Raw genomic sequence first — 144,179 nt, 5'->3', positions numbered from 1 at the left:
TATAATAATTTGGAGGGAGGGGGTTTACAGTCTCCATTTCAAAGAGAAGCTCCTGCCTATCTCAGCAGACACCTGTCCTCCAAACTAAAACAGCAACTTCTCATTCTTTGTCCATATATAAGCTGCACCTGATTATAAGCCACACTTCAGGTTCAGACCAAAATTTTAGTCAAAATGGTGCGGCTTATAATCGTGAAATTACTGTAATTGTTTTACAAAGGATGGTAAACAGTGGGTACCAAAAGCTCTGGCCTTACAATTGTTAAAACAACTTCATGAAGGGAGCCATTGAGGCTCCCCAGGACTAGCAGAAGCCTTCCTCAAAATGAATGCTGCTGTGGGTCTTTTTAGTCTGGCAAAACAGGCTATTGAGGGTTGTTTGATTTGTGCTGAAACCAATAACAAGGTTACAAAGAAACTTGCCGGGGAGGGACGCCTTGGGCTGTACGTCCCTTCCAGAGATGCCAGGTAGATTTTACTGAAATGCCCCGAGTGGCAAGATTTAAATATCTTCTAGCAATAGCATGTCAATTAACAGGGTGGTCAGAAGCATTTCCAACTGTTTCAGCAACTACAGGATCAGTTGATAAAGTATATTTGGAACAAATAATTCCAAGATATGGGATTGTGGAAGCAATAGACTCAGATAGGGGAACTCATTTTGCAGGAAAAATTCTTCAAGGAGTTATGACTGCTTTAGGAATACAGTGGAACCTCCATACCCCTGGAACCACCAGAGTTCAGGTCAGGTTGAAAAGATGAATGGAAAAATAAAGAAACACCTTCTAAAGTTGGTGATAGAAACTAAGATGCTGTGGGTACGGCTTCTGCCCCTGGCTTTGGCAAGAATAAGGGCCAGACCCAGGGGAGATATTCAATTATCTCCCTTTGAATTGATGTTTGGAATTCCTTACCCTTGTAATTCTCAGCCTAGTGGAGGGAGGGGGTAGAGATAAGTGATGTATATTTGAAACAATGTGTGGCTCGGATACTGTCTTTTGTGAAATCTCTTGGATAGGAAGCTCAGCTGGCACAGACCCTGCCTTTGGACTTTGCTGTTCACAACATCCAGTCAGGAGACTAGGTCCTAGTTAAGGAGTGGAAAGAAACACCACTGGGGGTGAAGTGGTGTGGACCTTTCCAGGTGTTTCTGACCACAGAAACAGCCATCAAGACAGTTGAACAGGGGTGGACCCATCACACTCGGGTCAAGGTCTCTGCAGCCCCAGAGATTTGGACATCTCAGCTGGAGAAGAAGGATGGGAAGCCACGACTGACACTCCGCAGGAGTGGACCGGAGCAGTAGCGGACCGGAGCAGTAGCCAGTGCATCGACATTGGGGGAAGCCTCACATGCCTACCCACAGACTGCCTGCTGAAATACTCTGTGTGAGCATCCCTCCTCTCGGATCTCCAGCCATTGGGGGCCAACCCTTGCTGTCATTGTTTTCTTTATATTAAGCTGTTTCTGTGCCTTCACTTGCTACAGGTGGTGCGAAAGACAATATGAAAGTGAAAATAAAGTTAGGAGATTAGATGACAAGATTAGAATCTTTCTCTTAATAATCTTACCTTTATATTGTCAGGTTGGGGCCAAGAATGGGAAAATAACTTTTTAACCTTAGGAGAAGAAGTAGTAAAAACCTTTAACCTTAGCAATTGTTGGGTCTGTGGAGGGCCAGGGGGATCTGAAAACTGGCCATGGGTGGCCAGCCCAGTCAAGCCTAAATGGTAGTTTAGCACCCTGAGTGAGGTCTGTAATAGAACAGGATTTTGGGATGAAGAAGGAAGTCCATGGCCGCTTCATTCTTCTGAAAGAGGTATTTATTGTTTAAATAGAACAGGAAGCACATACGTGGGAAAAAGCGTTTGTGACTGGACTTTATCTTTGGATTTAGATTGTTGGACCCCCAACTGCCCTCCTTATGATTGTTCCAGATATCAAGGAAGATGGAATCAAAATGCGTGTTAAGCTCACTAATGGTAGCTGGGTAAAGTGTTCCTACCATAATTGCCAGAAGGATTTTGAAGGCTGTAAAGCAGTGGGGAATGATACGGTTTTTTACCCCTTATTTTTAAGCTGTCCCTGAGATAATTCCACAAGTAGGACACATGTTGTCTGTGACTATCAGTGGAAGTGACAACACTGGAATGGAACTCGAACCCTTTTTAGTCGGTTCTGGTCCAAATCTAACAAAACAGATCTGGGGTGTAACTGCAGCTGGAAACCTCATGGAAATGCAAATACTGTGATTCTCATGGCAGGGCAACTATTGTTGGGGGACCTCTAGGCCCAGGAAGCAAGCTGTATTTTGACCCCCCAATTGATCATGAAAATTGGAAAGGTCCCTTTGCAAACGGGACCTGGGCTTTAAAGAGACATTACTGGATTTGTGGCCAACATGCCTATCGCAGGTTACCCCCAAACTGGTCAGGGATGTGTTATGTGGACCATTGTTCTTTCTGCTACCACAAGTTCAGGGAAATCACTTAGGAATCAAGGTATATGATGATCTAATTAGAGAAAAGCAGTCAATTGATGTATCCCTGGTTGGAGGGAGTGCCCAAAAGTGGGGTGATGATGAATGGCCACCTGAACGAATCATACAACACTATGGACCAGTCACTTGGAATCCTAATGAATTAATATCAGGTGCCAGAGAACTCATTTATAATTTAAATTGGATAATTAGGTTACAATCTGTCTTTGAAATAGTAAGCAACCAAATAGCTACAGCTCTTGACCTTCTTGCTGACCAGTCTACTCAGATGAGAAATGCAATATTCCAACACCAAATGGTCTTAGACAATTTATTAGCAGAAGAAGAGGGAGTGTGTGGCAAATTTAATGACTCAAACTGCTGCTTGCAAATAGATGACAATGGAAAGGTGGTGAAAGAAATAGCAAAAGGAATAAGAAAGTTAGCTCATGTACCAGTCCAAACATGGAAAGGATGGGAATGGGACATGTTTTCATGGCTACCTGGTGGACTGTGGGTTAAACAACTGCTTTTCTTCCTCTTATGTGCTGTAGCAACTCTAATCTTTTTACCATGCATGATCCCTTGCTTAGTACAACTTATTCAACATGTGATCAAAGGGATGCAGATAATAGCCATGCCTACTGATCCAGAGATGGCTATAGGAGGACAGAAACTGATGTCACTGCAAATAATTGCAAAACCAAAAAGGACCCAGGAACAAGAAATTAAGTCAACTATAGATAAAGTTTGTAAAGACAATTATTAAAAAATTAAAAGAGGAGGGATTGAGAGGAATGCTGGATTTGTCTTTACAAACAAACTGTGGGTCTGCTGGTAGATAAGGCTAGCACTGAGAGATAGAAGAAACAATGAGATTGATTCCACTGATTGATGAATGGAAAAAGACATTTGCCTTTACAAACAAACTGTAGAAATGAAACCGGGTATTGGAAGATGAAAGAAACAATGGGGGGGGAAAACTATGAATTCTGTAAGAATTAAAAATTAAAAGGGACGGTTATACATAGGAGGGGAATCTTAGGTATCAAGTGTTCTGGGAAGTCTGTGCCTCTCAAGTACCTCAGCCATTGGGGAAAGAGAGAGGGAAATGCAGCTGGGAAAACAGCATAAAAAGGAGGCTTTGTCCTCCAAAAATTTGAGAGACTCCAGGGGAATGCCCCATGGCCTCTCCCTTTATTTGAATAAAGCAAAAGGGACTCCTCTGTCTCCTTTTTGGACATAAACCTCTAGTGTTTGTGGATTAATTTTCCTGACAGGCAGGTGGGAATGCCCACGTGCCTCCCTTGCAGGGGGCCAGTTTGACACTGTCCTTTGGAACACTGTGGATCTGTTGCATCATGTTGCAGTTCTCTGATGCAGTGTCTGGGGACCCTTTTTATTGGGGGGGCTTTGATGGGCCATGACACCCCCTTCTGATGTGGATGCAGTTTTTCCCAGGGTGAAGGGGCCCCACAGGTGAGCTGGTCTGCATAGTGGAGGATGGGCATTCACTGCCTCTCACCAGAGGCTTTTTCAGCACACACCCAAAGCCTCTTTCCCCCATCCTTTGGTTCAAAAGTCTGTGTGAACCTGGTAGCTGATACCCCTGGGGCTGTGGTCTCCACTCCAAAGATGTTAAGCTTGTGCTCTGTGAATGTATTCTTCTCTCCCAGCCCTGAGTTGTTACTTTATCTTATCTTCATCAGCAAGCAGTGCAAGGCCTCAGTGGGGGCCCCATTCAGAGTGTGTCGGTCTTCTCTGCAGCTTTTGTAATAGTCTTGCTATAGCAGGCAAAAGTCCTTAATGAAAATGTTTAAGTCATAAACTATAATATTTCAGTTTCTGACACCACCCCTTGGCTCTTCAGCTCATGGATCATCTTGCGGATGGGGATCACAGCATCTCAATTTGTCCGATAATGCTGGTAATGCACTGTTGAGGTAGCAATCAGCACTCGTTGCTTGTAGTAATATTGGACAAGTCTGGGCCTTGGACATGTCTAAGTCCAGGCCATGGTTCGGGTTGTGTGCACCAGCCAAACTATATTTAGTTATTGTTGTTCATATTTTGCTGTGTAGATGCTTTTCTCTGTACTTTGCTGTACTTTCCCATGCTTGGTTGTTTTTGTCTATTTCTTAGTTTACAACCATGTTTATAACAGGTGCAAAGGGGAGACAACTTTGGGGGATTTTTCTGTAACGTGCTTTGAGATCCTTCAAGGTTGCTGAAACATAAACTGTGCCAAATTGGGAGAGAAAAGAATGAAAAACAGGATGCCGAGATTAGAAGACCCAAGATAAAGGTGGGCAGCAAAGACCTGGACAGTGACCAATCGGCATACCTGAGGGGCCTCGAGCAAGATGCGTGGACAAGGGAATTTTCCAATCAAATAATGTGTGACCACATGGGGAGTAGTTCTAGAGTGCATAATTAGGACTAAATATAAACAATAAATTGGCTTCTGCATAATCATATTGATTTGTAGTTCAGAAGTACGTTACTCTCTCCTGCAGTTGCTCTTCTACCTTCAAGACTCCTACTGCAGAAAGATCCTCAGACAGCCCAGGCAAGGTGTTCAATTCCCTAATGCCCTCTGTCTCCACAGCTGTTGCGTCCCTCAGGGATTCTCCCCTTGCAACAACTTTACCGGCTTTAGCCAAGTTGTTAGCATAGAAACACATAATCACAGGATGATTATATGCAGGTGCTTTTATTGAAGAGCTCTGGGAGTCGGGGTATAAACCCAAATTTGACTCCGACATGAATTCGAGAGAGACATGTTTTTATACCCTTTTCGTTATGTACAGTAATTTCACGACTATAAGGCGCACCCTTTTGACTAAAATTTTCCCTGGAACCCGGAAGTGCGCCTTATAGTCCGGTGCGCCTTATCTGATCTACAAAGTTCAAAAAAATTGCCTACCCGGAAGTGCGAGCTGCGAGCCACGGGGGGAACCGGCAGGGCCATGGCTGCCAGGTGGAGGTGGGGCGGAGCAGGGGCGGGCACGCCCCGGCCCTGTGGAGGCGGAGCCGCCCCTACACAGGCACGCCCCAGCCCCGTGCAGGCGGAGCCGTCCCTCCAGAGGCACACCCCGGCCCCGTGCAGGCGGGATGGCCCCTCTAGAAGCACCCACCGGCCTTGTGGAGGCAGAGCCGCCCCTCCACAGGCACCCCCCGGCCCCGTGGAGGTGGAGCCGCCCCTCCACAGGCACCCCCCGGCCCCGTGCAAGCGGGACGGCCCCTCTAGAGGCACCCCCCGGCCCCGTGCAAGCGGGACGGCCCCTCCACAAGCACCCCCCGGCCCCGTGGAGGTGGAGCCGCCCCTCCACAGGCACCCACCGGCCCCGTGGAGGCGGAGCCGTCCCTCCAGAGGCACCCCCCAGCCCCGTGCAAGCGGGACGGCCCCTCTAGAGGCACCCCCCGGCCCCGTGCAAGCGGGACGGCCCCTCTAGAGGCACCCCCCGGCCCCGTGCAAGCGGGACGGCCCCTCCACAAGCAGCCCCCGACCCCGTGGAGGTGGAGCCGCCCCTCCACAGGCACCCCCTGGCCCCGTGGAGGCGGCACGGCCCCTACAGAGGCACGCCCGGGCCTCGTGGAGGCAGAGCCGCCCCTCCACAGGCACCCACCGGCCCCGTGGAGGCGGAGCCGCCCCTCCACAGGCACGCCCGGGCCCCGTGGAGGCGGAGCCGCCCCTACACAGGCACGCCCCGGCCCCGTGCAGGCGGAGCCGTCCCTCCAGAGGCACCCTCCAGCCCCGTGCAAGCGGGACGGCCCCTCCAGAGGCACGCCCGGGCCCCGTGCAGGCGAAGCCGCGCGTCCAGAGGCACCCCCCGGCCCCGTGCAGGCGGAGCCGTCCCTCCACAGGCACCCCCTGGCCCCGTGGAGGCGGAGCCGCCCCTCCACAGGCACCCACCGGCCCCGTGCAGGCAGCATGGAGGGGCGGCGGCCATAGCCCGGCCCCGGAGAGGCAGCGCGGAGGGGCGGCGGCCATAGCCCGGCCCCGGAGAGGCAGCACGGAGGGGCGGCGGCCATAGCCCGGCCCCGGAGAGGCAGCACGGAGGGGCGGCGGCCATAGCCCGGCCCCGGAGAGGCAGCGCGGAGGGGCGGCGGCCATAGCCCGGCCCCGGAGAGGCAGCGCGGAGGGGCGGCGCCATAGCCCGGCCCCGGAGAGGCAGCGCGGAGGGGCGGCGGCCATAGCCCGGCCCCAGAGAGGCAGCGCGGAGGGGTGGCGGCCATGCCCCGGCCCCGCCGGATGCAGGCGGGCCTGGGGCCCTGCGGCACCGCCCCTGCCAGGTACAGGCGGGCCTGGGGGCCAATGACTGCCGGGTTGAGGCAGGGCCTCGGCCAGCAACCGCGCGGAGGGAGCTGGGGGCGGAGCCTCGCTGCAAAAAAAAAGTGCGCCCTATAGTCCGGTGCGCCTTATCTGATCTACAAAGTTGCGAATTTTGCCAACTCCCGGCGGGTGCGCCTTATAGTCCGGTGCGCCTTATGGTTGTGAAATTACTGTAATTATATAATAATTACTAAACGCATATTGTTCTATTGTATACATTGATCTTATCCAAGCATGGATTCTTGTGATTTTCATCAGGTCCCCAAAATACCCTTTCTCATGATTCTTGTTACGATTACATCACTTCTCATGATTCTTATTACAATTAAACAATAATATATTCAATTTACCAAACAATTATTACATTTAACAATCATTACAGTAATTTCATGACTATAAGGCGCACCCTTTTGACTAAAATTTTCCCCCGAACCCGGAAGTGCGCCTTATAGTCCGGTGTGCCTTATATGATGTACAAAGTTGCGACATTTGCCACCCCGGAAGTGTGAGCCGCAAGGCGGGGGTGGTGCCGCGGGAGCGCCGAGTTGCGAGGAGGGGCGGGAGCAAGAAGCCACGGCCAGCAGGAGCTGTGTGGGGAGGGAGGGAGCCAACACCGGCCCTGGCGCGGGGGGAACGAGGAGGCGCCGGCCGCGGGGGGAGCGAAGAGCCACCGAGCGCCGCCGGCTGCAGGAAAGCGGCGGCGCAGCCCCTGCGGCCGCGGGAAAGGGGCAAGAAGCGGCGGCGGCGCCGAGTCGCGTGAGGACTAGCGCCGGGCCGGTCGCGCCGCTGAGCCGAGTGAGGGACGGGCGCCAGGGCGGCTCCGTGGAACCGCGAGAGGGAACAGCATGGTGGCAGCACGGAGCCACAAGGGAGAATGGCATGGCAGGAGCGCCGAGCCGAGCGAGGGAACGGCACAGCGGCTCCACAGAGCCGCGAGGGGGAACAGCATCGCAGCAGCACGGAGCCTCAAGGGGGAGGCGGCCCCACGGCTGCGCCGAGCCGCGCCTGCTGGCACCAGGGGCAGGCGGTAGTGCCAGGGCCCACTGCACGGGGAGGGCGCCTGGGGTTGCCTTTGAAAGCCTACGCCGATTTGTGAAAAATGTTTCCAAATTGTGCTCCTGCCAGTAAATTCCACGATCGCGGTTTTCCGTTACTAATTCGTTACTTTGTTGCACGCGGTACTGATCTTCGCGGCAAAAAAAAAAGTGCGCCTTATAGTCCAGTGCGCCTTATATGATCTACAAAGTTGCGAATTTTGCCGACTCCCGGGGGGTGCGCCTTATAGTCCGGTGCGCCTTATGGTCGTGAAATTACTGTATTTATCATATGATGATTACGCAGGTGCACTTTCACATGATTGAATAAAGACAAAGCTCAACATTCGTTCCCAGGGCCTAGTTCCCCTTCCCAGGCCTACCAGACCCAATCTTTCTTTCTTCCCCCTGAATCTGTTGTATACAATTCCCATGATTTTAGAAACATTTTTAACCCTATGTTATCAAGGTAATTGCATGGCTGTAAAATAATAAAGGGACAGGTGCAATGGTCTGCCATGATATCCTTTAATCCACCTGGTCCATTGTAGATGATACAATTCCTCCAAAGCCATCTTCCCCTGGCCCCTGGAACTTGCTATAATAGATAAGGTTTCCTAGATACCAAGGTTGAGTCAAATTCCTTAAGAATTTGGTCACACTCTAACACTTTGGAAGATAATTGGTTAGAAATTAGTTTGTGTAATTGGTCAGTTCACCTTTAGAACTTCTCAGGTAGATTGGATGCTGTTCTTTGTATAAACTTTTATTGGCTGTAGTTTGAATCCCCCCTGAATCTATAAATATGACTATCTGCCCTTTGTCTCTGAGAGAATCCTGCTTGACCACCCTTCACATGAAATAAAGATTCTTGTGGAACTTGTCAAGTAAGGCCTCCGGTCTTTCCCTGTTGGCTAATGTAAGCTCCTGAGTGATGGTTGATATATATTAGCACTTTCAGGTCCTGGTAAAACAACTACAAAGGACCAAAAAGAAAGTTTACATTTGTGGTGCCTTGAACAGTGTCTGAAAACTGGGTTTTCACACTGACGAACGGCACTTCTTGGAAACTAATCCGTCTTCCAGTCGTCAGCACCCTTCAGAGCCTGCTCTTTGTTGTAAAAAGAGCAGCATCTCTGAAGGAACGTCAGACAACCTCAGAATTCCGGACCTGAGACCCGACGAAGTCAGCACAAACCAGCAGCAGCTCGACCCTATTGACTGAAGAATCCTTGAGTATTCTCAGTCTGCCCTTTCTAACATGCACGTGGGAAACTCTGGGTCACTTTCTGGGATTTTTGTTTTGTTTGATTTTTTTTCATCTTTTTTCTGCTGGTTTGCCAAAATATGGGGAACAAACTCACAAAACCCAAGCTTTCCCATATTTAGAAAGATCTTTTCCTAAAACTCTCCTATCTGCTTTCTTCTAACAATTTCACCTTCTCAAAAAAGCACCTTTCTAAATTGAATCTAAAACATTTAATTAAATGGTTTTCTGATGAATTTCCTCACTGTAATGAAATAGAGAAATTCAGATTTAAGAATTAAATATTTAGAAAGATTTTGATTGAAAAGGGGACTGACGAAACTATAGTGTCAGCTATAACTTATGGTGCTTGCAAAACAGGAAGAGCAGCCAAGCTGCAGGATGAAGTTGGCAGATTAAAATAGAAGAACAAAGACCCACAGGATGAGGGGTCCCTGGGAAGAAAAAAAACTGATGCTGAAGTCCGGAAATTGACCAAAGGACTAAGAAGAGAGCATGCGCAGGAATACAAGGTGAAAAGTTCAAACTGGGAGGAAGACTCCTTACTTCATCTAAGACCCCCGAAGACCACCAGAGCGACCCAAAAAGGAACAATGCGCAGTCGCAAAGAGGCGTGAAACTAATTTCCATATGAAGCGGGGATAGGCAATGAATATGTATTAGGCGAATTGTATATTCCTAGTTTGTAGAGAATAAAAGGCGAGGCGCAGGTCGCCAAAGGTGTGCATGCTTTTAGAGGAGCGATCCCCCATGCACCCAGCGCTGAATAAATACATACCTACTCTTATAACTTATTTCTGTGAGTTATAGAGTGCTTTCCGCGCATCATTTTGGCGAGCCAGCCAGGAGGATGTCTGTCCGGCTGCAGGAGCGGCTGAAGAGCAGATTCCCTGGCGCGCCCCGGGACTTTCCTGGAGGGACCCTGAACCTCGGCTCGCTCACTGCGGGGACAGACAACGACCTGCTGGCATTGCGGATAAAACGGTATGTATTAAATATCTAGAACAGGGCTGCTAGTAAGTCGTGCAGAGACGTCTGACGCACAGCACAGTCCCTTGGGCTTGCAAGCAGCCGGCCGAGGGGGCGGCCGGAGACAGAGGGAGAGGGATCGATCCCGGCCAATAGCGCGGCCAATGGAGGGGCCTCACTGAGCTAATAGAGCAGCCCGCTAGCGACTCTGGGGGTGGGTCGAGTGAACCCTTGTTTTTGTTGCTATATTGTGTGACTGTTAAGTCCGGACATGTCAAGTTGTGGAGTGTGTCAGTGAGTGAATGAACGAGTGAGACATACCTCTGGTGTGGCGTGAGTGCGGAGCTCTATCCGCGGTTCCGACCTCGGGCGACTGAGGCGGCCGGAGAAAAGCGAAGCGACTGGAGTCAGCGTGGAGTGAGTGCAAGTGTGGAATTTAAAATCCTGAAACTAGCGTGGGAAGTTACATTGGGTGCCTGTGATTTAGGGTTGTGTGTGTAGTAAGACAACTGGGAAAGAATAGTAAAACTGTATGAAGAAAAGTTTGGGTGAAAACAAGACAAGACAAAAGGGAAGAGATAATGAGAACTGAACAAAGTAGAGAAATCCCTAGGGCTAGTCCATTAGGCTGTATTATTGCACATTAGAAAGACCTTTCTAGACAAGGAAGCACAGAAAGCAAAAGAGACCTTATTAAATTCTGTAAAAACTGGTGGCCTTTATACAAACTGGACGAAAGAGCAAAGTGGCCACCCGGTGAAACTTTGGACTATGACACACTATTACAGCTCATGCTGTTTCTCAGGAGAGAAGGGAAGTGGACAGAGGTAGCTTATGCAGATATGTTTTTCTCTCTTAGAAATCACCCCGAATGGCAAAGAGATTGTAGGCTCAGGGCTCCATCTGACCCTCTGGTATTGGCCTTAAAAAAGGAAAATAAGACTAAGAGAGGAAAACTTAAGCAGTGTTGTTCAGCGTGTAGCATAGGACAAAGATGCACAAAATCTGAAAAGGTTTACCAGACTGTGGCCCAGGAACAAGATCTGGCAGATGATTTGCTCAGGTCTCCCCACATAAGACAGGGAGGGGATGAGGATGAAGATGCAGACTCAGAGGCACCAACAGCCCCAGTCCATTCATCCCCTCCAATCGCACACCGGACTAGACAACAGAAACCCATAATACAAGCACCTCTGCGAGAGGCAGTGGGACCAAAGAGAAAAAAGATATTAGTTAAATCTCCCTTCTCCTCAATTGACTTGGAGGCATGGGAAAAAGTTGCTAAAAATTACCAAAGTGATCCAGTTAACACTGCTAACCATCTGCGATATATAATAAAACAACATAATCCAGATTGGAACAATATACAGTTATTATTGGATGCACTGACTGAGACAAAAAAACAATTAATTATAAAAACGGCAGGGGATTTGGCAGAAAATTTTTATAGAATCCAACAATTGGATGTTAAAGAATATTTCCCACTCCAAAATCCACAGTGGGACCCAAACAGATCAGCAGAATTGAAAAAGTTAGAAAGCTATCGGGAGTGGATTGCAAAGAGGATGGAAAAGACCATTCCCAAAACTATAAATTAGTCAGCATTGTATGAAATTAAGCAAAGGCCCTCTGAGTCACCAACCGAATTCCTCGATCGATTAAAGGATGCAATGCGCCGCCATACACCACTGGATCCTGAGTCTGACATAAGGATACAGCAGCTAGTCAGTTTATTCCTGGGGCAATCTACGGGTGACATAAGGCGTAAACTTCAAAAGATACGGGGGGCAAAAAGGAAGAATTTAGAGACTCTGGTAGATGAGGCATGGAGAGTTTTTAGTAACAGAGAAAAAGGAAAGAGAGAGCTAGTAGCTGTCGTAAGTGAAAGGGAGAGAGGAAAACGTGAACGGGGACCACCTAGACAAGGCCCATCCCGGCTGGGCAGAGACCAGTGTGCGATCTGTAAAAAATATGGCCACTGGAAAGATAAGTGCCCAGAACAAAAACGTGGTGGTCCTCAGGAAAAGGGAAAAATAATTGCACATGTGAATAAAAACTAAAGAAGACCGGTAAATCGCACCCCAGGAGATCCACTGGTTATAAAATTGAAGCTGGGGGAAAAAGGGAAAGAGGTGGAATTTCTGGTTGACACAAGGGCAACATATTCAGCTTTAAATAAAACTTTGACACCTGTGGGAGAGGATTATGCTACGGTAATAGGAGCAACTGGCCAACCTGAAAAAGCATATTTTTGTAAACCATTAAAATATAGGCTTGGAAAGCAATAGAGTATTCATAAATTTCTATACCTCCCCAGATCCCCAAAACATCTTTTGGGGAGAGACCTGTTAGAACAATTACAAGTAACTATTAAATTTAAAAATGAAGAAGTTATTCTGGAAGTAAATGATGAACAGTACATAGAGGCATTAAGTTTAATGTTAACAGCCATTCAAATAGAGAAAGAAATTAGTGAAGAAATAATGAATCAAGTGTTCCCTGGAGTGTGGGCTTCTAATGTGCCAGGGAAGGCGAAAAATGCACCTCCTATAGTAATTAAATTAAAAGAAAGAAAACAACCAGTTAGAATTAAACAGTACCCCTTGAAAAGGGAGGACAAGGAAAGAATTAGCCCGATAGTTGAAAACTTTTTACAATTAGAGTTGTTAAAAGAATGTCAATCTGAGTTTAATACTCCCATCTTACCGGTCCGAAAACCTGATGGGTCATATCGAATAGTACAGGATCTAAGGGCAGTTAACAAAATCACTGAAGATCTGTATCCTGTGGTAGCAAATCCATACACTTTGCTAACGTGCCTAACACCAGAGCTAACTTGGTTTACAGTTCTGAACTTGAAAGATGCCTTCTTTTGCCTCCCTCTCCATGAGGACAGCCAGAAAATCTTTGCATTTGAATGAAAAAACCCTAAAAGTGGACGCAAATCCCAGCTCACATAGACGGTGTTGCCTCAGAGATTTAAAAACTCTCCTACCCTGTTTGGGGAACAACTTGCCAAAGACCTAGAATCCTGGGAGGCTCCCCCAGAAGAAGGAAAGCTATTGCAGTATGTGGATGATATCCTCATAGCCACCCAGACAAAAGAGGCATGTGCAGCCTAGACAGCAAGCCTCCTAAACTTTCTAGGACTTCAGAGATACAGGGTATCAAAGAAAAAGGCCCAGGTAGTGAAGCAAAAAGTAATCTATCTGGGTTATGAAATTAGTGCAGGACAACGAACTCTAGGGCAAGAGCGCAAGGAAGCGATCTGCCAAGTCCCGAAACCTCAAACAGTAAAAGAACTCCGAACATTCTTAGGTATGACAGGATAGTGTAGGCTGTGGATACACAGTTATGGGTTACTTGTAAAACCTCTGTATGCACTCATTACAAACGAGAACAGAGAACTCCAGTAGACAAAAGAAACCACGCGGGCCTTTCACCAGCTGAAAAAGGCTCTAATGTCAGCTCCGGCTCTCGGACTCCCAAATGTGAGTAAACCATTCTTTCTGTTTTCCCGTGAGAAACAAGGAATTGCCCTGGGGATACTGGCCCAGGATCTAGGTCCATACCAGAGAGCAGTTGCTTACTTCTCTAAGCAACTAGATGCAACAGCCAAGGGATGGCCAGGATGCCTCAGAGCCGTTGCAGTAGTGGTGCTGAATATTCAAGAGGCACGCAAATTCACCTTGGGCCAGAAAATTACTGTGTTAGTGTCTCACACAGTGTCTGCGGTCCTGGAAGTGAAGGGTGGGCACTGGCTCTCCCCACAAAGTTCCTGAAATACCAAAGCCATCATGGTAGAACAAGATGATGTAGAAGATAATTGTGACTAACTATTATCAACCCAGCTTCTTTTCTTAGTGGAAATCAAGGAGATCCAAGTACACCACGACTGCCTAGGAGACCATCGAAGCTACCTATTCTAGCCAGCCCAGATCTGAAGGACACCCCTTTAGGATGACACAGAAACCTAGTTCACTGATGGGAAGCAGCTACGTCGTCAGTGGAAAAGCGACATGCTGGGTATGCAGTTACCACCTGCAAAGAAGTAATAGAGTCTAGACCCTTGCCTACAAGTACCTCTGCACAAAAGGCTGAAATAATTGCTTTAACCCGCGCCCTAGAGATTGCAAAGAGAAAGAAAATAAATATTTATACAGACTCAAGATATGCATTTAGAGTTGTACATGCACATGGAGCCATCTGGAAAGAGAGGGGACTGTTAAACTCACAAGAGAAAAATATCAAACATGCACAAGAAATACTGCGACTACTGGAAGCAGTTCAGCTACCTGAGCAGGTAGCAATTATGCACATTAAGGCACACCAGAAAGCGAACTCAAAATTGGAAGAAAGAAACGAGCTGGCAGACAAAGAGGCAAAAAAAGCAGCAAGAGGTGAGGTGACAATTAAAGGAGCTTTAATTCCAAATGGACAAGTCTCCCTTGAAAGTAAGCCAGTATATACCAAAAAAAATAGAGAACTAATTAAGGATCAAAGAAGAACCTATAACCAAGAGAGATAGGCTGTTACTGCAAAAGGGACAATAGTTATCCCTTCTCACCTGTTATGGTCATTAGTAAGAGAAGAGCACCAGAAAACACACTGGAGAGTAGATGCCCTGTATAATTATCTAATTGAAAAAATTGCTGCCAGAAGTTTATACTCTACTGTAGTTCAAGTAACCCGGCAGTGCGACATTTGCCTCCAAACCAAACCCAAAAATACCCCCAAACCAAAACTTGGTCAAATTAGAAAAGGCCATGAACCTGGACAACAGTAGCAAATTGACTTTTCAGAACTCCCAAGAAAAGGGGGGTATCGATATTTGCTGGTGTTAACAGATACCTTTTCAAGGTGGTCAGAGACTTTCCCCACCAGAACTGCCAAAGCCCGAGAAGTAACCAAGGTATTGTTACAAGAGATAATCCCACGCTTCGGAGTTCCAGCCACAATATCTTCAGATAGAGGGCCACACTTTATTTCAAAAATAGTACAACAAATCAGTCGTCACTTGAGCATAGACTAGGAGCTCCATACTCCATATCATCCCCAGTCAAGTGGCCAAGTTGAAAAAATGAATCATTTAATTAAGCAACAAATTGTGAAATTAAGACAAGAAACTAATTTACCTTAGCCTCAGTCTCTCCCACTGGCATTGCTGCGGATCCGAACCAAGCCTAGAGCCAAAGAAAAACTAAGTCCCTTTAAAATGCTTTATGGGAGACCATATGGAGTGCAAAAAGGGATTGTCTACCCAAGTGGGGAAAGAGAGGCTGACTGACTATATGATAGCCCTAAGTAAGCAACTCAAAAAAAATTGAGAAACATGTGGCTGGAACTCGGGGCAGAGGGCTAGATGGACCAGTGCATGACATACAACCTGGGGATTATGTATATGTTAAGTCTCTTACAGAGAAAACTTTGGAACCACAGTGGAGAAGGACCATTCCAGGTGCTCCTCACCACCTTCACTGCAGTTAAGATCAAGGAACAGAGTGCCTAGGATTCACCACTCTCGAGTGAAAAAGGCTCCAGAAGCCCCTTGGAAAAGTAACATCGGGTGACAATGAACTGAAATTAAAACTTACTCGAGCAAAATGAATACATTGCGATCGGGAGTATTCAGTAATTTAGCTTGCAGATATTTTATAAATAGAATTGTTTTATTTGTTTTGCTTGTAATCATAAGCGTGATCCAAGAATTGAAAAGTGCCTCTAGTCAGAATGAAGCTGAGTAGCCTTGGTCTCAAGCTTTCATTCAGTACACTGAATCCATAGGGAAAGTATTCTGATATAAAAGATTTAAACCTATCAACTGTGGTTGTGCATGGAAACCAGATATATGAAAGGCATGAATGGTAAAATCAAGAGGCTGTAGGTCCCTTCAAGGGACTATAGGAGAAGTAATCGAAGTAAGGATGTCGAATAGTTAATGGGACTAAACATAAGAAAGCAAAACAAATCACTGTTTCAACTTCTCCTACAAACAGCGACCCGGAAGTCTGTAGTTGTCCAAGTAAATTAGATTGTTGGTGTAATTTTACACTAGTACAAACTGTGTATGTGGTTTGCCTTTGGTATCACGATTCTATTGGGTTTACATTCAAATTTAAAATAAATGTTACAACTGTTGCAATAACTGAATCGACTGGGACCCAAGCCCAAACCACCCTACCTAAAACTGAACCCAAAATTTATGAAGTTGGTCCCTATGTAATAAGGAATACGGGCCAACAACAACTGCTATTTAACCCAGAGTGGTCTCTCAAACGTGTTGAATTGCTAATGCAAACTAACATCTCTGAAATTCAGCCAGCCTACTCCTCTTTCCTAAAAACATCCTTTGAAGGCTGGACAACATGGTTACAAAAGCGAGTACACTTTAGGGGCAGAATGCAAAGAGATTTAACTGGAATATTAGGAACAGGATTGGGAGTTTTAAACGGAATAGATTCAGAAATATTAATGAATAAGTTAACCACTGCAACAAGTGATCTGAGAAAGTTAGATCAGCCCCTACGATCCTCTTTATTAGCACTAGGAACTAACCAGTGGCAGATCTCTAAAGTATTGCCAAGGTGGGAAAAAGCTGCAGACCAAGACCATGAGTTAATAATAAAGGCACTTAATATGGCCCAGGACAATGTATCATTAGGCCCTCAGTTGCATACAAGGCACAATTATAGGATGCAATCAACAGTTGCTTTAGTAATAAGGGAAAGGAAGTGAAGGTGCTTTTCCAATTGAAATTCGGAAAAATTGTCTGGGACAATGCAAACAATTTAGAAAGAAGACTTCAAGTCCTGGTGGAACTCTGGTAAATTTTACCTATGACCCTATCACTGAAATAGCTACTGCTTTTGTGCTTACTATACGTAATGCCATGATTTACACTATCCACCCTATTATTGCATTAAAATTAAATCATGAGAGGGCAGTACTCTATCCCTCGGAGCACAGAGCATAGGCCCAAATAATGAATAAGAAATGGCAAACTGTAAATTTAAAATCTTGTGCTACAAAGGAACAACTAAGGTTTATCTGTAAGAGTAATACAATTGATGCACAAGATATATGTCTGGATACTGAGCAAAGTATTTGCCACTTTGAGATTCATCCAGATACTAGTCAAGGAGACTGTGCTTGTATATATTGACTTAAGCTGTGTATGTTTAAGAACTGCTTGTGCTTCTGTAGAAATAGATGATAATGTAATCTTATCCACTAAGAACCATTCTAACCTTTGTATTTGTAGTTTTGTTAAGATAGTTGGATGTGACTTTTCATATGTGGCACCAGTTACATCCCACCAGTTGATAAGATCTAATTACACAATATATCATAAATTATCACCTACACCCATTGGAATGAATCTTACATTAGTAAGGCAGCTAATGAAACACCAAGACCTGACAAAAATCCTGAAAGAGATTCAGGAAAATAGGCAAAAGACTCTGGTTACTGTCTACCATGATATAAAAGAGATAAGCAAAGTGTTACAAAAAATAAAACAGGATGCAACTCATCACTGGTGGGATGCACTCTTTGGATGGTCACCAACTGCAACTGGAATTCTGAACACACTTTGCCACCCCATCATTGTCATGCTGATATTAGTAGGTGTAAGTCTGGTGTTGTCTATTGGAATACTTGTTTGGAACTGGAGGATGTTAAAGCGGATAGTGGCACTGACCTCCCTAGTGACAGTATATGGTAATGTAATGAGGGATACATACCGAGAGGGGCAAGCCGTGAAGTTAGACTGGAAAAGAGACTAGTATCGATATTAAGTAAAAGAATTTACTAATTTTCCAGAAAAGGGGGGACTGAAATAGAGAAATTCAGATTTAAGAATTAAATATTTAGAAAGATTTTGATTGAAAAGGGGACTGACGAAACTATAGTGTCAGCTATAATTTATGGTGCTTGCAAAACAGGAAGAGCAGCCAAGCTGCAGGATGAAGTTGGCAGATTAAAATAGAAGAACAAAGACCCACAGGATGAGGGGGTCCCTGGGAAGAGAAAAACTGATAGCTGAAGTCCGGAAATTGACCAAAGGACTAAGAAGAGAGCATGCGCAGGAATACAAGGTGAAAAGTTCAAACTGGGAGGAAGACTCCTTACTTCATCTAAGACCCCCGAAGACCACCAGAGCGACCCAAAAAAGAACAATGCGCAGTCGCAAAGAGGCGTGAAACTAATTTCCATATGAAGCGGAGATAGGCAATGAATATGTATTAAGCGAATTGTATATTCCTAGTTTGTAGAAAATAAAAGGCGAGGCGCAGGTCGCCAAAGGTGTGCATGCTTTTAGAGAAGCGATCCCCCATGCACCCAGTGCTGAATAAATACATACATACTCTTATAACTTATTTCTATGAGTTATAGAGTGCTTTCCGCGCATCAGTAACACTGAAACTATCACCTCACTCTCCTTTTTAGACTCTATCGGTAGTCACATTTATCTCTTAAAAACTCAAGGCAACTTTCGTGTTTCTTCCTTTATTCCAACATATAGTACATGCAGTTAAAAATCAGATTCCTCCCACTCAAAATTATCCTGTTCTGTTCCAGCCCATCTCTTCCCCCCCCACCTCTTACCCCCGTGTCCTGACCATGAAAAATCCCCTTCCCCCCCTCCTAGCACCCCTAAAACCACCCCTCCCCCAGTACAGCCAGCTCCAACAGTTCTCTCAGCCCCCCCGCCACTTCCTCCCCTCCCTCAGCAGCTGCACAACCATCCTCTACTGCCCCAAAAACCACACAGCTCCCTGCCCCCTCCTCAGTGCCCGCGCCCCCGCCTCTTCCTCTCCCTGCCCCCCCACAGCCCTCTGCCGCTGCCCCAATGCCCGCACTCCCACACGCTCCCTCCCCCGCTCCCCCCGGAATCCTTGCGCCGTTCCCTTCTGCCTTGCCAGCTCCAGCCCCTCCCCCGCCTGCTTCAGCCGTGCCTGCGCCCTCGCCAGCCCCGTACGCCCCCCCCACCGCACCTCCCGTCCCTGCCCCCATTCCCTCGGCAATTCCCCTCGCGCCCATCCCCCTCGCTGCCGCTGCGCCGGTGCCGGAACCGCCCCTCCCCGCCACCGCTCCGCCATCCCCGCGCCCCGCTGCGCCGACCACGTTCCCCCCCGGAACCGCTGCCGCGCAGGATCCCGCTGTTCCGCCGTCCCTGCCCGCGCCGCCCCAACACGCCGCCGCCATTGCCGACACACACGCATGCGCAGTGCCAGCCACGCAGCCTGTGACGTCATCCCCTTCACCCAGCCCGCTCCCTACTCTTTCAACCCCCCCAGCCGCCCGCGACAGCCCCACACCCCTCTCCCCAATCCATGAGTGCTTTTTACCCTCCTCACCAAGCCCCTCTATGCCCCCCAACCCACTCCACGAGCCCCCCCGGTCTCTCCCCGCCTGCATCGCACAGCGTTGTCGCCGCTCCCCCACGCATGCGCAATGAATGCCTCCAAGCCTGCCCGGGGCGGCCACTAGGTCCTAGCTCCCCTCCCCAGGCAGCGCCACCTACAGCTCAAACCATGTCACATCACCAACCTTACCCATCTCACGTCCCACAAACCAGATACCCCCCTGAACACATACAACCCACTGCACCCCCAGTCAATCACATGACAGAATCCTCTACGAGCCATGAACATTGTTGCAAACAAACCATTTCCTATTCAGACCACACCGGTTCTGAACCAAATCCTTTAAATGCAAACAGACCGGACCCATGGACTGAAGTAAAACTTCAAGCTGCCAATTCAGATCAGTGGAAATTAGCCCAAAAAATTTCTGCTTTTCCAGTTACTTATAAGAGAAGCAGAAATCCTGGGGCTCAACAGGAAACAGAGTGGCACAATTTCAACCCAAAATATATTAATGATTTGTCCAAATTGGCTTCAGAACACAGCAAGTCATCCCAAATTTTAAAAAACTTATTTAGATGCTACCTTTTCTGGACACACCCTAATTCCACATGATCTGAAAAACCTATCCAGATGTCTCCTCACTCCAGCTGAATTCATGTTGTGGGAAAGACACTGGAAAAAACATTTACTACTATTAGTTGATAAATATGACAAAATTCCAAATGGCACAAAATACACCATTCAACAGCTTGCTGGTGAAGGTGAATTGGAAAAACCTTCAAAACAAATTGACACACTCCCTGAAGAGGTTCTGCAAGAAATAGCTAATGCAGCAAAGACCTCATTCCTTCTAACCCCTGATGACTCAAAACCTACCTTGTATTTCTCGTCTATAAAACAAGGTGTGGATGAGAGTTTCATAAAATTTGTAGACAGACTTAAGGATGCCCTGGAAAAACAGATTGATAGTTCCGAGGCACAAAAAGAATTTCTGACAAAACTTGCCTTGTGCAATGCAAATGAACAATGCAAATCTATTTTAAGAGCTCTGCCCATAGACACAGAGCCAACCATTGAACAAATGGTGGAAAGTTGCACAAAACACATATCCACCAAAAACACAGTAGCCCTGGCAGTTTCTAAAGGGATTTCACAGGGAGTCTCAGATGTTTTTGCAGTGGTGAATTCCAAAGAAAATGCTCGCTGCTTTTACTGTGGAGAACTTGGACATTTTGTAAAAGATTGCCCAGAAAAATCAACTTCCCTAAACCCTAATAATAATTTCCAGAAACCCCAGAAACAACAAAAGAACCATCAGTACCAAAAAAACTCCTCCAAGAGCGCGGCAGCAGTCTCGCGCTTTGACAACAAATCAAAAGCTGATTTCCACCCCAACCCTCCAGTGAAAAACAGGGGACATTTCAACCCAACGACACAGGGGATTCCAGATTATATCAAGCATTTCCAACATACGGAGCGTTACAGATTGGAACCAGGCGCCAGTTGGTAAACAATTTATCTTTGAACTTTACAGATAAAAATTTTTACCGTGTTCCCACAGGAAAGTGAGGACCAGTCGATGGTCCCTGGGACATTTTGATTCTAGGTGACACTTTCCATGGCCCATCACAGGTTTTTGTTTTGCCTGAATTAGTCTGTTTCGCCTGGACAAGAGATATTTGTTCAACTCAGATGTGTGGACATTCCCTTCTATCTCCCACAGAAAACTCCAGTCACACAAGCTTTCCTGCTGCCAAAAAACTACATGGAGCAAATTCCACTCAATCCCACAATAATATGGACGCAAATCATGGGAATGAACAAGCCCATCCTCGAATGCAACATTTTCTGCAAGGGAGAACGAATCGACCCACCAGGAATGCTGGACACAGGTGCTCATGTGACCATCATCGCTCACTCGGAGTGGTCGGCAAACTAGCTACTGCAACCGGTGGCAGGCATGATCTCAGGCATTGGTGGTGTCGCTGTGTCCATGCAGACCAAGCACAATGTCATCACTGAAGGCGCTGAAGGCAAGTTGGTCACCATCCACCTGTTCGTGGTAAGGGCCCTGTCCTAGTTTAGGGCAAATTTCAAAAAAAACAAACAAACCAACCCCCCAGGACTCCTCCCCCACCACCGGGTTCGGGAAGAACTTCCTCAGAGGAATAAAAGTGGAAAAATCCTGTTTATTAATTAAACAAAACACTCCCAACACAAGAGAGGAAAATTAACAACCCCTGATGACAAAAAAACTTTTTCACCGGTGTAGGAGGGTGACAAACTCAGGAAAATCTCTCCTGTGGGTAGTGTCAGTCTTCGGGCTGGATGACTGCTGCAGTTCTCAGCTTTGCAGGGTTCCCGGTGTCCCTCGGTGATCCAAGTCTGGTCCAAAGAGGTTTAAAGAGTATATAGAAAAGAAAAGGGGAAAAAAAAAACAAAGAACAGTCCACAGAAAGAGATTGGACTGCCTAACTAATAAGCAAAAACAAACTAAAGCTAGCAGAAGCAAGCGGAAGCAAGCAGAAGCGGCTGGCATGCAGTAGCAGCGGCAGCAGCGGCAGCAGCAGCAGCCTTCCAAGCACAGACATGGGGGAGGGGAACCAACTGATAAGTAGACTAAACAAACTTTTGCTTAAACAGGACACACGATTGGGGATACAGGCCACCATAACATCACCCCAGGACATTCCACCCCTTATCTCCATATCGTGAGTCCACTACTAAACACCATGTAAAACTTCATCAATTAAATACTTCCATCTCATGCCTGTGTGATCTAGTATTTGTCTCACCCCACAACCAGATCTCCCTGAGGTACACACCGTGTTGTTCCATCCCTCTGCATTACCCACCACGTACAACCTGGTCCTTGAGCAAAAACAATCCCACGAATGGGTTTGTCTGTACTCAAGGCAGAATTTATCCATACTGTCTTTCCTAACAAACCTCTTACATGGGCCACTGGGACTTTATCTCCCTCTATTATATGAAGGGACTCAGACTGGGTAGGACCTGTTTGGTTAGTGGAGCCTCGAGTGTTAACTAACCAGGTGGCCTTTGCTAAATGTTACTCCCAGTTTTTAAAAGAGTCCCCACCCAATGTTTTTAAAGTAGTTTTTAACAATCCATTGTACCTTTCCACTTTACCTGCAGCTGGTGCATGGTAAGGGATGTGGTACACCCACTCAATGCCATGTTCCCTAGCCCAGCTGTTTATGAGGTTGTTCTTGAAATGAGTCCCGTTGTCTGACTCAATTCTCTCAGGGGTACCATGCCTCCAAAGGACCTGTTTCTCAAGGCCCAAAATGGTGTTACGGGCTGTAGCATGAGACACAGGGTAGGTTTCTAACCATCCCGTGGTGGCTTCCACCATGGTCAGTACATAGCTCTTGCCTTGGCGGGTTTGAGGCAGTGTGATATAGTCAATTTGCCAGGCCTCCCCATACTTGTACTTGGACCAACGCCCCCCATACCAGAGGGGCTTCACCCGCTTGGCCTGTTTGATGGCAGCGCACGTCTCACAGTCATGGATAACCTGAGAGATACTGTCCATGGTTAGATCCACCCCTCGGTCTCGTGCCCACTTATAGGTGGCATCTCTACCCTGATGGCCTGAGGCATCATGAGCCCATCGTGCTAGGAACAATTCTCCCTTGTGGTCCCAATCGAGGTCTATCTTTGACACCCCTATCTTTGCAGCCTGATCTACCTTCTGATTGTTTTGCTGCTCTTCATTAGCTCTACTTCTGGGGACATGGGCATCTACATGGCGAACCTTCACAGGTAGTTTCTCTAACCGGGTAGCGATGTCTTTCCATTCTTCAGCAGCCCAAATTGGTTTACCTCTACGCTGCCAGTTCGCCTCTTTCCATCTCTCCAGCCATCCCCACAAAGCATTGGCTACCATCCAGGAATCAGTGTACAGATAAAGCTTTGGCCACTTCTCTCTTTCTGCAATGTCTAGGGCAAGCTGAATGGCTTTGAGTTCAGCAAATTGGCTTGATCCACCCTCTCCTTCAGTGGCCTCTGCAACCCGTCGTGTGGGGTTCCATACAGCTGCTTTCCACCTCCGATTCATCCTTACAATGAGACAGGAACCATCGAGGAATAAAGCGTAATGGGTTTCCTCTGCCGGCAGTTGGTTGTATGGCGGAGCTTCTTCAACCCGTGTCACTGGTTCTTGTTCCTCATCTGTGACACCAAAACTTTCACCTTCGGGTCAATTTGTAATTACTTCCAAAATCCCAGGGCGATTCCGTTTTCCAATCCGGGCGCGCTGTGTGATGAGGGCAATCCACTTGCTCCATGTAGCACTGGTGACATGGTGGGTGGAGGGAACCTTTCCTCTGAACATCCACCCCAGCACTGGTAGTCGGGGTGCCAGGAGGAGTTGTGTTTCTGTGCCGATCACCTCTGAGGCAGCTTGGACTCCTTCATAGGCGACCAAGATTTCCTTCTCTGTTGGGGTGTAGTTACCTTCCGACCCCCGGTAGCTCCGACTCCAGAATCCCAGAGGTCGGCCTCGAGTCTCATCGGGCGCCTTCTGCCACAGGCTCCAGGACAAACCATGGCTCCCAGCTGCAGAGTAGAGCACATTCTTTACATCTGGTCCTGTCCTGACTGGGCCAAGGGCTACGGCATGAGCAATTTCTTGCTTTATCTGGGCAAAAGTTTGTTGCTGCTCAGGGTCCCAATGGAAATCGTTCTTCTTGCGGGTAACCATGTAAAGAGGGCACACAATCTGACTGTACTCAGGAATGTGCATCCTCCAAAAACCTATAGTACCTAGGAAAGCTTGTATCTCCTTCTTGTTGGTTGGTGGGGACATAGCTGTGATTTTGTCGATGACATCAGTAGGAATCTGACGCCGCCCATCTTGCCACTTCACTCCCAGGAACTGGATCTCCCGAGCAGGTCCTTTAACTTTACTCTTCTTGATGGCGAAGCCGGTTTCCAGGAGGATTCGGATAATTTTCTCTCCTTTCTCAAACACTTCTGCTGCTGTGCTCCCCCACACAATGATGTCATCAATATATTGTAGATGTTCTGGAGCCTCACCCTTCTCTAGTGCAGCCTGGATCAGTCCATGGCAAATGGTAGGACTGTGCTTCCACCCCTGGGGCAGTCGGTTCCAGGTGTACTGCACACCCCTCCATGTAAAGGCAAACTGAGGCCTGCATTCTGCTGCCAGGGGAATGGAGAAAAATGCATTTGCGATATCAATAGTGGCGTACCACTTTGCTGCCTTGGATTCCAGCTCGTACTGCAGTTCCAGCATGTCCGGCACAGCAGCACTAAGTGGTGGAGTCACTTCGTTCAACGCTCGATAATCTACTGTTAATCTCCATTCCCCTTCAGATTTACGCACAGGCCAGATGGGGCTATTGAAGGGTGAGTGGGTTTTGCTAACCACCCCTTGGCTCTCCAGCTCTCGGATCATCTTATGGATGGGAACTACAGCATCTCGAGTTGTTCTATATTGTCGGCGATGCACTGTTGAAGTGGCAATTGGTACCTTTTGCTCTTCTCCCTTCAGAAGTCCTACTGTAGTTGGGTTCTCAGACAGTCCAGGTAAGGTGTTCAATTGCTGGATGCCCTCTGTCACCACAGCTGCTATCCCAAATGCCCACCTGAATCCTTTTGGGTCTTTAAAATACCCCCTTTGGAGGTAATCTATGCCTAAAATGCATGGGGCCTCTGGGCCAGTCACAATAGGGTGTTTTTTCCATTCCTTTCCAGTCAGACTCACTTCAGCTTCCACCAAGGTAAAGTCCTGTGATCCACCTGTCACGCCAGCAATAGAGACAGATTCTGCCCCCACATATCTTGATGGGACTAATGTACATTGTGCACCAGTATCAACCAAAGCTTTATACTTTTGTGGTTCCGATGTGCCAGGCCAACGAATCCACACAGTCCAGAAAACACGATTTTCCCTCGCCTCACCCTGGCTAGAGGCAGGGCCCCTCTAAGCCTGTTTATCCTTCTTCCCTTGGGCACATGTTTTGGAGGTTCCTTCAAGGGGATCGGACATGTCATCATCATCATTATACTTGGCAGTTTGGCTACGGGCAACTGGAGCTGCTCTCCTTTTGGTGGAATTTCCTCTTTGAGTCTTGCCTTCCTTCAATTCATGCACTCGTTGTGCCAGAGCAGCAGTAGATTTTCCATCCCATCTCCTCATGTTTTCTCCACAATCACGCAGGAAGAACCACAGCTCAGCCCGTGGGGTGTACCTTCTCTCCCCATCGGGGGAACGTCTGCGTTGGATACCAGGGCCTCTAATTGGTGCAGCCGAGATTTGGAGAAGGTCCTCCTTAATCTCATCCCTGAGTCTCTTATGATTCTCCTCAATCTTGTCTTCTAATTTCTGCAGACGTGTTTCCACAACTGCGATTCTGGCATGTGTTGGACCATGTACAGCATCTGCATATGCTCGGAGCTTCTTTGCCATATCGAGCACGGTCTCATCCCTCTCATCCCGTTTCATTATTGCCAAAGCAGAAGCATATTCATGTGGCCCAAGTCACACAAGTTTTCGCCACATCACAGATGTACATGGTACCAAGTCTGGATTCCTAGTTGTTATGTCATCTGAGAAGATAATCTCTGCCACTGCCATTTCTCTCAGGCGTTGGATCCCTTGTTCTATAGTCTTCCACTGTGTCTGCTGCATATAGAGATCGTCTGCACACAGGTATCTTTGTGCTACACTGTCCAGGACCCGTGCCCAGAGGCTGTGAGGGTTAGTCCCCCTCATCATTCCTTGGTCGATGACAGGATCATGTGACAGGGATCCCAAATGCCTCGCTTCAGTGCCGTCCAGAATTGTAGCCTCACCTGCAGCATCCCAAAGACGGACCAACCAACTAATTATAAACTCATCAGGTCGTCGAGTGTAATCCTTTCTTAGACCACGGAGATCCTTTAGGGAAAAGGACTCAATATTGGCCTCTGATCTTGTACCAGTTGCTTTGACTCCTGGTTTTATGTCAGGAGGCACTGAGGGTCCTTCTCCTGCATCCTCATCATCATCATCATCCACTGGTCGATTGGTCTTGTCTGTGGATTTCCCACTTCTTGTGCTAGTAGCAACAGCCATTGGTTGAGGTTTACTGTCTGGTTTAGCTGCTGGTCTTGAGCCTGGGATGTTGGCTGCAGCCTGAGTGACTGGGATAGTGGCTGATTTATCTCCCTGTCCCCTTTCCTCTGCCTGCTGCCCTACAGTATCTAGCAGAGTGCGATAAGCATATGCCAGGGACCAGCTCACTGCAATGATCTTTTCCTCCTTGGAGTTATCATGGCATTTCTCTTTAAGGTATTTTGCCACCTCATCTGTGTTCTGAATTTGTTCAGGGGGAAAGTCCCAGACTATAGGATCAGAAAATTCCTTTAAGATTTGGTCTATATGTTCCCATTTCCCACACCACTCAGGATTCCTCACACTTTGCTCTAGTCCTAAATCAGGAGTCCCATCAGCCCCTCTAGAAATCTCAGCTCTTATCCTATAGAAGCTGCAGACTGTATAAAGCAAGGTTACTAGATTGAACAGCAGAAAGATGGTCTCTTTAGCAGTCAGGGGAAACTGAACATACTCTAATAGGGATGTAAAAAATTCAGGGGAGATGAAGGAAAACAAAGACTGAAAAGCCTCATCCCCTGCTTCTCCTCTAACAAACTGGGCACATAACCATAACCAAGAACCATACATTCCTGGAACAGACTCCAGCATCTTTATAAACCTCCTACAAGCCATTACAACTAAGCCCAGCATGATGGATATTCTCGTCATTGCCCCCCTGCTGCAGAAACTGCGTACTAGGGAAAACACCGGAGCTATTTCTGGGTGAGAAAATAAACCCAAGGACCATAGAGGTATTAAGACCTCAAAAACCCTAAAGAGCAAAAATACATGCAGGTCTCCACCCCCAGAGACATTATAAATTCAAACAACATTATTAGAACAAAGTTTTTTCCACTTTCTCTTGCCCCAGAATTGGGGGCCAAAAATTTGTCCTAGTTTAGGGTAAATTTAAAAAAAAACCCAAACAAACCAATCCCCCAAGACTCCTCCCCCACCACCGGGTTCGGGAAGAACTTCCTCAGAGAAATAAAAGTGGAAAAAACCTGTTTATTAATTAAACAAAACACTCCCAACACAAGAGAGGAAAATTAACAACCCCTGATGACAAAAAAACTTTTTCACCGGTGTAGGAGGGTGACAAACTCAGGAAAATCTCTCCTGTGGGTAGTGTCAGTCTTCGGGCTGGATGACTGCTGCAGTTCTCAGCTTTGCAGGGTTCCCGGTGTCCCTCGGTGATCCAAGTCTGGTCCAAAGAGGTTTAAAGAGTATATAGAAAAGAAAAGGGGAAAAAAAAAACAAAGAACAGTCCACAGAAAGAGATTGGACTGCCTAACTAATAAGCAAAAACAAACTAAAGCTAGCAGAAACCAGCGGAAGCAAGCAGAAGCGGCTGGCATGCAGTAGCAGCGGCAGCAGCAGTAGCAGTAGCAACCTCTCAAGCACAGACATGGGGGAGGGGAACCAACTGATAAGTAGACTAAACAAACTTTTGCTTAAACAGGACACACGATTGGGGATACAGGCCACCATAACGTCACCCCAGGACAGGTCCCCCATCACTCTATGGGGCAGGGATGTCGTATCCCAGTGGGGCGCTTCTCTCAGAGTTCATTACCAGGATTTTTAGTTGGGACCATTGTTGAACGCCCATGTCCCAAAACGTCACTCCTCACCTGGAAAAATGATCAGCCTGTTTGGACAGAACAATGGTCCCTTTCTAAGGTCAAATTACATGCACTGCACACCCTGGTACAAGAACAACTTGCCAAAGGCCACATCACCAAAACCACAAGCCCTTGGAACTCTCCAGTCTTTGTTCTGCGAAAACCTGGGACCAACAGGTGGAGACTTCTGCATGACCTTCGCAAGATAAATAATATCCTAGAAGAAATGGGTCCCCTTCAGCCTGGTCTGCCTTCACCATCGATGCTGCCTCAAGATTGGACTGTTGTCATTGACATCAAGGACTGTTTCTTTAGCATTCCACTGCACCCTCAAGATGCACCACGTTTTGCCTTCTCTGTTCCCTCTCTTAACAGAGAAGCTCCCCTTAAAAGGTACCACTGGTTTTTCCACCCTCAAGGACTCAAAAACTCTCCCACCATATGCCAATGGTATGTGGTTCACGTCCTTTCTCCTGTCTGAGAAGAATTCCCAGACGCAATAATATAACACTACATGGACGACATACTAATTTGTGCATCAGACAAGAAGTACCTAGACAAAGTAGTCACCTCCACCATCGAAACCATCCAAAAAGCAGGATTTGAAATCCGAGAAGACAAAATACAATACACCAGCCCGTGGAAATACCTTGGACTCCAGATCTGAGAAAGAACCATCGTTCCCCAGCAGCTCACCATTTGAGATGACCCAAAAACCCTGAGAGACCTACACAGTGTGCAGATCCATCAACTGGATACGTCCCCTTCTGGGAATCACAACTGAAGACCTCCCTCCCCTGTTCAACCTCCTCCGTGCCAACAAGGACCTGGACTCTCCACGCACCATCACCCCTGAAGCCAGACAAGCCATCACCAAAGTCCAAGAAACCCTGTCCTTACATCAAGCCCATCGCTATGAGCCCAGTCTGCCTTTCCAGTTTGCCATCCTGGGAAAGGCCCCTTGTTTCCATGGACTGATTTTTCAATGGGACTCTCAACTCACAGACCCTCTGTTGATCCTTGAATGGGTTTTCACAAGCAACCAGCCCACAAAGACAATTACCACATTTCAAGAAATCATGGCACAACTGATCAGAAAAGCCAGAACTCGCCATCTCTCCCTTGCAGGGTGTGAGTTCACCTGCATTTACCTGCCACTCACCACTGGAGATCTGGAGCACTTGCTCCAAACCAATGAAAGTCTCCAGTTTGCCCTAGATAGTTACATAGGTCAAATTTCCATCCATTTACCAAAGCATAAAATTTTCAATTGAAATGCAGTTTTTCATTTAGTCCCAAAGTTAGTCCAAAGCAGAGCATCCCTCAAAGCTTTGACAGTTTTCACAGACGGCTCAGGCTCCTCTCACAAATCAGTGATGACTTGGAAAGATCCCAAAACCCAAAAATGGGAATCTGATGTCCAGATAGTGGACGGGTCCCCACAAATTGCTGAGCTAGCAGCTGTTGTCAGAGCCTTTGATAAATTCAAAGATGAACCCTTTAATCTAGTCACAGATTCTGCCTATGTTGCTGGTATAGCCATGAGGGCAGAACATGCTTTCATCAAGGAAGTTTCCAATCCCAAATTACACCAATTGATTTCTGAATTGACTCAATTTATTTCTAACAGGAAACAACCCTACCATGCTATGCATGTGAGATCACACACTGATCTCCCTGGTTTCATCACAGAAGGAAACCAGAAAGCAGACATGTTGACCATGCCAGCTCAATCTGCAAATGTTCCTGACATCTTTGCCCAGGCAAAGCTGTCGCATGCATTCTTTGACCAAAATATACCTGCTCTCATCAGGATGTTCAAACTCTCAAAATATCAGGCAAAAGCTATTGTGGTAACATGCCCAAACTGCCAAAATTACCAGATACCCTCTATGAGTACAGGAGTCAATCCCAGAGGACTGAACAGCTGCCAACTGTGGCAGACTGATGTTACCCATTTCCCATCCTTTGAGAAGTCAAAATATACGCACGTGTCAGTTGACACATTTTCTGGAGCAATTTTTGCATCAGTTCATGCAGGGGAAAAGGTCACTCATGTTATCAAGCATTTCCTCCTTGCATTTGCTACTCTGGGAGTTCCAAAAAAGATAAAAACTGATAATGGGCCCGCTTACAAATCCCAAGAACTAAAAAGGTTCCTCAATGAATGGGGAATTGAACACACTAGGGGCATTCCAGAAAACCCCACAGGACAATCCATTGTAGAAAGAGCCCACCAAACTCTCAAAAGAGTCCTCAACCAGCAGCACAGAGACACAGAAAGTTTGTCTCCGGATGAAAGACTCTGCAAAGCTCTCTATGTCATTGACTTCCTCAATTGCACAGCATTGGAGCCTGATCCACCTATCCTCCGACACTTTGTAAACTCAACCCAAGTTAAGTTCACGGAGAAATCACCAGTGTTGGTAAAAGACCCAGAAACACACCAAGTTTCTGGACCTTTTCAATTGATCACCTGGGGATGGGGATACGCATGTGTGTCCCTGCCTTCAGGCCCCAGGTGGTTCCCAGGGAAAAATGTAAAACCATACCTCGGTACTGCAAAAATCACACCAAAAAATACCAACAAAAGTTCTCCTGAGTCAAACACCAAACCTCCTCAAAACCAGACCAGTTCGGCCTGGAGAAGGAGACGTCGCAGAGCTCCCACACAACAAAAAATAGATCGTCCTGTCACACGACAGCAGACGAAACAGAAAGCTAAACAGCCTTCTGCTGTTTCAGCCAAATTGTAGGCCAGACTTAGCCTGACAACAGAACAGATGTTTAGATGTTGTTAACCCTGCTGAACACCCGATTGCTCCCTCCTTATAACCCTTAGCAAGCTCCTAACCCTATACCCACTCCCCTATCCTTAGAGTTGTCAAAAAAAAAAGGGGGGGGGGGGGGGGAGATAGGGACGAAGGAACCCTATTCCTCCTCTCCCAACTTAAAGTTAACAAATTTTGCTTGTGTTCCTATCAGAAGCCACACCCTTGTCCAAAGATGAAAAGCATCTCCATTGGTGTTGCCCTCACTGCTGCCTGGATGCTTCTCACTGCACCGCATGCCTGCGGCTGGATCGCCCCACAGCCCAACCAAAATGTCTGGGTGACTTTAGCAAAGACGCCAAAACAAGAAAATCTGTGTTTATCCATGGGCAACCTTGATAATCCACTTTCCACCTGTTTAGTAGGAATTCCTTTGGTAGCAGATGATTGGTCAGTTTATAACTCAGAACTCCTTCACACCACAGGTAAGAGACCCAATCCAGTGGACAATTGGGATGTGTGGACAAAAATGCTGCCAAATGCGCAGGAGGAGCCCCAAGGATTGGATTTGCTGGGGTTCTCCAGGGCAACATTTTGTGTCAAATTTTACTTTAGACGCCCAAAACAAAATTTTCTCGATTTGGATTTGACAAAAAAACACATACTGAAAAGATATCTCACCCATCAACAAAGTTTACAGTTCCCCCGATTGGTGCAATTACACTACTCACACACTTTCAGAATCCTCTCTCCACCCCAAAACTTTGCCCAGAGGAATGTTTCTTATCTGTGGTGATCGAGTTTGGGCCGGAATCCCCTCCCGCCTTCAGGGAGGACCCTGTAGCCTCGGCAGGCTTTCTACCCTCACCCCAAACATCACTCTGTTGCACAATTGGAGAAAAGATAGTGAATCAAAACGTGAAAAAAAGATCCTACACTGAATATGAGGAAAGTTGAGAACCTAAATTGTACAATTGGAACAAACCCCAAAGAGTTGCTGTCTGCCTGTTTCTACCCTGGGTAGCAGCAGCAAAAGCCCTTGGCGAAATTGATCATTTGGGGTGCTGGCTTAGTAAGCAAGCCAACGCTACATCTGCTGCCCTGAGTGACCTCTTGAAGGATGAAGAGACCACAAGACATGCTTCTCTGCAGAACCGTGCCGCAATTGACTTCCTGCTGCTCGCCCATGGACATGGCTGCCAGGACTTTGAAGTGATGTACTGCTTCAACCTCTCATCCGGCTCCACATCCATCCACGCCAACATCCAGAAGCTGCACAAACTCGTGAAAAATGCAAAAAAGGAAACCACCCCCGACTGGGTCCATGACCTTTTTGGCCAATGGGGACTGACAGGATGGACTGCATCTTTGGTCAAGGGAATATTTTGATCGTAGTTGTTGTTGCGTTAGTTATGTTGGCATGCTTTGTTCAATGCTTCGAGAAGGTTGCAAAAAGTGTCTTTTTAGTAAATACAGAGAGAAGAATTGTGGATGATACAATTCCTCCAAAGCCATCTTCCCCTGGCCCCTGGAACTTGCTATAATAGATAAGGTTTCCTAGATACCAAGGTTGAGCCAAATTCCTTAAGAATTTGGTCACACTCTAACACTTTGGAAGATAATTGGTTAGAAATTAGTTTGTGTAATTGGTCAGTTCACCTTTAGAACTTCTCAGGTAGATTGGATGCTGTTCTTTGTATAAACTTTTATTGGCTGTAGTTTGAATCCCCCCTGAACCTATAAATATGACTGTCTGCCCTTTATCTCTGAGAATCCTGCTTGACCACCCTTCGCATGAAATAAAGATTCTTGTGGAACTCGTCAAGTAAGGCCTCCGGTCTTTCCCTGCTGGCTAATGTAAGCTCCTGAGTGATGGCTAATCAATATTAGCACTCTCAGGCCCTGGTAAAACAACTACAAGGGACCAAAAAGAAATCTTACAGTCTCTGAAGCAGTTTCCAAAAGTGATGTTATCCAAGGATAGGCAGGAACCAAAGATGAGGGTCAGGGGATTGGGTTCACAATACATAGGGAATATCTGAGGGCAAAGGTACAATCCCAAAGGACTTGATCTTTTATGGCAAAGGTCTCAGACCAACCGAGAATCAGGGCTAGGAATGAAGTTTACTTTGGAATGTGCTAATTAACATCTTCACAGTACCCATTTTGCATGGGTCTCAGGTTTATGTCTCCTATTTCAGTTGATTCAATTACCACACAGGGCAGCTATTCCAAAAGCTCACCTGAGTCCTTTTGGGTCTTTGAAATACCCACTTTGGAGGAAGTCTATGTCCAAAATGCCTGGGGCCTCCAGGTCAGTCACAATAGGATGTGTCTTCCACTCTTTTCCAGTCAGGCTCACCTCAGCTTCCAACAGGGTCAACTGCTGCAATCCCCATGTCACCCCAGCAATAGAAACAGGTTTTGCCCCCACGTCGCAATGGGATTAATGTGCACGGTGCACCAGTGTCGACCAAGGTTTCATATTTTTGTGGCTCTGATGTGCCAGGCTATTGGATCCACACAGTCCAAAAGACGTGATTCTCCCATGCCTCTTCCTGGCCAGAGGCAGGCCCCCTCTAGCCCTGGTTATCATTCCCTCCCTGGGCATACATTCTAGAGGTTCCTTCAAGGGGATCTGATATATCATCCTCCCTTCTATTATATCTGACAGCTCGGTCACAGGAGGCTGAGGCTACCTTCATTTTAGTGGAATCCCCTCAGTTATTGTTTCCTTCTTGAGTTCACGCACCCGTGTTTCCAGGACAGAGGTGGATTTCCCATCCTACTTTCTCATGTCTTCTCCATGGTCATACACGAAGAACCACAGTTCACCTTGTTGGGTGTACCCCCTCTCCTTAGCTGGGGGATGTCGAGCTCTAACTTTTGGGCCTGGGACTTGCACTAGTGTCATTTTTTTCTTCTTCACCTCCTCCCTCACCTCCCTAATCTCCTCTTTAAACTCCTCTTTGAGGTCCTTAACCACAGCAGAGACATGAGCATGCATTGGACCATTGACCATACTCTCATAATTCCTAAGCCTGTAGGCAACAGAATCCACTGTCTCTTGGTTGTGCTTGGCAATAATCATTGCAATGATAGTGGTATATTGAGATGGCCCTAGCTTTGCCAGGTTCCACATTTGCCCTGCGTACCTAACTTTGTCAGGGTCCTTATCATGCTGTCCATCTCTTTCAAAGAGTACCTCTAATGCTGCCACTTCTTTCAGCTGTTGGATCCCTTCCTCAAGTGTCTTCCAGGGCATTCTATGATGGTGCTTCTGCATTCTCTCTCTGTGAACAAACCTCTCTCTTACACTCATTAAAAGCCAGTCTTAGAGAAAGGGCCCCTGGTTCCTTCACAAATACCTGATCCACACACACATCCTGGGTCAAGGATCCCAAATACCTTGCCTTGCCACTATCCAGTTGCACACCCATACCCATAAGGTCCCAAACCTGAAGTATCCAGGTTGCATAAGCCTTGCGGCCCCGTTGCACAATGTCTTTTCACAGATTATAGTGACTGTCATATGGCATGGACTCAGTGAGGATTTCAGGCTACCCTGCTGGTTGTGAGGGTCCTGGTTCCTCATCATCATTAACTGGGTGTACTGATTTGGTCTTATACTTCCTCCTCTGCACAGGGGCGACTGCTGCTTGCTATGGTTGTCCTTGTGGTTTAGCTGGAACCTAGATGGTTCCAACATCTGTGGATTCCACTGCTGCAGCATCAGACTCACTCTTTAAGGCAGGGACAGGGTTTTCCACCAGCTGGGGAGGTGTATACCTCAGCATCTGGCACATCTCACACATCTCCTTCACCAGTACTGCCACCCAATAGGGGTGGTTCATTTCTGAGGTGGGCTGTTGGGCAGTGTCAGGCCATTGGGCTATGTCAGTCTCTGGGGCAGGTATCAGGGTGGTTATTCAAGTCAATCTCACCTTATCTCTGAATGCTAAATAGAATAGGCATATCAATAACACATGGTTAGCAGCTAGAGAAAATTTTAACCCTTTGAAAGCTGGTGGGGTAGGCCCAAAGAAATGGGTGAAGGGCTGGGAGAAAACTTCCCATATTACACCCCAGTATTACTTCCTCACAATAGGTACCATTATTAATGTAACCCCCATAACATACACTTAGTGTGTAATAGCCCTGTATCAATGTGGCTGCCTTCCAGAGGAAATTAAAAATCCATTAATTCCTCACCTTATTGATCCACAGTGCAAACTGGATTAACAGCCACAGTAGCCTTATGTTGGGGGTTGTTTTTTTCCCCCTTTGCTCTCTGTGGAATTTTCCCCACTGTGATGCTAAGAAACTTGGTGGTTACACCCTAGCACGGTTGGTGTGCTGGTTTGACATTGAAGTCACCTAGGAGGAGAATATACTACGGGGGGTTTTTTCTATGAGAACTTCCTCTGTGAGTTGATGGGACCAATTGGAGGTTGATTAAATAATTGACAGTCTGGGAAACCAATTGGAGAAGCTAGTTCGATCCGTGACACACATTTCAAAGCAAGCAAACTGCGGAAAAAAACTTTCTTTTTCTGGTCTTTGCCAGGTAACATCGGCCTGGCCCGGCCCGGCCTCTCCCATGCGGCCCGGCTGGGCGGGCTCCTCATTTTTAATCAGGGGCCCTGATGGCCAGGGGGAAGGAAAAGCCTTTGCTAAAATCCTAGCCTTCTCCCCTTGGCATGGCCAGAGCTCGACGGGGCCCTGCCGCCGTCTCGGAGCAGCTGTGGGGAAGCGAAGCCTCCCAGCCGCCCACGCGGCCTGGGGGAAGGCAGCTGGGCTCTGTTTCAGCAGAGACCCCACCCCACGGCATGTGCTTCCTGGGCTTTGCAGTTTCATCCAGCTTCCCTCAGCACAGCCCGCGCGGCTTGAGATCCTGGCACGGCTCCAGCATGGCCTGGCCCAGCCCCCTGCACCTTCTGTGTGAAATTTTAACCCTTCCAATGCTCGGGTAAGACCCGCAGACCTCCTATCCTCCTCCCTTGAGTAAGAACTAATAGAGCAGAAAGAAGTACACTGAAGTCAGTGAAGTAAGAGCCCAGTTTTTAAATGGGAAGAGATAGAGGACACGCCGTAAAAGTTGGCTGAAAAATCTTTTTGTAAGCTATGGGGTGGACTGTACTGCACTGAAGATTCCTATAAATCGTGGAGAAAAAAATGCGGGGGGTTGAAATGTTTGAGAAAAATATCCTTTGCCCTGAGGGAAAGGGGGATCTCTGTTCCTGGAGAATGAAGTATGAACAGGGGAATTTAAGGGAAAAGAGATGGAGAGAACTCGTTTTTGAACAGCTTACCCTTAAAAGGAATACTCCATAAGATTGTCATGGCCCACAAACACAGCTCTGGGAAGGCAGTGAAGATGGGAGGAATTTCACGATTTGCAGATTTTTTTTCCCCAGGTGGATGCGAATCGTGAAAGTGAATGAGAGGAACGCTGGATTTGTCTTTACAAACAAACTGTGGGTCTGCTGGTAGATAAGACTAGCACTGAGAGATAGAAGAAAAAATGGGATTGAGTGCACTGATTGATGAATGGAAAAAGACATTTGCCTTTACAAACAAACTGTAGAAATGAAACTGGGTATTGGAAGATGAAAGAAACAATGGGGGGGAAAACTATGAATTCCGTAAGAATTAAAAATTAAAAGGGAGGGTTATACATTAGAGTGAAATCTTAGGTATCAAGTGTTCTGGGAAGTCTGTGCCTCTCAAGTACCTCAGCCATTGGGGAAAGAGAGAGGGAAATGCAACCGAGAAAATAGGATAAAAAGGAGACTGCGTCCTCCAAAAATTTGAGAGACCCCAGGGGAATGCCCCATGGCCTCTCCCTTTATTTGAATAAAGCAAAAGGGACTCCTCTGTCTCCTTTTTGGACAGAAACGTCTAGTGTTTGTGGATTAATTTTCCTGACATGAATATACAAGAGAACTTTATTTTTCTCTTGGGAAAAATCCCTGTGGCCAAACAAGAAGAAGCTCCTCTCCCTGAAGTGAACTGAAATGATGATTTAAGTAAAGGACTGACTGAAGTGTCTCTGTATGTGGTTGTTAAGAGATATGGGAGGTAGGGGGGGAGGAAGGAGTGGTCTGGAGATCTTATTCTGAATTTCTTATTTTCTCTGTGTTGTTAATGAAGTTTTCCTTTTTACCCCTCTTAAGTTTTAGACCTGCCTTGTTTTTGCTCCTAATCCTATCTCACAACAAAAATTAAGTATATTAAAATTGGCAAACTTAAACTAAACCAAGACAGATGGCTAGTGACAGGGGGAGAAGAGAGACTCCCTGTCCCTTTGTTTTTTATTTATTTGGGTTTTTTTGGAAGTTTCTTTCAGGGGGGAGGGGGGAGAGGAAGAGGGAAAACACCGCAAGACCAGGGGGGCAGGTAAAGGAGGTGGAGGAGCTGCGCTCGCTGTCTCTCTCGTTCGTGGAGACAGAAGAAGATGGCCGGTGCTGCTACCTTGTGGGGTTAGACCTCTGGTGCTTTAGGCACCAACTTTGTCGGGTTATCTTCTTAAATGAGCAAAGCAGATAATAGTTGCTACAAAGTTGTTTATTGCAGAAGCACATCAGTCTCAAAAGCAAAGTTACAGACCTTAAAGTCCATGCTAAGTTTTGGTATAGAGTCCCAAAGAGAAGCAGAAGCTGCTCCTGTCAAGGTCCCAGGAAGCTGATGTTGCTCAGGCTGCTCCTATCTTCTTGGGTGTTGATGATGGCAGTGAGCAAAGCAAAGCAAAAGGAAAAAAAGCAATGGCAAAAAGCAATGGCAAAAAGCACCAGCTCTCCCCAATGCATGTTCTTATATAGAATCTTCCCAACAAGCTAAGACAAACTCGGACCACCACTCCTTAACCTATTAGAATTCTAGTTTCTTAACACGCCAGGTTAAGTATAAACTACGCATGTGGTCTATCTTGTTCTATCTGAAAAATGTAAGCGATATTCTTACTATAGCTCTATTATGTCTAAAACTATGTTCCTGGAGCCTCCACTAAAAACACTAGTATGTTTTTCAACCTTTCTTGGCAAATACCTATCTTTTAAACCAGGACACCTTAGTCATACAGCCCATGTTTAGATAAGGAACTGCAAATGGGAAAAATGAAGCCACAACTGTAGCAGATAAGAAAAATCTTATAGAATAAGGGCCTTATAGGCTTCTGATCACTTCTGTTCATTCACAAAAAACACTTTGGGAGATGTGCAGCTGACATGAAGAAAAAATAAGTTGTGTAACCTCCGTGTAACCAGAGTGCTGATTGGTTAAGGGAATGCATGGACAGCAACACAGGTGTTAGCATGTGGCCAATGTATATTTGTTTTGGTTAAGAAAAATGCAAACAGGAATAATTTTAGCTAGTGTATTTTTAGCACAGTATAAAACCTGCATGGTGTATTTTTAGCATAGTATAAAAGCCTAGCATAATGTGAAGGCAATAAACTAAATTGTCTTCAGAACAAGAACCAAGAGGGTCTGTGTCTTCATTTCTCATTGCTACACACAACCATGTACCACATGAACCAGGGTAAACTAGACTACATGTTGTCGCCTAATGAGGTTTTTATATTCAGCACACAAAAAATTAGGTTACCCAGGAACTGTTATGCCTTTTTCACCCTTTCCTCTTGATGCCTTCAGGCCTCATGTTGGGTACCAAAATATTTCTTGATTTTAAAGATAGGTGTCTGCCAAGGGAGGTGGGAACCTCCCTTGGATTGGGGAATATGATCCCCTGCCCTTCGAATTACTATAACTTTGAAATTAAGGGGCTTTCAGGCAAAGATATGAGAAAAAGAATAACAATTCTTTACTAGTATATATATAGATAAGAAGGCAAACAAACAACAACAATGGGATCAACAGCAAACAAAACCAGAAACCAAATAACAGTCTTCTCTGCTGTCAGGCACTTTCCCCTTTGGTGTAGTTATGGTCCCCAGCTGGGCAGGGCAGGTGCAATGATTTTTCCGCAGCTGCAGGAGGCGTTGTGGTGCCCGTTTGGTGGTCTGTGCGCATGGAGGATGGCTAGTGCATCCGGTGGACGGGATGGAAAAGGGGCTTCCTTTTAAAATCCCCAGGGGCAGCCTATCCTTGCCTCTGAATAGCAAAAGGAACTGTAGCAGGGACTTCGGAAGCAGAGACCTGGAACAGCAGGGACGAGCAAAATCCCAGAGTGGGAGGCAAGATATATCAGAAACTTCGCAGCTTTAGCTGGAACCGTGGAGTGTTCAGTCAGGCAGGGGTTGTGGGGCTACAGTGTAGCAAAATTCCGGAGCAGTGGCGGGGGCTGGGCAGCGGCAGCCCCGCTCCCAAACATGGCCAGGAGAGTCTTCCTTGGAGGGGAAAAGGGGTGGGGTCCTGGGGTTTTCCCTGAAGTATCTGAGCAGATGGTGAAAGTCCTTTTTTTAGTGAGGTAGTGTGTTGTTATAAATTGCTCACTAAAATCGAGTAGGTCAATCAATAAGGCGATTTATTAGTTTGTTGATAAGGAACAGGCAAGCAGCACTGGGAACACAGGCAGACTGCGCTCCACCAACGCGTCTGTCTCACCTTTGGTCACTGCCCCTTTTATAGGCGGTTTCTTGGTGGGCTGTGGCATGCCCACTGTGCTGGGGTACAAGTTCGAGCAAGCCTGTCTTGGGTTACAATACAGGATGTGATAAAAGGTATCTATTCTATCACCATCTGTTGAGGGTGGGGACAGTGAGCCTTATCTCTGTGGGAGACATTCTGCTAATGAGCCATCCATTGAAACCAGGTGGGGCATTGTTCTTTATCTTTTCACAACTCATCCTTCCTCTAGGGAGTTATTTTCTGCTAATGGCCCATTGAGTCCCACTGTGTGACTGAAAAAATTACTTCATGCCATTGGGAAATGCTCCAGCCAGGGAAAAGAACCCAACATTTCTTACCAAGATAAAAACAGAAGTTTTGGAACACTAAAGTAGCCCTTTCTCCACTGGACTCCAGAGGAAAACCGGATTTCTCCAAATCAGCGCTAGACCTCCAGAAGGAAACTGCACCTTCTACAGGACCACTGCTTCAACTGAATCACATCTGTCACTGCAAGAGGACTGCAACCACCATTTAATCAGACTGCTACCAACACCCTGCCTGACGGGGTGTCAGGTTGTATTCTGACTTTGTCAGGGCTTGGGGTTTGTTTCTTTGTAGTACTGTATTTCTATTTTAATTTCCTAGTAAAGAACTGTTATTCCTAATTCCCATATCTTTGCCTGAGAACCGCTTGATTTCAAAATTATAATAATTTGGAGAGAGGGGGTTTACATTCTCCATTTCAAAGATAAGTTCCTGCCTTTCTCAGCAGATACCTGTCCTCCAAACTAGGACAAAGCCCGAACATGTTAGCAGTGGCTACAAGCTCACACTACGTCTGGACAAGTCTCGAACATGTAGTCAGGTTACACTCCTAGCAAGCAGGTAACAGCAGTGACAAGTTTGTTTCTGTTAATATAAACTCATGTTTCCTTATACATAAAAAGTGGATACAATTTATGATTATAGTGGTAAAGTAAAAAATACATAAAACCAAAAAGCTCAGCAAAATGATTTTAACAAATATAATGAAATCATTATATTTTCCTGTCTCATGTCCATGCTTTACTTTGAATTCAGTATTCTTGTTTATATTGATCTCATGGTGTATTTCTATAATGACACAAATCACTATGTAACATCTGACAATCCCTCATTTTCTTTTTTTTACTTCATTGATTCGTTTCTGTTATTTAAATCAAGTTATTGGGGGTGTCCTGGTTTAAAGGGACAGTATTGCCAGGAAAAGGAAATTCAGGAACTCTCAGGCAAAAAGGTATGGGTTTGGAATAACAGTTCTTTACTGATATATTTACAAGACAAACAAAAACAACATCAACTATATGAAAGAAAAAAACAGTGACAGAACAGAACGAAACTCAGTCTCAGTCCCTTTTTCCAGTCACAGATGCCCTCCTTGTCCGCACAGTCGAGATGAAGCAGGGCAGGCAGCCTCTCAGTCGCGGCTGCTGCAGGAGCAGGGGAGCGAGGCGGCACCGGCCATCCCAGGTGGGAGAAGAGTGAGGGAAGAACTTGCTCACCGTGGGCATCCCGGTTCTCTGCGTTGTTCTCAGAAGCAGGAAGCTTTAGCAGTCGGAGTCCAGGGGGCCTGATCCCACCACGGAGAAAAACTACCTCTCTCCCCGAGGTCGGTCGGCGAGCTGCGAGTGTCCCCTCACCCTCCGAAAAACAAAGCAACACCATACCTTCCATAATGGAGCCATCAGGCCAGCCCAGCCATTCCTTTGTCTCGAGCACTTAACGGCTAAAAGGGGAGCCACTTCGGCTAACTTAACATAATAATGGGAAAAATTTCTAAAACCTCCCCCAGCCTACCACAGGGGGATTTTTGGAATTTAGTATTTTTCCATTTTGCATTCAAGTACTTAACTTATCCGATGAGTTATAACAGTGACTGTTGACATGGGTGTGTGTAATAAGAAAAGAACCTTCTTGTCTTTTTATATACAACTTTTGGTAGCATCTGTGACATGACTTGGTTGGTATCCCATAAGGGAAAAGACAAAAAACGGAGTGACAGAAAAGGGAATAACAGAGGTGCAGTATGGTTTATACTTCCACTTCCCATGCCTATGGGGTTGCTACCCATAGCAGATGTATATGTTCTTTTTGGTGGCAAGTACAGTGGCCAACCCAGTCTTGCGCTCTATTTCCTTGTCACTTCCCTTTTTGCTCATTTTCAGGCAAATTGTCTTTGACACTTCTCAACTGTAGATTTTCACTGTTCTTTTGGTATTTCCCATTCAACAGGCACTAGAAATTCCCATTCACAAAGCAAAGTTATTATTTCAGTGTTTTTTTAGTTTTATCTGTATAGAGAATAAATTTGGCATTTGACACTTTTTATAACAAGAGCATTGATTTTGTGAATTACAATACTAATTTTTTCCACATTTAAACATTTACACTTAGCTAGTATGTCTACTATTAGGATGAATTAGGGTATGTAGTTTGGCACGGGTGAAAATTGTAATTTTTCCTCTTTTTTGTATAAGTTACAGGTTAAGACCAGAATATGAGAACTTTCTGACCGAAACAGTCCTGATTTTCTTGTTTGAAGTGGAAGTATTCCTCTTCAAGGATGCAAAAGCTTGAAGTCAGTCGCTAGTGTTCTTGTTTGTACACAAAACAGGCAGGCTGCCCAAGCACTGAGGTTAAAGACACTTGAAATAGTAAATAAATACACATAAAACAACACTAAAAATGAGAATTTAACAGTACTAATTGTTTACAATTACAGTCTATTTCATTATATTAATCTTCACCTTTTAGCATATTTTTAACTACCCTACAAAAGTTGTTATCCTGTGATTTTTATGATTCACTAAGTATAGCACACTCCACTGCTGCTGTCCTACACGAGTACAGTAATTTCACGAATACAAGCCGCACGGACTATAAGCTGAATCACTGGGTGTTGGCAAACATTTTGTTCTTTGTCCATAAATAAGCCGCACCCAATTATAAGCCGTTCTGTCATTCGCAGCGAGGACCTGCATCCAATAAAGTTGCCAAATAGTAACAAAATCGCGGCATGACGAGTTTACCGGCTCAGCTCGGGCTGTGAGGGCTTGGCCCACTCGGGGTTGCCGACGGGGCCAGGTGGCCCAGCTCGGCGCTGCCACTCGGTGGGGCCACTCGGGACCGGCCACCGCCGCTACTGGGCTCGTTCGCCCCGGCCCGGCATTGCCTCGCGGTGGCAGTGGGGCATGGAGCCCGCCGGCACCTGCGGCGGTGGTGGGAGGCGGGGATGGAGCCCCCCCGCTCCCACGGCGGCGGGAGGGGACGGGAGCTCCCCCACTCCCATGGCGGCAGTCAGGGACGGGAGCCCTCCGCCTCCCCCCGAACCACGGGGCTGGCAGGAGAGAGCCCTCTGCCTCCCTCCCGAGCCATGGGGCTGGCAGGAGAGAGCCCTCTGCCTCCCTCCCGAGCCATGGGGCTGGCAGGAGAGAGCCCCCTGCCTCCCTCCCGAGCCGCGGGGATGGCAGGAGAGAGCCCCTCGCCTCCCTCCCGAGCCGCAGGGATGGCAACACGGAGCCCCAGCCTCCTCCAGGCTGCGGGAGAGGAGGGAAGGAGGGAGGTCCCCTGTCTCCCTCCCCCTCCTGCGCTGCCATCAGGCATCCCGACTCCACCCGCTGTGCAACAGAGTAACCAATGTGCAACAATCGCGTAAACCCCGGTTTTACTGGCTGGTGCTCAGCTCAGCACCTGGGTTTGCACTCCTGGGGTTGAAAATGTCAGAAAATTATTCACATATTAGCTGCTCCTGAGTGTTAGCCGCATTTCCGGTGTGGGGGTAAAATTTTAGTCAAAATGGTGCGGCTTGTATTCGTGAAATTACTGTATTTAGCTTATATCTTAAGGCAGCCAGACTCTAGGTGCTGACTGGGCAGTCAGGATCACAGTATTTGAGAAGCACAACTATACACATACACATTTGATTATTACCCAAAATTATGTTGTATTTCTTAGAACTGACAGACTGTAAAGAATCATTTCTTCTCTAGAAGCTTGATCCTAGCTCTTCAACTATCTGTACACATAACTTCACATCCAGCATTTATACTTTTTACTACAGTAATTTCACGACTATAAGGTGCACCGGATTAAAAGATGCACTTCTGGGTGTGGGCAAATTTCTGAACCTTTGCCCATATATAAGGCGCACTGGACTATAAGGCGCACTTTTTTTTTGTAATGAGGATCCGCTGCCGGCTCCCCCCGTGCAGTTGCTGGCTATAGCCCCGCCTCCACCTGGCAGCCGCAGCCCCGCGGGCCCGCTTCCACCTGGTTGCCGTGGCACCGCGGCCCTGCAAGCTCACCTCCACCCGGCTGCCGTGGCCGGGCGGGTTCCTCCCACAACTCGCAGTTCACACTTCTGGGTTGGCAAATTTTAGAACTTTGTCCACATATAAGGCGCACCAGACTATAAGGTGCACTTCCGGGTTCAGGCCAAAATTTTAGTCAAAAGAGTGCACCTTATAGTCGTGAAATTACTGTACTTTGTGTACAATAGCAATAGGCACTACACTATTACTCTTTCTCCTAGCTTGTACACACTCCACACTTCTTACCTAGTGAGTCAAATGGTTCATTACTCTTAATAAAACCCAATATGTTATTACAGTAATTTCATGAGTATAAACCGCACCTGATTACAAGTCGCACTTCTGGGTGTCGGCAACTTTTTGTTCTTTGTCCATATATAAGCCGCACCAGATTATAAGCCGCACTTTCGTTCTCAGCGAGGATGCTCGTGCAACAAAGTAACGAATTAGTAACGGAATCGCATGATTGCAGGGTTTACTGGCTCAGCTCGGGGCCGGGCAGGCTGGGCCAGCCGGGTGGCACTGCCACCACTTCCACTGCTCAGTGGGGCTGGCCGCCGCTGCTGCCGCTGCTGCCACTGCTGGGCTTGCTTGCCCCGGCCTGCCACCTGCACTGCCACTACTGGGCTCACTCGCCCCAGCCCGGCGCAGCCCTGCGGTGCTGGCAGGAGCCCGCTTTCCCCCACGGTGCTGGCGGGAGCCCACTCCCCCCGCCGTGCAACAGAGTAACCAATTTGTAACAATTGCGCGATCGCGGGTTTTACTGGCAGGTACTCAATTCGCAAGCTCAGCTCGGCCCGTGGCTCGCACTTCCAGGTTAGCAAATTTCAGAACTTTGTCCATATATTGGCCACTCCGGAGTATAAGCCGCACTGCTGGGTTGGGATCAAAATTTTAGTCAAAAGGGTGCAGCTTATTCTTGTGAAATTACTGTACTTATTTTGGGAACCAGTAAGACATTTCTCTTCCACACTTTGGTCTCATCCTTAATTACTGCACTTTTAATCATAGGAGCTTCAAACTTTCTCTCCCCTGCCCCTGCTATTTCTACAGTGTTGCTACACATATTAGATCCTTTTGTAATATATACTACACTGTTGTAACCCTGTACCCAAGATGTATTAAGAATGGTATGTCCTTTGATTCCTGTGACCCCTGTAAAATCTATGGACTGATCCTACTCCCTCTGCTATCCTATTGGAAGGAAGCCAAGTTCCTCCCCCCCTTTTCCTGACCATACAAAAAGATACCAGACTTTGGGAAACTCTCTCTTTGCCCCCTGGAAGCCATGAAGAAATAAACCAAGCAACCCCCTGGGAGAAAGAGCCTCTTTATATCTTTTACCCCTAGTTCTTGGTATTAAGCCCAGGCTTGCCCTGCTAAAGTTACTAGGGAGCGGGGTAAGTCTCGGATACAGTAGAATTGGTGCCCAACGTGGGGTTTTTTCATTAGAGAGCCCACACGAGTGACTGGGAGTCCTATTACAGAGATTCAGTAAGTCCACAGTCCATGGACAGGTCAATTACCCTGAAGGCAAACCCCTCCCCCTGCTTTTACAGTAGTTTCAGCTTACAGGGAGGAAATCGGAACCTCGTCTAGCCCAGGGCAAGTGATTTCTGAGCGGGGGACCTAAATTCACAGTTTTTACAGCCCCAGGCACTCACTGGAGAATGGTAAGTATGTGAGGCTCCCTCTAAGGGGGAGTCACGGGTGTTTGTGTGGCAACAGGGTGCTGAGAGGGAGCTCAGAATGCACGCACGGCTGGCCAGGGGCCCGGACTGTGCGCAGAGCTTGGCAGACGCGAAGGCAGGGGGCGTGTAAGGGATGGCCCGGAGTTGGTTCACCGTGCGGGAGAATCAACACGCCAGGATCGGTCTCAGAAGCGGCAACAATGCCCCTGCGGCCAGCGTAGTCTCCGACGGGGGGAGGGAAAGGCGGCGAACACCGGCACCCCCTCCCTCCTCTCTGCAACAGGTGGGAAAGACAAAAAAACCCCGCATTTTTCTGTGTTTTAACTGTGGATTAAGAGTAGATATTAGAGTAGATTGCTTTGAAAAATGGGCATACAGCAAGCTTCTCTTCAAAAGAGCATGATTTCCCAGATTAGGGAAATCTTAAATTCTGAAGATGTTATAATCTCTAAGAAAAGATTAATACATTTTGCTAACTGGTTGTCTGTGGAAAAATCAGATCTTAATTTGGAAGATATGAATTTGGTTCTATTTTGGAATGAAATTGGACATTTATTAACATTAAAAGTGCAAAATGGAGATGAAAAAGTCTCTGTATTCCTCCCAATATTTTTACAAATTAGCAAACTTTTACTTCAAACAGAAAACAACAGACAGCAACAGCAAAGTACCACAGATTCCTTTTCCCTTTCTCTAAAATCCTCTAACCTGGGGCTGGAGGGGACTCATGGATCACCCCGGGATCTGCAGGACAGTCTGCACAGCTGCAGTTCCTCTGGGTCCCAGAGTCCTCCCCAGTATCCAGGATCTGATGATTTTACACAGATTGTCAGCCGTTCTTCCTTGTATCCTTCTCTCCCTATTGTATACCCTTCAGAGCAGAGTTCAGACTTTTCTTCCCTTCAAGGCACTAGCCAAGTGGTTGATCCTGAGGGGCCCAGGGGCAAGGTCCAAGATGGCTCTGGCCACTTGGCTTGTCTCCAGGGGGCTGCAAATAGCAGTCATATGTTATCTCCTTCATCCCATTATCCATTTTTCCCTCTAGTCCCAGTCCCAAACCCTTTTCTGCCCTCAGCCGCCCTGCCCCCACCCTGCAACCCTTTCCCTATGTGTAACCCTGGTTCCCATGGTTACCCATTCCCAGCTGCAGCTCAGGTTACACATGCCTGTCCCCCAAGCTACCAGGGTAGAGGCGGGAAGGGTGAGGCCCCTGCAGGGCTCAGTGCCAGTGGGGAGGGGGGTGGGCAGGGCCCAGCTCACAGTCCCTGCGGGACAGATGGTGTCCCTGCAATGAGAGAAGGTAAACAACCTGCAGGGCCTGGTGAAAGGGTATTGCCCAGCCCTGAAAGTCAAAACCTGGAAGAAAATGATATACCATCAGCAGCTCCAGTGGTTTATCTTGGTAGGAGAAATGGCAAGACAAGTTACCAGCCTTTGTCCTATTAAGATAAAAAGGAAATTTGTAAGGTCCAAAGACAATTTGGCAGAAGCAGTGAGATATTTAAGGGAATTTTGAAAGCAACATTTAGTTCAAATGAGATGGTACCTAATGACATTAAGGACTTGTTCAGATGTCTATTAACTCCCTCAGAGTATGATCTATGGGAAAGCATGTGGAAAAGATCTTTAAGAGTGCTTCTGCAGGAACTTCAACAAAGCCTTAATAGTGCAAAAGATGAGGATAATAATGATATTACACAGGAACATCTATGTGGAGAAGGTGAATGGCATTGCCCAGAAAAACAAACATGGGTATTAACCAAGTTTGTTTTGGATAAGATCTGCAACGTAGCAGAAAAAGCCTTCAATCAATTACCTACTGTTGAAGTTAAAGGTAGTTATGTTAATATTAAACAGTTTTCTTCAGAAAATTTCTTGCAGTTTCTGGACCGTCTTTGCATGCAGGTGGAAAGACAGGTACCAGACCCAGTGGTGCAAGCTGAATTGATCAAGGAGATGGCTCAGAGTAATGCTAATGAAGCCTGTTGCAGGGTCATAGCCTTCCCCTTGAGCCAGCACCTAGCCTAGCACAGATGATAGAAGCCTGCACCAGAAAAGCAGAACTGTTCAATGCACCAGAGAGGAACCCAGGACCAGCACAACCAAAGTCTACAGCAGCTGTAACACCAGGACCAAGGAAGCAACTGGTGCCACCACAGCAGCTGCAGCATATCACCTGCTTCCAGTGCAAGAAGACAGGACATTATGCTAGACACTGTCCAAACAACCAGAAACAGAAGACCAACAAACAAAGAAACTAGGTTTACAGCGCGTGCCCACCATAAATGCAATAACACGCAAAGATATAAATACAGCGGGTTCCACACTGGCAAAAGTCTCTCTCTTCAAAACGAAGGGGGAGGATGGGACAAATGGTGTGGGGATTCAAGATAACATAAATGTCAAATGTTCAATTAAAAAGGGTAGGAAACCTCTTGGTCGTTTCAGCCTTATGACTACAAAGGTTTTCTTTTTAGGTCAGCAGAGTGGACGATTATTACAGTGGACCTGTCTAACACTTCACTGGATGTGCTATTGTTGCATATGGAACTGCACTGTGAGTATTTTGTTATGGGGGACACAGCATACACACCCCTGGAGACTGAGTTCGTTTCCATGTCCTTGAAGGGAAGCATCTCCTGCCTCACTCACCTGGCACGCTGCCCTCAACCACCATTTTACCTGGTCAAGGGGCAAATCCTCGCCCAGGCCATTCCTGTTCCAAAGGAAATCACAGCAGATGGAAAATCACTTGAAGTCTATTGGGCAGAAGTGGTGGGTGAGAAAAAAACATCTCTGGCATGCAACCTGACCCATGGTTCAGACCATCTCCATGTGGAGGGGGTGCTGGACACAGGGGCAGATGTGACGATCATATCCGAGAGGATGTGGCCATCACATCGGGAATTGCAACCCGTGGTAGGCAAAATCCAAGGTTTAGGAGGAGTCAAATTGGCAAAGATATCAAAAAGCATTGTGCAAATTGAGGGGCCGGATGGAAAATTGGCTAGTGTCCATCCATTTGTTACAGACTATAAGTGCCCCCTGTGGGGAAGAGATACCATGTCCCAGTGGGGAATACGAATGGTTATTCCCAAAACTCCCCAGGATTTTTAAAGGCGGCCACTGAGGAGCGCCCTGCCCACAAATTGACATGACTGGATGACTCACCAAGATGGGTAGCTCAGAGGTCAATGAGTAAGGAGAAACTCAAAGCGCTGGAGGAGCTTGTAGCAGAGCAATTGGCAAAAGGTCACATAGAAGAAACTACAAGCCCTTGGAATTCCCCGGTGTTTGTAATTAAGAAACCTGGGAAAGATAAATGGAGGTTGTTACATGATCTCCGGGAAATAAACAAAATTATAGCAGATATGGATCACTTTGACCAGGGATGCCCTCCCCAATGATGTTTCCTCAAAATTGGAAATAGGCTGTTTTAGATATTAAGGACTGTTTCTTTCAAATCACTTTACACCCAGAAGATGCTCCACGGTTTGCCGTCTCTGCTCCTACCATCAACAGAGAAGCCCCAATGAAGCGCTACCATTGAAAGGTACTCCCGCAAGGGATGAAGTGTAGTCCATTCATATGCCAGTGGTACATGGCCTCATTGCTGTCCCCAGTGCGTGCTCAGAGAAAGGAAGCCATCATCTTGCACTATGTTGATGATGTACTTGTGTGTGCCCCCGATGACTCTATACTCCAACACACACTTGACCTAGTGGTTAAGGTTTTAACCTCTGCTGGATTTCAATTGCAGGAGGATAAAGTCCAAAGGATGGCACCTTGGAAGTACCTGGGCTTGGAAATCACTTCACGGACCATTGTTCCTCAGAAATTAGACATCAATTGTAATCCAAAGACCTTAGCAGATCTCCATTCCTTGTGTGGGTCTTTGAATTGGGTTAGGCCCTGGCTAGGCCTCACTAATGAGGACCTAGAGCCCCTTTTCAATTTATTGAAGGGGGAGAGAGAACTGGTTTCTCCCAGGAAACTGACCCCAGAGGCAAAAACTGCAATCTAAAAGGTACAGAAAGCTCTAGCAGAGAGGCAGGCTCATCGCTACAAGCCTGAACTGCCTTTCAAATTCATAGTCCTGGGAAAACTGCCACACTTACATGGTTTGATATTCCAGTGGATCGAGGGGCAGAGAGACTCGCTCTTAATCATAGAGTGGGTCTTTCTCTCCCACCAAAGATCCAAGACCATCACAAAGCCACAAGAACTCATAACTCAGCTGATTCGGAAGGCAAGAATGAGACTGCATGAGCTGGTTGGTTGTGACTTTACATGTTTCCACCTTCCAGTCAAACTCTCTGAGGAGGTGTCCTAGTTTAGGGCAAATTTGGGGAAAACCTCCAGAAGGAACCCCCAGAAAACAAAACCCCCACGACTCCTCCCCCCACCATCGGGTTCGGGAAGAATTTCCTCAGAGGAAAAGTGGAAAAAACCTGTTTATTAATCAAACAAAACACTCCCCAACACAAGAAAAGAAAATGAACAGCCCCAGATGACAAAAAAACTCTTTCACCGGTGTGAGAGGATGACAAACTCAGAAAATCTCTCCTGCGAGTGGTATCAGTCTCCGGCACTGGGGATGACTACTGCAGATCACAAATTGCAGACTCCCAGTGTTCCTTGGTGTTTCCCAGGTCCCGGTCCAGAACAGATGCAGATGGTATATAGAAAGGGAAAGAAAGACAGAACAAAAATAACAGTCCAGGGAGAGAGATTGGAATGCCTAACTAAACTAACTAATGAGCAAAAGCAAAAGCCAGCACAGCTAAAGCCAGTAAGCCAAGTAAGCAAGCAAAAACCAGCCCGAGCCTGCAAACCTAGCCTCCCCTAAGCACAGACAATGGGGGAGGGGAACCAACTGATAAGTAGACAAAACAAACCTTCACTTAAACAGAACACACGATTGGGGATACAAGTACCATAACATCACCCCAGGACAGGAGGGAAGGAACTCTCCTGAGAGATTGACAAAGGAGATGTTGGAGCACTTGCTCCAGAGCAATGCCAGTCTCCAGTTGTCTCTGGACAGCTACAGTGGACAAATATCAGTCCATGCCCCGTCTCACAAGCTGTTCAATGAGGAATTCCACCTCATTCCTTATGAGGAGTCGGAGACCACTCAAAGTTCTCACAGTGTTCACAGATGCTTCTGGGGCTTCCCACAAGTCAGTGATGACTTGGAGAAATCCTCAGACTTAGCATTGGGAAGCTGATGTTGAGTTTGTGGAGGGATCGCCTCAGGTAGCTGAACTGGTTGCAGTGGTAAGAGCTTTTGAGAAGTTCTCAGAGTCAATCAACTTGGTAACAGACTCAGCTTATGTAGCGGGAGTAGTGTCCAGGGCGGAGCAGGCAGTGCTCAAAGATGTCGACAATGAGCAGCTTTTCAGGTTGCTGTCGAAACTAATCTATCTAATTTCCCATAGAGAACATCCGTTCTATGTGATGCATGTGAGGTCACACACCGATTTGCCAGGCAAAATCGCAGAAGCAAATCGTTAGGTAGACTCCCTTGCAACCCCAGCATAAAAAGCACACCTCCCTGACATCTTCCAACAGGCAAAGCTGAGCCACCAGCAATACCATCAGAATGTGCCAGGTCTGATCCGTCAGTTCAAGTTAACAGGGAGTCAGGCTCGGGTCATTGTGGCCACCTGTCCCAGCTGCCAGCTCCAGGCCATGCCATCGCTAGGTACAGGGGTTAACCCCCGAGGCTTTGGTAACTGTGAAGTGTGGCAGACAGACATCACACACATTCCCAGTTTTGGTCGCCTCAAATATGTTCATGTAAGCATTGACACATATTCAGGTGCGGTTTATGCCTCTGCCCATGCAGGAGAAAGGGTTGTGCATGCCAAAAAACACCTAGTGCAAGCCTTTTCAGTATTGGGGATCCCTGAGGAAATCAAAACTGATAATGGTCCAGCGTATGTGTCCAAGGAGTTCCTGGAATTTGTCCAACAGTGGGGAGTGGAACATAAGACTGGCATCCCCCACTCCCTCACAGGCCAAGTTGCGATTGAGTGCGTCCACCAGACGCTCAAGCAGGTTCTGGCTAGACAGAGCAGTTCAACTGCGTGGATGTCTCCACAGCAGAAGCTGTGTAAAGCCCTGTTCACTATCAATTTTCTGAACTGTTCATTTGAAAACATGAATCCTCCTGTGGTTCATAATTTTAACAGTGGTAAACAATTCAAATTGTCTCAGCATCCACCAGTTTTGATTAGGGATCCACAAACATGGGAAACCAAAGGTCCCTATGAGCTTGTTACCTAGGGACGTGGTTATGCGTGCGTATCGACTCCCTCAGGCCCTCTGTGGATTCCCCAGAAATGGGTGAAGCCTTTTGTCCCCAAATATCCAGCTCCAGCTGAACAGGATGAGAAGCAAGTGGCAGTTGCTTCAAAAAGAAGACCCTGCCAGAAAGAGGAAAGAGAACCTACATAGAAGACTACCTTCCGGCAGATTCAGAGACTTTTAACATGTTTTAAAAATGTTTGTTTTCTTTTTAGAGAATACCTTCCTTCCACTCAACCCCATGATGAACCCCATACAAGTTGTCATCTTGTTAACAATGAACAGTCTGGCAGCTGCATGGATCGTCCCTCAGCCCTGTCAAAACGTCTGGGTGACCCTGGCAAAGACACTCGAACAGGAAAACATATGCCTGTCCACGGCAGTAGCAGAAAATCCCATGTCCACCTGCCTGGTAGGAGTTCCCTTCAGGGCTGGAGAATATTCAACCAGTTTTTAAATACAGATGCCAAATGAACTTCCCGAGTCACACACAATTTCAGTATACAAACCTCGTAAGCAGCAGACAATAATGAGTAAGAATTCTATAGAGGAACTGCTGCCAAGTTTGCCCAAAGCAGCTCAGGAGCCCCAGGAATTAGAGCTGTTAGGTTCCTATCCGGCACAATACTGCATTCATTTTGTAATCTTTCCAAAACCTTCTGACACCAAAGAATTCCACAACATAAGGCAGTACAGACAGGAATTCATGGCCAAAAGGTGGTGCAATATTCTGAGTCATATTGCAGCAGACACCCCATCTCTAACAAGTCCCAAGAGCCTCCTTAAGGGGTTGTTCTTGATTTGTGGAGATCGGGCATGGGCAGGGATTCCCTCTTGTCTTTTAGGAGGACCATGTACCTTTGGGCGGTTGTCCCTGTTGGCACCCGACGAAATCTTAATTAGTGATTGAACTCATAAAAACAAATCGGTTGATGAAATCCAAAAAAGAAGTGCAGACAATTTGGACAGATATTGTGACTTTGAAATTTTTCATTGGGCCAAGTCAAAAAGAATTGCTGTATCCGTGTTTCTTCCATGGGTTGCAGCAGTCAAAGCTCTGGGTGAATTGGGTCACCTAGAGTGTTGGGTAGTCAAACAGGCAAATTTGACATCCATTGCCATCATCTCCCTCCTAGAAAACGAGGAAGTTACCAGGCAGGTCACACTCCAAAATCGTGCTGCCATAGATTTTCTCCTGTTGCTACATGGACATGAGTGCCAAGGAATTTGAAGGACTTTGCTGCATGAACTTGACCTCGAAAGCTCCTAACATCCATGCTACCCTCCAAAACATGAACAGCTTGATGGAACGAGTGAAGCAAGAATCTGAAGATTCTCTTACCCTACCAAAATGTACATTTCTTCTCAACTTAAACAGGTTAAAGAAAAGGAAAAACCAAAGCACAGGCTTTTGAGGAGGGAAAATCTACACACTAAAAACTCCTGCAAAACCTTTAGCTCTACAACCTGCTTTGCACCTGCAACACATCACATCCAGACAGTTCTGGATTTAAGATTAAATTTCGTTCAGGATGGTGGGAAGAAGGCAGACACAGAGCAGGATACTCTTTTCTACACCCTTGTCATACATATCAAAAACAACTGCAACTTCATTGGTTTAGGGATAGCTACACGTTAAACACCCTCAAGACCATCCTAATTCAGTTTTTGCCAATGAACAGGGTTAATTCAACTAAACCATATTAGAAATCCAAGTGTCCCACTGGCCCTGACAGTCCTGGGGAGTACAGGGACACTAGTGTCACTACCAGTATTGCACACACAGCTCCAGAGGGCTGGGAAGAGCCATTGGAGCTGGGACCCTGCACTCACACAGCACCTGGGAAGGAGGTTTCATCCCCACACTTGGTCACAGTGGAGTAGCACTATCGGTTTTAACTTTAAATACCAGGACATTTCCCAGCACTCTCCGTGAGGAAGCCCCTCTCCTCAAAAGGGGCTGAGTTTCTCTGAGGGGAGCAAAATAAAACAGTAACATCCTTTTCCAGCTGCTCTGCTCACAACCTTAAATCACTTCAGCGCTGTCCCTGCACATCTTCCAGCAACAGCTAAAGCACCAGCACACATTCCCTGGGAAGGGCCAGGTCTCTCCCTTTCCCCCAGACATCTCTCTCCACGTGTGCCAGGGAGCAGGATTGATTTACAGAGAACAGCACACATGAGGAGTGTGAATTCCGCATCATCTCCCCAGATTGCCCCGACTGCTCTTTCAAGCACTCAAAATCCCAACTTGGAATAGAGAAAGGGGGTTGTCCAAGCCCTGAATCCTTCTTCTTTAAGGCTTAAACAAGCAATAACTGCTGCTAAAAAGAAAGAAGCAAAATCTAAAGCAGTTCGTGCTGGCATGTGGAAGCTTTAATTCACAAACCATTTTCCTCTTCCTTTCTTCTTTTACCATTTTACTATACTCTTCAATGTACTGTTAAATACCTTCCTAGTAAATTACAAACACAATCAGAAACTCATGTTTTTCAAACTCATTTTACACATTCAGCAAACTTTCACGTCCTTTTCTGTATTACTTTTATTTTCTAGCAGGATTCACAAGAAAAAACAAGTTTAATTTTTCTACATACAGTTTGCATTTCTCAGATATTCCTCTATCCTTGTTCTCCCTCTCTCTATCATACACTGTATCTTAGGGCTAGTCCCTGTCCTGTTACAGTTTAAACACCGCTCCTCCCCCACCGGTGCTCTCAGCGGCACGGCCGGCAGCAGCACAGGCAGTCAGAGGGCGTCCCGCAGCCTCACAGGGACCAGTGGTCACTGTCACTCCTGCTCCGGGCTGCCAGGCGCTGCCCGACGCTGAGTCCCCGTGGCCCTTCGGCCACGCTCCCGGACCCGCACCTCTGCGCTCTGGCTGTTCATTTCCTCACTCATACCTTTTGCACACTCTCCCTTCCACCAACTCTGCTGTAACACATAGACACCACTCGCTCCCCCTGCCGCCGTCGATACTCCCTCCCGATCGTCTTTACTGCCCCCCTCCCCCGCTCTGGAAGTGGAGGACACAGGGGACCCGCAGCTGCCCCCCCTCTTCCCCAAATTTCTATGCAATAATGGATTAATTTTTCTTTAGACTTATTTCTCTTATCGGGACTCCCCTCCCAGTGTTCTATCATCCAACCCAGTGGGCTGTCGCTTGTTATTTTGGACAAGTTACCTTTTTTTATTATTTTTTTTAATCTTTTTCAGTTTCTCCAGGGTTTTCCTGGGGTTTGCTCTTTTTCTGTCCTATTTCTTTTAAAAATAAAAAAATCCCAAGCTACCTTAGTATACCTTCTTACCGTGTTTCATGCCGGGACCTTCTGAATCTAAAAAGTATTGAACTGCAGTTTAAACTTTATTTATTTCAATTTTTCCAATCTACTCACCTCACACAGAGAACCGTTCCGTGGAGCTTTTCGAAAGGAGACGAGCTCTCTTTTCCTGGGCTTGAACTAGCCCCTGGACCGAGAGGTTTACTAGTTTTCCAAATCCTAGGAAACGTACCTCCCTTCCGATCCCCCCCATGACCGACCCCCAAAACACCCTTAGTTTTAGGCTTGACACATGAGAAAGAGTTCTTACAGGTAACGTTCGCTTCCCCCTCAACCAACCACGTCCCTCGCGGGATGGTGGAACTGCGATTTTGGGGTCCGGACTTGCTCCGTAATCAGATCGCGTCTCACCCACGCCCTCAGTCACACCTCACTCAATCACGCAATACTTACGGTTCCTTTTCCTGCGTGGATTCTTCGTGCAGGTCGAGTTTTATGAGTGAAACAAAGTTGCCATGGTTATCCGAGAGCTCTGGGCCCATCTTCCCCCTTTTCAATTGTGGCTTCTGGTTTTAGTTCGGGTTCCTGACTGGTTCTGGGGAGTTCCCCGATCCCACCAGGCTGCTGAAATCAGCCAGGCGTCTCCTGGATGGAAAAGGGGGTCCCCCCCGAACCCCAAATCAGGATCACGTCGGGGTCACCAGATTATTACAGATAATAACCAAATCAAGTCGAATTAAATAGTAAAACAGCAATTTTTATTTTTGCGACCAAAAATACGGTCTTGGGAAGCCACAAACAAAACAGGACAGCACCGAGCCCGGGATCGGTGCTGGCTGGACACACATGCTGATCTGACCTCTATCGCATCAGATCCCCCTGTGTTCACACTGCCATCCCGGGGAGTCCAGCTTTTATACAGTTTTTCTGACCTGAGGCGAGAGTTTCTTTTGTTTCTGCTGCGGATTCTCATATTTAGATTAAATCCTTTTTCTGGTGCTACCCTGGACAAAAGGTCCTTCCTGCGCATCGATGAATCCTGATGAGGGCTGTGTCTGCTCTGTATTGATGTGTAATTTTCCTTGGGAGTGCTGTTTCTCGCTTACGGGAACCAAAGTTTTGGAATGTAATTTTTCCCGGTGAAGGTGATTGGATTTACGGGAACTGGCATTGGTATGGGGGAACTCCCAGGAACCTCCCGGCTGTCTGATATGTGGTACTTGACATGTTCTTTATCAATGATCTTTTCCTCTTAGGTTGTTGAGTGGTTTCAGGATCGTTGAGCTAGATTTGTTGATATGTTAATTAAGGTCTTTGTCTATGGTTCGGGGTGCTGGTGACAGTGGTTGAAAAGTTCTCTTATTTTATTTCTTTATTTTATACTACTTTCTTATATCATATAAACACGAATTATAACAACATATATCACAATCCCTCCCCTTCTATATAACCAAATTAATTCGTGTTTCCTTCTTAATTTTTTTTCAGATTTACCACTGCTATCCCGTCTCTCCATTGACTCTTCTCGATAATCTATGTAAGGGAGATTATTTTTCCCCATTTGTTCTTCAAATTTTGCAAGTGTCTCTACTGCACTGGTATCCACCTGTCCTCTGAAGCAGGGAGAGCAAGAGAGTTAGGAGCTGTGCCCACCCCACTTTTACCCAGTCCAGTTCTTGCGGTATCTGTGCCCTTCCAGAAGAAACCCCCCAGCTAAGAGAGAAACCAGCTGCACCCTTCCCGTGGCAACTTCTTTTGTCTCTCATAAGTACCGGTCGTTATGGTTTCTTAGGGACAGATGGTACAAAATTCCATGATAGAAAGAAACAAAGGGAAAAATCCTAAACCCCAACACTATGTTATCCAGGCCACAGATTTATAGGGGCCCCTCTGGAGCAGCAAAGGAGACCTACAGGTCTATATCATTGATTAGAAAGGGAGGAAGAAGAATAAGAAGAAGCAGCAGGAGAATCAGGAGAGGAGGAGTCTTTTTTTTTTTTTTAATGCCTCCAGTCTACTAATTCCTTCACTTGTCATTCTTTGCAAAAAAGTGATAAATGGAAAGGACCTTGTTATATATTTAATAGATGAGTAATGGGATGGTTGGTTTTCACAATTAAAGGATGAATATTGTGTATGTTAAGTTTTGTGGATGTATAATGATGTTATTGTAATATATCCTCCCATAGTCCTCTTTCCCCTCCCCCTTGTACTGTTGTCACAAGATGGCTTGGATAGTCGAGGCATTTGGGCAGCGATGGCTTGTTACTACATCTGACCTCCAATCAAGATGTAAGAAAGTAGTCTCCACCAATGGACAGCAAAGAAGGGGTTAACCGACAAGCCTTTGGGAGGGCCTAAGGGTGTATAAGGCAGAGCGTCCATTTTGTAGGCAAGCACATGGTACTTTAGTCCTGGGCTTTCAGCGCTGTTTTTTTCTCCTTGTTATAAGTACGTAACATTATTGGCTTTTTGCAACTATTACGATAAATGCTATATGTATAATGTTAAAATAGCTTTTCTGTACAAGTTTATTTCTTCTAATAGCAAAAGTTAGACATAAAGTTTTATAAAAACAGTATGCTTAAACTACCCACTTAATTAAAATAACAGCCCGTAAACGTGTAATAAAAACCCTGCAGCTAACACAACAATTATCAACACTCACCGGCTGCAAAAGGCCAAAACCACCACCCAAATTAAAAGGTAATAAAAAAAAATTAAAACCACAAGCCAAAAAACACGCATGCTCTAAAAAAGCAAACCCAAAAAGTAGCCATGCTAAATAGTTCCCAAAAATTTTTAACTATACATAAGAAACTATAAATATACAAGTTAATGTATTATAAAGTGTATTTAAAGGGGCGTTCTCAAAGCAACCGTGTGCTCTTAGCAGCTTGCCAAGCACCCAGCCGTTTTAACCCGTTGCTTTATGTGTGTCTCCTATTATCTTTTTATTAAACCTTTTAAATTTTATGAAAACAGTAAAATGTGTTTTTCACATCCTTATTCAATCTTTTGTTGTATTTTTGTTAAGGTTTAATAAACCTTTGAAATTCTAAAAGTGAACGTTGTTTCTCACATAAATAAATATGTAGTTATTAGCTTTCACTATTATATATTGACTTTTGCAAGTTATTTTGATATAGTACAATTTATAATCACTTTTACCTGCTTTTGATATAATTTGTCAACTTATGTGGTCAATACCCTGGCCCTGTGTAGTTTATGTATTTTAGTGTATTATAGTTTAGGCTCTTGCAAAATATTGAAATAAAGACTATGTGCTGTGTATTAACTGCTGCAGAAGTAGTTAATGCTTTTATAACTAGTTGACAACGGTAAGAATAACTCAGTTCTGTGAAATAGATAATGGTGATTTAATGTACTTGTAGAATATCCTATCTGAATGATAACATTTAAAAGAACCAGGACACCAAGAGAAAAATTTACTACTGACTCTCCGGTTATCAGGAAGTATCAAACAAACAGAACAGAGCCTCAAGAAGAAATGAAATATATTGATTTCATCTACAGGATAGCATGAAGACAAGTCAAAGGTTAAACCAAGGAAAAGAATTCCTGTAACATGTAAACTCACAAGAATATTTGACTATGTAAAATCCTCATGTAATGAAAAAGTATATAAGAACATTGTTTTAAGCTAATGGTGTGGTTTTGGCAGTTTGCCAAGCACCCCAACACTGGATATTGTCCCTTTTATCCCTTATTAAATTTTAAAAAATTTTAAAGAGTAAGCCTTGTTTCTCACAGAGCTCAAATCTGAGATGGATGCTCCCACCCTGACCTGTGTCACTATGCTTTTCTGTATGCCGTCTAAAACTGCATTGCCTGTTCCTGACTTCTGTGTCCTAACATCTGTACAAGAGCATGCCATCCTCCAAGTGTCTTTCAGGAGTTGTGCCTCCAAAGCACATCCTCCCCTGTAACTGGATATTTTTTCCCCAGAAATAGCCAGCTGGGTTGTGGAGTTTGATATTATTTGTTGGCAGTGCATAGCTACCTAAGAAATCAGAGCAGCAGGATTACAGCCCTTAGCAGCCTCGTGCAGGGCAGGTTTCATCTTTTTTTAAGTGGAGATTTCATTAGCACCGAGTGTTCCTGCTTATGCTGATACTGCCAATATTGCTTGCACCGCTGATGCTCTTGCAAAGGAAGTTTTTTACATGTTTGGTCAGAAGTATTTTGCAAAGTAGTTTTAAAAAAGAATCATGAATTCCTGACTACGTAGCTCTATTTCTACTTTAATCTGTCTCTTCTTTCTCCTAATATGATAAATTCTTCTGAGGTACTATGTGATGTCTGTGTTTTCTAAGTCAATGTATATGATTTGGATGGCGATGCAAGTAGATGCACACATATGTTTCTATACTATCAACCCTATGACTGATTCTGTGCCAGTGAAATAGAGAAATTCAGATTTAAGAATTAAATATTTAGAAAGATTTTGATTGAAAAGGGGACTGACGAAACTATAGTGTCAGCTATAATTTATGGTGCTTGCAAAACAGGAAGAGTAGCCAAGCTGCAGGATGAAGTTGGCAGATTAAAATAGAAGAACAAAGACCCACAGGATGAGGGGGTCCCTGGGAAGAGAAAACTGATACTGAAGTCCGGAAATTGACCAAAGGACTAAGAAGAGAGCATGCGCAGGAATACAAGGTGAAAAGTTCAAACTGGGAGGAAGACTCCTTACTTCATCTAAGACCCTCGAAGACCACCAGAGCGACCCAAAAAGGAACAATGCGCAGTCGAAAAGAGGCGTGAAACTAATTTCCATATGAAGCGGGGATAGGCAATGAATATGTATTAGGCGAATTGTATATTCCTAGTTTGTAGAGAATAAAAGGCGAGGCGCAGGTCGCCAAAGGTGTGCATGCTTTTGGAGGAGCGATCCCCCATGCACCTAGCGCTGAATAAATACATACCTACTCTTATAACTTATTTCTGTGAGTTATAGAGTGCTTTCCGCACATCACCAGAACCAGTGGTTATGCAGGATCAAGATCCTCCAAGGGTGCCTCTGTTGTATGATGCATTTTTAACACTTGAATTTCCCAGGCGTTTGTAGGTCCAGATCAGGAATTAGGAGCTATACTGTTGCCACGTTTTCAAATTGCAGAGCACTACCTGCAATGTACTGTGCAGTTGTGCAGCGTATATACCCCAGGGATGCAAAGCTAAATACCCTGATTAAGAAACATCATAAGGATGTTTAATGTATGCATTACAATGTCGCCCTAATGGCACATCACCTTCCCCCACCCAGTCCCCTGGTCTCTGATCGCGGGGAGTGCAGAGGCAGGATCACCAGGATCAGTGTTGGAGTGCTGGAGGAAGAAGGAGCGTTGGACAAGAGACCGTGGAGAGCGTTTGCGGTGCCGGGATCCTGACGCCTTCACCTGTGTCTCTCCCGAGCTCAACCCTCTTCGTCGCCCGGCCCTTGCGCCAGGGAAAGACGTTTCTTTATTCTTCTTTCCTTCAGCTTCCTCCTCAGCTTTTTTCCTTTGGTGAGTCGCTCCGACTACTGTGCTTGCTTTACACACTGTACTTCGCCACTGGCGAATCCCCACCCTCCGCTCCCCTTAGGGCTTGAGGGTAGGGGAGGGACGGGACGGGACTTCGGCTGATCTTCACCGTGGGGTGGTGCTGGCGGGCTCAGCGGCCGCTCTGCGCGGCGCTCAGTTTTTCCGGCGCTGGTGGAAAAAGGAAGTGACGCCACCTGAAGAGCCCTGCGGCCTCCGGTGACATTCTCTCTAGCGTTGGGGGCGCGGAGTGGTGTCCGCGCGGCTAAGACCCAGCTCCTTCCGGCCGCCCATGCCCCAGCTGCTACCCCCCGGGGGGAGGCTAGGAGGGGCCTTGCAGTGTCCAGGTGAGTGGGACCGGCGCGGCCAGGGCTCGCCCACTGCACGCTTCTGTAGGGCCGGGTCCTCTTGCCTTAGCCGCGGGGGTGTCGGAGCCGTTGCTGTCAGCTCGCCTGAGCGTGGGCGGGAGACGGCGAGGCGCCACGGGAGAGGTGGATACTGGCCTCTCACTCCCCCCACCCTCCCCCGGGGCTGGCGGAGGCAGGAGGGCACACTTCACCGTCCCGGTCCCGGTCCCATCAGGGTCGGGAAGGCTTGTGTTGTGTATCATCCGCGCCCGCCGAGGGCTTTTCAGGGAAACGTGGGAGTCCTGTTGAGAGCTTTCAGTATTGACCGCCTCGGTAATAGTGATCTCTCTCACTGCCCGGCCCAGTACTGGGACCGCGGGATCCAGCCTAGTCGCCGCTTTTCAGCTCTAACCTTGCCTGGAGTCAGCGAATGAAAGCCTCACTCAGCTCCTGGAAGCAACTTTGACCACTTAGTCTTTCCTGGGACATCTGTAAAGTGCTGTGAGATCGTATTAGCCGACTGGAGAAAAATCCTTTGAAAAACAAGGGATGTAAACTGTTTCAGTTTTATGCTTCTCTAGTTTTTTTACCTTGTGGGAAGCTATATTTTATATGGAAAAAAGTTCCAAATTGTTCGTTTCTTATCTAGCCTGAGTTCTCCTTGAGTTCCTAATATCTAGGTTGCAGTTGTGGCTTTGAGCAACACAGTCATCCGTGGAGAATGTAAGATTTAACTGTGCTACTTTTTTCTTTTTAGAAGGAAAAAGGCAGTCTGAGGAGACTTGTACTAATTTAACTATTACCCCAATTTCAGTATTGAAACTTTATTTACCTTTATTTTTAATTGTATTTTGGTATTAGTTTGTTAATAGCAGAACAAGGCTACTTGTCTTAAAGTTTGTAGGTACCTTTGTGAAACCATAACTGTAATAATTTAGTTCAACAAATTCTTGGTTGTAACTAGTTGCACACTTTAAACCAGCCCAAAGTACTTAACTGTTTCAAAGGTTGGAAGAAATCTTGTCTATAGAGATTCTATTGCATAAGTCAGTCCTGTTTGGTATTTTGGTTTGGTTTTTTTTCACTGTCAGGTAAGTCTAGCTTTTAAAAATGAATGAGTAGTAAATATTTCAACCTTTAAGCATCTCTTTAAAAATGTAAAATTTCTCTTAATTCCCACTCCCAAAGATTTTATTTGGTTTTAAATCTCCCCTGGTACTTGTCAAGACCATAAAACCAAATGATAGTTTCACTTATAGGCAAGGGTTAGCTTATTTTCAGTTTTCAAGCTAAAGTTTTAAGTCCAAACAGTAATAGCTCTACCCTTAGAACAGCAAACAAACATTAAATTTAAAATGTTTCTCTTAAAGTATCCTATATTGCTTGTCCATTAAAAATGTGATGCTTGACCTTGAGATGGAAACTGAGTATGGTACTCTTTTGAGGTCTTCATCTTGTGGTTCTCTTGCTTTAGTTAACACCTATAATGACCATTTTTATGATATAAGAGCTGAAAGTCAGGCAGTCATAACAGCGCAGCTTCTCTCGTTACCCTGAAAGAGGGTAACATCACTTTTGCAGAGCAAATAGATTTGTAACAAACTCTAAGGACTCATGTTACTTGTTATGTGTTTTCTAAGCCCCAATATCTTGCCCCCCCTTCATAATGATAACAAAAAAGCGAAATGAAGTGTGGAGAACTCAGCTATCTGACAGCAATAATTTTAAGCATAATTTTCTGAATATTTCTTACCTCTAGTGATCTAGCATAGTTTGATGCTGGCAAAAGAAGCTTCAAAGGGGATGATTATATGGCTGCTAAAGACTTATAAAATAATGCTTTTTGTGGTTCATATATGCCAGTAACACTGGTATTCTGTGTAGGGAAATAGGAGTAAGGACTGTGGGGGTAATGGAAGATAGTATGTGAGTTTGGGCAGCTGGTATTTATGCCCAAGATGAGGATAACAGTTCTGACTCATTTTTAAGCACTTTATTTTTAAATTATAATGTGTTGACTATTTCTGTTTGCTCTTTAGCCTAATTGCTGGTTGACATGAAGAGGTGCAATGAGATTCCTAAGAAATCAGGAAAAGGAAAGTGACTGTAGTCTTATACATTCAAGTGTATGAAGTGTATTGCTGTACAACCTGGGCATTTATGCTTTTGCTTGATAACTGCATGCAGTCTGCCTACCTGGTAGAAATTAAAGTGCACAAACAACCTGGGAAATGAGTGGATACACTAAACTGGGTACTGTGAAGGGAGGGGAAAAGGTAAGGAACCTGATGCCAACCACAAGGCAGTTGAGAAAGGTCGATAGAGTAATCACAACACAGAAACTAAGCCCTGCTCTAACTGATAAAAGAGAAATAGGAAGGATGTTTGTGTGCATTTCACAAATAAGCAGATCACACTGGCAGCTGACAGTGTGGAGGAGGTAGGGATTAATCAGATAAAATAAGATTTAATTACCAAGAGTAAATATGGAGAATCATGAGGGGCTTTGAACACTAAATGTTAGGGAGATAAGTGGATACAACTTGATCTTGTTATAATGAGACCAAGTTATATACTGAGATCTCATTGATATAACTTGATTTTGTGAGTGAACTGGTGATTGGTGGCCATCTTCACCACAGTGACCACAAAGCAATCGAGTTTAAAATCTCTCTTGCCAGGAGGAAAAGTCCCAGCAAAACCTCGACTCTGGATGTGAGAACAGACTTTAGGCTGCTCAGGGAACTAGTGAGTAAGGTGCCCTGGGAAAACACTTTTGCAAGTGCTGGGATCCATCCACGCTGGTCACTTTTTAAACATTACCTCCTAAGGGCACAGGAGCAGGCAATTCCTAAATGTCAGAAGTACAGCAGGCAAGGCAGAAAGCTAGCTTGACTGAACAGGGACCTTCTTCTGGAGCAAAGGCAAAAGAAAAAATACAGTAATTTCACGATTACAAGCCGCACCGTTTTGACTAAAATTTTGCTCCCACCCCGAAAATGCGGCTTACACTCAGGAACGGCTAATATGTGAATAATTTTCTGCCATTTCCAACTCTGGAAGTGCAAACCGAGGTGCCGAGCACCTGCCGGTAAAACCCAGCTTTACGCGATTGTTACAAATTGGTTACTCTGTTGTGCGGTGGGTGGAACCAGGCTCTGTGCCGGCAGCACAGGGGGAGGGAAGGCGAGGGGCTCCCTCCTGCTGACCTCGCAGCCCGGGGGGAGGCAGGGGGCTCCCTCCTGCTGGCCCCACGGCTCGGGGGGAGGCGGGGAGCTCCCTCCTGCTGGCCCCGCGGCTCGGGGGGGAGGCGGGGAATCCCATCCCCGCCTGCTGCTGCCACGGGAGCGGGGGGGCTCCATCCCTGCCTCCCACCACCGCCGCAGGTGCCAATGGGCTCCATGCCCCCCTGCCATCACGGTGCAGCGCCGGGCCGGGGCGAGTGAGCCCAGCGGCAGCGGCAGCCGGCCCTGAGCGGCAGCGCCGAGCGGGGCCGCCTGGCCCCGTCGGCAGCCCCGAGCCCTCATGGCCTGAGCCGAGCCAGTAAACCCCGCCATCCCGAGATTCTGTTACTATTTGGCAGCTTTTTTGCACGCAGGTCCTCGCTGCGAACGACAGAGCAGCTTATAATTGGGTGCGGCTTGTGTATGGACAAAGAACGAAATGTTTGCCAACATCCGGAGATGCGGCTTATAGTCAGTGCGACTTGTAATCGTGAAATTACTGTACTTGTATTTGAAGACTCTTTCAGGCTAGCATTTTTGTTTCAATGTACGTGGATTGTGGATTTGATGTTACAGTGAGACTTTTGTAGTGTCCTGCACAATGCTCTTCAGCTTTGATGCTTAAAAATTTCCTGGAAATGAGCAGAAAAAAGCCAGACCTTGATTGGATAAGTGGTTTTTCTGGCTATGTTTCTGGTCTAATGTCTTGTTTCATGGTGCTTGGTCGTTAGCATTTCAAAATATTTAAGAGAAGGCAGATTTCACTTCCATTCATCCAAAATCGGTAGAGGCCAAGAGACTCTGAGTAGCCGAACTGGAAATAACTAAGTGTCAGACTTTGTAATATGAGCTGTCTGGATGATGAAGCAATTACCATTTCAATAATTTGTTTTTCATTGGAAATAATTGCGTTTCCATTATACCAGTTTGAGGTTAGTGCTCTATGTACTGTACTGTATTACTGTGTAATAGTACTGTCAAACTTTCTGAAATAAAAAGAAGCAACTTGACATGATAGCTATGTAAGGTTAAGAAAGTGCTGTTCTCTTGTACTGTGACTTTCTTATCAGCTGGTAATTCTCCTGACTCTTCAGCACACACTCCCGATTCTTGCTCTCTTGGAATGCCAACTCTGGGCAAAGGCAGTTCTAAGCAATCTGGCAAAAAATAAAATCTTTTAAGGGAAAAATATTGGTAAAGAGTAGGTCAGGAAGCTGTTTATGAATTCCATGTACTTGTGGCTGGAAATAAATGTAAGATAAGGGGATTTTAGAGGCTGTCTCCTAATGAAATTGAATAAAATGCTGGTAGCCTGAAACCTCCTCATGTTTAATAAAATGTCTTTTGGAAATGAAGTTGTCATTGTGGGAAAGAATGGGCTTATGGGTAGCAGTGCCCATGAGCTGAATTACTGATAAATACAGTTTGAGTTGTCAATAGCTGTGGTTCCTCCAGAGCTGAGAACACCTCTTGATCAACACTATGCAGAATATGTGAGGAGTTATAAAATATTTCTTTGAATATTGTTTTTAGAAAACCTTAAAGGTGAAGTTTTATTTTCCATGTTTCCACTTACTGTTATTAATAAGTCATCTTAAAGGAAATTCACAGGCTTTGGATCTGCTCACTGTAATAAAGAAAATCCAGAAATTGTTGAATAGCATAAAACTAAAGTAGGGAAATACATTGAGTATCTTGCCAGAGTTAATTTCATAAGCCCTCAATAATTAGCTATAGACTTCAATTTAAAGTTGGATTGATGACAGACACTTGATTTCCTTTTTTTTTTTGTTTTACAAGATGTAAATATTTTTTCTGCTTTTTTAACACCTGTAGTGGATTACACTGTTTGTATGGAACTCATCAAGCTACAGCAATAATAACACTGTTGAATGAATGGAATGGGATTGAATCAGTACTCCAGACTTGATGCTCTTTTTTCTTTTATCTCCCTTTTTGCTGGGGAAGTTGTATATATTCTTTATGTCTCCTGTTGCTAATTATTACTTTTTTTCTTAAGAAAGCTCTGCCAGCTGAGCCACTTTTTCCTAAATCAAGACCAATACTGCAAAAAGTTATTTTGGGATAATTGGTGCTTTTATTAAAGGATAAGTAAGGGGGTTGTTTGTTTTTTTTTCTTTGGGGTTTTTTTCCTCCTATCACTACTTGCATGGTACTGCTGAAAACTACCTTTTAATTTTCTTTTACTCTTCTTGTAGCTGATAGCTTGGTATCCTCTTACTGTGATTTAATTGCTGTAGTCAAATATATGCAAAGTCTTCTGTATGTCATGGGAAAGAAATGTCTGTTTCCTGGTCTATCTGTTTCTTCTTGAAGTAGAGGTTAAATTTTTTCACCTCTGCCAACTGGGAGTAAATACTGTAGAAAGTATCTGATAGTAAAACCCATGTTAGAGGCATTATTCATAACACACATGCAACTGACTTTTGGCCTAGTCAGTTCTGGTTTATTTTTTAAATACAAAAAGTAGCTTTTGATAATTTGTTGAACCAACTTCTGTTTGCTTCATACTATTTTTTCACCTATTTGTCAAAAGCTTATTCTAAATTAACTCTTTCTGCACTGTCCTTTTTTCTCTAACAGGCTTCTTTCTTCTTCCATGACAGACCATGCCACAGTCCCCTATTATTCTTCCAGTGCTCACAGACATTTGTCTACGGCTGGTGGCATCCTACAAGAATTTAATATTTTTGTTTATGCTAGTTTCAGTTGGGATAGAGTTAATTTTCTTAACAGTGGCTGGTATGGGACTGGTTTTGTATTTGTGCTGAACATAGGGTCGATAATATAGAGATGTTTTGAGTTATTGCGAGCAGGGCTTACACAGAGCCAAACCTTTTCTACTTATCATACAGCCACACTGGCAAGGAGGCTGGGAGGAGACACAGCTGGGACAGGTGACCCCAAGTGACCAAAGGGATGTTCCAGACCACATGACATCATGCTCAGTATATAAAGTGGGGGAAGAAGAAAGAAGGGGGGGACATTTTGAGTGATGGTGTTTGTCTTCCCAAGTGACTTATGCATGATGGAGCCCTGCTCTCCTGGAGATGATCGAACACCTGCCTGCTCATTGGAAGTAGTGAATTAATTGCTTGTTTTGCTTTGCTTGTGTGCGTGGCTTTGGGTTTCCCTATTGAACTGTCTTTATCTCAACCCAGGAGTTTTCTAGCTTTTACCCTTCTGATCCTCTCCCCAGTCACATGAGTGAGCGAGCAGCTGTGGGGAACTTGGTTGATGGCTGTGAAACCATGACATTGTTGCATTAGTTTCTTAGGAAAGCTCAAATAAGGAGGAAAATGTTAGGATTTGTAAAGATATAGACTCACAGGTTAGGTATGTTGAGCTAGCTGTGCTCTTGAGTATGGTTCAGGGGTATCAGTGAGCTTTCTTGGTGAGAAGGTAGCATGTTGCTTCCAGTGAAGCTATAATTCTTGCTTTCCAAGTCCCAAGACCACTGTCACAAGTGCTTTCTTCTTTAGGAGCACTTTGGACATGTAAAGATTGTGGTATTGATTGTTAGCAATCTGGTGGATGCTGAAATCAATTGGTACCTCTTATTACTGGTCAGAAAAGTACAAGGGTTTGGTGGCAAGAGCAACCCAACAGCAGTTGGTATCTTACTGCAAAATTTTCACAATTTGAATGCAACATGACTTTGCCTTTAGTGTATTTACACCATTCAGTAGTATGCCTACTGCAAATCCATGTTGCAATATTTAAATTTTATTTTATGAGCTTAATAATTAAAAAACCAAATACAGTAATTTCACGACCATAAGGCGCACCGGACTATAAGGCGCACCCACCTCCCCCCGGGAGCCGACAAATTTCGCAACTTTGTAGGTCATATAAGGTGCATCGGACTATAAGGTGCACTTTTTTTTTGCAGCGAAGATCCGCGTGCAAGAAAGTAACGAATTAGTAACGGAATCCCGCGATCGTGGAGTTTACTGGCATGTGCTCAAATTGGAAACATTTTAACAGATTGGTGTAGCCTTTAAACGCAGCCCCAAGCACCCTCCCAGTGCGCGGGCAGGCCCCGGCACTCCTGCCCGCCCCCGACTGGCAAGGCAGGGCTCGGGGCGGCCATGGCTCACGGCCACCGCGGTTCGGGGTGGCCACGGCTCACACCTTGGGGTTGCTGCGGTTCAGGGCGGCTTGGGGCCGCCTGCGGCTTGGGGCAGCGCAGCGCTGCCCGCTCCCTCTCTCCCTGTGCGTCTCCTGCTGGCCGGGGGCTGCTCGCTCCTGCCCCCCCTCGTGCCTCGGCACTCCCATGGCACCGCCCCCCCTTGCGACTCAGTTCACAACTCGCACTTTTTTTTTTTGCAGTGAGGAGCTGCGCCACGTGCAACAAAGTAAAGAATTACTGGCAGGTACTCAGTTTGCAAACATTTTTCACAGATTGGTGTAGCCTTTAAACGCAGCCCCAAGTGCCCTCCCTGTGTGTGGGCCCTGGCACTCCCACCCGCCCTTGGCGCCGGCTGGCAAGGCAGGGCTCGGGGCTGCGCGGCTCGCAGCTTCCGCAGCAGCCCGCTCCCTCCCTCCCCGCACCCCCCTGGTGCTCCGGGAGCTCCGCGCTGCCCCGGTGCTCCGGGTGCCTCGTGCCGTGCCAGGAGCCCCGCACTCCCCCGGCGCTCCGGGAACCGCGTGCTGCTCTGGGAGACCCGCGTTCCCCCCGGGCTTTTCCCACACGCCGCCGCTGCCCCGATGGTGGCGGCTTTCCCCCGCCGCCTGGGCTGCGCCACCGTACTTTCCCCCAGCTGCCGAGGCTGCGCCGCCGCGGTGCGTTCCCCCAGCTGCCCGGGCTGTGCCACCACGGCTCTTTCTCCCCGCTGCCCGGACTACGGCGCCACTGCCCCGATGCCGGCAGGCCTGGGCCGCTCCACCGCTGCCGGTGGCTCCTCGTTTTCCCTGCGCCCAGACCGCAGCCAGCGCCGCCGCCGCCGCCCAGTGGCTCCTTGTTCTCCCTGCCCCTGGGCCGCGACCGCCGCCGCCCAGCGGCTTCTCGTTCCCCCCGCGCTCGGGCCACAGCCACCGCGCCCAGCGGCTTCTCATTCCCCCTGCACCCAGTGCCACCCGGCGGCCTCCTCGTTCCCCCTGCGCCCGGCGCCACCCGGTGGCTTCTCGTTCCCCCCGCACCGGAGCTGGGGCCGGGGGCAGTTCCCTCCCTCCCTGCGCAGCTCCTACCGGCTGCAGCTGCCCGCTCCCGCCCCCCCGCTCGCGACTTGGCACTCCCGCAGCACCGCCCCCCCATGCGGCTCACACTTCCGGGTTTGCGAATTTCGCAACTTTCTCCATTATATGAGGCGCACCGGACTATAAGGTGCACTTCTGGGTTCGGGAGAAAATTTTAGTCAAAAGGTTGCGCCTTATAGTCGTGAAATTACTGTAAATAATATTAAGGCTTGTGAATGAGAAATGATTTGAGGTGAGGGTTTGGTTAGCTTACAGCTCCTTTCCAGCCTTTCTATAGAACTTGGGCATGTCACCTCTTCTCTCATTTGACCAGACCATATGTCCTGCTTTCAGCAGCGATAAAGTTAATTTCTTCTCAGTAGCTGTTACAGTGCCGTCCTTTGGATTCAGTATGAGGATAAAGTTGATAACACACTGATGTTTTGGTTGTTGCTGAGTAGTGCTTACCCAGGTCAAGGACTTGTCAATGTCTCATTTCTTTCTTTGAGACAAGGCTTTTCTTGGCATAGATATTTTCCCCTGAACTGTGTTCTTCTCTGTGTCAAACTCTGAGTCACAGTAGACTTTTTTCCACTGTGATAAAGTTCTATTTTATTTACATACTAATACTCAAATTTTTGATGTCTAAATAGCTCAAGGGACCTGGAGAGTACAAATCTTACCAGAGCAAGTATTTTTTCCATGCACACAGAAATACAGGTTGATGTTGACCAAATATAGTGTTGCAAAATTACAGTAATTTCACAATTATAAGGTGCACCTGATTATAAACCGCACGTCCGGGTGTCGGCAACTGTCTTTGGTTACAATACAGAGTGTGATAAAAGGTATCTATTCTATCACCATCTGTTGAGCGTGGGGGCTGTGATCCTTATTTCCGTGGGAGATACTCTGCTAATGGACCATCCATTGAAACCAGGCAGGGCATTGTTCTTTATCTTTTCACAACCCATCCTTTCTCCAGGGAGTTATCTTCTGCTAATGGCCCATTGAGTCCCACTGTGTGACTGATAAAATTACTTCATCCCATTGGAAGTTGCTCCAGCCAGGGGGAAGAGCCCAACATTTCTTACCAAGATAAAAACAGAGGTTTTGGGACACTAAGGTAGCCCCTTTCTCCACTGGACTCCAGAGGAAAACCGGATTTCTCCACATCACCACTGGACCTCCGGAGGGAAACTACACCTTCTACAGGACCACTGCTTCAACTGAATCACATCTGTCACTGCACGGGGACTGCAACCACCATTTAACGGGACTGCTACCAACACCCTGCCTGACGGGGTGTCAGGTTGTACTCTGACTGTGTCAGGGTTTGGAGTTTGTTTCTTTGTAGTATTGTATTTCTATTTTAATTTCCCTAGTAAAGAACTGTTATTCCTAATTCCCATATCTTTGCCTGAAAGCCCCTTGATCTCAAACTTATAATAATTTGGAGGGAGGGGGTTTACATTCTCCATTTCAAAGAGAAGTTCCTGCCTTTCTCAGCAAACACCTGTCCTCCAAACTAAAACAGCAACTTTTTGTTCTTTGTCCATATATAAGCCGCACCTGATTATAAGCCGCACTTTGGGTTCGGACCAAAATTTTAGTCAAAATGGTGTGGCTTATAATCGTGAAATTACTGTACTAGTCCCTGGGCTACCATCTCACTGGAAATATAATTAACTGATCACTGTATGAGCGATCAAATCGGCATGGTTTGAGTAGTTGAAGTTCCTACTTAATAATGAAAAAAACCTTTAAAATCATTGTAATTAGACTGTTAGCAAGGTGGCAACATATAGATGAAACATTTTTTTCTAACTGATAGGCTAGAGAGATGGAAAAGCAAGTACAGGTGTTCTTATAGTCCCTTTGGAAGCTGCTATGTAGATGATATTTCCAAGTAGGATAATTGTGAAAAGTCTCTAGTTCACTTTGGCTGACCTTTAGCTTCTTGTGAAGCTCTGTTCTTTGTTCTCTGGACTAAAAGGCTGAATAGTGCAGAAGCTGTTGTGTAGTTATTAGTATGAATATTTAAATATATTTCTTTTGTCCAGACTAGTACTCTTTTGATATGTGTTTGAGCAACCAAATTTTTCCTTGCATGTACATTTTAAAATTCTTAGAAAAACTGGGAGTTGCTCTAGCAGGTACAATACAAATCCCACTGTGTATGAATTGGTTAGTCATCCAGTCATCAAATCTGGGTTTTACTTAGCCATGTAATAGAAGAATTATTTGGTAATGAAGATTTGTGGGTGAAATAGATAGAAATAATGATTTTATTACAGTATAGGGATGCATTTATGTCTCAGAACATGTGTACTCATTAGGGTTTGTTGATGCTGTGCTGTGGCCTTGGAAATAAATTGGTTCCTACATTAAATTACTATCTCTGAAAATTCTTCTTTTAAGTTGCTTTCAAGAGAGTTTTACTCAGTATTCACAAACATTTTTTTTATATGTATGTTGCTGTATTTTACAGTATGTATTTTATTCCTCTGTTTGTTTTTCTTTTAAGTAAAATGTTTTCCAGTGTGTTTGGGCTTTTTTTTTTCCTCATTTAGCAGACCTGAACTTATCTTTCTTTTGTTATCTGAGATTAACTAACCTTTTTTTCCTTAACACTGGTGTTCCTCTCCCATAAGTATTTTCATAATTCCCTTGTACCATACAGCATTTCTTTCATTCATTAGCCCAAAGGAAGCACGAACTCTCTTTTAATATTGTTTAAAAATGAAGTTTCAAAGTGGGTTAGGGTGGGCAGGACAACACTGAGCTTTACACGGCACCTTTTAGAGTCAGGGAAGTAGCCTCATATTGTGCTGCAGATGGAGGGAGGGAAACAGCATGCAATTACAAACATACAGTTACAGGAAGCTTGAGATGGATCAGGAATCTGATGGATTGTCAGGATACTGAAAAACCTTTCTGAGCCATCCATGCTTTCTCAGGCTCTTCAAATACTAATTGCCTTGTCTGCAGAAATACATTTTTTAAAGCAGTAGATTAAATATTGCTACTACTCTTTCTCATCTGCACTTTTTTAAAGTGCTGTAAATTTATTGTTTCTATGCTTCTAAACCCATAAATTATTTGTTTCATACCATTAATCTGTAAGCAAATGTGTGGAATGAAAGATCTTTATTATATGTTGAATTATAAGCGAAAATTTAGGTGGAAGGCAAAGTGTGACTAATGAAGGTAAAATGATAACTGTTGATCTCTAAAAATTTTCCTGAAGATGCTTCAGGTACTCTTGGGTTTATAACATACAAGTTATCAATCAGATAAACAGCTTGGTTTTTGTATTTGCACTGAAGCAATGAAATTTATTAAATTATAAATTGATGTAAAATGTAGGATACTGGTGTGGATGGTTACTGTTTCTTGGTTGCAACTCATACCATTTGATGCTGTTTTCCTGGCAGATTTGAGAAAAACTAGATCAGCCTGTAGGTTTTCATATAACCAGGACTTGTATGGGAGACACTCAAGGAGCACTTGAATGGTGTATTGAGTACAGTAAATTCACGAATACAAGCCGCACTGAGTATAAGCCGCATCTCTGGGTGTTGGCAAATATTTCGGTTTTTGTCCATAAATAAGCCACACCCGAATATAAGCCGCTCTGTCGTTCGCAGCGAGGACCCGCGTGCAATTAGTAACAGAACCGCGGGAGGGCGGGGTTTACTGGCTGAGCTAAGGCTGTGCAGGCTCGGCCCGCGAGGGGCTGCTGACGGGGCCAGGTGGCCCAGCCCGGTGCTGCCGCTCGGGGCCGGCTGCCGCTGCCACTGGGCTCGGTCACCCCGGGTCGACGCTGCCCCGCGGTGGCAGGCAGGGACGGAGCTTCCCCCGCTCCTACGGCAGCGGCGGCGGGCAGGGACGGAGCTTTCCCGCGCCCGTGGCGCCGGCGGCGGGCGCGGACAAAGCACCCCGCCTCCTCCCCGAGCCGCGGCAATGGCTGCGCGGGGTTCCCGTCGGCTCCCGGAGCCGCGGCAATGGCGGCGCCCCCCCCCCCCCCGTCCTCCCTGGGCCGCGGCAATGGCGGCGCAGGGCCCCCGTCGGCTCCCCGAGCCGCGGCAACGGTGGCGCCCCCCCCCCGTCCTCCCCGGACCGCGGCAATGGTGGTGCAGGGCCCCCGTCGGCTCCCCAAGCCGCGGCAATGGCTGCGCGGGGCTCCCGTCGGCTCCCGGAGCCGCGGCAATGGCGGCGCTCCCCCCCCCCGTCCTCCCCGGGCCGCGGCAATGGCGGCGCAGGGCCCCCGTCGGCTCCCCGAGCCGCGGCAACGGCGGCGCCCCCCCCCCGTCCTCCCCGGGCCGCGGCAATGGCGGTGCAGGGCCCCCGTCGGCTCCCCAAGCCGCGGAAATGGCTGCGCGGGGCTCCCGTCGGCTCCCCAAGCCACGGCAATGGCGGCGCGGCCCCCACCCCGTCCTCCCCGAACCCCGGCAATGGTGGCGCACCCCCCCACCCGTCCTCCCCTGGGCTGCGGCAGAGGAGGAAAGAGAGCTCTCCCGCCTCTCTCCCCGCCCCCCGTGCTGCCTGCAGGGAGCCAGGGCAACACAGTAACACTGTAACAATCGCGGAATGCCGGCTTTTACTGGCAGGTGCTTGGCTCGGCGCCCTGGCTGGCACGTCTGGGGTTGTAAATGTCAGAAAATTATTCACATATTAGCCGCCCCGAGTATTAGCCGCACTTCCGGGTTTCCACCAAAATTTTTGTCAAATTGCTGCGGCTTGTATTCGTGAAATTACTGTACTCCTAAAAAGTCTTTACATGACTCACTGGCATCCATGGTTGTTTTCTGCTGAGAACAAATCTGCGTTATACTTAGCTCATGCTTCTAAAGGCAATGCCTATGGATATTGTATACTCTGCGTCTCTGACTATTTAGTAGCACTTCATGGCGCTTTTTATAAATATTTGATACAGTAAATTCACGAATACAAGCCGCACTGAGTATAAGCCGCATCTCTGGGTGTTGGCAAACATTTCGGTTTTTGGCCATAAATAAGCCGCACCCGAATCTAAGCCGCTCTGTCGTTCGCAGCGAGGACCCGCGTGCAACAAATTTGCCAATTAGTAACAGAACCGCGGGAGGGCGGGGTTTACTGGCTGAGCTAAGGCTGTGCAGGCTCGGCCCGCTAGGGGCTGCTGACGGGGCCAGGTGGCCCAGCCCAGCGCTGCCGCTCGGGGTCGGCCGCCGCCGCTGCCACTGGGCTTGGGGCCGGCCGCCGCCGCTGCCACTGGGCTTGGGGCTGCCTGCCGCTGCCACTGGGCTCGGGGCCACCCGCCGCTCGGGGCCGGCCGCCGCTGCCACTGGGCTCGGGGCCGGCCGCCACTCGGCACCGCTCGCCGCTGCCACTGGGATCGGTCACCCCGGGTCGGCGCTGCCTCACGGTGGCAGGCAGGGACGGAGCTTCCCCTGCTCTTACGGCAGCGGCGGCGGGCGGGGACGGAGCTTTCCTGCGCCCGTGGTGCCGGCGGTGGGCGGGGACGGAGTTTCCCCGCTCCTGCCGTGGCGGGCCAGGATGGAGCCTGCCTGCTCCTGCTGCGACGGGCGGGGACAGAGCACCCCGCCTCCTCCCTGAACAGCGGCAATGGCTGCGCGGGGCTACCGTCGGCTCCCCGGGCCGCGGCAATGGTGGCGCGGGCTTCCCCCTCCCTCCCCGGGCCGCGGCAATGGCGGCGCGGGCTTCCCCCCCGTCCCCGGGCCGCGGCAATGGAGGCGCGGGCTTCCCCCCTCCTCCCCGGGCCGTGGCAATGGCGGCGTGGGCTTCTCCCCCCGTCCCCGGGCCGCGGTAATGGCGGCGCGGGCTTCCCCCCCCTCCCCGGGCCGCGGCAATGGCAGCGTGGGCTTCCCCCCCACTCCCCGGGCCGCGGCAATGGCGGCGCGGGCTCTCCCCGTCTCCCCTGGGCTGCGGCAGAGGAGGAAAGAGAGCTCTCCCGCCTCTCTCCCCGCCCCCCGTGCTGCCTGCAGGGAGCCAGGGCAACAGAGTAACACTTTGTAACAATCGCGGAATGCCGGCTTTTGCTGTCAGGTGCTTGGCTCGGCACCCTGGCTGGCACGTCTGGGGTTGTAAATGTCAGAAAATTATTCACATATTAGCCGCCCCCGAGTATTAGCCGCACTTCCGGGTTTCCACCAAAATTTTTTTCAAATTGCTGCGGCTTGTATTCGTGAAATTACTGTACATAAAATCTACTGGCAGAGTGGTTCCACTGGAAAAGAAAGGTGTTTGTAGTCTTGCTCTGTTATCTTCAGCAACTGTTCAGTTTCTCTGCAAAGTGACAGGATTTCTCCTATGTCACATTGGTACTGTAAGTTTTCAAATTGCCATTAAAACTTTGTAATATAATTTATAAGGTTGAGATCCTGTTCATCTAAAAGTAGATTTCTCATAGATATGGAAACAACTATATTCTGGTCTGTCCAGGTGGATGACTGCCAAGTCTAGGAATTTGAGTCTGGCATTATTCATAAGGACTACAATTCTGCATTGAATTATATTTCCAGTTCTAGGTAAAGAAGTTTAGCATATGTTGCTTAGGATATATTAAATTTTATAAAGTAATACTTTGGAAATATTTTTATTTTCTGATCTGTAGTGATTTGCCTCACTAGAATAATCAAATTTTATGTGACTCCAATACCATCTTTCATGGGTGTGTGTCCCGGTTTAAAGGGACAGTATTACCAGGAAAAGGAAATTCAGGAACTCTCAGGCACAAAAAAGGTATAGGTTGGGAATAACAGTTCTTTACTGATATATTTATAAGACAAACAAAAACAGCATCAGCTATATGAAAGAAAAAAAACAGTGACAGAACAGAACGGAATTCAGTCCCAGTCCCTTTTTCAGTCACCGATGGCTCTCCGATGGAGCAGGGCAGGCGGTTTCTCAGTCGCGGCTGCTGCAGGGGCAGGGGAGGGGGCCAGGTGGCCTCTCTGCCCCAGGTGGAAGAAAGGGTGAGGAAGGAACTCTGCTCACCGTGAGCGTCCCAGTTCCCAGTTGTTCAGAGGAAGCAGGAAGCTTTAGCAGTCCAAATCCGAGAAGCCTGATCCCAACAGGAGAAAAGGAACCTCTCTCCTCGAGTTCGGCCGGCGAACTGTAAGAGTTCTCCTACCCCCAGTGTCCTCTTACTTGCCGAAAACAAAAGCAGGACTCCACCTTTCCCTAATGGAGCCATCAGGTTGCTTCAGCTAGTCCTTTGTCTCCAGCTCTTAACGGCTAATAGGAGAGCCATCCCGGCTAGCTTAACATAATAATGGGAAAAATTTCTAAACCTCGCCAACCCACAACAGTGTGTAAAAGGAAGAATAGTTTGGTGTAATACAGTGAGTTCACTAGGAAAAAGTAAATGAAAAAACATTTATACTTTCCTATGAAGACAGGTTGAGAGAGTTAGGGTTCTTCAACTTGGAGAAGAGAAGGCTCTGGGGAGACTTTAAAGCACCTTCCAGTAGCTAAAGGGGCTGCAAGAAAGCTGGAGAGGGACTTTGGCAAGGGGGAATGGCTTCAAACTGACAGAGGGCAGGTTTAGATTAGAGATTGGGAAGAAAGTTTTCACTGAGGGTGGTGAGGCACTTGGAACAGGTTGCCCAAGGAAGTCGTGGATGTCCCATCTCTGGAAGTATTCGAGGCCAGGATGGGACTTTGAGCTACTTGGTCTAGTGGAAGGTGTCCCTGTCCATCTTGGAATGAGATGACCTTGAAGGTCCCTTCCAACCCAAACTATTCTAGGATTCTATTAACATACTGTCTGTAGCTGTAAGTAATGTGTTGTTTAGGTAATACTGTGAAGAGCAGGACTGAGTTATTTGGGTGACTTATTCTTCCTCTTCTGTTCTTGTTTAGGCTGCTGTATTGCTGAAGACCTTATCTAGTTCACCCAGTCTTCCAGACCATGTGCTCCGTGCTTTGAGACCAGGAGGACCTTGGTGTTCTGAAATGAAGATGGAGACAGTGGGAAAAGCAGAACTTGTTGATTCAGAAGTTCCACCAAAGTCTTCTGAAAAGCAAGAAACTGCTCCTGATGAACATGGACCTATAGAACTCGAGACACAAACTCGGAAAGACAACATGCATACTGCAGCAGACTCAGCAGTGCTTTCTTCAATGCCTTGCTTACTGATGGAACTGAGGCGAGACTCTTCAGAGTCTCAGTTGGCATCTACAGAGAGCGATAGGCCAATGGGTGGTCGAGTTTATGAAAGTGACTCTTCTAATCACTGCATGCTTTCCCCTTCCTCCAGTGGGCATTTGGCTGACTCAGACACATTGTCTTCCCCAGAAGAGAATGAACCCTGTCAAGTTGAAGCTGCTGTAGAGGGAGACCTTTCTGCGGTGTCTGGGGCTGCAGTTGGGAGGAAATCCAGGAGATCCAGGTCTGAAAGTGAAACTTCAACAATGGCTGCCAAGAAAAACCGACAGTCTAGTGATAAGCAGAATGGTCGAGCTACCAAGGTAAAAGGTCATCGAAGTCAAAAGCACAAAGAAAGAATCCGGCTCTTGAGACAGAAGCGGGAGGCAGCTGCTCGCAAGAAGTACAACCTGCTGCAGGACAGCAGTACCAGCGACAGTGACTTGACGTGTGACTCAAGCACAAGCTCATCAGATGATGATGAAGAGATTTCAGGGAGCAGCAAGACAATCACTGCAGAGATACCAGGTAGAGGATGTTTTTTAAACTGAACTGTAACACATCTGACATCATTTTTCAGCTGTTGTGCTAAATTAGATGAGTGACACTTGAGAAAAACCAGGAGAACTGCAGCTCTGTTAATTTGAAGACTGCAGTGTATTAAGACATGGGCAAATTTTAAAATCTGTCCTGAGGTTTCAGATCACTTTTTCACACCAACAAAGCATAGAAATGGTAAATTGGAGGAAATACTATCTTTGAATTCTGGAATTTTCAGATCTTTTCATTTGTAAGCGTAGATAAGCTCTTGTCAGTGCTGTCAAATCCCATTAGGTGGTGATAATCTAATAAATACATTCTGAAGATAAATAGCCAGCTTTGCTTTAATATCTTAAGACCACAGATTGGCAGCTGTGTTAGAAATAATTCAGCATACCTCTTGCCTGTGTTACAGGAAGTCCCTGTTCATTATTGCACTGTGCTTTCAGCTCTATGTTTCAGTGTATGACAAACCTCCTTAGCCTAATTCTTAGTTCTTGCAGATTGCAGCTGGTCACCTATTTTAGGATAGAAAAATGAATTTGTTTATGTGGGTGCCCAAGCTCTATCCACACCTAAATTTTCAACATCCTAGACAAAACTGTTACCATTTTCCCATGTCATAAGGATCTATAATTTCTATATTTTTAATTTTCTGACACATCTGTGTTAAGATTATAGGCAGCAAATTAAGGACCTTCTCATCGTTTTATTAGCAAAAGAAACATTAATTCTTCAAGTTATTTGTCTGCTGAATCTTTGTTATTTTATTAGCTCAATTGCTGTTGAGAGGATTTTGTGTGAAAAAATATTTCAGCATATTATACCACAGAATCATCATCATATGGCAATCAAAAATAAAATCACATCAAAATAAACTTTTTGCTTTGCCAATTTTTACTAGATAACATGCCTTTTTGCCTCTTGTGTTAGAAGTTGGGGTGTTGGGGTTTTTTTGGAGATAAAGATCAGCTTACATAGGGCAAGAAGATTTAAAGGAAAACTGCAATTAGTCTTAAGTTACTGAACTAATGTTTCTAGATGAATTAAAATATTTCCAGCAGATTTTACAAATAACTGTTTTAACTGACTTGATTATGGTGAATGATTTTGTCATCATGAGAACTGGGATTTTTCCCACATATTGCTAGGAAGCAAGTTGCACAAAGTAAATGTTTATTATTAGAAAGTCTGGGAAAGGCATAGTCTATAATTATTGTGTAGTAAACTTTTAATAGAGATTTGAAAATATTTACCAATTTAATAGTTACTCAGACTTCTAGCTTTTATAATTTTATGCCTTTTTCTTTGCTATATTTATACTTTGCTGGGCAATTAAAGCCTCATTTAAAGCCTGTTGAAGAAGACTATTTCATTGAGTTTTGGGACAGGTTTCTCCTGACCTCACAAACCCCACCAAACTTACACAATAAGTCCCCCAGGTTATATTCTTTTTCTTTAAGTCATAAAAGGATCTTGTGACCCAGGAAGGCACCACAGGATATTTTCACATCTGCTTAGATTTCTGACTTCCATTGCAGAGATCTGAAACCACTCTAGGGTAATTTGTGTCACTAGGTTCTTTTGTATTTGAGTTCTTGGTCTTAACCACAAGATGCTTGCAGTGAAGAAGTCCCACTGTAGTACATAGAAGAACTTGATTATTTAGTGATGATTATACTAAGACCCAGTTTTGCCTGTGATGCAAGATATGGGAGTGCACAAACCATCCTGAGGAACAATGGTGCTTATTCATAGCACATATCATTTGCTTTATGCTAAATTCCACTTACGACATTCAAATGTTTGAGCTGTCCTTTTGCTTCAATTAGGTGCAATGTGTACCTGCCACATTCTGGTTTTCCTTTAAATAGAAATTACTTTGGTTTGTGGGAAATGTTTTCCAAGTACAAGAGAAAAACATTATAGACATTAAGGACAAGGGTGGCCAAAATGCATCCTATGCTACTTGTGGTTAATGAAATATTGTGGTCTTAACAGATGCAGTGGAGCTCTGAGTGTGAGTAGGACTTCCAGCTCTCCATCGCAGTGGTAGGTTCACATGCCATTTGCAATCCCTCTTATTGGAACTGGCAAAGTACTTAAATTATTTTTCTTGACTAGAAAGCTACTTTAGTGCACTTGGCATTACACTGTGAATCTCTTCAAAATTTAGGGAACAAACACAGTTAGAAATTATTACAAGGTATCAAAAAACATTACTGGAAATTCAGTGCATGAATGTCCTCTGCACACAGTCAAAAGATGTTTAGCTTGATGCTTGAACTTGACTATCAGGACATAATCATGAAAAACTTTTGCAATTACTTTTGAAAAAGTCTATGCATTGAAGCAGAAGAGTCTTACAGGTAGTCTATGTTCCCCTCAGTCTTAGTGTATTTGGACATTTCAGCTGTAGTGCTGGTTACTGTCTCAACATCGCTTATTATTGGGACTGGTTTTCAAACAGTCTGAAAAATAGCTTTGCCAACAGAGATACTCTAAAATTTTTAGTGACAGTTAATGTGGCCTTCACGTATGAAGGTTATGCATACTCTGGCTCTTAACCTTCTCTCAGTATTGCAACAGCCAATAGTTTGCTTGTGTGTGGTCTGAAAATTGAAGTGCCACATTTGAGAATATAGTAGTCTTTCATGTTGTGTAACTAAACTTCATCCATTTAAATAGCATGGGTTTGGCTAAACTAGTAAGGTAAAGAAAATGTTTAGTGAATACATAATGCCATGAAGTTACAAACAGAACAGTTATGCTGTAGAGAGTCAGTTCTCTCTGCTGAACTCAAATGTCACATGCATTAAAATACTGTCAGACTCGGTTTTCTTCTCAAGAAAGATTGAAGAGTAGAGTTGAGATCTTCCTGGTGATACTTCAGTGCAAGTATTGTGAACTCCATAGGACCTAAGCACAATATAAGTTATGTTATTCTGAATGCTTTCTGTGATGTTAACTTGCACCTGAAAATACAGGTTCAATCTGAACTTCAAGGGTGCTACTGAGAATCTTCTCACTGACCTGAGCAGTCATAATCTCAGACTCTTTAATTCAAGGGAATGCCAGGATTTTTTAGTTACTTCAGACAAACAGCAATTTCTTATCTTTTAATGACTGAGCCTCTCTGTTGGCATTTAAGATTTTGCCATTCTTAAACACTGGATAGCATTCACAGCCTAAGAGGATGATCTTTGAACCCTTGAATAGGTTCTGCTAGATCTGCTGCTGTTGAAAGTTTTTCCTTCAAACAATTTCAAATTTGACCATGCAAAATTAGCTCTGAATGAAATTGGCATAAGAGCAAGTCAGGGAATCAATATTTCTATATAAACATTTTTTTGAAAGGAGAAAAGCGTTTTTTAAAATTCAAATATAATAGAAAAATATTTACATTTTCACCATGATTGTGCTTTTTACAACTCAGAAAACTCTGAATTGAAATAAGGATCACTCATGTTTTAGGCTTTCAGAAAAATCTTGAAAAGTTTGAGTGTTGATGCTGGAAATGTGTTGCAGCTCACTTTGTTAAAAAAAAGGAATTTTTTTTTTTTTTTTAATATGAAGAAATCCAAAGGGGGGGTCATAGTGTGTATGTATGAGGGACTCTCAACCAGGTTACTTCCTCTCAAGAACTGTACGTATACCTTGGAAAAGGTATCTTGCAAAGGATAAATTTGGTTCAAGTAACTCAGGATGACGCTTCTATAAGAACAGGGGAAAAATAATCTGTTAAGGATTTGCTGTAACATACTCATTTGGAAATGTCAGTAAGCATAGCAACATGGAGGAATACACCATTGCTAGTTAGAATTAAGATGCAACATATCTCCTTAAATTGTTATCTTGTGAGACCTAAATTCAATAACTGTAGATTTGGTTATTATTTAGATTATGTTTAATAGATCACATAAAGAGACAAGGTTTGGGCATTTCTTAAGTGCTGTTTTGCAGGAGGTAGTTTTGAAAATAAGATGCGAATCTTGGCTTCTGACCCCTTTTGTAACTGCAAATTTCTTCGTGTTTTAGCTTGGCATAACTTCAAAAAAACTACAGAGTTGTAAGTTTACAGATAGCAAAGAGACCAGTTAGATAAATGCTAATATTTTTAATATTAAAAATCTGGGGGGTTTTTTGCTTGATTTTTTTAACCCTGAAAACCACAAATAAAGAAAAGATTTAATAAGGCTTGTTATAAGAACTGCAAGGGAAGCATTTGAAACACCGATTTGCTGCTACTGTAAATTTTAGATGTACTATGAATGATGCCTTTTAAAAATAGTTTTGCAGGGTACTATATATTTCAATACCTAGTTTCTTCAGTTTGCAAAACAATTTTATCAACTTTGACTATGCTAGTTCATTTTTAGCTATTAAAAACCTGGGGTAGGTTGTCTCACATACCATCATCAATAGTTTTTATTTAAATTGCAATTAAAACTTACTCAATGTTACTTAGTCTGTTCATATAAGCCTGTGGAAATCGGAAAGACTGTCATTTAGTTACTTGATTTTAGGATAAGATACATGACTAAAGATTAACAGTATCATATTGGATGTTCAATACTAGGAGTATATGAATGGAAGGACTATTTTTTCAGGGAGGAAAAATACATTGAATATATAAAAGGAACAAAATTTTAGGAAAAAGGTACAATTTTATGTACAGTAATTTCACGAGTATAAGGCGCACCGGAGTATAAGGCGCACTTCTGGGTGTCAGCAAATTTCCAAACTTTGTCCATATATAAGGCGCACTGGCATATAAGGCGCACTTTTTTTTGCAGCGAGGATCCGCGTGCAACAAAAGTAACGAATTAGTAACGGAATCGCGCGATCGCGGGGTTTACTGGCTCGGCTTGGGGCCAGGCAGGATCAGCCCCACTCGGGGCTGCCTCCAGGGCTGGGTGGCCCCGGCCCCGCTCCCGCTCGGGGCCGGGCAGGCTCGGCTCAGGGCTGCTGGGGGCTCGCACTTCCGGGTTGGCAAATTTCCGAACTTTGCCCATATATAAGGCGCTCCGGGGTATAAGGCGCACTTCCGGGTTCGGACCAAAATTTTAGTCAAAAGGGTGCGCCTTATATGCGTGAAATTACTGTAATTATTTTAGCTAAAATGCAGTCAGAGGAATGTTAATAGTTACTATAAAGTATATGTTATTTTGAGTAGAAGACAAGAATTCTGAATTCCCAGCCTGTATGGTAGGTGAACAGATGGGGGTTTAATAGAATATATTTGGCCCCTGATGGGTAGTGTTGCTGCTACTCGGAAAAAAAAAGATGATAATTCTGAGCTTTGTTTAGCTGTTACTGAAGGCCTTATATATACTCATTTATATAGCTCAAAAAAAAATAATGTGTTGTTTAAGCAATACTGTAATTTATTGTACATAGTAAACTTCCGCAAAAGATTTAGTGCCTTATATTTTATTCTAAATATTGGGTTATGTTTTGCAATGATTTCTCTCATTCTTAGGATATGTTCTATTATTCTTAAGATAGAGGATCCCACAAGTTTCATATTTACATATTAAATTGTCAGGTTCTCTAGCTGCATGTGTACAGTAAATTCACGAATACAAGCCGCGCTGAGTATAAGCCGCATCGCTGGGTGTTGGCAAACATTTTGTTTTTTGTCCATAAATAAGCCGCACCTGAGTATAAGCTGCTCTGTCGTTCACAGCGAGGACCCGCGTGCAACAAAGTTGCCAAATAGTAACAGAATCGCGGCAGGGTGGGGTTTACTGGCTCGGCTAGGGTTGTGCAGGCTCGGCACCACTCGAGGCTACCGACGGGGCCAGCCGCCGCCTCTGGGCTCGCTCGCCCCGGCCGGCGCTGCCCCCGTGGTGGCAGGCAGGGATGGAGCCCCCCCAGCTCCGCGCGAGGCGGGCGGGTACGGAGCCCACCGCCTCCTCCCCGAGCCGGAGCGATGGCGGCATGAATGGGGCCCCCCGCGCCTCCCCGAGCTGCAGCGATGGCGGGCACGGGCCCCCCGCCTCCTCCCCTGAGCGCGGCGATGGTGGCACGGGGCACCCCGCCGCCTCCCCGAGCGGCGATGGCGGCACGGGGCCCCCCCATCCCCTCCCCCCCCCGCCCCCCCCCCGCGATGGCGGCACCCCCCCCATCTCTCCCCGGGCTACGGCAGAGGAGGGAAGAAGAGAGCTCTCCCGCCCCCTGTGCTGCCTGCAGGGAGCCAGGCTCCACCCGCGGCGCAACAGAGTGACAATTTTTAACAATCGCGAAATGCTGGCTTTTACTAGCAGGTGCTCGGCTTGGCACCCTGGCTGGCACTTCTGAGGTTGTAAATGTCCGAAAATTATTCACATATTAGCCGCTCCTGAGTATTAGCCGCATTTCCAGTGTGGGAACAAAATTTTAGTCAAAATGGTGCGGCCTGTATTCGTGAAACTACTGTACTTTAATGTGATGCTTATCTTGTTTTAGAATTACCTTAGGTAATGTTTGTGTGTCTGGATGGCATGCACATAGTGTTTATTATTCCTCAAGCATGTACAAAGCCTCTGATATTTTTGGTTTTATTGCTTCCTAGATGATTCCTGAGTAAACTCTAAACATAAAAATGTAGATACTGCTGCCTTTTGTTATTGATATGTGGAGTAAGGTAATGAGGATGGCCTTTTCTTCTTGCTGCTAAAGTTCTTTCTGATAATCCCAAAGCCAGTTATTTTAACCATAATTTTGATGGATAAAAGGAAGGAGAAGAATTTCTTTCCAACTATGCCCTGTTTTCTGCCTTGCCTAGGATTAATGCTAGAAATGCTGCACAGCTGGTGGCTTGGGTGAGGAAAGGCATATTTCTAGTTGATGTGAGGTTGATCACTTCTACGTGTTATGTGTATTAACCCTGTGATGGAGCTGTGTCCATCAGACCTAACAGAGGTTGCTTTTACCTCATATATTAGCATAGCATTCACATATCTTTTCATGCTTGTGTGTTTTTGTTGTTTATTTTCTTCATTGCTGTTTATTGTGTTTTCCAAAATTAGACCAAGAGCTTTGGGCCTAGCTACTTTGAATGCTGCAGTCACTATATCAGCCTTTATTTCATGTAGAATTTTGTCTGTGTTTAACAGTCTATTATAAAAGGGTTCAAGTATGTAAGTAAAATATGCATAATTATTCATATTTACGGTTAATAGTATTTTGGATCGCAGCTTAACAGAACTAAACATGTTATTGTATGATGTTTTTTGCCACCTTCAGTTGAATTAAAAGCAGAAATTGCAAGGAAATTGGACTAATTTAATGTATTTATAAAATAAAACCTTTGACAGAATTGTCTGAGAATTCAAGAATAAAAATAATTTTGTAGCCAAAATGTCTATTACAACCTCAGTGAGTGTAAAATATTTTTTTTTTACAGTAATACTGTTGGCTGGTTTTTGCTAATTCTTCCCCAGTTGTCATATCTAACAGAGAGCATTAGAAAAGTTGTTTTCTTGAGTTAACATGCCTTAATAAGCAATAATATGTTTTTACTTCATGATATCTTATCAAATGGCCTCAATGTCTTTAAAGCTGGCTTCAGTCGTGCTGGGGGATCTGGAGGAGCGACCAGGGAAATTCCAGGATTGCTTTACAGGGGCACCGTGTGGGATAGGAACTGGATAGGCACTGTCCTGGAAGAGGCCATGAACTGCTTTGCCGAGATGCAGAGGCAGACAGAGGAGAAATTTCGCATATGGATAGAAAAGCTAACCCGTCTTCACATGGACGACGAAAGCTAGCAACAACTGGAGCCCAGGGAACCTAAAATTCAACTAGTTGGCCAAAGAACCTCCCCTACCACACAGTCAGGGGCTTTCATACAGATGCCTGATAGCTAAATACAGTAATTTCACGATTATAAGCCACACCATTTTGACTAAAATTTTGGTCCGAACCCAAAGTGCGGCTTATAATCAGGTGCGGCTTATATATGGACAAAGAACGAAAAGTTGCTGTTTTAGTTTGGAGGACAGGTGTCTGCTGAGAAAGGCAGGAGTTTCTCTTTGAAATGGAGAATGTAAACCCCCTCCCTCCAAATTATTATAATTTTGAAATCAAGGGATTTTCAGGCAAAAATATGGAAATTAGGAATAACAGTTCTTTACTAGGGAAATTAAAATAGAAATACAGTACTACAAAGAAACAAACTCCAAGCCCTGACAAAGTCAGAGTACAACCTGGCACCCTGTCAGGCAGAGTGTTGGTAGCAGTCCCATTAAATGGTGGTTGCAGTCCCCGTGCAGTGACAGATGTGATTCAGTTGAAGCAGTGCTCCTGTAGAAGGTGCAGTTTCCGGAGGTCCAGTGGTGATGTGGAGAAATCTGGTTTTCCTCTGGAGTCCAGTGGAGAAAGGGCTCCCTTAGTGTCCCAAAACCTCTGTTTTTATCTTGGTAAGAAATGTCGGGCTCTTCTCTCTGGCTGGAGCAACTTCCAATGGGATGCAGTAATTTTATCAGTCACACAGTGGGACTCAATGGGCCATTAGCAGAAAATGACTCGCTGGAGGAAGGATGAGTTGTGAAAAGATAAAGAACAATGCCCCGCCTGGTTTCAATGGATGACCCATTAGCAGAATATCTCCCATGGAGATAAGGATCACTGCCCCCACCCTCAACAGATGGTGATAGAATAGATGCCTTTTATCACACTCTGTATTGTAATGTGCGGCTTATAATCAGGTGCGGCTTATATATGGACAAAGAATGAAAAGTTGCTGGCACCTGGAAGTGTGGCTTATACTCAGTGCGGTTTATAATCTTGAAATTACTGTACTTCCACAGCAGTTGTTCAATTTTTACATGGGCTATCAAAATGTTAATGCTATGTTAGAGTTTCCAGTGACTTTTAATAGAAGTTTTCTACCTATCTTTCCAGAGAATGAGAATATTGCAGAGCCTGATCTGAAGCAATCATTAACTGAAAAAAAAATCTCATCTTTGCAATCTTGATGTTACTTTGGATTATGCTAAAAACAAGGTTTGCTTTTCTTCATGTTTTGTTTTGTTTTCTCTTTTGGGTTTTAATACCATGGTATTTTTTTTTATTTTTCATTTTATAGAGAAGATATATGTTGTTTAAAAAAACCCTCAGTATACTCATGTGCATGTGTCAGCACACATATATAAACACCTTTAAAGATGTGTAGGGGGAACCACCCTAAGCTTTCATCACCAAATTTGAGAAAATATAACTTAAAATCCTCGTTTAGATACCGCAAAATCAGTAGAGCTATGTTTGCTGCAGTAGGATCATTCATCCAGATGCTCTTTTTGCACGTTAAAACATTTATATAAGTACCAGCTTAAATAAAAACTCATAACATTTCCTTAACTGTGTTTACTTCTGAGTTTTTCAGATTAAACATGTAATACATTAGTGTTTTTTTCTTCGTTTTAGACAGAAATAATAAATAAGCTTACCATTAAGATTTAGCTATATATAACAAAGGTGCACAACTGATTTTCTTTTGTCTCCCATTTAGTGTTTCATTTTCTGTCCAGAGTTTTTATTAATGTCTCTGTTGTGTTGCACATGGCATATTTATGGAAGCAGCTGTCTTATACTGTGTGCACAAATAGGCACATGTACATATATATATGTTTTTGGTTTGGGTGGAAGTAATCTCTCATTTTAGGTGTTTAGTTTGCTGCTCCCTGGATCTCCTCTCGAGTCAATGGGAAGAGAGAAGCACGTACAGAGGATACCTTCTGGCAGTCTTTCTTTTGCATTAGTTGTCTAAACCTTCCTTATCAACAGTTTCGAATAGTTAACTTTTGGCTGAAATGAGGTGGGATGAATCACACCCAACTGCATGTGCATGTTCGACCTGTGCACACAAAGTACGTCTGCTTTCTTTCTGTTTATGCAATCAAACTGCATCCTTCATGCTAGAATAAAAATAGTCTTGTCAGTCCTAAGATAAGCAGCTGTCAGTGGATGGATTGAGCTTTGCACAGGATGTTAGAGGAAGGCCTGACAGTCATAAATAAACTGCCAGTGGTCTGGAGATTGCTGGTCTGGGTCAGACAGCAAGAGCTACTTCTGAACCATGTTTGAATGCCACTGAAATAATTATTTATTTGTGATGAGGAATGCCAGAACATTAGTTTCATTTAATTAATGCAAAATCTTGCTGTTGTATTGATCTTTTTATACTAGTAGCTATCCTGAATAGACAGGCTTGAAACTCTGATGTTTAAAGTAGGATTAATTTAACTATATATTAGAAATCGCTATTTAAATTCTTACTATCATCACTATACACTGGGATCTTATTGGCTACCTTTCCATTGAGACCTATCTACATGTGAAATAACTTCTCTGTAGCTGCCAAAAGTGTATATTTCTCATCAGTTAAACTTGCTAAGAGTTTCTAATGCAAATTAAATCAGAATTTTAGTAATGGAAATTTAAAGTCTTTATAGACATAGTTTAAGTAAATAGAATGCTATGTCTCCATAAGCTCTGTTTTGCTTTTTAAAACAGACACTTTTTCCCTAATTATTTTAGTGTAATTTCTTTTATTTCTATTGGAAATATCCACTGTATCTTCTGTCAGTGTGATTTTTTTTTTTTTTTAATACCCTTGCAGTCAGTGGGAATTTTTTCATCAATTTAAATGGGGTTTGGATAAAACATGTAACAGAAACTCAAGAAATGCTTTCTTAAAAAATCAGATATTAACACTGGTGTTTTTTACATTTGATTTACCAAAATATGAGTATTCTAATACCGATACTCAATGTGACAGACAAAAGACTCTCTAACAACTTAAAGTTAGAAAGTGTATGTTTATTCAGTGCTGGGCAGGAGCATGGGGTAGTCCCCTAATACGCACTGCGAAATTACAGGTGGTCACAAAGTCTATTTATTGACAAAAGGTTCAAATAAATACATATTCATAATACCAGCCCCTCCCATTCTCCGCTTCCTATGGTAATTAGCTTGAATAGCTATTAAGCATGTGTGGTTGGCTTCTTGAATTAAGTCTGGGGTTGTTTTTGTGGGGAGGGGTTTTAAAAGGAGGAAGTAAGGCGAGTCTTCCTCGCCCTGAACTCTTGACCTTTTTCTATTAATGACAATACAAATGGCTTTTGGGGTAACTCCAGTTTTGCAAAGAATGAGTTTCTGGTTGCAATTGTTTGTGTTCTTTGGACCTACCTACTAGTTTCATCCTTTCCCATTGCGAGCACAGCTAAGCAAACATAAATTGACAGGCAATCAATTATTTAAGTTTCAGGTAACTATCTCAAGCCCAGTTTCTTCTAACTTTTAACTAAAATCCTAATTTCTTTAAGATTAATGTTTCACATTATTCTTGTCCTAGACTTACTTTTTTTTTAAGTATGTGAGTCCTTCATTAAACAAAATGAGGTTAGAGAGCTATATTATTTTCAGAGTAACTGTTCAAAAGACTATGCAGATAATTTTTAAGTACTGGAATGATTTCTTTCCAGATTACCTTCATGTATAATTTTGATAGAAAGATTTTGATATGAGCTTGTTAGAAAAATCCCTTGTCTAAAATTGTGTGCATTTCAGGTAAAAGTTATGTTTGATTGCAATTTAACAAACTCGTCCTCATCTGTTTAAAATTTAAGATCCTTCAGGGTAGATTATTTGCTGATATATATGGAAAAAATAAATCAAATCATTCCGGTGTTCAAAGATTTTATATACATATACATATATATATATATACACCTTTATGATTATGATAAGAACAGCATATTTTAAAGCATGACAAATTTACAAAATTTCCCATGCATGTAGAACCACCTTTTTGCAGTGACTGCTTTCTTTCAATGTGTAAGATTCCCTGTCCTGGCTTAGGAATGGTATTCTCCAATTTAGTGTTCACACTGAAAGCACTCCAAACCACTTGCCGCTTGCTCACAGAGAATTGGAGGCACAAAAAGTAAAGATCATGGGTTAAGAACAATTTCCTGGAAACAGGAATGAGATAAGGAAAGGAAGACTAACAGCTACAGTATTAATAACAAAAGTGTACAAGTGAGGCAAGTGATTCACTGTGCAAATGCTCACCACTGTACCATCAACAGAGCCTGACAGTATGCAACTGCTGCCACATTACCCCAACCCAAAAGGGACCCCTTTCCCCATTCCCAAAAAAGTTGTGTGAAGGGCTACTGAATAACCTCCTGGTCCTAGCCATGCCCCATCCTGGCTACTGTAAAAATTAACCCTGTCCTGGACAGAACCAGGACATTATCCAGTGCTTATTTTACACCATCTCTGTCATGCCCAGATCTTACACCTTCCAACTATATACATATGCATGCATGTGTACATGTATATATATATATATACAAGCACAAGTGTCATTTCCATAGTCAATGGCTGTTCCCTCCAAGATGTTTGTTGAGGTAATTTAGTCTAAGCCTGTGGGTTCTATCCATCCTAGATGTCTTCTAGGGCAGAAGGGCTTGTGAGTTGTTGGCTGGTTGCTGCACCAGGAGCTCATGACTGATGTATCTGGAGCAGTCCCTCCTCATTGTCCATGGTAGTTACAGCATACAGTGGCAGTGTCATTCCTCAAACAATATTATACAATTCAACACTGCTGACTGTTCTCACCCAAAAATCAAATACCCTTGAGATATACATTGTGTTTCCTTGTCCCTCTGCATTACCCACCCAGGTCCTCGAGCAAAAACAATCCCACAGATGGGTTTGCCTTTGCTTGAGGCAGGACTAACACAAACTGTCTTCCCTAACACATTCCTCATATATACCACAAGGACTTTATCCCCTCCTATGGTCTGTGGTGGTTTTGATTAGGCAGGGCCAGCTCAATTGGTAGAGCCTCTAGTGTTAACTAACCAGGTGGCCTTTGCTATATGCAGATCCCAATGATTGAAGGTTCCCTCACCCATTGCTTTCAGTGTGATTTTTAACAGTCCATTGTACAGTTCAATTTTCCCAGAGGCTGGTGCATGATAGGGAATATGATACACCCACTCAATCCTGTGCTCTCTGGCCCAGGTATTTATGAACCTATTTTTGAAATGAGTCCCATCATCTCACTCAATTTTCTCTGGGGTGCCATGTCACTGCAGGACTTGCTTTTCAAGGTCCAAGATGATGAGTCAGAATATGACAGAGTCAGAATATAACCTGACACCGAGTCAGTCAGGGTGTTGGCAGCAGTCCGATTAAATGGTGGCTGCAGTCTTCTTGGAGTGATAGATGTGGTTCAGTTGAAGCAGTGGTCCTGTAGAAGGGAGTGGTTTTCTTCCAAAGGTTCAGTGATGATGTGGAAAGGTCTGGTTTTCTCCTGGGATCTAGTGGAAAAGAGGCTACTTTGATGTGCCAAATCTCAGTTTTTATCTTGGTAGGAAAGGTTTGCCTCCTCCCCCTGGCTGGAGCATTTCCCAATGGGATGATGTAGTTTTATCAGTCATACAGTGGGACTTAATGGCCCATTAGTAGATGATATTTTCTTGGAGGAAGGATGGGTTGTCAAAAATATAAAGTTGACTGCCCCACAGATGGCCCATTAGTAGAGAATATCTTACACGGAGATAAGGATCACTGCCCCACCTGGTTTCAGCAGATGGTGATAGAATACATACTTTTGGTCACATCTTGTATTGCAACCTAAGATAATATGCCTTTGTGACAGTTTGTGATGATCTCCAAGATCCCAAAACAATTAGGATTTCCTATCTGAGATTACCGTGTGATCAGAGTGATCCACTTAATCCACGAAGCACCAGCAGCATGATTTGTGGAAGGGACTTTCCCTTTGAACATCCAGCCCAGCACTGCCAGTCAGAGTGCCAGGAGGAACTGTGCTTTGGTCCAAATCATTTCTGAAGCAGTTTGAATACCTTCATAAACTGCCAGTATCTCTTTTTCAGCTGGTGTTTAACAGGCCTTGGATTCATTGTATCTCTGACTCCAGAATCTGAGGCCATGCTTGAGTCTTCTGGGTACTTCTTTTCAGAGACTACAGGAAGGACGATTCTTTCCAGCCGTGGAGTAGAGCATGTGCCTTACATCGTGTCCTGACTGGAACAAGGGTTACTGCATGAACAGTTTCCTGTTTAATTTTTCCAAAAGCTTGTTGTTGTTCAGGATCCCACTTGAAATCATTCTTATTCTGGGTCACATGACAGACAGGTCTGTTCTTACTGAAGTTCCAGCATGTCCAGCTCAGTGGCACTCAGTGATGGTGTGACTGTTCAGTCTATGATAGTCCGCTGTGAGCCTCCACTCTCCACTGTACTTATACACTGGCCATATAGGATTATTGAAGGGTGAATGAGTCTTGCTGACCACTCCCTGGGTCTCCAGTTCACAGATCATCTCATGGATGAGAGTCCAAGTTAGTGTGATGTTGTCAACGGTGCATTGTTTGTGGTACTGATTGGTACCTGTTGTTCTTTGAGCCTCAGCAGTCCCACAGCATAAGGGTCCTCTGAGAGACCAGGCAAGGTATTAAGCTAGTTTCCTCTGCCTCCACGGCAGCTATCCCAAAAGCCCCACAGTACCCTTTTGGGTCTTTGAAATACACTCTCCTGAGGTAATCTATGCCAAGGATGAACAGGGCCTCTGGGCCAGTCACAATGGTATATTTTTGCCATTCGTTCCCTGTCAGGCTTACTTCAGCTTCCAGTACAGTCAGCTGTTGGGATCCCCCTGTCACCCCAGAAACAGAGATTAATTATGTCTCTACATATTTCAGTGCCTCAGGGTACATTGTTCACCAGTGTCAACTGAAGCCTTATATTTCTGGGGGTCTGATGTGCCAGGCCATCAGATCCATGCAGTCTAATAGATCTGACTGTCCCTTTTGTCCACCTGGCCAGAGGCAGGGGCCCTCTAGTTCTGGTCATATTACTCATTGTTCGCTTCATGTAAATATGCACTGGAGGTCCTTTCAAGAGGATCTGAAGTAACATCAGCCCTTTTTTCTGTCTGAGGACTTGCTCGCTAGAAACTGGTGTGGCATTTATCTCTGAAGAATTTCCTGTGGTGGTTGTTCTTCCTCTCATTTCACATCCCTGTGCTGCTAAGCCAGAGGTGGGTTTCCATCCTACTTCCTCATATCCTCTCCATGGTTATGCAGGTAAAACCCCAGGTTACCTGGCAGTGTGTACCCTTTCTAGCAGAGGAGCATTTGCCCCCAGTAGCAGAGACTCTGGTCTGTACTGGCAGGGCATGGGACATTTCCTCTCTAACTTGCTTGAGTCTTTCAAGTCTATCTGCTGTCTTGGACAGTTGTTACAGAGCTGAGGTGCAGATCAGTAGTGAGGAAAAATGATGATATTGCCAGAGTCAAGTAGTCATCTGAAGCACTGTTTTTTCTCCTTTCATTGATATCAATGCCAATGAGTTGGCATACGTTGATGACATGCTCCCTACAAACTTCCACCACATGGATTGTATACACTGGGCCTCATCTGGATCTAGAGTGGACTGCTCACTGCTCGAATCCCTATAGATTACCTCCAGCACAGTTAATTCTCTCAGGTACTAGATACCTTGCTCCATGGCATTCCACCTGCGTGGGTGCACTGCTACATCATCCTTGAGAGAATACCTTTCCATCATGCTTGACAGGTGTTGCCTTCAGACATTGAGTTTCTGTTCTCTTCCCAATCCCCTTGTCAATGCCCTCTTCCCAGGACAAAGATACCAGTTTCTTGGCTTTACTACCATCTAGTTTCATGTTATGGGCCGTGATATCACAACATGGGAGCAGCCAGGTCACCAGGGGCTCACCTGACTGGTGACTGAAATATTTTTGCATGTCTTGCAGCTCACTCAGGGATAGGGATAGGACGATTATCTCAGACTCTGCCTCTTCCTCCTGTTGTAAGGGCCCTACTTCCTCTTCATCCCCCATTAAGCAAATTGATTTGGTCTTGGATTTTTTCTTCTGTATAGGAGCAACTGCTACTGGTACAGATTGTTCCTCTGGTTCAGCTTCAGTTTGAGTTATCACAGTGACTGTTGGTCTGCTTTCCTTCTCCTCCCTCTGAGGGTTCTGTCTAGTATTGAGCCATGTCCAATAAATAGTAGCCAGCGCCCAGCACGTTGCATAACTTCGTGCCTCTCTGAAATTTCCACAGCATTTTCCTTTCACATATTTTTTCGCTTTAAGAAGGTCCTGTAGTTGTTCAGGGGTGAATTTCCAGACTATCAGAAAAGTCCTCCAAATACTAGCCCATGTCCTCCCACATTCCATGCCACCTATGACTATCCACCTTCAAGGCAGATCTTTGAATGACTGTGGGAAGATAGATTGAAAGGATAGTGCAGAAAGCAATCTTTCCCAATGAATTGCAGCTGTACTGATTACTGAGGAGTGGAAACAGCCTTGCCTGCCCAATGAGAATGGGTGTCATAAAAGAGTGGGCTAGCGGGCCATAAGTTACACTTGGAGCTTGGTAGTTGGAGGCTGTTGTAGTTCTGGATGGAGTGTGTTGGCTGTAGTGTGAGGAGGTAAGGGGCATGTGGTCGTGTGAGGGACAGACAGGGTTAGGTGGCTGGGTAATGGATAGCTTGGGGTTTAGTCAGTCATGTATAAGGAAGAAGAAAACTTGAAGAGGAGGGAAGGAGTCAATGCTGTTTGGAGCAGCTAATGAGGAAAGGAGTCAGTGCTGTGTGGAGCTGCCTATGAGGAAAGGAGTCAGAGTTGCCTGAAAGAAGTTCACTGAAATAAGGCATGAGAAGTTTTTGATAAAAGACTGGTGTTGGTGCCAGTCATGTCTGTCTCAATGTAATTACTACAAATGGCCTCTCCAGAAATTTCTTTTATGACTCTAAATGGGGTGTGGATCTCACTGAGGAGACCTGGCAGACTTAGTAGTAACAAGAACATGCTTTCCTTAACGTTCAAAAGAAACTCAAAATTCTCAGAACCTGTTCTACTAGGCCTGAAGGAGGAAAAGGAGGTGAAAGGCTGGGGAATATAATCCTCCCCTGTTCCCTCCACAGACTGGATATGATTATTAATGTACTCCCAAAGGTAGTGCCTGAAGTAAGGGTATGAGAGTAGCAATGAATACACATCCCAAGTGACCCTCATTGCCCTTATTGTTATCATGTCATAAACTGATGTCCCTCAGTACAGCAACAAAGCAACCCTGATTCCTTTTCCCTGCTCTGAAAAAGACCACTGTGATGGGCACATTGTATATACAAGGAATATATACAGGATTAGGTTCCACAATCACATGAACAGACCAAGCAACATTGTGACCAGTGGTTCATTGCCTAATGCAACAGATACCTAGATCAAATTTGTTTCCACCCCGCTCTAGGCAGCCCTGTTGCTATCTCCCCTTGTGCTTCACATTGGGCACTAAATAAGGCTGCCATGGTTTAGGAATGGTATTCTCCAATTTAGTGCTCCCACTGAAACCACTCCAAACCACTTGCTATTTGTTCACTCCCCCTCCCTCTGCTGTGGTCTGGACATGAGAATTGGAAAAACAAAAGGTAAAGATTACAGGTTGAGATAAGAAGAATTTTCTGGAAACAGCAATGAGACAAGAAAATTAACAATAGCAGCAACAATATTAATAATAAAAGTGTTGAAGAGAGGTGAGTGATTTGCATGCAAATGCTCACCACTGTACCACCAACAGAGCCTGACAAAACCTGACCTTTGCCAGTATCCTGAAAGGGACCCCCTTCCCTCTTCCTGGAAAATGACCTTGAGGTTGTATGGAGTAACCTCTTGGTTCTAGCCATGCCCACCCTGGCTACTGCAAAAATTAACTCTGTCCTGGCTGGAACTAGGACAGACACTTAACTCAGTATGTGTATAAGCATACCTTTAACTTTTTTTTATAAAATAGTATATATGGAGCAATCGGATATTTGTAAACAAATTGTGTAAGGAGATCAGTTTTAAATTATTTATCTCCTCAGACTGAAACACCTTTATCTACGGATCTCATAAATGGATAGCAGCTTTGTTTGGAATGTAGTCAGTGAAATTTCTGCCAAGCTTCAATGTCTCAGGTAGTCTTTTAAAAAAAAGAAAAATATTGTCATCATTCTGTGTATTAAAAGATAAAATTTGGATTTGGTTAGTACTTAAGAGTCAAAATTTAAAGCCTTTACATTTCATCAATTTCTGTTAATTATTTATTTCAGTGCAAGCAACTGTGAATGTGAAAGAACAAGCAGAGGATGACAGCAGTTGGGCATAGATTTTCAAATTGTGCTCTTTCTTGGATAAAATTATCCCAAGGTATCCAGAAGACTGAGGGAATAGCTCATATTAGATATAATTTTAACTTAATTTCCCCATAAAACCTATCTAGTGTTAAGAACAGCTGTGCAAGATCAATGGTTGTACATGGTAAATATTAATTTCTTTGGTCACTCTTTTCACTTGCCTCAAAACTCAAGCCAGGTCTTCAGCTGTCATAAATCAGCTCCTCTGAAATGAAAAGTGTGTGTTGATTTACACAGTTGAATATCTGGTCCGTGAGCTTATTTTTCATGTGAAGCAGTATGTTTCTCTGCGAACCGAGAGGGGAATCCCACCTTTCTGTTGTTCAGGTGTAGTATAATCTGCCTGATGAAGGATTTGGCAAGCTGTGCCATTAAACAGGAACATCTCTTTTCTTACTTTGTATTGTGAATTTGAGAGATTCAGAGCCCAGAAGAAACCAACCTTCAGATGTCAGTAGTAATGACGAGTCTGTATTTTCAATAAGTGTGCGACAGACTTTAGCATCTCTTTGAGAAAATAGATTCTCAATACATATTTTCAGATTATGGGTTTTTTTCTACTGGGAATTCTTTTGCTATATTAAATGCAGCCATGTTTGTCATGATTTCCATTATAAGGTCTTATTTTTAAAGGACTTTGAATATTTGGGAAGTTAAAATTGCTTCAGCTGAAATTTTAACATAAGTTTTAACTTCATCCATTCTGTATTTCATGAAATCAGTCTGATTTTTTTAAGATTATCAGAAGGAAACTCCTACTTGCCAATTCAGTTACATTTGAATGTATGTTTATGTTCACATCTCAAGAAATTACTTTAAAACCACCAAATGTAACAAGTAGAGAAGAAATCAGTTTTTCACAGATGTGGAGAATCACAGATGATAATTTAAAGTTTTTCTTATTTCCATAGGTTTTATGCTTCAGAATGGAGTAAAGAAACACTCTGTTTTCTTTAAAGAATTTTATTTATGATTTCAAAGATTAAATACATTGAGTTAGGTCACCTGGTGTAAACTGGTGTAATTCCAGGAAGATGGTGCCAGTTTGAACCCAACTGGCCTATTCATCAAGGTCAGAGAATCACAGAATGGTTTAGGTTGGAAGGGACCTTAAAGACCATCTGTTTCCACCCCCCCACTATGGACAGGGACACTTTCCACTAGACCAGGTGTCTTCAAGCCCCGTCCAACCTGGTCTTGAACACTTCCTGGGATGGAGATTCACAACTTCTCTGGGCAACTTGTTCCAATATTGTAACTTTTAATATTGAATTACATATTTTCTAATATGGCAGCTGTTTCAGCATAGGAGTAATGGAACACCCATACCACTGTGGAGTTAGGATTTAGCAGCAGGTGAAACACAGCTTCCTGTGCAAAAGAAAAAAACCTTTATGGAAAGGCTTCATTTAAATGTCTCTGAATGTCAAAATGACAGCTCAGTAAATGAAAAATTAAAGGATTTTCCCCTAGAATTTGACTCTTTTTAGGAATCCTTGAAAGTCCAGGGGCTTTAATGAACAGTTGTTTTGCAGGCTTGGCTGCATGTTCTTTCCCAGGCATTTGTGCTGCTTCCCTCCCTCAAGTGGAGTTTGGCAAGCAAGGTCTTTAGGAAGTTCCAACCTTTACTTTTTTTTTTTTAATCTGAATAGCTGAGATTTTGCTTCAAACATCTGAATTCTCAGGTTTTATTTAGAAAAAACATTGGAGTAAAAGCAGTGAAACCTTTTTTCAGTTTTTCCATTGCAAAAAATAACTGAGCAAGGAAAAAAAATGAAGTCTTAAACCTTTCATATATACTGCACTTCAGTATTATTTTTAACACTGTTATGATAAAATAATTCAGGCAGAAATATACATCTGTATTTTTTAAAGTTCCCAGTGTCTTTTGGTGTTTTTGCAGGATAGTTAGGTTATTTTATCTGAGCTGCCAGAGTTAAAACTGGAGGACCAATTTTAACTTCAATGAAACGGGATTGTATTTGATAGTTAGTTATTTTACAAATTGAAATGTGTTTACTTTCACTGATTTCTCTTGTTAATATATTTTGTCTCTCCCTGTATCCACATACTGTCTTTTTTTTTAAGTAGTGTTTTGAGTGTGTTAAGAAGTTAAATTCTAGCCCTATTGATATTAGTAGAAGTTTTCTATTTGTTTTAATGGGGCTAGCATTTAATCTCATTAGAAATTACTTATTCTGTAGTTTTTGGTCAGATCCTTCAGATGAATTTCAGAGGAGTCTTTGCCTGATGAGGGTGTGTAAATCAGACCAGTTGAGTAGATGTTTCTAAAATAATTGGAGTCTGCACTGTGACCACTGCAGTTACATTTGGAAGCAGTAGAACAAATGCACTGTGTAATTTGTTCTATAAAAGCTAAAATATTTGGGTTGATTGATAGAGATGGACAGTACCTTGAAAACCTGAAGCTAGAAACCAGTCTTTCTCACAAATTTTGTTAGTCTCAGTGTTAGATCATCAAAATGAAGGCACACGGAGAACAGGCTTATTAAGTTAGAAGCAATTCCAAGCACTCTTAAATCTCACAGACTGGTGGGAACAATGGATTAGTCTGGAACATCAAAAGCTTTTTGCATCAAGGCTGTATCAGTCCTTCCATGGGGAAGTGCAGTTTGTACTTGCAAAAATGTGATGTTTTCTGGAGGGGTGTGTATGGGAATGTGTGCTTGCTGCCTTTTCCTAATGTAAGTTGTATTTACACAGGGAATTTTTTAACTATCATGGCTGTGTAAGAGTGTTGGGTATGATGGTTTCCAAAAGCCTTCTGACAGACTTTTGCAAGTAAAACTGGGGAAGAGATCTGTCTAATATATCTGTTTCCATAATTAATGAATCATTAGATGGCATCAAGGTAAATAAATCCTGTAATGAGAAATAGATGCTACTTCGCAATAATTTCAATGCATAGCCATATTCCATGTGCTTTTGCTTAATACACAATTAAAAAGATTTTATCTTTATATGTAGTTTGATAAAACAAATCCAAGATATTTTCCATCTAGTCATCAAAAAGCCTGAAAGAATGAATGTTGATTAGCAAGACTTGAATTTTTGAGATCTCTTTTGATGTGATATATTAAAAATGATCCAGTCTGAGAACAGATCCTCATTCAATAATGTTGTTTTGATTTTATTATGGTTACAAAAAACACAAAACCTTTACTGTGTGAATTTAAGGAAAATGAGGGGAAAGTGGGTTCACCAATAAAGTTCACTTTGATTTTGGAGGGCATGCATTACACTATTTTTTAATGTATTTACAATGTATTCTTTGCCTAACTGTAAATTTTGAAATGTAACTACTGTAACCTCAAATAAATGAATAAACAACATAATGAAGTGTTTCATGTTGCTAAACAACATTTAAAAAAGCACTGATCCTGCCTCCCATCCCCTCATGGGAATTATTTTAGGGTTCAACTAGTTTATGCCATTTAAACTGCGTTCTTTATGAAACAGCAGCTCTAGGTCATGTTTTAAATAATAACAGGGTTGTATTGCTTATCTAAAAAAAAAAAGCTGTTAGCCTGTAGTCTTTTATATGAAGCCTTTCTGTTGGGATAAAAGTTACTGATGTGTCTTCTGTGAAAATATTTTTGCAAGTCATTTAAGATGAATCTTCTAGGTTTTGCCACACAAAATATTTCACTTACTGTAATGATCATCTGATCTTAAGATTTATGTCTTAGATCCCATTACATGTTTTGTGTAATCTGGAAGTAAATGGAGTTATCTCTTAAATTTAAATGTCAAGTGTAATTGAGGGCATTCTTATCTCCTATTATTTTCACATGTTTCAGTATTTCTTTTTGTTATATTAAAATACATCCGATTTAGTTTGAGAGATTACGACAAAGCAGTACCTACATTCACAGTAAAGATGTAGAGGTGAGGCTGGAAGATGCTGTATCTCCTTGGGCTTTCAATTACTTAGGTGCCTCTGTGTGTCACCTTTTTAGCTTTAGCACATTTTATGGAAGCATTCCTAAACACTGTTTTTAAACTCCTCAGTAATTTGAGGGGAGTGTTGTTTTCACCAAAGCTGAGCTCTTCTGCTTGTTAGCCTTGAGCAAGCTGCGAATCTGCTTAACTCAGTTTCCCCCATAGGCAAAAGGAGGTTAATAAGCACCTCCGAGCTCTTTGAGATCCTCTAATGGAAAGCTTTCTGTGAGAGTAAAGTGTTGTAATTATTATTGCTAATATTATTGTACCTGTTATGTGTGTTTTAAAGCTTAGAGTTGTATTTGCGGCTAAATAAGGCTCCACATCTCCTTCATTGTAAACACACTGATGATTCCAGAGAGCAATTCAGACCACCAAAATTAGACTTTTAACTTTGAAATTATTTTAATTGGAATAGTCTTCTGGAGATATCAGTCTTTTTCCTCTACTTGTAGAGAAAACACAGCAAAATTTAAATCCTGTCCCTAAAGCTGGTATTAATCTTGCTGAACTTCAGAGATGTAAAAGTTAGGTGCCTTGGCTAAGGTGGCTGCCTAAGGTCTTTGTGTTTATTGGGGAAGGAGGAAAGATGGTGATGCTCCAGACTGCAATTTCCAGACTGGGATTACCTTACTCTGAACAACTTGTCTCTGGCTACAGTGGTAGGGAGTTTAGGTGATGAGCTTGGCAGAACTTGCCTAAATTTAAGAAAGCTAAAGTAATGATTTGGTCAGTCTCATGGGATGGTTTGGATTGGAAGGGACCATAAAGACCATCTAGTGCCAACCCCTCTGCCATGGGCAGGGGCACCTTCCACTAGAACAGGTTGTTCAAAGCCCTATCCAACCTGGCCTTGAACACTGCCAGGGATGGGGAATCCATAGCTTCCCTGCGCAACCTGTTTCAGTGCCTCACCACCCTCAAAGTCAATTCCTGTCCAATATCTAATCTAACCCTGCCCTCTGTAATTTTGAAACCATTCCCCCTTTTCCTATCCCTCCATGTCCTTGTCCTAAATCCCTCACCAGCTCTCTTGTAATCCCTTTAGGTACTGGAAGGTGCTCGAAGGTCTCCCTGGAGCCTTCTCCAGGCTGAACAACCCCAGCTCTCTCAGCCTGTCTACATAGGTTTAAAGGCCTAAATTCCCCATTCAGGCTTTGCTAGCTAATATATTTTTGTTCCCCATGCATCGATAAACAGATGTTGCAGTGCAAAACTATGGCGCTTCTTATAGAATCACTACTTTTTACCTATAGATGAGATTTTACTGTTGATTCTCCCTTTTTACTTGTGCTGCCATTATAATGAAATTAGGGATAATAGGAGCATGGATCTTACAACAAAGTTTAGACCATTGAATGTTGAGATGTGGCTCTATGAAAAACATGGAAGCAGATAAGAAATTATTGATTTTTCTATGCTGCAAGATTAAAATTAAGGTTGATATGTGTAGATGTGGATTTTTGTGCCTGTGACTTTTGATTTAGCTGTCCTGAGTGGAGTTAGTTTTGATGTGTAAATTAAGGGAGAATTGGACTCTTGGAAACCTTGACCTCTGCCTCTGAATTCTTTAAAATAAAAAATCCAGTATTTCCCTCCCCCTATTAACATTAAATGTCAACGGGTGGATTTTTCTGCTGGTATTTACTAACTTTCATCTTTGCCTTTTTCAAGCATTTATTGCTTTGGAAGTGAATTATATCTTAGCAGCGGGGATATGTACATCTTCCAGTTACAGTAATTTCATGAATACAAGCCGCACGGACCATAAGCCGCATCTCTGGGTGTTGGCATATATTTCATTCTTTGTCCATAAATAAGCCGCACCTGAGTATAAGCCGCTCTGTCGTTCGCAGCGAGGACCCGCGTGCAACAAAGTTGCCAAATAGTAACAGAACCGCGGCAGGGCGGGGTTTACTGGCTCAGCTAAGGCTGTGCAGGCTCGGCCCGCTAGGGGCTGCTGACGGGGCCAGGTGGCCCAGCCCAGCACTGCCGCTTGGCGGGGCCGGCCACCGCTGCCACTGGGCTTGGTCACCCCGGCCCGGTGCTGCCCCGCGGTGGCAGGCAGGTACGGAGCCCACCGGCACCCGTGGTGGTGGCGGCGGGCGGGCGGGGACGGAACCTGCCTGCTCCTGCGGCGGCGGCGGGCGGGGACAGAGCCTGCCTGCTCCTGCCGCAGCGGGCAGGGACAGGAGCCCCCCGCTTACCCCACGGGCCATGGGGAAGGCAGCACGGGCCCCCCCCCGTCTCTCCCTCAGGCTGCGGCAGAGGAGGGAAGGAGAGAGCTCTCCTGCCTCTCTCCCCACCCCCCATGCTGCCTGCAGGGAGCCAGGCTCCACCCACGGCGCAACAGAGTAACAATTTGTAACAATTGCGAAATGCTGGCTTTTACTGGCAAGTTGCTCAACTCGGCACCTCGGTTTCCACTTCTGGGGTTGTAAATGTCAGAAAATTATTCACATATTAGCCGCTCCTGAGTATTGGCCGCATTTCCGGTGTGGGAGCCAAATTTTAGTCAAAATGGTGTGGCTTGTATTCGTGAAATAACTGTACCTTTGTTGCCTTTTTCCCAACCTGGAAATGAAACTTGAGTTAATTTTAGTAAGGAGGTAATATAAGAGCAGATCTTTATTTGAAGGCCTTCAGGGACAGTTATGGAATGATGTCCACGAAAGTCCACCCCCTCCAGGGATGAGTACCTATTTATAGGTTTTAGGAAATTAGTATAATTGATAAAAAGCACCAATTAGGAGGACAAGTGGTGATGCAATTCCCCCCCAGGTCAGGCCCCTTCTCTGGAGTCCGCCTCCTCAGTACTAGCTGTGCTTTGTCCATGAAAATGTCTCGAAGAGTTATTCTCAACCTTGGTTCCCAGGAAGAACCAAGACAGCATAGGGATCTTGTACCCCCCAGAGTTTGGAGCTCTGGAAGTTTTTTGTCTTTCTGCTTAAGGAAAGGCCATGGAAAAGTACTGGGAAAACTAGTCACTAATACAGTAGACTACAGAGCTACAAATATATGTGCAAAGAATATAGAAAACAGAAAAAAAGGCAAAACCCAAGCTGGCATCACCTTGGCTTCTCAAGAGACACTTTTTCTTAAATAGATTGTTTAATTTACTGATAAGGGAACCTCCTAATAGTGCTGCATTAAGTTTTGATTCTGGCATGGTTTGTTTTGGTGTGTTTTCCTATGTTGAAATCCCATTACAGTAAGTACAGTAATTTCACGATTACAAGCCGCACCTGATTATAAGCCGCACCTCCAGGTGTCAGCAATGTTTAGGTCTGTGTCCGTATATAAGCCGCACATGATTATAAGTTGCACTCTCATTCACAGCGAGGACCCGTGTGCAACAAAGTAATGAATTAATAACTGAATCACAGGATCGCAGGGTTTACTGGCTCGGCTCGGGGCCGGGCAGGCTTGGCATACTCGGGGCTACCGACAGGGCCAGGCGGCCCAGCTTGGTGGTGCTACTGCTCGGTGGGGCCGCTCAGGGCCGGCCGCTGCCGGGCTCACTTGCCCTGGCCTGGCGCTGCCCCACGGTGCCAGAGGCAGCCTGCCGGCACCCGTGGCGGCAGCAGGCAGGGACGGAGCCCGCCGGCACCTGCAGCGGTGGCAGGCGGGGACGGAGCTCGCCAGCACCCGCGGCGGGAGGGAGGCACGGAGCCCCCCGCCTCCCCCCCGCTCTGCCGGTGGCAGGAAGCCCCCCGCCACGGGTGCCGGCAGGAGGGAGCCCCCCGCCGTGGGGCCGGCAGGAGGGAGCTCCCCGTGCTGCCGGCGGCAGGGATCCCACCTCCACCCGCCGCGCAACAGAGTAACTAATTTGTAACAATCGTAAAATCCTGGGTTTTACTGTCAGGTGCTCGGCTCAGCACCTCAGCTTGCACTTCTGGGTTGGGAAATTTCAGAACTTTTTTCATATATTGGCCGCTCCTGAGTGTAAGCCGCATTTCCGGGTTGGGAGCAAAGTTTTAGTTAAAATGGTGCGGCTTATAATCGTGAAATTGCTGTAATTGCAAGGAGTGGCTCTATTGCAAAGAAAAGATTATAAAGTTCCATTTTGCATGTAATTAATCCTTTTACCTTTTCAACCTAAAAGCATTTTTCGCTTTATTTCCTAGCTGAAGCCAATCGTCCTTATTTCTTGGTACCACACATAAACTTTGCATCGCATCACCAGGTGATCACGTAGTTGGCTAGGGAAGTATTATTTATTTCCAAATTTAACTGATCCTGTCCCATCCTTATAGCACTGAAAAGGAAACAGACTTTTGGGAACAGAGGGATTTTTTTTTTTTTAATATGCCTTTGCTGTAACTTTTATCTAGTTGTAGTTCTCTACAACTTATTGTTTGGACATTTTTAAACACACGTAGGCATGCATTGCTTATTTCTTCTTTTATGCATGCTGATTATGCAGGGATTTCTTGCAGCATCGTGGCTATTTGTTGGTAGTTTACTGGTGATAGATATGGTTAGAACTGGTGTCAGGCCCTTTTGTTTTCAAATCTGATTCTGAAAGACAAGGTTGAGAAAAAAATAGATCTCTGCTGTCATTGCTTTGTAAATAAGCAGCTTGTTTTTTTTTCCAGATTGTTAAATTGGTGGCTGTTACAGTGACAAATGTAATTGCAGTATGTAAATTATATTGAAAATATTTTTGTCTGTTTGACGTATACTAAATTGAAGCAAAGTTATACGGTGTTCTGTTTGGAAGTGTGGAAGATACAAGAGTGGAGCTACAGATAACAAGTTTATGCTTGTATTTCCTACTGATGAAGACTTTCACACAAGTTATTTCTATGGGTAGGTGATGAGAATATCACTCTGCATGTATATAAATTTATTATACATTTTTGCATGATTATACATGTAGGAGTGGTACAATTTTGACTTGACTTGGTGCCTTTTGTCCCAATGCAATTTTATTTTTGTAGACATGTTTATCCAGAAATCAAATTTCACTTCTGCTTTTGGAATTCTTAACAAGAAGTGAGAGAAAGACCTGAAGGACCAGTACATAGCTCCTGAAATTTTAGATAATCTCCTGAAAAAATGAGCAAATAGTCAATATTGTACTTGACCCTCGTATCTTCTCCACTCAACTGTTTATTTTTATAGCTCGTGTTATATATGTTCACGTTGAACTCTAATGATAATACTGAAAGACAATATACCTCTCTATGATTCAGTCCAGTTGTAGCTTATGCATGTAATTTAATCATTGCCTGTCACAAATAATTAACTGAACATCAGCCAGCTTAATTTTGAACTTGATCTTCTGTTATTTTGCAATTGTCTTTTAAAAAGACAAAGATTGCCTTTCAGTTAATTATCATGACTTCTTTTCCAATCATAATCATCAGCTTTTCATGTTGCTAACAGTTTGATCTTTAATACATTGGCATTTAACTGCCCCCCCCCTTATTTTTTTGGGTCAGATCTGTTTTAAGTTTCTAATATAACATCATTTTATGAAATTGTTTTGGAGGCAGGTCTGATTGGAAATATTTTGTGAATGTCTTCATACCTTGTTGCTATACTGATCTTTAGTATGACTTAAGCAATATGGTGATTCTTCAGTAAAGTATGTTGCTGATCACAAAATAGGCACTTCTGAAAATAGTGAGTTGAATTATGTTTCAGGCACCAAGTTACAAAAAACCCAAACTAAACAAAACAAAAAAAAAACCACCCTAAAATCTCAGGAGAAACAACTTTTAAGAGAAAATTTGGAACTTTTTTTCTATTCAGTCCTCAATTTTGTTGATGAAGTCTTGGCCCAAAGAGAGTTTTGATTCTCTCATTTGGGGAGTGGGAACTCCAACCACTTTCATCCACTATGAGTCAATAAGCTGAAGCTAGGATGAACCATTTGAGTTAAACTGCACATCCTTTCAGAATTATTTTTCCATTTTCTCTTCTTCCACATTAATCTTTGTATTGAATTTGACTTTTTCTCTGAGCCTCTTCTGTTTCTAGCATGCTTTCCAATTATAAGTGATTTTCATTTATCACAAAGAATATAGTTCATCCTAACAAAATAGAACAAAAATAGCTTTTTGTTATTCCTCAAGAACAGATTTCAGAATTATTTAAGCTATTTTCTCTCTCTCTTTCCTTCTTCACTTTGGTGGCCAAAAACGCATATGGTAATCATATTGAATGAAAAGCATATTTATCACTCCACATGATAGTTCTGTTTCTTGTTATCCTCGATTAAAAAAAAAAACAACAACATCAAAAAACATTGCCACTTTGAAAAATTTCCCTGCCCTTGACAGGTAAATGTTATGAAAGGAAAGTTGCCTAATGTTGAATTTATTGTCACTGGATCAGTTATATCAAAAAGTTAGTTTCATTCAATCAACCATAATGTAATGTAAGCTCTCACTTGACTTTTGTAAAATTCTCTAGATAAATATTTTGTCTTGCCAAATTTAATGTCCTGTATCTTATTATTTTTTATTTTAAACTGAAGTTTATCCTTTTAAGATTGTAAATATAATATCAGACATGGAGATGTCGATGTGTTACTGTAAAAGATAATACACAAATAAGTGATAATTTCATAAATGTGTTTTTCTTTCATTTGTGTTTTCTGTGTATGCAAAGGTTAAATCTCAGTCTATGTTCATTAACAGAAGTTTAATGATTCATATAATGTATCACTATATAATTATAAGCTTCATGTAGGAGATTGTATTAATTCTTAAATTATTGTACTTTGTACTTTTAGAGGGGATTTTCACAGTATGCAGACTTCTAATCTTTGTTGCTTTTCTCTCCTGCAGATGGACCTCCAGTTATAGCTCACTATGATATATCAGACACAAACTCAGACCCAGAAGTGGTAAATGTGGACAATCTGTTGGCAGCTGCAGTAGTTCAAGAGCACAATAATTCTTTAGGAAATCAAGACTCAGGATCTACCTGGAGAACCAGAGGGCTGCTAGATGAACTGAGTGCTGATACAGGTTTGGTTAAATTCTCTTCCTCTGACATTTGTTCCAACATCTCAGCAGATGTCTCTTTGCACTGACCTTAGTGTCGCCATGTTGTTCTCCTCATGTGTCTTCACCTTTTTTTTTTTCTATGACTCGGAAGAGAATTGGTGTTCATACATTCATTTGTTCTCAAGTTCTATCAATTGAAAAGTTTTTATAGAGTTCTGCAGTGCTGAAAGGTTGATCCCATCTGGGCTCTGCATTGGGGAGCTGCTGGCCATGTAGTCCCTGACAGAACCAAATGGGTGATGCCGGCCACCGTGGTGTCAGCACCATTTAGCGCTTCTCTTCATGCGAGATACTGAAAAAGAGAAGCTATTGTCGCTGCCCCTGCTCTTCTGTCCACAGTACAGCTGGTTAAAAGTAGCTAAGCAAGTAAAGTTCATTGCAAGCCATGCTGCGCCACCCCAGCTGTGCCACCGCTCCCAGCACCGGGAGGGCACCGTGACCTACCCACTCCTCTGAGGACGAAAGATAGCTTTACATGGTTTTATCCTTTCTTAGATATTCTATCACAGATGCATTCTCAACTTCTGTAATTGGGCTAGCCAATATGTCCATCATCAGAACCCTCAGGGATTGGCTCTGCTGGACATAGTAGAAGTTTTGAGGAATTTCTCTGTCAGAGGCAGCTTCTGTGGCTTCCTCCACCCCCACTAAAAGCCAGGTTGTGTTAAACTAACAGTGTGCTTTTGGCAGCGAAAATGCCATGGCTGGAAATTGAAAGGGGGGGCCATTGTTTGTCTCGCTCCAGCTAAAGGACCTGAAGACCCCAGCACCCCACACCCTACCGTTCTTTCCCCATTTCCCACTCCTCCAGGAGGCTTTTGCAGAACGAGGGGCTGAGGAAAGACATCAATGATGCTCCCGGGGGTTGGTGCCAAAGTGACAGCTCTGTGATGCAGCTGAGACCAGCAGAGGCAGGGCTGTGCAGCTTTTGGTTCACCATGGGACTGATTCTTCCCCCCCCTTCAGGGTGATCAAGTGACCTGGAGCAATAGCACTGAGTCTAGCCAAGCCAAGAGAGAGTCCAGCTGAGCTGAAAAGGAGTCCAGTGAGGTAGTAAGAAGAAGCAGCGAGGTGGCAGAACCAACCCCCACACACACCCCCAGTGTGGCAGTGCAGGAACCTGGTGTCAAACTGAACTCAGCAGGGAAAGACACTGCCACTGCTGCAGAGACAGAGCAGGAAAACCTCCACTGCAGGTCTGGAGCTGCTCCAGGCAGCACCAGCACTCCCTATCCCCTATTGGAATTGCTATGTAAGCCCCTGCCACCTTTTCTTTATTTAGGGGGGGGGCACATGATACTGTTGCCTTTTTCCCAACCTGGAAATGAAACTTGAGATAATTTTAGTAAGGAGGTAATATAAGAGCAGATCTTTATTTGAAGGCCTTCAGGAGCAGTTATGGAAAGATGTCCACAACCCCCCCCGCCAGGGGTAAGTACATTTTTATAGGTTTTAGGAAATTAGCATAATTGATAAAAAGCACCAATTAGGAGGACAAGTGGTGATGCAATTCCCCCCCAGGTCAGGCCCCTTCTCTGGAGTCTCCTCTTTGGCACTAGCTATGATTTGTCCATTGAAATGCATCTCGAAGAATTGTTCTCAACCTTGGTTCCCGGGAAGAACCAAGATAGCATAGTGGTTTTGCACCCCCCAGAGTTTGGAGCTCTGGAATTTTTTTTTCTTTCTGTATAGGGAAAGGCCATGGAAAAGTACTGGGAAAACTAGCCACTAATATAATAGGCTACAGAGCTACAAATATATATGCAAAGATTACAGAGAACGTGTAAAAGAAAAAAAGGCAAACCCCAAAATGGCATTAATGCCTTGCTTTTGTTGGTTTAACCACTCCCTTTTTACAATTTGCTTTTTTATTGTTATATTTATTGCTATTTTATTTCAGTAAAATTTTTGCTCTAACCTTTTTCAACCTCTTCTAGTTTCATTTTTGGTTTTTTTTCTTCCCTCCACTGTCATGAGGGAGGGAAGGAGCTCATTCAGTCTTAAACTTTTCCTCACTGTAAAACCCTTACATCCTCTCATCTTTGAAGATGTGTCTACTCAAACTAGATATACATAATATATTCACCTCCTCTCAAATTTCCTGCTTGACTACTGATTCTTTCCTTGTGTAATATAGATGAGTGAGTGGTTCCAAGAAGTAGATAGTGTCATCTGCTTCAAGGCTGCCCAGCATCTCCCAGGTTACTGCTAAAGGACAGTAGAAGTAATTGTCTTTTTTTTGTTCCCTAAAAAAAACATTAAAAAAAATAGAAGTTGTCCTTTTCAATGGAAATCTTATTTTTATTTTAAAAATAATTTATTTACTGTCAAAGAAATAATTTGGTCTGGTTTGTGTTTTCCATGCAAGTATTATTTAATATGTCCCAACACAGCTTCACTAATTTGGGTTAAGAACCTTCCTAGTATTTAGAGAGGACAGATTGAGGAACTGGATATCATTGAGGAACTCTAATAAAAAAACACTGCTATATATGGGACCTGAGAAAAACAGAGGTTTTTTTTTTTTTTTTTTACAAGTCCTTGTAATAATGTTAGAGCAGATGTGTGAAGCAGCACAGCCAGAAACTGATGGGTTTATTGTTGTGGGGTTTTTTTCTTTTTTTCATTGACTGGCTTCCCCTATTGAAAAAAGTAAAATTTTCCTCAGTGTGTGATATTTATGTCCAGCCTATAGGTTTTATTTGTCACAGTATCATTGAGTTGGATTTATTTGCATTAGATGGTCTTGTTTCTTTATTTCAAAGGGGTTTAGGCGCAGTTGAACTCAACAGTGTTGTAAAATAACAGCTGAAAATCCTAATTACATTGAATATTCTTGATGCAACAATTGGACTTGGTTCACATTTGTGTGATAACACCATTACTGGAGCTATTGAAACTGGATAAATCCAGTAGTCATCCTGTATCAGGTGATAAACAGAAAGTTGGATAACCTAATCTAAAAAAAATTCCGTTTGCAGTGTTTCAGGTTGGTTTTTTTTTCACTTGGGAAATTCCTTTTTCAGCTGATTTTTGAGTCATGTAAATTGTTAAACATTTGGCTGTATTTGCATTTTCCTCATCTATAGGTCATTTGGATCCAGGATTCCTTGCAAGTGACAAAATATCTTTAAGTAATGCCCAGACCAATGAAGAAATTAATATTGCCTCTTCTGATAGTGAAGTAGAGATTGTTGGCATTCAGGAACATGCCAGGTATGAATTCCTTTTTCTTGTTCTAATATTTATTTCATTTTAGCAGAATATCTGTATTGCCAAAAGTAATAAAGAAAAAGAAATACTGACTTTCACTGCTGTAGTTATCCATCCATGTATGATGCCCTAAAGGTAGCAAATGTTGCACCTGTTTTTTCTATTCCACTGGTCATGGTGATATCAGAATGTATTTTTCTTTAGAACATTACCAACTTGATAAGTATTCCTAAGCTTATGATTCTTTCTATATCAAACATTAACAGGCTAAAGGTATGTAGTATAAAGTACCAAATATTGAGATACCAAATGTATAGATATCAGGAATTCAGATTTTAAAGGCATAGTGTGAATATGCAAATAATGAAACTAAAATATTTATATAGGTTCTTGTTTCCTTTCAAAATATTAGCTTTAAGCATTTAATCAGCTTCCACTTCAATTAACCAGTAGTTGCAAAAATGCTATTAACTTTTCAATAGCTTATATCTTAAGATAACCCCTTTACACTGAAAATCATATCTTTATGAATCTTGGTTTTATTTCAAGATACAAGAAAGTTCATGCAGGAGAATAGTTTGTAAGCGTAGGAGAATGGGTTGAAAGAATAATGCAGAAGGCAATCTTTCCCAATGAATTACAGCTGTACTGATTACCAAGGAGTACAAACAGCCTTGCCTGCCCAATGAGGTTGGGTGTTATAGAAGAGTGGGCTAGCTGGCCACAAGTTGTAGTTGGAAACCCAGTCTGCTGTAGTTCAGGATGGAGTCTGCTGGCTGTGCTGTGAGGAGGTAAGGGATGTGTGGTCATGCACATGTGGTCATGCAAGGGATAGATAAGGTAAGAAGATGCTGTGTGAGGGACAGACAGGGTTAGGCAGCCAGGTAAGGGCAGCTTGGGGTTTAGTCAGTCATGAAGAAGGAAACTTGCAGAGAGGACAGAAGGAGTCAGTGCTGTGTGGAGCTGCCTATGAGGAAAGGAGTCGGAGTTGCCTGAAAAAAGTCCACTGAAAGAAAGCATGAAAAGTTTTTAATAAAGGACTGATGTTGGTGCCAGTCATGTCTGTCTCAACATAATTACTACAAGTTCAAATCCCCAAAGTAGAGGAGGGTAAGGAAACCAGAGGTTTCTCTCAAGCTCAGATAGAAAGCTGTCCAGCTGTGCTTCAGGTGTTATTCTTATTGGGCATTTTTTGATGTTACTCTTTAGTCTATGATCTTTCCTTGGCTTAAGATATTAAGAAACAGTTTAACAAGACTGGCATTTGCATATAGTATGGAGTGTTAATTTGGTGGAATAAAAGCAAGTTAAAACAGTATACAGAGAAGCTCCCTCTAAAAACTATTCTGCTGCCTGGTGGATGTGGTGGATGCTTGGAGTCAGAAAAGGTGTGTGAGGGACAAAGCAGAGCTGTTCCTTGTTGTCCCTTCACCACATCTTTCTTGGTGAAAGGAAGAAGGAAGGTGTGTAGGACCTAGTTTCCCAGACAGGAAACTGTACAGATAGTGTGGGCACAGTCCAGTGCTGTTGAATATGAAAAAAAGAAATTTTAAGTTGCTGAAGGAAGAAATTTAGTCTTTGGTTTTAGAATAGTGGAAGTCCTTGCATGGCTAACTCTTTTGGACGATACTAATTCCTTAGGAAGTAGCTCTCCTGTTTATCCAGAAGACCCAGGGCTTGGAGGATCTTTGTGCCAATAATAAGCAGTGTGGACTTATCCTCTAGTACTAGTTTGTATAAATCAGTCTAGCACTATGTATGCACAACCCTTCTGTTTGAGGTCCCCTATTCAAAAACTTTCCATGCCACTTGCCTCAATAATATTTACTTTGTACAAGAATGGAGATGTCAAGTAAATGCAGAATTGCCATTTAAAACCAGTTTTAGTAGATATGGACTGAAATAATTTCAACAAACCCAGACTTAAAGCATACTTTTGTGCTTTTTGTTCTTCATGTAACCATCTATCATCTCTCACAGGCTAGTTTTTACTGGCTCTGTTGAATACTCACGTGTTTCATTTGTTGAAATCCTATTTAGAATTGTATTTCTTTGCAGGTCTAGGCTTGCGGTTATGAAGTATTAATGGGATTCCTTCAGGGTTGTCTTTTGGAAAAGGTTTAGGTTTTTGATCAGTATTTTTATATGTTTAGCTAGTATGGTGTTTGGATTCTGTTCTCTTGCTCGCACTTTATCATGCTTCATATTCCATGTAGTTTTTGAACTGGTGTGAATCATGACATCCTGTAGTTTGTCCATCACTTGTAGTTTTTCAGATTATTAATGTATTGGTGCAGTTTTTCATCATTAGAATATTACTTGGCATCTACTTAAGACACCATTACTTTTTTTTTGTTTGATTAATTTTTACAGTTATGTTTAAAAATGCTTCTTCTTAAAAGAAAGAAATCAGATACGTTTGTTAGAGTTCCAGTCTCTTATTGCTAATTCTTTGTAGATACGTTCTTTATGTATTAAGACTGAAGAAGTAATGAAAAAGTCATTCTAAACATCAAAACATCACATCCAAAACTAAATAGTGTATCTGAGAAGGCAATGAGACATTTATATTCAGAGAAGTTACAGCTTAAAGAATGAGATTTTTCATTTTATTTCATGAAAATCTAATGAGAACTAAGAGAGATGAGCATAACCTAAGGAGTTCTGGAGAAAATAAATGGCATGACCTCAAATTAAAATAAAAAATAAATGAAATGTAAATGTCAGGGATATTTGAGCAAGACATAAAATTTAGGTTCCTGGAATACAGTACCTGCACATTCACAAAGAAATGGAAAAAGCTTATCCTAGCAGCTAAAACACCTCCTATTTATGTGTGCAGCCACCATCAGTGCTTATAAGAGACAAACCAATTTTTGTAGCACTAGGTATCAAGTTTTCCTAGTGTTTGTTTAAGCTTTATGGGTGGAAATTATCATTTTAAAGACTCCAGTAAATTCTTGTCATCACTTCATCATATAACAAAATTGGTCTTTGATTGTGTTGGGTTTTTTACTAATTATTATTAGCTTGTACTTCAATCATAATGTATCTACTATGAATGTAATAGGTAAAAATGCTGTGCAAGTAAGCAGGTATGTACCTCACTTCAGCAAGGCACTTGAGTGTGTTTATCTTTAAATACGTGATTTAGTCTCATTGGCTATAATCACGGAAAGATTCATTGTTTTGCTGAAGTCAGGCTGTACTGTTCTCAGTGAGCATTTCTCAGCATTATTGTAATTTTTAGTTAAGATAACCAAAAGAAATATCAAGTGTAATGGCTATAATAATGTAATTGACGAGCTTTCTTTTTTAATTTATTGTAATGAAAGTATCATTGCCTCCTTATTTTAACATGGGTTTGGTTTCATATAGAAAGATAAACTTTTCTTTGTCTCATCCAGCCTCACTTAATTTTTTTCTAAGTCCAGTGGGGTACAAGTGCTAGCAGGAAACTATGCTTCTCAGTAATGCATGGTATTATACATGGTGGGGCAGACTTCAAGATCCTTGGGATCCATGCACATATTTTGTAAGGAATATCACTTTATACCCATTGGCAGAATTCAGATATTAAAAATAATTTAATCACCACCACCACGAAGCTTAAATTTAGTCTCAGCTTTGTTTACTGGGTATTTAATATGTCATGGACTCTACAAATGGAAAATCCATGAGGACATTTAAGAAAGGGGTGTGTTAATAAGATGCCTAAGTGATAAAACACTGCAGCTAAGAATCTTGCTCCTGAATTCAATAGTAGCTTTAATCCTTTGTGATTTTTGCCTTGGTACAGGTATGTGCATCCCAGGGAAGGTGTGATTCAGAGTGTGTCTTCTTGGAAGCATGGCTCAGGCTCACAATACAGTAACACTCAGCAAACACAATCATGGACAGCAGTGACTCCCCAGCAGAACTGGTCTTCACCCCCAGAAGTAGTAGACCTCACTTTGGATGAGGATACCAGACACAAATATCTACTGTAATGCAGTGTCCCTTTGTTTCTGTCCCGACCCCTTCTCCCCTTTATGGCACAGAAGTTAATTGTTAAAGCTTCAGCTTCAGAAGCTCTTTTCTTGGCATTACAAAATTCAAACGCATTATCTTTTTCATTTCCATAAGAATGTAGAAGGATTTCAATATAATTTTAAATGTTTTTGCCTTCTCAAAGAAGGATTCCTCCCAGAATTAAAACCTAATAGCACCACATTTAAAACACATCTACAGTTACTAATGTGTGTGTGTTAATCTGAAGAAATAACTGTGTGCAGACTTATGTCCACCCACCTTTTCCCGCCTCCAACTTCAGAACATTTTTAATTTATCAGTATATTCAATTTGTTAGTAGAAGTTAGTGTTTTGCTGTGTGAGCATCAGTGATTTTGAGAAATGCTGTGTCCTCACTGATTTCAGTGGAACTGGAGGTATTTAATACTTCTGAAAATTGGGCCAAGAGTATTTTTACTCAAACTGATTTGGTTATTTTACCAGCAGGAGGGACTGTCTTTAATGCAAACGGCCCATAACATATGCACTGAACAGCTTTTATTTTAAGCATTTTTATTTTCAATATAATTTATAGTTTGCACTCTTCAGTTCTGAGTATTTTATCTGACTACTGTTTCACTGATCATTTCCCGTGACTTGTTATGGTTTAAAATAGTAATAGTAGTGATTTAGCAGATTATTATGGCAAAAGCACAGGAAAAAGTAATAAAAAGGCCCAGCATCCCTCTCTTTTTTTTAAATAGAGCTGAATTTTTTTGCCGAAATCTGAGTCTTGCCTGGAGTAGGAGAGAAACAAAACATTTTGCTTGCAGTCCTTATTTCTACTGTTGCTTATTTGCTTCATTCACCATCTCAAAAACCCAATCCCAAACAAATTCCAAAACCCCAGTCTGGCAAAGCACTTTAGCATCTGTGTAGCATTCATCAAGGACAGTTTGCTGAAACTAGATGGACCATTCAAGTGCTTAAAACTCTGTCCTAAAAGGTATTGCAGAATCGCAACTTAAGGTTGTGATTTTTTTGAATTATTATTTTTTAAAATAGATCTATACTATTTTCCTGGCTTTAGGTCATGTCTCTTATACTGGTTTTGGAATTGTTTTTTCAGGTATGATTCAGGAAACAGTTTCTACCAGAATATTTACTGAAATCAGCAGAACTACTTACTTTAGCAGACTGTAGTTTCTGTAGTGTATGTGGAAATTCCTGCTACTCATCTGTCATTTTGAGGCTTTCTCAAGGCAAAAACCAAAGATTAGACTTTACAGTATTATATTCACTTTAAATGTCTATTGTGCAATTAAAACATTCCTTTGTATTCCAGATGTTTCTAGTGGGAATTTTGTATAGCTCTATCATCAGATTTTCCACTGTTTGAGGCTGAACAGGCGGTAATGAGGAATTGGGAAGTTCTGTTTTCTTTTTGTGTTGGCTGGTTTTTAAATTTTATTTGGCTTCCAAAAATTTTATCTGCAGGCAAAAAAAGCAGAACAGTTCAGACTGCACTTTAAAGAACAATTAGGTAAGGGATTGATATTCCAATTTCAAGCTTTCTAAAACATTGAATAAAAATATATTACATGGCCAGAAAAATGTATGTGGTGCTTCTATTGACCGATTTCTTTCTCTGGGGAAGGGAAAGAGGGAGGCAGGGGAGTGTGGATGGAGCCCATTCACACTGCAGTAGGGAAAAGCCCCGTGCTGTTTGGACACTCTAATCAATAGTGGCTGTCAATCTTTTCTCCTTATATTTTAATCACGCAACTCAGCCATTGTTTTAGTGGGCTAGCACACATTTTGTAACAGTAACTTTGAAACAGCGGCACACTGTGACCGCTTTTTCCTGTTTCACAAAGTCTTTTGAGCATCAGTTGTGAAGAAAGTTGCAGGGACTCATTTGTAGTTCTATGAAAAATGCAAACTAGCTCTCTTTTAGTTTGTATATGATGTGACTATATAAAAACAACTGCGTCCTAACCAAGCTTACTCCAATTGTTCACTGTGTTTGTTTAAACAACTAATGTATTGTAGTCTGAGGCAGGTTTTCTTTTATTTAAAACACTACATATTTTTTCTTATTCTTAACATATTTGAAAGGGTGGTGAGTACAGTAATTTCACGACTATAAGGCGCACCCTTTTGACTAAAATTTTTTCCCAAACCTGGAAGTGCGCCTTATAGTCCGGTGCGCCTTATCTGATATACAAATTCGTGACATTTGCCACCCCAGAAGTGTGAGCTGCAAGCAGGGGGCGGTGCCACGGGAGCATCGAGTCGCGAGGAGGGGCGGGAGCGGGCAGCCACGGCCAGCAGGAGCTGAGCGGGGAGGGAGGGAACTGCCCCGACCCCGGCGCGGGGGGAACGAGGAGCCGCCGGCTGCGGGGGGAGCGAAGAGCCGCAGGGGCTGCAGGAAAGCGGTGGCGGTGGCGCTCCCACTGCGGCCGCGGGAAAGGGGTGAGAACCAGCGGCACTGCCCGTGTGGCTGCTGGAAACGGGCGAGAAGCGGCGGCGCTGCCGTTGACCACGGGGAAGGGGCGAGAACCAGCGGCGCTGCCCGTGCAGCCGCCGGAATGGGGCGAAAACCGGTGGCGCTGCCCGTGTGGCCGCCGGAAAGGGGCGAGAATTGGCGGCGCTGCTGCCGACCACGGGGAAGGGGCATGAACCAGCGGCACTGCCCGTGCGGCCGCCGGAAAGGGGCTAGAGGTGGAGGCGCTGTCCGTGTGGCTGCCGGAAAGGGGCGAGAATCGGCGGCGCTACTGTCGACCATGGGGAAGGGGCGAGAAGCGGCGGCGCTGCCGTTGACCACGGGGAAGGGGCGAGAACCAGCGGCGCTGCCCGTGCAGCCGCCGGAACGGGGCGAAAACCGGTGGCGCTGCCCGTGTGGCCGCCGGAAAGGGGCGAGAATCGGCGGCGCTGCTGCCGACCACGGGGAAGGGGCATGAACCAGCGGCGCTGCCCGTGCGGCCGCCGGAAAGGGGCTAGAGGTGGAGGCGCTGTCCGTGTGGCCACCGGAAAGGGGCGAGAATCGGCGGCGCTACTGTCGACCACGGGGAAGGGGCGAGAACCAGCGGCGCTGCCTGTGCGGCTACCGGAAAGGGGCGAAAACCGGCGGCGCTGCTGCCGATCACGGGGAATGGGCAAGAAGCAGCGGCACTGCTGCCGACCACAGGGAAGGGGCGAGGACCAATGGCGTTGCCCGTGCAGCCGCCGGAACGGGGCGAAAACCGGCGGCGCTGTCCATGCGGCTGCCGGAAAGGGGCGAGAATCGGCGTCGCTGCCCGTGTGGCCGCCAGAAAGGGGCAAAAACCAGCGGCGCTGCTGCCGACCGCGGGGAAGGGGCAAGAAGCGGCGGTGCTGCTGCCGACCACAGGGAAGGGGCGAGAACCAGCGGCGCTGCCCGTGCGGCCACCGGAAAGGGGCGAAAACCGGTGGCGCTGCCCGTGTGGCCGCCGGAAAGGGGCGAGAATCGGCGCTGCCGCCGACCGCGGGGAAGGGGCAAGAAGCGGCTGGGGCGGGCGTGCCACCGAGCCGAGCGAGGACGGGTGCCAGGTCGGCCGAGCTACCGAGCGGGGACGGGGGCCAGGGCGGCAGTGCCACTGAGCCGAGCGACAGACGGGCGGCAGGGCGGCTCCGCGGAGCCGCGAGGGGCAACAGCATGGCGGCACAATGGAGCCGCAAGGGGGAACGTCACGGCAGGAGCTCCGAGCCGAACAAGGGAACGGCACAGCAGGAGCGCCGAGCCGAGCGAGGGAACGGCATGGCAGGAGCGCCGAGCGGAGCGAGGGAACGGCACGGTGGCTCCGTGGCGCCACGAGGGGGAACAGCACCGCGGCAGCACAGAGCCGCAAGGGGGAGGCGGCCCCGCAGCTGCGCCGAGCCTCGCCTGCCGGCACTGGGGGCAGGAGGGAGTGCCAGGGCCCACTGCACGGGGAGGGTGCCTGCGGCTGCCTTTGAAAGCCTACGCCGATCTGTGAAAAATGTTTCCAAATTGAGCCCCTCCCAGTAAACTCCACGATCGCGGGTTTCCGTTACTAATTCGTTACTTTGTTGCGCGCAGCATGGATTTTTGCGGCAAAAAAAAGAGTGTGCCTTATAGTCCGGTGCGCCTTATATGAGCTACAAAGTTGCAAATTTTGTCGACTCATGGGGGTGCGCCTTATAGTCCGGTGCGTCTTATGGTCGTGAAATTACTGTAATCTGAAAACTGCAGTCACTGGATAGCTAGGAAGTGATTTGGTTTTAATTTTTAATTTTTTTTTTTAAATAAGAGCAAAAGGTGCCTGTGTGATTTTGCTCTTCTCAGCAGCAAAGAGAAATGATGGCTATTTTATGGCTAAGAACCAATGCACTTGGGCCTGATCCAAAACCCACTGGAGTTGATGCAGGGCTTTCCATTAACTTTAGTGTGCATTGGCTCAAGCCCTTCAGGGTTTAGCAGTTCCTGAATTGCTGGATTGTCAACTTGGAATCTTCTATAGTGAAAGCAAATCATTGCTTAGAATATAAATGTTTAAAATGTGCAACTCCAGTTAAAAATTGTAGATTGTTCTTGACAGTCATTATTTAGTTCTCATTTTCCATCTAGTATTTAATGGTCTTTGAAGAAAAAAAATAATAAAAGAGTGGTTTATGTATATATAAAAATATTTTTTTTTTGGTGCAAGATAAGATCTGGTTTTTGAAACAAGTCTATAGCATAAAGGTTAAACTATTTTAAGACATAATAAAATGGTGTATTATTTAAATAATATAAATTTGTTTGGGATTTCTTTCCACTTTCATCAACCTGTTTTGTCACATCTCCAAACGAAAGCCCTAAGATCTGGGTTACAGCTGTCCAAATTCAGCACGGTTCTCCACTGTAATGCATTTAATTTTGCACATTCAGAATGTAAAAGTGATTTCCTGATCGCAAAAGCTTGCTTTTATCTGTCATACCAGGGCAGGACCATCACTTCTCCCTGTAAACACTGGTGGGGGATGCCAGGGGATGTGCAGGTACCTGTAACAAGCAGCTGCTGCCCATCATAGAACTATACAATAGTTTGGGTTGAAAGGGGCCTTAATTGGCAGGGACACCTTCCACTAGACCAGGTGGCTTCAACACCCGTCCAACCTGGCCTTGAACACTGCTGGGGATGAGGCAGCCACAGCTTCTCTGGCCAACCTGTGCTAGTGCCTCACCACCCTCACAGTAAGAATTTCTGTCTAATTCCAAATATAAACCTGCCCTCTGTCAGTTTGAAGCCATTCCCCCTTGTCCTATCCCTCCATGCTCTTGTCCAAAGTCTCTCTCCAGCTCTCTTGTAGCCCCCTTAGGTACTGGAAAGTTCTCAAAGGTCTTCCCAGAGCCACCTTCTCCAGGCTGAACAACCACAACTCTCTCAGCCTGCCTCCATAACAAAGGTGCTTCAGCCCTCTGAGAATCTGTGTGACCTCCTCTGGACTTGCACCAACAGGTCCACATCCTCCGTATGTTGGGAGCCCATTGTGTTCTGCAGGATCCCTTCTAGGCATGTGGTTTCTGCACAGCCTCCATCTCCCCACAAATGGCAATCCTTCAGGTGTCTGAGCAACCTTCACACCAGTATTTCTCTGACTGTATCCCCTTGTCTCATTCTCCCAGCTTTCAACGAGCTCCCAGCTGGTCTATGAGACCAATGTCATACTCAGATTTTCTCACACAGCCGGATAGTGCTTACAAACTCAGATCTACTGCCATTTGAAATGGATGTGTAGCCTAGCTATTAAGCTCTGGGCAGGTCCTTGCAGACCACAAGAGGTGGTGCCAGGCTGAACAGCATTTGGTAACCATGTAATTATACCAGGGAATTTACAGTCTCAAGCAAAGAGAAGGATGGTAAGTATAACTGCTCTGCTAAACTTAGGGTCTCACTGCCTGCTAGCCTTCTCATAGGCAATATGGAAATAGCAATAATAATAATAATTCATTATATTTCCAGCTAAATAGGGAGTTTGCTTCAGTTCCAATGTTTTTATCCTGTGAGAAGGCTCACAATGGTGAGAGGAGAGAAATTTATCCATGTATTTTAAATATCAAGATGGGTAATGAGAGTGAATTGAGCTGGTTTTCAGCCCCACTGAGTTCTTGGCTTTTGTGAAGCTTGAAAATATAAATTCTGGGTCTGGTGGTGATTGTGGAGGTGGACACCAGACTCGGATTTTATTTCATGTATATCACCAGCTGAGGGAAAACATTGCTGTCTTGCAATTGTAGATGAGGGAAAAGGAGAGCTGACACATCTCCTGAATTTTTTTTCCACCACCAAGACATACTCAGTGTCTTTAGACTTAAGGATACATTGAAGAGAAAGCCTAAAATTTCTCATGCTGTACTTGGCACCTTATGGCTCGGGCCACTTTGCTTTTATGTAGGAGCCACATGGCTTTGGGGGAATTGTCATTTCAGGGGCAAAATAAGAGTGGATAAAAAACTGAACAAAGAGGTTAGATTTTGTATTGTTTTCCCCAGTGAATTTGTTGCAATGCTGATTAATTTTGTGTCTGAAAATTTAGTTTGTCTGCCTTGAAATGGGGGCTGAAAGCATTTTTATTAAGTGGATTAGTTCCCCAGTTCCCTGGAGAATCTGTAAATTGTGTCCTTTGCTGAATGCATCACCTCCATTTGCTGAAATACTACTTGGTTTTGCCTCTCCTTTTTAGGGTCTTAATCTATGAATGTCAGCTTCTGTGGCTTTCTCTCCAGAGCATCCCAGGGATGCAGTTTCCCTTCTGTCTGTCAAGGAAAGGAGCAGCATGCCTGCAAAATGCAAATTTGTGATGGACAAACCCTGCATTAGTTTTGTCTTTGGTGCAAAGAAGGTGAACGTCTTCCTTTTACTAAAACTGAACAGCAGATGAGGATCCAGCCCTCCCCAGTCTATATTTTGATACCAAGAACTTTATGAAAAGTAAATGGGTCCTTACGACTACTGATTCATAAGTGCCCCTTGGAAGTTTTTTCTTGGAGCTGGTTAGTCTTCTGGATTTGTAATTCAGTCTAAAATTAAAATTGAATGACAGCTTCTGGGAAGGAAGCATTTTTCAGACAGTAAATCTCAGGGCAAAGCTTGAATGGACAGGGGGAAACTGTCTGCAAGTTTAATTTCAAATAATTTTCTACATTTTCTAGCTGCATTGGCAGCTTTGGGTGAATCCAGAGCAACCACATCAGAACTGGGAAAGGAAACAAGTAAGTCTTCTGTCAAGTTCATTTTTCAGTGCTGTAGGCCACACAAATTGAATGTAGAACTCATGGATCCTGACTGGTGCATTTTCCAGGGGCGTTTCTACATGAGCCTCTGACAAAATGCCATCTTGTACATCTGAGGATCGCATTTGCTTTATCCATGGCTTAATAGTATTGACAGCTGCTGGCTGACCCACAACCAAGGACGCCCAAATCTCCCATTTCCATTCTGCCAGGTCTTTGTGTGTCTACCTCAGACTTGACATCGCTTAACTCCACTGTCATGCCTATCACTCCAGTTTATCCAACCTCATCCACATCTTCCAGTATTGACAGTACTGCCACACTGCTCAGTGTGATCAGCAGTTTTTAACAGAAATCTCCAACTCTATATGCCTAAATCACAAATCACAGAATATTCTGAGTCGAAAGGGTTCCACAAGGATCATCAAGTCACTCATAAAAATAGTGACTTGCCATTGCTTCCTCAGAAATGCATCTTTTCCAGTGTTACCATTGGCAAATTTAACTATTTGCATCCTAAAATACTCTCTATTCTCCCTCATCATTACAGCTATAGCCCTCTGGATGCCCCACTGTTTGGCCACATGGACCTCCAAGAGAGGCTGCCATTTCAAAGCAGGGTACATTCAAATCCTCCCTCTGAGATTGTAGATACATAGGAAATATTTATCCATGGTGTTATGAGCTGGCAGTGGTCCTGCAAATCCCAAGAGGAGCTTTCATGTTCGAGGTGGTTGGACTGGAGTAATGCTTTTAAGATCCTAATGGGAAATATGTCACTTGTGTTATGTATTTTTGCTCAAAGCTCCTCTTACCTGGCACAGGATATGACAGCTTCATGGTAGGGCAATTTTTTTTGCTTTTCCACATGATTACACTTCCCATTTAAGTCCATTTATTTACACTATCCCTGAACTGTATGTGACAAAACCACTGAATAAAAATACCCCTTGCAGAAGCTCTGCCAGGTTGAAATCACTGGCTAAGTGCCTCAGATCTTTATTCTGACATTTCACTGACACCTCCCTTCTGCTAAAATTTTACAACTCTAATGGGATCTGTCATCTGTACAAAGAGCCAAGGTGAAGATTTCCATGATGCACTGGGAAACCACCTCCTTGACTGGGCTTTCCTTCTATTGGTCAGTAGTATGTCTCCAGGAGGAGGATACCCCCTTCTCACCTCTGTATTGCTCAGAGCAGCAAGGGGGAAGGATACCTTCAGAAAATTGTTTTGCATTTAAATAAAGCAGTGATGTGGGTTAATGAATATATTTGGACAAAGCAGTGGTTCTTCTGAGCATTCAAGGTTGGGTCTTGAAGGTGAAGGACTACACTTGCTCAGCTTCCTATCTTGGTTGCATGGGAGTGGGAAATAATGAAGGCATCCTCACAACGTGGAGTACCAACAAGGATGAGACCCACCAGAGTGGGATGTCATCAAGGGCAGCTGGTGAGTGACTTCTTAACAGCTCCTCCAGCTTTGCCTTTTGTTTCTGGAGAAAATTCCCAATCCCTGGACAGAAAGGTCATCTCCAGCGTGATGGAAAGATGTGACCAAAACTTCAAATTCTAAACACATCCCTGGTGGAGATGGTGTTTGAATTTTTCAGTGAATGTGGGAGACAGGCCCTACCTGTGTATGAGATGAATCCCAAGGAGGAAAAAATGAAAGTTGGGGTATTTTGTCAACTAATTTTTCTTTCTCACAGTTGTAATGGTTTAGGAATGTTATTCATCAATTTAGTGTTCCCACTGAAACTGCTCCAAAACATGTGCCACTTGGTCACTCCCTCTTCCCACCCCCTCTCCCCAGCTGTTGCCTGGAGAGGAGAATTGGAGGCTGTACTAGTTTGAAATCAAACCAGCAGGAGATTCTAAGTCAGAACTGCAATTTAATAGGAAAATTAAAATAAAGGCAGTAGTACATAAACACTGGCTTAAATTGACAGAATACAACCTGACACCCTGTTGGTCAGGGTGCTGGTAGCACTCTGATTAAATGGTGGCTACAATCCTGTTGTAGTAAGGAATGTGGTTTTGTTGAAGCGGCGATCCTGTAGAAAGATCTGGTCTTTCTCTGGAGGTCCAGTGGTGGGTATTGAGCTCTTTTCCTCTGGGAATCCAGTGGGTAGTGCTCCAGTTGTGTTCTAAACCTCAGATTATATACAGGTTGGAATGCTTGGTTCCTCTCCCTGGGCAGAGCATGTCACAATGGGATGATGTAATTTTATGAGCCATGCTGTGAGACCTTGATGGCCCATTAGTGGAGATAGCCCCTGGAGGGAGTTATCAGGACTAAGTCATGGAGAAGATAAAAAACACTGCCCCACATATCTTAACAGCTTACATAGATGGTGCTAGAATACATACTTTTGGTTACAATTTACATTGTAACCTAAGAGAGGCATAAAAGGTAAAGATCACGGGTTGAGATAAAAAAGATTTACTGGAAACAGCAATGAAATAAAATTAACAGTAACAGCAACAATATTAATAACAGAAGTCTACAAGAAGAGAAATATTATTGCTCACCCTGCTGGGGAAACCCCTGACAATAGCCAACCGGTCACTTTACCATGCTACCCCAACCTGGAAGTGAGCAATTCTCCCCTTCCTGGAAAATGACGTGAGGTGGTTTAGAAGAACCTATGGGTCCTAGCTTTGCTCCCTTCCGGCAACTGCAAAAACTAAGCCTGTCCTGGACGGAACCAGGATATTATCCACCTCTTATCCTATACCATCTACTTCATGCCCAAATCCTTCACCTTTCAAATATATATATATACACAAGCACAGGTGTCATTTCCATAGTCAGTGACCATTCCTCCAAGATGTCTGTTGAGTTTATTTAGTCCATGCCTGTGGATTCTATCCATCCTAGATGTCTTGGAGATCAGGAGGGCTGGTGTGCTATCAGCTTTCAATGAGCTTTTTAACAGTTCATTGTACCATTCAATTTTCCCAGAGGCTGGTGCATAATAGGGAATATGATGTACCCACTCAATACTGTGCTCTCTGGACCAGGTGTCTATGAGGCTATTTCTGAAATGAGTCCTATTGTCTTACTCAAATCTTTCTGGGGTGTCATGATGCCATAGGAATTTTTCAAGGTTTGCAGGAGTGTGATGTAATCAATCTGACAGGACTCCCCATACTTATATTTGGGCCATTGTCCCCCATACCACAGTGGCTTTACCCACTTGGCCTGCTTCATTGCAGCATATTTCACAGTTATGGATAACTTGGGAGATAGTCTCCATGGTTAAGTCCACCTCTTGATCACAAGCCCATCTGTATATTACATCTCTTCCCCAATGACCTGAGGCATCATGGGCCCACTGAGCCAGAAATAACTCACCCTTATGTTGCTAGTCCAGACCTACCTGTGATGCTTAAATCTTGGCTTGATCTGTCTGTTGTTGCAATGCTCTTTGTTAGCCCGACTCTTAGGTACGTGTGCATCTACATGACGGACTTTCACAGCCAACTTCTCTACCCAGGCAGCAATTTCTTGCCACCATTCAGAAGCCAAGATGGGTTTTTCTCTGTGCTGCCAATTGGCCTTCTTCCATTGGTCCACCCATCCCCACAAGGCACTTGCTATTATCCAGGAGTCAGTGTAGAGGTAGACTGTTGGTGATCTCTTTTCAGCCATACATAAAGCCAGCTGGGTCACAGTTGAGATGGGCATGATACGACACTCCGAGATTCATGCGGCAGTAGCCAAACTTTATTCTTCACCACTTGCTTTTATATGGTTGACCCCAATTGGCTAGAATCTTGGTGCCACCCAGTTCACTGACCAATAGCTGCCTGCGTACATGCTCATCAGGGATTGCCTGGCATTCGTTCTCTGCAGCCAAGTACCTCTACCTCTCAGTGCTATCTCCCCCAAAGATGTTTCCTTTCTATCACAGGTATAGGCTGATCAAGTTAAGGTCAGGGTTACTTGTGCCTGTGACCCTTTCAGGCCACCCGTTTTTCAACTACAAAGACAGTCTTTGTCATTCTCTGTGGGGCCCTTCGCAGACAGGATGACAAACATGGCACAGTGAGTGAAAGAATCGATAACACAAAGGTGATGAGCCCAGTTTAAATGAGGCTCTTCACCCAACTTGACAGGCCTTAACCTTTCTAAAACCTCTCACACAATATATGTCATCACATTTTTACAACCATGTCCAGGAGCTAATGAAATAAGATAAGTAACAACACAATTTCACTAGGTGATATGCCACAGGCTATTTACATCTATAACCGAATCACTCAAACTTAAGGAAGTTTCATTTATCTTTTGTTACAAACAAGTCAATTTTAAAAGCTATCAGAGGAAGTATTTTGCTTTCTTGTTTCAATTTGGTCTTACAGGTCATGTCCAGGTGTATAATTAAAGTTTACACGTCCTTCTGCTAGTAATGTCTTTAAATTGTTTGAGTCTTGAGGTTTAAGTGAAGTCATAAATTGTCCTTCCAAAGGTTCCATATTTCCATACAGCCATTGCAAAAGGTTCTGATTACTGTTCTACGGCATCTGCTGTGTGGCCATCAGGGAGGTGTTGTTGGTTATTATCCAGAGCAAAGTGTAGAGCAGGATGCATGCACTGAGCAGGTACCCATGGAATGCCATCATCTGTGGAAATACAGGCATACCCATGCCCCCAAGTGACAAGGTCCCAAGGACCTTCCCATTTATTGGTAATGAGGTCCCATACCAGTACCTTAGGTTTAGGTGACTGGACATCAATAGAGGACTGTAATGGTATGAAATGGTTTAAGATGACAGGATTTGGGGAATTTGTCAATATTGTGAGGTGATTTAAAGTGTACAGGGCTTTGGCCACCCTACTCTGTGGGGTTTCACCACACATTCCCCCTTTTTGTTTTTCAAGGATATGCTTTAAAGTGCCATGGGCATGCTCAACAATGGCTTGTCCTGTAGGGGAATGAGGAATACCAGTGTGGTGCAACACGCCCCATAGTTGTAGAAATTGTCGAGTGTTCTGTAAGATGTATGCAGGACCATTGTCAGTTTTTATAGTATGGTGAATGCCTAGGGCAGCAAAGGCTGATCACCAATGTGTGATGGCATAATGGCTTCTTTCTCCAGTGTGGACTGAGGCCTATATGGCAGATGAAAAAGTGTCTATTGAAACATGCACATAATTTTAGGCAACCAAATTCTGAGATGTGTGTGACATCTGTCTGGCAAACTTGTAAGGCTCACAGACCACGGGAGCTAACCCCCATCTGCAGTGGCACAGTGTGGCCTTGACAGTCAGCACAAGTATTATTGCGTGCCTCTGTATTTGTTAACAGGAATTATTGTTGTAGGGCTCAAACACCTTGGTGGAAAAAGGCATGTGATCCTCTTGCTTGTGCTAATATTGAGGGATTTAAGCGTGCTTGCATTTTTGGATTGTCAATGGGGGGCAATCCCATGAGCTGAGGAAACCCTGCCCCAAAGTGTGGATCTTGCTGCGGTACCTCTAAATTCTGCAACCCTTGCTCTTCTGCATATCGCTGCCAGGTGGACTCAAACATCATGTATTGAATTGGGGTACAGAGCAGCTTCACAATCTGCTTAATATCAAATGGAGTCATCTCATCAGCAGTTAGAAACTGTAGTATGTTTGCTACTGCCGGAGACCCCAGTCCGTGTTTGGTGGCTAGTTGGCGTAGCTCGGAGAGAACTTGCCATTTAAAGGGGCCATCTACATTGGGTGCAGTCCCATAGCCTTGCAGCACTGGGAACGCTCCAATCGTCCTGCTCACAGTCTCTTGGTTGTCCAATGACAGTAGGGGCATGGGCACAGAAATTTGTTCAGCATATTCAAGATCCTCGCTTGCAATTGCCATTAATTTGACATTTTTCCAAAAGCTAACCAGATTGTATGCTGGGATGGTAACTGATACCAGTTGCATGGTGAAAGTGTCTTCTTGCAGGTCAGCAAGGCGGCAATAACTTGGGTCCTTCCCATCAGGGTCCCGTGAATTTATTAACAAAGGGCATCTCTCAGGCTTTTCAAGACCTGGCTGTGGACACGGTGGGACGCAGTATCCCATGGCCCCAGGTGCTGGCATCTCCCTGCTGGCGCTTCTGGTGCCGGACGCCGCTTGGCTTCCGGGTTCTGTTTGCACACAGAGGCTGTGATTGAGCATGCAAGAGGTGGCTGGGCTGTTCAATCAGCTGCAAGCAGAGGAGAACCGAGCAGGTTTATATTAATACAGAGCATGGAACAAAGCGTGTATGGCTCCAGCAGCCGCAGCATGGGCAGAGCCGGGTGCTGCACATGTGTACCCGATGCTAGCAGCAGGGGGGCTCTGAAGGCGTGGCAGAGTGGCTCTGCAGGGTTAAAGAGTTTGGATGAAAGCCACTCCCTTTCTGGTTTCTCGTCCATCCTCTCCGCTATCAAACCCGATGCGGCACCTATTCCCCCAACCGCTCCCCCAGGCACTCCGTCATTTTGGGATATTTCGGTGGGTGGCACCCAGGGTGCCTCTGCTGCTGCTTTAGCATTCCACTCAGCTTTTATCAGTTTTAACGTATCCAGAACCAACCTCCAGGTAGTCATAATACTCCTAGCAGTCTCGTTTACTTTGGAGGCTGACTCAAAAATCAATTTACCAGTTTGTTCCCACTTTTTAATACTGAAAGCACCTTCTGTAGTGGCTTCTACACCCTGGCTCTTGCAAAACTGTAATAAAGTTTGCAGAGCCTGTTCATAGTATTTAATGCCTCTTTTGCTCAACATAAGGGTCCATATATTCACTATAGCTTTATCTTCTGTTGAAACTTGTCCCCCCATGTTCCCAGCGGCTCACCCTGTTATTTACACATCCGGACTGTTACAACTCTCCTGGCTGTCAGCAGCTCTCCAGGCTGCTCTCTCCCTGCAGGGCATATCCATCTCCCCACTCTCCACGCAGCTAGGCTATCACCATCACATCAGGGGTCACCAAATGTAGCAGTTGAGATGGACAGGACACAACACTCCGAGATTCATGCAGCAATAGCCAAACTTTATTGTTCACTTGCTTTTATATGGTTGACCCCAATTGGCTAGAATCTTGGTGCCACCCAGTTCACTGACCAATAGCTGCCTGCATACATGCTCATCAGGGATTGGTTGGCATCTGTTCTCTGCAGCCAAGTCCCTCCACCTCTCAGTGCCCTCTCCCCCAAAGATGTTTCCTTTCTATCACAGGTATAGGCTGATCGAGTTAAGGTCAGGGTTAATTGTGCCTGTGACACTTTCAGGCCACTTGTTAGCCATCACACAGTTGGATGTCTTTCAGCTCTGCAACCTGACTTGATCCACCTTGTCCCTCAATAGCTTCTGTAACTCATCATGTGGGACTGTGTAGGGCAGCTTTCCATTTTTGATGTATCCCTGCAATACGTCAGGAACCATCAGTGAAGAGAGAATATTGCTTTTCATTTTCAGATAGCCGATTATATGGTGGAGCCTCCTTACCACTTGTCACCTTCTCCTCCTGCTCTTCTAATGATAATTTTAAATTATCATCATCAGGACAGTTTGTGATGACTTCCAAAACTCCTCAGTGATTGGTGTTTCCTATTCAAGCTCACTGATCAGAGCCATCAACTTACAGTAATTTCATGACTATAAGGCGCACCCTTTTGACTAAAATTTTCCCTCGAACCCGGAAGTGCGCCTTATTGTCCGGTGCGCCTTATCTGATGTACAAAGTTGCGAAATTTGCCAAACCGGAATTGTGAGCTGTGGGGGGAGTCGGAAGTGCCACCCCTGCCGGCTGGAGGCGGGCCTGGAGGCCTGCGGCACCACCCTTGCCAGGTGGAGGCGGGCCAGGGGGCCCATGGCTGCCGGGTGAATGCGGGCTAGGGGGCCCGCGGCACTCCCCCTCTCGGGTCCAGGCAGTCCCAGGGGCCCATGGCTGCCGGGTCCAGGGGGCCCCGGTGGCTCGCGGCACCGCCCCTGCCGGGTGGAGGTGGGTCCAGGGGCCAACGGCTGCCAGGTTGAGGCGGGGCCTCGGCCAGCCACCGCGCGGGGGGAGCTGGGGGCGGAGCCTCGCTGCAAAAAGTGCGCCTTATAGTCCAGTGCACCTTATCTGATCTACAACGTTGCGAATTTTGCCAACTCCCGAGGGGTGCGCCTTATAGTCGTGAAATTACTGTAATCCACAAAGCACCAGTGGTATAATGAGTGGAAGGGGTTTTCCCTTAGAACATCCAGCCCAGCAGCAGCACAATGCCAGGAGGAACTGTGCTTTGGTGCAAATCACTTTTGAAGCAGCTTGAATACCTTCATAAACTGCCAGTATTCCTTTTTCAGCTGGAGTGGAGCTGGCCTCAGATCCTTTTTATCCCCAATTCCAGAATCCCAAGGGTTGTCCTTGAGTGTCCCCAGGTATCTTGTAGCAGAGGTTCCAGGAAGAATCATTCTTCCCAGCTGTGGAGGAGAGCATGTGCTTCACATCCTGTCCTGACTGGCCCAAGTGCTACTGCATGAACAATTTCCTGTTTAATTTGTTCAAAAGCTTATTGCTATTCAGGATCCCACTTGAAATTGTTCTCATTCTGGGTCACATGATAGAGAAGTCTTACAATATGACTGTTAGTACTGAAATTCCAGCATGTCCATCACAGTGGCACTCGGTGATGGTGTGACTTTGTTCAGTCTATGATAGTCCACTGTCAGCCTCCACTCTCCACTGTACTTATACACTGGCCATATAGGATTATTGAAGGGTGAATGAGTCTTGCTGACCACTCCCTGGGTCTCCAGTTCACAGATCATCTCATGGATGAGAGTCCAAGTTAGTGTGATGTTGTCAACGGTGCATTGTTTGTGGTACTGATTGGTACCTGTTGTTCTTTGAGCCTCAGCAGTCCCACAGCATAAGGGTCCTCTGAGAGACCAGGCAAGGTATTAAGCTAGTTTCCTCTGCCTCCATGGCAGCTATCCCAAAAGCCCCACAGTACCCTTTTGGGTCTTTGAAATACACTCTCCTGAGGTAATCTATGCCAAGGATGTACAGGGCCTCTGGGCCAGTCACAATGGTGTATTTTTGCCATTTGTTCCCTGTCAGGCTTGCTTACATCAATGCCAATGAGTTGACGTACGTTGATGACATGCTCCCTACAAACTTCCACCACGTGGATTGTATATACTGGGCCTCATCTGGATTTAGAGTGGACTGCTCATTGCTTGAACCCTGTTATGAATGGAGACAAGAGCTTAAACAAGTCTACTTTAGCTCAGATTTCTGGCAGTAGCTCTGTTTGAGGTGTCCTGCACCCATAATGTCTCTTGTTCACAAGTTCTTAATAATGGCTGATTAGTTCTATTAGAAAATGAATTATTTATTGAATATACACAAGATTAACAGACATAAGACTAAATAGACTACTTACTACACAGGAATAAAACAAAAAGGACTACTAGTAGATAAAATGCGGCGCACAATAAAGGTATCTATGTTACAGCTAGCAAAGAAATAGTATAGATTAGAATTCAATGTAACTTACCACCAAATGGATGATGGAGTACACATAGAATTCTTTCACTCAGTTCCCAGGAAAGTATCCATAGAATTTGCATCCAAACTCTGTGGGAGAAGTCCTGCATGTTTCCAAGGTGTGTGTAGGAGCCCTCTGCCTCCATGAAAGTTTGTGTAGCTTTTATAGTTTGTAAATTACTGTGTCTCAGTCAGGAATTCTAACTCATCTCCTCCCATCCTGTTCTCATGGCTAGCTGTTTATTGGGAATTCTACCCCTGGCACCAGAAAGAGAAATAACTCACTAGCCAGTTGTAACTTACAGTAATTTCACGATTACAAGCCGCACGGAGTATAAGTCGCACTTCCGGTGTGTCAGCAACGTTCATGTCTTTGTCAACACACAAGCCGCACCCAATTATTAGCCGCACTTTCGTTCACGGCGAACTTTCACAAAGTCATCATTTAGTAACAGAATCGCAGGATTGCCGGGGCTTACTGCAGATGCTGACCTTGGAAACATTATTTCCAAGTGAAAAAAGACACAGACAACAGCTGCGGCAGCGTACCCTGCAAGTTTTATTTACAAGCCGAAAAAGACATGAACAATAGTGTGGTCATTTTGCGAGCGTTCCCAACGGATCCGCGTTGCCTTTAAACAGCTGCTCAGCCACGCGGGCAGGCAGCTGAGCTCCGAGTGGAGCCGCATCTCCGTGACTGCACAGCCAGCCCGCTCATCCGCACAAGCACAGCCACACCCCTCCCCGCGTGAGCCCAGCGCCCCCCTCCTCCGCGTGAGCCCAGTCAGCCGTGCAGCCGCACAAGACTGAAAACACTTTTAAAAATACAGAGAAATTTCACACACTTTTATCAAACTGCCGAGGTAACTCGCCGAGGTAACTCACCCCGATAATACCCCCCGCCCCTCAGTAAAGCCGTCATCCACAGGCAGGCAATAAGCTGTTCTCTGATTGGTTCATCGTCAGAACACCGGGAAACCACGGATTTCAAACCATTTTTGCTCGGGACAGGACCGGCACGGTACCAGGTAAGGGCAGATATCACATTTTTGTTAATATATTAGCCGCCCCAGATTACTAGCTGCACTTCCGGGTTTCCACCAAAACTTTGGTCAAAATGGTGCAGCTTGTAATCGTGAAATTACTGTACTAGTCAGACAAGGTGGCCTGGGTTATGTCATCAATTCATGTGGGGGGGAGAATTTCCAGAGCTATCGAACCAGCTGCTGGACAGAGCAGATAAGCTCTTCTGTGGTAGGGGGAATGTCCTGCCACAATAAGGGTCACGTGGGGGCAGTTGGGTATTGTCAGACTCTATTGGTGGTACAGTGGTGAGCATTTGCATGTGAATCACTAGCCTCTCTTGAACACTTTTGTTATTAATATTGTTGCTGCTACGGTTAATTTTTTTCTCATTGCTGTTTCCAGAAAATTGTTCTTCTCTCAACCTGTGATTTTTACCTTTTATGCCTCCACTTCTCCAGACTGCTGCAGGGAAGAAGGAGGGGGGAGTGAGCAGCATGTGGCTGGGAGTGATTTCAGTGGGAACACGAAACTGGAGAGTACCATTCCTAAACCATGACAGCCTTATTTAGTGCCCAATGTGTGGCATGAATGGTTGAGATAACAGATATGACCAGAGTGGGTTGGAAACAAATTTGATCTAAGCATTTATTCTACTATGTATGGAGCCACTGGTCATAATGTTATTTGGTCTGTTTATATGGGTGTGGTATCTATCCCTGTGTATGTTTCTGTACATGCACTATGTGACCATCATGGTGGTCTTTTTCAGAGCAAGGAGAAGGGATCAGGATTGCTTTGTTGCTGTACTGAGGGATATCAGTTTATGATGATAACATCAAGGGTAACGAGAGTGATTTGGAATGTGTATTTGATGCCTGGGAAGGCTGACCTGGAACAGAGACTAAACAGAGCAAAATGAATAAAATACAGTAATTTCATGCCTATAAGGCACACCGGAGTATAAGGCGCACTTCCAGGTGTCGGCAAATTTTCCGAACTTTGTCCATATAAAAGGCGCACTTTTTTTTTTGCTGCGAGGATCCACACGCAACAGAGTAACAAATTAGTAACTGAATCGCGCAATCGTGGGGTTTACTGACTTGGCTCGGGGCTGGGCGGGCTCGGCCCCGCTCGAGGCTGCCCTGGCCCCACTCAGGGCCGGGCGGGCTCGCACTTCTGGGTTGGCAAATTTCCAAACTTTGTCCATATATAAGGTGCTCCAGGGTATAAGGTGCACTTCCAGATTCGGACCAAAATTTTAGTCAAAAGGGTGCGCCTTATACGCGTGAAATTACTGTAGTTATTTATTGAAAGGCTTTTCAGAGAGTGCCCTCTCCTAGTACCTGTGGGGGAGATGGAGAGCACCAGCAACTCTGCCTGGACCCCTAGGGTCCTTCCACACTAAACAAAATTACAAGAGATCTTGAAACCCCTAACTTAGGTGCTAAAGCAGAATACCAATTTTATCCAGTTACTCACGAGTCTCTGTACCAGTCCCGGGAGTTCTTAGGCTCTGATACCTTCTGGACTGCAGCTGGGCCCCCCTCAGAGTGCATGCAGGGGTGAGGGGGCAGGACCTGGGTGTTCCTCCAGTCCAGGGGTTTTCCAGATGCCTTGAGGTCCCATCTCGGGTTCCAGAACTGATGCCTGGAAAGGCTGACCTGGAACAGAGACTAGACAGAGCAAAAGGAATAAAATAGGTATTTATTGAAAGGATACACTTTGGGCAGTGCAAGAGCCTGGATGGGGCTACACCCAAGTCAAATCCAAGATGGATTCTGGTCACAAGTTTTACACTTTTATAAGTTTTGGTTCATCTACATGTTGGGGTTCATTGTCCAACCACATCTTCAGGTTATGAAGTCTCAACCCCTTGGCTTGCCCCTTTCCCTTCGCCGTTGTTTATGCTTTTTGGGTAATGCTCGTCCTTGATTCTCCAGATAGGAAGGGATTGTTTTGTCTAAATACCCTGTGAAGAAAACTTACTAACAACTAACATGAAGTTTCAGAGTAATATATATAAAAAATAAAAGCTAAACCCCAAGGCATCATATTCAGTGCTGTTCTCCTACCCCCACCTCAGGTGCTACTTTTGGGACTGCACCAATAACCATACCCAATCTGTGGAGGGAACAGGGAAGGATGATTTTCCCCCACTTTTTACACTTTGTTTCTCCTTCAGATCTGTTCAAACAGGTTTTGAGAATTCTGAATTTCATTTAAATATTATGGAAAGCACATTCTTGTTGCTATGTCTCTTCAACACGGTCTGCACCATGTTCAGAGCCAGAACAGAGATTTCTAGGAAGGTCATTCCAAGCTCTGCCCCAAGGGTGGATAGTCATGAGTGGCATGGAATGTGGGAGTACATGAGCCGCTATTTGGAGGATTTCTCTCCTCTGATAATCTGGAAGTTCGCCCCTGAACAACTACAAGATCCAGTTAAAAGGAGAAAAAATGCAAAAGAAAAATCAGTTTCCTTAGGGAGGGATGAAGAGTAAGCGGAAGCCTCACAAAGGGAGGAAAAGGTAGGGCCAGAGATAATCACCGGAAACCTATCCCCAGGTGGGCTGTGGGATATGCAAAAAGATTTCAGCTGCCAGCCAAGAGACCCTCTGTTGGGAAGGATGATTTAGGAAAACCTTATATATATGATTGTCTAGCAAAAGATTTTGAGAATATGGAAACCATAAGCGAGATAGAAATGATAGCAGTTTTCGACTGTGTGGCTGAGAGCAATAATGTGGATGCTTGAAGGCCTCCTTCCTTTGTTTAGATAATGCCAGATACTACAAATACCAAAGAGCCAGCAGAGACCCTCTCCAGGCACGACAGGAAGGGTCCGAGATAAGGTTTAGAGATAAGAAAGCAGTAAAACATGGTAATATAGCGATTTCTATAGGTTTTATGCAAATGTTAGAGAATTTGTATCTTGTATTAGATTGGTTAGTGGAAATTAGAATATTCAACACAGAAGATTTATTGTATTGTAAATGGAAAATCACCCTCCTACCACTCTTACTTCTCTTACTTCGTCCTCTTACTCCCCTCCCTTATCTCTTAGAACTCCTACCACCCCTCCACTCTCCTTCCGTCCTGCTCAGAGCTGCGGCTGGCAGCTCCTGGCAGGGCCCTTTATACCCACACCCTATGCAATAAACTGCAAACTTCAAGACCAGAATACAGAGAGCGCCTGAGTTTGTCCTGACCACCATCCCCTACAAAGGCCCCCACAGATTGGCACCACCAACGTGTTTCAAGGGCCAGCTCAGCTTCTTCAGCTGTGGGAGACTCCTCCATGGATGGTAACTAAAAGACTATTTCTAATTGCTTTATCGGTATCATGAGCACAGCATCGCCTTGCAGCGCAGCGTTACAGGCTGGAGCTCTTAAAAAATCTGTCGAGGCAGTCCTCGAGCAAGGGAAGCCGAGTTCTGGCAGGACTTGCCTGACAGCCCACGAGCACAGACACTGCTGCTGTGCAGTAGCGCCTGGAGCTCTGTGAGGGACCCTGCCGCGGCATTCCTTGAGCACGGAGACGCTGTTGATCAGAGTCTACTGGATCTCTAAGGAGGACCCTGCCTCGTGCCCTGAGCACAGCCAAGCGCTGCTAAGCACCGCCTGCGCTGGAGCTCAAAGTGTGGATCCACAATGGTCCCAAGCACACTAGGCTGTTTCCCGGTGACACCTAAAAGCGCAGCTCTGAGGAGGGGACCAGGAATACAGTGTCTTGTGCGCCGCAAGATTGCCTGGCCAGCATCTATGCCAGAGCTCGAATTACGGACGTTGTTTCTACGATACGGAGCTTAGTACACAAGTCTAATAATGGGACAAACTCACTCCACTCACAAGAGAGCTCTCTAGAGGCAACTAAAGCATTTATTAAGCTGCAGTCAAAATAACCTGCCAAAGCAGGAGTTAAAAGAAACTCTTAGAATGGACTTTGATTAAGTTCCCAAATGTTGACCATTCTGTAGTCTTTACCAGACTTCGGGAACAAAGTTGGGATAAAGCTTTTTAATCATATATCCTACCGAGATATGGCTGCTGCAGAGCTGGTTCCAGCTTGTAGGGTGCTCGTGGAGCTGTTTGCCGACAAATAGCCGTCCCCGGCCGCCGTCACGCCGAGTCCTGCTCCTGTCAATGTCCAGCCCCGAGCATGCAAGCAGCCATACCATCCTCCACTCCTCCAAGCCTCGTGGGCCCAACGGCCACCATCCCCCACGCTTCCGCCGCCCCTCCCCCCCACCCTCGTGGTTCCGTAGCCAGTCCCCACGATCCCAGCCGCCGCATCCGCCCATGCTGTGTCCGCCCCCGATCCTGCTGTGCTTGCCTCCATTACCTCGGCTGCCGTCATCCTCGCCTCGAATGCCTCCGCCGCCTCTGTTCCCTCGGTAACCGCGGATCCCGCTCCTCCTTTTGCAATCGGCACTGTCCCCACCCCCGGTTCCGTTATCGCCGCGACCCCGCCCTTCGGTTCCGCCCCTGCACACCCACCCGCCACCGTCATCGCCGCGGCCTCGCCTCCCGCTGCTGGCGTCGTACCGACCCCGCTCCTTCCCTCGTTCCCGCCGGCTCAGGTGCCCCTTCCCCGCTGCCCCCGAGCGCATCCGGGACCCTCATGGCGGTTGGCGACCATTATCGCGAATGCGTTACAAACACACGTGGCCGGTTCGGTCCCAACCCCACAAGTGCCGGCGGTGCCAGAAGTTCCATCTCCGCCCGTTGCAGCCACGCTGCCATCTCCAGCGCCGGTTGTGGATGCCACCACCGGCAGGCTGCAACTCCTTGGTCCCGGCACAGCGCCGCATGCCCCGGGAAACGGGTGGCCTCCGCCCTCCAAGCCATCCCACGCCAACGCATCGGCGCCTGACCGGGAGACAGCAGCCACCCCAGCCCAGCTTACGAGCTCCCAGAACCCGCACACCGCGGCCACGCCGCCACCTTGGCCCTCCTCCCCTGGTCCGCCCGGCGCGCCCATATTGGGCGCGGCGCCGTCGCCGCCCGCCGCCATGGCCTCGAGCCAGGCCGTGCCGTCCCCATCGCAGCTTCCCACTTCTAAACTGCTGAGCGCTGCAGCTCCACCTCCCGCTCCAGCCTCCCCGGACACGGCTCCGCTGCCCGTTTCTGCCAGTACCGAACAGCCCTTCCCACACCCTCCTGGAGCCGAGCGCCAGCCGCCCGTCCATCCAGCCGCCATGATGCTCCGCGCCGCACCGGAAACAAACGTCGCAGATGCGCAGAACCCGCCAGCGCTTCCCGCGCATGCGCTGCTTTCGCAGCCAGCGTCTCCTCTGGGTCCTAAAGTCCCACTCCAGCAATATCTTTCCGCGTTTCTCCCTAAACCGGACCTTCAGCCCACACGCACAGCTGCATCACTGAGAGATACCTCTGCAGTCCGCGACCCTGCACACCAGATGCCTCCTGTACCTCCGCCGCCTCCACTAGCCGACATAGCCAGTACAGCCCTGCTACCGCAAACTGGCACACACATTATGCAAAACAGAGGAGGAGTTGATGGTACCACACCACGCTAATACATACTAGACAAACAGAGAACTATTTTACTCATGCAAATGCTAACCCTTTGATTGCAACACAAAAGAACTCCGAAAAAGAACTGGCTCTATTTCCTAACAGCTCCATAATCCCCCCAGTGTTTGGGACTTATTTCTCAACCCAAAATGAGACACTAAACCCTGGAAATTCACTAGCATTAATGCCAAAAGTAGAAAACACCCAAAACTGTTTTGATAATTTGCAGTTAACAGATTGGCATGAAGACTCCAAATTTGCAAAGAGGAAAGCCGTGATCTTTTAGCTATGCCAGTAATATTCAGCCAGCAAGCTGGGGGTCCTAGAACATGGGCTCCTATCCCATCTCATTAAATTAAAGAATTAAGAAAAGCAATAAAGGACAGTGGTATCTGCTCCCTGTATTTTAAGCAGCTGCTAAAAAGTACCCTGGAAGGACATACACTCACACTCAATGACTGTAAAAATCTTACTAGTATAATTCTTACAGATTCACAATATATGCTCTGGGAATTAAAATGGAAAAGAATGCTCACTGAAATATTAGCTACTTACAAGCAGAGTACTGATGCAGAACTCCACACCCTCACATTATCCAAACTAACGGGTGAGCACCCTGATGATAGAAACGAGGACCAATTGAATTTACCCAGAACAGCATTAGATGATATTAAGAAAATGGCCCGTAGAGCTTTTTTGCAAATTCAACCTGCAGATAACTTTGAAAAAGCTTATAATCTGATTACTCAAGAACTGTCTGAACCATTTACTACATTTGTGGACTGGGTGATTCAAGCAGCAGAAAGGCAATGTAGTGATGATATAGCCCGTCCGATAATTATAAGGGACATTATTGAAAATAATGCCAATACAGAATATAAAAGGGTTATCAAAGCCCTGTGAAAAGAAAAGCCCTTGGTGCCTGAAATGACAGATGCCTGCAACAAAATTGGGAGTCCACAGCAGGTGGCAATTATTCAAGTGACTGAACTTGGAAAAACTCTAGGAGAAAAAATTGAAAGGGCTCTTACAGCTCCATCAACACAAGCAGCTGCACTGGCAGCCCAGGCAGAAGCACGAGACCAGAAGCTCACTGAGATCCTAGCTGCTCTGCACCTGAACTCTCAACAACAAGGTAACACCATGGCTGCGATGCCTGCTGCTGTGACCTCAGGACCTTGTTATTTCTGAAAAAAAACCTGGTCATATAGTGAGAAACTGCCCAGAAGTTAGAAGAATGGCACAAACATCAGATCGCTGCTCCATCTGCAAGAAGGGACGTAATTTCTCATGGCAGTGTCGAACCAGACCTGATATGAGCAGAAAACACAGTCAAAAAAACTCCAAAATGAGTGTGCAACGCTATCGCGAGATGAAACAAGTTATGGCACTGCAGACTCCCAAGGGAGAATTTGTAAATATTCCAGCTCAGAAGCCCTTTGCTCCATCACCAGCAGAACTCCAAGTAATGCCTCAGGTTTATTACCCCCAGGGTTCTGGTGTACTTTGGCAACCTCCAAGCCAACAACCTTTTTAAAGGACAGTGGTTATGACTGTATGCCAACAGGGATTACTGGGACTTCTTAATATAGACAAGACATTTTAGTTATTGGTAAAGAGAGGAATGGTATTCTGGGACTGCTTGTTTTGCCTTGTGTAATCTCTGTTAATTGCAATGAAGAATTATGAGTGTTAGCCAATGCCTGCTATCCCCCATTGCATATACCACCTAAAACCCCTATAGCTATTGCTATAGCACTGTTTATGGGGACAGCAGATCATATGCCACCTTGCAGTTCCTCATTTGCTCATGAAAACCCTGAAGTTCTATGGGTTCAACACATAACTACAGTAATTTCACGATTATAAGCCGCACCATTTTGACTAAAATTTTACTCCCAAACCGGAAGTGCGGCTTACATTCAGGAGCGGTTTAGATATGAAAAAATTATGGAAATTTCCCAAACCGGAAGTCCAAGCCAGCAGAGGCCCTGGGCAGCAGGGCAGCAGCAGCGCTACCCGGCCCCAGGGGGCGCGGCGGCGGCAACAGCCAGGGACGCCCCTCTTTCTCCTCTTGGCGGCAACAGCCAGGGATGCCCCTCTCCCGCTTCCCGGCAGCAGCAGTCAGGGACGCCCCTCTCCCGCTTCCCGACTGCAGCAGCCAGGCAAGCCCCTCTCCCTCTTCCCAGCGGCAGCAGCCAGGGACGCCCCTCTCCCGCTTCCTGGCGGCACCGACCGGGCACGCCCCTCTTCCCCCTCCCGGCGGCAACAGCCAGGGACGCCCCTCTCCCTCCTCCAAGCGGCAGCAGCCAGGGATGCCTCTCTCCCTCCTCCCGGCGGCACCGACCGGGCAAGCCCCTCTCTCTCCTCCCGGCAGCAACAGCCAGGGACGCCCCTCTCCCGCTTCTCAGCGGTAGCAGCCAGGGACGCCCCTCTCCCTCCTCCCGGCGGCAGCAACCAGGGACGCCCCTCTCCCGCTTCTCAGCGGCAGCAACCAGGGATGCCCCTCTCCCTCCTCCCGGCGGCACCGGCCGGGCAAGCCCCTCTCCCGCTTCCCAGTGGCAGCGACCGGGCACGCCACTCCCCTGCCCCCCGGCGGCACCGGCGAGCGGGACTGGGGCCATTCTCTGGCGGCCGCCCCGAGCAGGGCTGAGCCAGTAAACCCTGTGATCCCGTGATTCTGTTACTAATTGGCAACTTTGTGAAAGTTGCACACGGATCCTCACTGAGAATGAAAGTGCAGCTAATAATCCGGTGCGGCTTATATATGGACAAAGATCTCAACGTTGCAGACACCCCGGAAGTGCGGCTTATACTCAGTGCAGCTTGTAATTGTGAAATTACTGTGTATTTTCCCAAAATTTGGATATTTCTGGGATCCCACAGTAAGGATTCTTGCCTGTATTGTTACATTGAAAAAGCCCAATTTCTTTATTATATTTACAGTTTTCCTGTTTTGTTTCTCCTTGGGTCCAATACTGAGTTGGTTCCTCTGGGATCCACCACGCAGAAGTTCCATTGCTTACTTTATATCTCTTACAGGGAGTATTTCCTACTTCATTAATAAAATTTCTCCCAGTGCACCAAAAACATTCTTCCCCTATCACTGTTGAATTAAAATCCACCCTTCTGGTCAGTTTTTGCCCCTTATATTTGTCTGGTTGCACTTAAGGAGTTCAGCTGGGCCTAAACTACTGCCATTCCCATGACCATTCTTCTGACATCAAAGCCCCTCCACAGACCTAACTTACTTATTCTTTCCTCCAATTCTACAAACAGATTCTTTCCCAGTCTCGAGATATCTATTTCCTTTTTTAATTTTTGTTCAAGGTTTGTATACAGATTTTGAAGTGAAATTGGCACAGAATTAGATTGTTGCACTGGCTTTCCTTCTATGCTTACCAGTTGTTCTTTTACCAAATCTTGGACTCTACTTCCAATGATAAATGTGAAACAAAACCACTTCTCTCCTTTTGGACATTTACTTCCCAACCTGTTGCCACTTGTTCTTATGTTTTCAACAATCCAATATTTTTTATCTATTTTGCATACAAGTACCTAACTTGGATGGGTTATAACAGTGACTGTTGACATGGATGTGTGTAATAAGAAAAGAACCTCGGTGTCTTTCCATATACAACTTTCGGTAGCATCTGTGACATGACATTGCTGGTATCCCTTAAGGGAAAAGACAAAAAAGAGTGACAGAAAAAGGAATAACAGAGGTCCAGTATGGCTTATACTTCCACCTCCCATGCCTATGGGGTTGCTACCCATAGCAGGTGTATATGATGTTCTTGGTTGCAAGTACAGTGGCCAAGCCAGTCTTACCCTCTATTTCCTTGTCACTTCCTTTTTGCTAATTTCCAGGCAAACCATCTTTGACACTTCTTAACTGTAGATTCCCACCATTCCTCAGGTATTTCCTATTGAACAGGCACTAGTAATTCCCATCCACAAAGCAAAGTTATTATTTCAGTGTTTCTTACTTCTATCTGTATAGAGAATAAATTTGGCATTCGACACTTTGTGACCTACAATACCAAATTTTTCCACAATTTAAACATTTATGCCTAACCCAGCTAGCATGTCCAATATTGGGATGAATCAGACAGAGTATATAGTGTGGCACGGGTGAAAGGTGTAATTCCTCCTCTCCTTTGTATAAGTCACAGGCTAAGGCCAGAATATGAGAATTTTTTGACTGAAACAGTCCTGATCCTCCTATTTGAAGTGGAAGTATTCCTCCCCAAGGTGGGTATCGGTGGTGTCTCAGAACATGTCCAGGTGGTACTTGAAACCACTGATATAAACTTGGACTTATTTCCCAGTTGGATGTGATTCTTTGTACATTGCTTGGATCATTTGGGTCCTCCCAGCTCATTACCACCCAGTCCCCGCTTAAGAGTCAATTTGGTACCACCCGGTTCAGATGTTATAGTCCACCCCTCAGGTTCTTGCACAGGTCCTTTGATTCTGCTGGCATGAATCCACCCTCATTCCCTGGTCCGGATCACTGCCTCAGTCATCAGTAGTACCTGAAAAGGACCTTCCCATTGTGGAGTTAAAAATTATCATTTCAACATTTTTACTAATACCCATTCCCCTGATTGGATACTATGGATTTTAACTTTTCAAGATGTGGTTTGAGGGATTATCTTTTTCAACTGCAAATTTTCAAGTGTTTTTTCTATTGTGGAGACATATTTTCTAACACTCATTTCCCCTGTTTCATAAGTAACAGTTTCATGTGGGGTGGTTCAAAAAGTACAGTAATTTCACGACTATAAGGCGCACCCTTATGACTAAAATTTTTCCCTAAACCCGGAAGTGCACCTTATAGTCCGGTGCGCCTTATATGATCTACAAAGTTGTGACATTTACCACCTCGGAAGTGAGAACCGCGAGGGGGGGCGGCGCCGCGGGAACGCCGAGTAGCCATGGGGGGGCATCCACGGGCAGCCTCAGGCACAGGGAGCAGCGCGGGCAGGAAGGCAGGGGGCGGCCCCAGGCACAGGGAGCAGCATGGGCAGGAAGGCAGGGGGCGGCTCCGGGCGGCCCTAGGCACAGGGAGCAGTGTGGGCAGGAAGGCAGGGGGCGGCTCCAGGTGGCCCTAGGCACCGGGAGCAGCGCGGGCTGGAAGGCAGGGGGCGGCTCCAGGCGGCCCTAGGCACAGGGAGCAGCGCGGGCAGGAAGGCAGGGGGCGGCTCCAGGCGGCCCTAGGCACCGGGAACAGCGCGGGCTGGAAGGCAGGGGGCGGCTCCAGGCGGCCCTAGGCACAGGGAGCAGCGCGAGCTGGAAGGTAGGGGGTGGCCCCAGGCGGCCCTAGGCACAGGGAACAGCACGGGCAGGAAGGCAGGGGGCGACTCCAGGCAGCCCTAGGCACAGGGTGCAGCGCGGGCAGGGAGGCGTTACTACTTTGTTACTTTGTTGTGTGCGGCGACCTGAGTCAAGGGGCCACAACCCAATAGGGGCCGACGGGGCCGCAGTGCTGGGGGCAACGGCACCACAACTGATAGGGGCAGGCGCGACCAGCGGGGCTGCGACCAGCACGGGCCAGCAGGGCCACGGTGCTGGAGGCAGCGGGGCCACAGCCCGATAGGGGCTGACGGGGCCACAGTGCGCTGAGCCGAGCGAGGGACAGGAGGCAGAGCAGTTGGCGCCGCCGAGCCGAGTGAGGGATGGGCGGCAGGGCAGTGACGCCACCGAGCCGAGCAAGGGACGGGCGACAGGGCTGCTCCGCGGAACCACGAGAGGGAACAGCATGGTGCCACAACGGAGCCACGAGGCAGAATGGCACGGCAGTGGAGCCGATCCGAGCGAGGGACAGGCAGCAGGGCGGCGGCGCCGCCGAGCCGAGCAAGGGACGGGCGGCATGGTGGCCGCGCCACCGAGCCGAGCAAGGGACGGGTGGCATGGTGGCCGCGCCACCGAGCCGAGCAAGGGACAGGCGGCACAGCAGGAGTGCCGAGCCGAGCAAGGGACGGGCGGCATGGCAGGAGCGCCGAGCCGAGCGAGGGACGGGCGGCATGGCGGCGGCGCCACCGAGACAGGCGGCACGGCAGGAGCATCAAGCCGAGCGAGGGATGGGCGGCATGGCGGCGGCACCGCCGAGCCGAGTGAGGGACGGGCGGCAGGGTGACCACGCCACCGAGCTGAGCAAGGGACAGGCGGCACAGCAGGAGTGCCGAGCCGAACAAGGGACGGGCGGCATGGCAGGAGCGCCGAGCCGAGCGAGGGAACGGCACG

The 144,179-nt window shown here is 45.3% G+C and overlaps 1 protein-coding gene and 1 long non-coding RNA gene across 5 annotated transcripts; both read left to right on the top strand.

The window, feature by feature from the left end:
* Window positions 1-45,691: 45,691 nt before the first annotated feature.
* On the top strand, window positions 45,692-57,137 carry LOC117005076. Its single transcript, XR_004419764.1, has 3 exons — window positions 45,692-45,872; window positions 48,067-48,146; window positions 56,671-57,137. It is a non-coding gene; the product is annotated as an uncharacterized LOC117005076 (long non-coding RNA).
* A 3,799-nt stretch (window positions 57,138-60,936) lies between these two features.
* Window positions 60,937-121,510, top strand: LOC117005102 (uncharacterized protein C18orf25-like). Of its 4 annotated transcripts, none has more exons than XM_033076387.1 (6): window positions 60,937-61,075; window positions 77,365-78,178; window positions 105,083-105,199; window positions 107,188-107,370; window positions 110,499-110,625; window positions 121,318-121,510. In XM_033076387.1, exons 2-6 carry the CDS (start codon window positions 77,458-77,460, stop codon window positions 121,433-121,435), a joined length of 1,266 nt encoding a protein of 421 aa, XP_032932278.1. In that variant the 5' UTR covers window positions 60,937-61,075; window positions 77,365-77,457; the 3' UTR covers window positions 121,436-121,510. The 4 variants fall into 4 exon arrangements, with proteins under 4 accessions (XP_032932278.1, XP_032932277.1, XP_032932280.1 ...); XM_033076386.1 differs by lacking the exon at window positions 121,318-121,510 and adding an exon at window positions 114,422-116,793; XM_033076389.1 differs by lacking the exon at window positions 121,318-121,510 and adding an exon at window positions 112,681-112,742.
* Window positions 121,511-144,179: the final 22,669 nt, after the last annotated feature.

This window comes from Catharus ustulatus, chromosome W (genome assembly GCF_009819885.2).
Source record: "Catharus ustulatus isolate bCatUst1 chromosome W, bCatUst1.pri.v2, whole genome shotgun sequence".
NCBI lineage: Eukaryota > Metazoa > Chordata > Aves > Passeriformes > Turdidae > Catharus > Catharus ustulatus.
The sequence above is the reverse complement of the archived record's forward strand: the minus strand, read 5'-3'. Positions and strand labels throughout refer to the sequence as shown.

What these genes read in the sequence shown, in the direction of transcription:
- LOC117005102 (XM_033076386.1), top strand. Translation starts at nt 77,458, where the DNA reads ATGAAGATGGAGACAGTGGGAAAAGCAGAACTTGTTGATTCAGAAGTT. An exon ending in AATCACTGCAGAGATACCAG is followed by an intron (nt 78,179 to 105,082) that starts GTAGAGGATGTT and finishes ACTAAATTGAAG; the next exon opens with CAAAGTTATACGGTGTTCTG. An exon ending in GGCATTCAGGAACATGCCAG is followed by an intron (nt 110,626 to 114,421) that starts GTATGAATTCCT and finishes GCCTTGGTACAG; the next exon opens with GTATGTGCATCCCAGGGAAG.